This window comes from Hylobates moloch, unplaced genomic scaffold (assembly GCF_009828535.3).
Source record: "Hylobates moloch isolate HMO894 unplaced genomic scaffold, HMol_V3 SCAFFOLD_8, whole genome shotgun sequence".
In the NCBI taxonomy this organism is placed as follows: Eukaryota; Metazoa; Chordata; class Mammalia; order Primates; family Hylobatidae; genus Hylobates; species Hylobates moloch.
Window position 1 is genome coordinate 72,539,922 of NW_026652283.1, and position 118,087 is coordinate 72,658,008.

Consider the following 118,087-nt stretch of genomic DNA (forward strand, 5'->3'; position numbering starts at 1 on the left):
CTTTTTTTTTTTTTGAGACGGAGTCTTGCTCTTGTCACCCAGGCTAGAGAGCAGTGGCGTGATCTTGGCTCACTGCAACCTCTGCCTCCCGGGTTTAAGCTATTCTCCTGCCTCAGCCTCCTGAGTAGCTGGGATTACAGGTGCCCGCCACCACGCCCAGCTAATTTTTGTACTTTTAGTAGAGACAGGGTTTCGCCATGTTGGCCAGGCTGGTCTCGAACTCCTGAACTCAGGTGATCTGCCCGCCCCGGCCTCCCAAAGTGTTGGGAATTACAGGCGTGAGCCATGGCGCCCGGCCCTAATTTTTTTTTTTTTTTAATTTTTGTAGAAATGGGGGTTTCCCTATGCTGCCCAGGCTGGTCGTGAACTCCGGCCTCATGCAATCCTCCCATCTCAGCCTCCCAGTGCTGGGATTACAGGCATCAGCTACAGCACCTGGCCCTTGCTGACTTTTTCTATCAGTTCTGAAAGAAGTATACTCTATTGAGAGAGGTGTGCTAAATCCCCTACGATGATTGTGAACTTGTCTATTTTTCCTTGTAGCTCGGTGCTGTATATTATTTGAGGTTTTGTTAAGTGCATACGAATTTAGAAATGTTTTCCGGCGTTGGCTGAAAATCACCCCCCGTTTTGGCCGTGGCTGCGGGTGAGATTCGGCGCCCAGAGCCTCCGGGGGCCTCAGCTCACCGCGGGCTGCCCCATGTGCGGCGGTGAAACCCAGGCCCTGACAGGCGCCGTGGCCACCCCCCAACCCGGGTGCGGCCGCTCGCGTGGTCTGACCCCTGACTCCTGACCCCGGCTGCAGACCCCAACCCTGTTTTTTTTTTTTTTTTTTTTTGAGACGGAGTCTTGCTCTGTCGCCCAGGCTGGAGTGCAGTGGCACGATCTCGGCTCACTGCAAGCTCCACCTCCCGGGTTCACGCCATTCTCCTGCCTCAGCCTCCCGCGTAGCTGGGACTACAGGCGCCCGCCATCACGCCCGGCTAATTTTTTGTATTTTTAGTAGAGACGGGGTTTCAACATGTTAGCCAGGATGGTCTCGATCTCCTGACCTTGTGATCCGCCCGCCTCGGCCTCCCAAAGTGCTGGGATTACAGGCTTGAGCCACCGCGCCCGGCCCCAACCCTGTTTTTCTCTCCGCAGGACACTGGTCCTCCCACGCCTGAGACCGACGTTGCCAGGACCGCGGGGTCGGGGGGACTCGGCTGTCCCTCGTCTTTCAAATAAAGCTGTTTGTCTAAAATAAATAAATAAATAAATGAATAAATAAATTTTTTAACTTCCTGGTAAATTAAACTTATTGATATAAAATGTCCTTATTTCTAGTAATGCTTTTTACCTTCAAGTCAACTGTGTCTGATTTTAATATAAGCTTCTTTTGGTTTATGTTGCATAGCTTATCTTTTCCTATACTTTTACTTTCAACCTTTTGATAACCTTATTATTGTTTATTTATTTATTTTATTTTTTATTTTTTTGAGATGGAGTCTTTCTCTGTCCCCCAGGCTGGAGTGCAGTGGCGCGATCTCGGCTCACCGCAACCTCCACCTCCTGGGTTCACGCCATTCTCCTGCCTCAGCCTCCTGAGTAGCTGGGACTACAGGCGCCCGCCAACACGCCCCGCTAATTTTTGTGTTTCTAGTAGAGATGGGGTTTCACCTTGTTAGCCAGGATGGTCTCAATCTCCTGACCTCGTGATCTGCCCGCCTCGGCCTCCCAAAGTGCTGGGGTTACAGGTGTGAGCCACCACGCCTGGCCACATTATTATTTTTTTAAAGGAGTGATTTATGAACAGTGAGATGAAAAAGCAGTGATCCCCAGAAGCCTGCAATGTTTCATCAGGATATGATTCAGTCCCAGTTGTCAGCTCTTCTTCCAGGTCTTTTGCAGGTATCCATTCTCAGCCTAGGACATTCCTCCCCATTCTCCACAAAACGGATGCCTCCTTCATGTCTTCGTCGTCTTCTTCTTTCCTCCTCCTCCTCCTCCTCCTTCATGTCTTCGTCGTCTTCTTCTTTCCTCCTCCTCCTCCTCCTCCTCCTCTTCTTCTTCTTTTTTTAAAGACAGACAGGGTCTTGCTCTGTTACTCAGACTGGAGGGCAGTGCAGTAGTGTAATCACGGCTCTTTACAGCCTTGAACTCCTGGGCTCAAACAATCCTCCTACCTCAGCCTGCTGAGTAGCTGGGGCTACAGGCACATGACATCACACTCAGCTAATTTTTAATTTTTTTTTTTTTTTGAGATGGAGTCTCCCTCTGTTGCCCAGGCTGGAGTGCAGTGGCATGATCTCTGCTCACTGCAACCTCTGCCTCCCAGGTTCAAGCGATTCTCCTGCCTCAGCCTCCGGAGTAGCTAGGATTACAGGCGTGCACCACCATGCCTGGCTAATTTTTGTATTTTTAGTAGAGACAGAGTTTCACCATGTTGGTCAGGCTGGTCTTGAACACGTGACCTCGTGATCCACACGCCTCGGTCTCCCAAAGTGCTGGGATTACAGGCATGAGCCACCACGTGAGCCCAGCCAATTTTTAATTATTTTTGTAGAGACAGGGGTCTCACCATCTTGCCTAGGCTGGTATCAAATTTGCCTCAGCCTCCCAATGTGCTGGTATTACAGGTGTGAGCCATTGCACCAGGCCCTTCCTTCATGTCTTTTGGCTTCTATTGTATGTTATCTCCTCAAAGGGAGGCTTTCCCTGGTTTTTGTCATAGCATTCAGTTATTTTCCTTCATAGCACCTATTTCAATTTAGAATTATGTATTTGTTATTTTATTCCTTAATATCTGTCTACCCATGTAAATGGTAACCTCCATGAAGACATAGACCCTCTGCTTTGTTCTCCACTGTGTATCTTATCCTGCATGTCTATCACAATACCTAACATTAGTAAATGCTTAACACATATCTATTAAATAAATGACTGATGGCCGGGCACAGTGGCTCAAGCTTGTAATCCCAGCACTTTGGGAGGCCGAGGTGGGACGATCACGAGGTCAGGAGATTGAAACCATCCTGGCTAACACGGTGAAACCCTGTCTCTACTAAAAATACAAAAAAATTAGCCAGGTGTGGTGGCAGGTGCCTGTAGTCCCAGCTACTCGGGAGGCTGAGGCAGGAGAATGGCGTGAACCCAGAAGGTGGAGCTTGCAGTGAGCCGAGATTGCGCCACTGCACTCCAGCCTGGGCGACACAGTGAGACTCTGTCTCGAAAAAATATAAAAATAAAAATAAAATAAAATAAAAATAAATGACTGAGTTTCCTTTCTTGTCAGTGTTACTAGATTAACAGATTAGGAGAAGATCATAGATGCAGTGTATCTTTTTTTTTTTTCCTGAGACAGCATCTCACTCTGTCGCCCAGGCTGGAGTGCAAGCGGCATGATCTCGGCTCACTGCAACCTCTGCCTCCCGGGTTCAAGTGATTCTCCCACCTCAGCCTCTGGAGTAGCTGGGATTACAGGCGCCTGCGACCACGCCCAGCTAATTTTTATGTTTTTAGTAGAGACGGGGTTTCACCATGTTGGCCAGGCTGGTCTCGAACTCCTGACCTCAAGAGATCCACCTGCCTTGGCCTCCCAAAGTGCTGCAATTATAGGCATGAACCACCACGCCCGGCCTGTTATGTTATTTGAAAGAGAATGGTCTGGAATATAAGAGCATTTTTACTTAATTGAACAACCACCCAAAGAAAAATTGGTTAATTCTCTAATTAACTGGTAGGATTGGTGAGACAGGGTTGTTTTATGTTACGGTCTTTGGAATAACCAATGACTTGGAAAAAGTCATCCCCATGGGGGCAGCAGAGAGTCATTGATAAAGAGCCTGCTGAATTTCTGAAACCTGGTGAAACTTGTTATGTATATACAATAATAAATATTAGGTAACATTTATCGAGCACTAGGCCCCGTGCAATACTTTCTATACATCATTTAATATAATCATTAAAACAATGATCTGTGAGGTGGATGTTATATTTCTTTCATAGATAAAACAAGTTTAGAGAAGTTAAGGAACTTGCCTGTCGTATTAGTGAGGGTCAGAGTGGGGGAATGAAGAAAAGGGAACAGGTTGAGGTGACTTGAACAGCAGATCATTAGGATTCAGCAACTGATTGTGGTCTCTACTTCTTTTTTCTTTTTTTTTTTTTTTTTGAGGCAGCAGGGCCTGGCTCTGTCATCCAGGCTGGACTGCAGTGGTGCGATCTAGGCTCACTGCAACCTCGGCTTTCCAGGCTCAAGTGATCCTTCCACCTCAGCCTCCTGAGTAGCTGGAACTACAAGCACATGCCACCATGCCTAATTTTTGTATTTTTTTTCTGTAGAGACAGGGTTTGGCCATGTTACCCAGGCTGGTCTTGAACTCCTGGACTCAAGCAATCCACCCACCTCAGCCTCTCAAAGTGCTGGGACTGCAGGCATGAGCCACCATGCGTGGCCAAGGTCCCTACTCTTTTATTCGGGAGCCATAGAAGCCAGAATTCTAGTTAAGGACTTAGAGCTAGGTTCGAAGCTGAACTGAAATTAGGAGGAGCCAGTAGTATAATGCCTGGATGAAAACGAGTAACTGGGGCAGCTTAGAGTTAATAGGAAACCAAGAATAGAGCAGATCATCAGGTCAGCAAGTCCCTGCAGGGTAAAGCAGAAGAGTAAAGCCCTGGTAGGGACACAGGGATCCGAGTGGCCCTGGAAGAGTCAAGAGGATACTTGCGACAAGGGGCTAGTGCTAGATATTCCTTAAGGGAATATCTGTTTGAAAAGATTAATCTGGCAGGGCTGGGAAGGAACATGGACTAGGACAAGCAGCCTTAATAGAGTATTCAGATCAAGAAAGAGAACAGATCTGCTTTACTCTAAACTGGTACTACCACTGACTTGTAAAAAAATATTTAGTAGGGACATGTGGCTATGATGTGTTGACCCAGAGAGAAAAAACAGAACCAATAAATGGAAGTTACAAAGAGATTTATCTAAGGATAGTAAAAAGGCCTTTCTAATTACTGAGAATTACAGGGAGTTGAAAACTACAGTTAAGGACACAGTGGAAATGTGAGCCTGTGGAGAGATAGCTGAAGGGTTCCAGGTTACAGATTCCAGTGAAGGAAGAGGTAACTGTGGGAGGAAGAGATAGGAACTAATGTAAAGGAAGAAACATAACAAGCAGAGGACTTCCACAAGAGAATGCTACACAGGGTTCTCAATCTTCTCAGAGGAAGTTCCCCCAAGTTTTTAGTTGAATCAAGGAGAGGGTGGTTCATAAGGCAAGAAATGAAGTTTTTGTTTTAACTGTACAGATTATGTATAGTTTTCTTTTTTTTTTTTTTTTTTGAGACGGAGTCTCGCTCTTTCACCCAGGCTGGAGTGCAGTGGCGCGATCTCGGCTCACTGCAGGCTCCGCCCCCCGGGGTTCACGCCATTCTCCTGCCTCAGCCTCCCGCGTAGCTGGGACTACAGGCGCCCGCCACCTCGCCCGGCTAATTTTTTGTATTTTTAGTAGAGACGGGGTTTCACCGTGTTAGCCAGGATGGTCTCGATCTCCTGACCTCGTGATCCGCCCGCCTCGGCCTCCCAAAGTGCTGGGATTGCAGGCGTGAGCCACCGCGCCCGGCCGATTATGTATAGTTTAAGCTAAGGAGGAACAGCAGTCTAGCTATAGCTAACAAAAAACTCTAAACTGTTTGAAATATTTTTTTCTGGCCGGGCGCGGTGGCTCACGCTTGTAATCCCAGCACTTTGGGAGGCCGAGGCGGGCTGATCACGAGGTCAGGAGATCGACACCACAGTGAAACCCCGTCTCTACTAAAAATACAAAAAAATTAGCCGGGCGTGGTGGCGGGCGCCTGTAGTCCCAGCTACTCGGAGAGGCTGAGGCAGGAGAATGGCGTGAACCCGGGAGGCGGAGCTTGCAGTGAGCCGAGATTGCGCCACTGCACTCCAGCCAGGGCGACAGAGTGAGACTCCGTCTCAAAAAAAAAAAAAAAAAAAAAAAAAGAAATATTTTTTTCTCAGTGATGGACATGAGAGTGCCTATCTCTACACAGGAGGTCCCTTTGGCTTAACTCAGGAAATTTGCACAGCTCTCTTTGTTGGCATTATGATCTTAGGACTTCATGTTGAAAGAGTGAACTTCCAGGGCTCCCCAAGCAGAAAATATCCCTCCAAATAAACTGACTAGTTTAGGAACAGCTGGCCAGGCAACTGTCCCAATGTTTGGAATTTGGAAAATTTGGTCATTGAAGTATGGCCCCAGGGAAACGAACTGAGTTCTGTGAGTCCTGCAGGGGAAGAGAGATTACTTTGGAAGGCCTAATGAAGGCAAATCTCAGCCCTTCCTTCAGTTTTCCATTCTTTTTTTTTTGAGACAGTTCAATTCTGTTGCCCAGGCTGGAGTACAGTGGCGTGATCTCGGCTTACTGCAACCTCCACCTCTCAGGTTCAAGCAATTCTCCTGCCTCAGCCTCCCGAGTAGCTGGGATTACAAGCGCATGCCACCACACCCAGCTAATTTGTGTATTTTTTAGTAGAGGCGGGGTTTCACCATTTTGACCAGGCTGGTCTCGAACTCCTGACCTCAAGTGATCCTCCTGCCTCGGCCTCCCAAAGTGCTGGAATTACAGGCATGAGCCACCGTGCCTGGCTAAGCTTTCCATTCTCAGTGAAGAAAGTGATCTGTTCTTTTCCCCATTGGCTGCAATAAGCAGACTGAACATCATACGATGACTAGAAAAGGCAATCTTCAGCTTTCTCTAATCCTCTGAATGGAATTGGGTTAGGTTTGGAGAGGAGAGATGGGTTCACGGAAAGGAATTACCATCATGGTGCCAAGACTACTAGGTGTCAAACCACTTCAGAATATGGATACGGAGGGAGAATATTATTCTCCTTTAAGAAGTAGTGCCGGCTGGGCGCGGTGGCTCACGCTTGTAATCCCAGCACTTTGGGAGGCCGAGGCGGGTGGATCACGAGGTCAGCAGATCAAGACCAGGTGAAACCCCCTCTCTACTAAAAATACAAAAAATTAGCCGGGCGTGGTGGCGGGCCTGTAGTCCCAGCTACTCGGAGAGGCTGAGGCAGGAGAATGGCGTGAACCCGGGAGGCGGAGCTTGCAGTGAGCCGAGATTGCGCCACTGCACTCCAGCCTGGGTGACAGAGCGAGACTCCGTCTCAAAAAAAAAAAAAAAAAAAAAGTAGTGCCTGTGTCTGCCTTCTTTGCGGGCTTATGTGGATTACATCTGCATTCCACACATCACAGCTACCTCTGTCCTGATGGCTATTCCTCTAGAAAAAGCTTAGGAAAAGCTAAGGAGCAATCTGCGAAGACAATGAATAAATAAGGGAGATTATTTACAAAAGAAAAGCGTTCCAGTGGGTATAGAGGAAAAAATGGTCAGAGGTGAGGTAGAAATTTTTTACTTTTCCCAATTAATGAACACCTTTTCCCTTCAACCTTCTACAGGCTGTTTATTCTTGCTCCTGTAGGAAGGGGTGGCAAAGTATCAGCTTTCTCTTTGCTACCCACTGCTACTTTTAGACCACTGTGCTTCCATCCTCTTGCAAAAATTCTTCTCCCTTTGAAGCTTATGCCATCTGGCTTTACTGCCCTTTAGCATCTTTTTTTTTTCTTTTTGGAGTGCAGTGGCATAATTACAGCTCACTGCAGCCTCAAACTCCTGGGCTCAAGTGATCCTCCAAACCCAGCCTTCAGCACCTATTAACCTCTTTTTGTGCCAACTCTTACTGTCATCCTGGGAGGTTTTAGAAAAACCTATGAAAAATACAGTTAGTTCCTGACCTCCAACTCCAACGAATACTCCCACTTTCAATTCCTTAATTTCACCATTTCTAGAAAAACAGGTTTTTGTTGATGGCAGCTTCAGGGCCATAGTAAGGACTGGGAGAGGGTAGCATTCTTCTTTTTTTTTTTTTTTTGAAACAGGGTCTCACTATGTCACTCAGGTTGGAGTGCAATGGTGCCATCAGGGCTCACTGCAACCTCAAACTCCTCAGTCTCAGGTGATCCTCACACCTCAGCCTCCCAAATAGCTGGGACTACAGGTAAGTGCACACCCAGCTAATTAAAAAAAAAAAAAAATTGTAGAGATGGGGTCTCTCATTATGTTGCCCAGGCTGATCTTGAACTCCTGGCCAAAGTATTGGGATTACAGGTATGAGCCACCACACCCAGCCAGGGTAGCATTATTGAGTGCAGTAAGATTGAAGGTGCCAGCACTGGCTGGTGTTGACTTGAAGACTCACTGAAAAACTGGGACTGGCAGCCATGATGCATAAAGGCAGAATAGCCTGGGGGTTGTACTGCCCAGTGATACTGGGGGAAAAGTTCAAGATCTGGATTTGACTCTTGTGCCAGGCTTCCAAGAAACCTAGGTTCAGAGGTAAGAGCACCTTTCCTATTAGCTGCCTCTCTGGGGACATCTGACACTTTCAACATCCACCCCCTTGAAATACTCTTCCCTTTGATTCTGACAATTATCTCCCAGGTTGTCTTCTTCTTCACTCGCTATTCCTTTTCAAAGATTCTCGAAGAGCTCTTTTTCTACTTGTGCCTTAAATGTTGGAATTTCCGAGAGCACTCTTCTTAGCCCTCTGCTCTTTTCTGGGGAGCTTATCCAAATCTATGGCTTCAACTACCACTGAAATGTTGATGTTTCAGAATTTCTGGCCTATGTATCACAGGACTTTCTAAAAAGTAGTTTTCTGGCCAGGCACCATGGCTCACGCCTGTAATCCCAGCACTTTAGGAGGCCGAGGCGAGTGGATCACGGGGTCAGGAGTTTGAGACCAGCCTGGCCAACATAATAAAACCCTGTCTCTACTAAAAATACAAAAAATTAGCCAGGCATGGTGGCGTGCGCCTGTAGTCCCAGCTACTCGAGAGGCTGAGGCAAGAGAATTGCTTGAACCTGGGAATCAGAGGTTGCAGTGAGCTGAGACGTGCCACTGCACTTCAGCCTGGGTGACAGAGCAAGACTCTATCTCAAAAAAGAAAAAAAAAAAAGTAGCTTTCTATAAAATAATATGTGCATAATAAAATAATTTCAAGCAATAAAGATAGATGTAAAATGAAAAGTGTAAGTCTTATCCCTCCTAGGCCCACTCTTCATAATTTTTTAACGCATGTGTAAATGTGTCATGTTTATTCTGTGCTTGCTTTTTTTCTCCACTTTATTTTTCTCTTAAGTTTTAGATCTGTATGTTAAACATGCCACTAGGACATACCTATCTAGCTATCTCACAGGTACCTAAAACTTCTTCCCTTTCTTTGGAATTCTCCCTTCTGCAACACCCTACCACTAGTCACCTTTTTACATCAACACCATGAAAAAACTGTCTTTATACGTTGTGCCTTCTCAATTCAATCTGGTTTCTATCCACCATAACTACAAAACAGCTTTCTCCAAATTTCCTAAATGACCTCCTTGTTGCAATATCTTTTTTGGAGGGACAGTCTCGCTGGAGTGCAATTGTGCAGTTTTGGCTCACTGTATCTCCGCCTCCTGGGTTCACGCGATTCTCCCACCTCAGCCTCCCAAGTAGCTGGGATTACAGGTGCCCGACACTATGCCTGGCTAATTGGTGTATTTTTAGTAGAGATGGGAGTTCCACCATGTTGTCCAGGCTGGTCTCAAACTCCTGACCTCAGGTGATCAGCCCACCTCGGCCCCCAAAGTGCTGGGATTACAGGTGTGAGCTACCACACCTGGCCTTTTTATTTATTTATTTGTTTGTTTTATTTACAAAAAAACCAAAGTCTTGTTCTGTTGCCGGGAGTGCAGTGGTGCAATCTTGACTCACTGCAACCTCCACCTCCTGGGTTCAAGTGATTCTCGTGTTTCAGCCTTCAGAGTACCTGGGATCACAGGTGCACACCACCATGCCCAGCTAATTTTTGTATTTTTTGTAAAGATGGGGTCTTGCCACGTTGGCCACACTGGTCTCTAAGTCCTGGTCTCAAGTGATTCACCTGCCTAGGCTTCCCAAAGTGCTGAGATTACAGGTGTGAGCCACTGTGCCTGGCCCTTGTTGCAATATCTGATAGATACATTTTATTTATTTTATTTTATTTTTTTGGAGACAGAGTCTCACTCTGTCACCCAGGCTGGAGTGCAGTGGCACGATCTCAGCTCACTGCAACCTCTGCCTCCTGGCTTCAAGCGATTCTTGTGCCTCAGCCTCCCCAGTAGCTGGGACTACAGGCGCGCACTGCCATGCCTGGCTGATTTTTGTATTTTTAGTACAGAGGGGGTTTCACCATGTTGGCCAGGCTGGTCTCCAGCTCCTGACCTCAAGTGATCTGCCCGCCATGGCCTCCCAAAGTGCTGGGATTACAGGCGTGAGCCACAGCACCCGGCCTATTTATTTTATTTTTTTTGAGACAGGGTCTTGCTCTGGTGCCCAGGCTGGAATGCAGTGGCGCGATGTCGGCTCACTGCAACCTCTGCCTCCTGGGTTCAAGCAATTCTCATGCTTCAGCCTCCCAAGTAGCTGGGATTACAGGCATGTGCAACCACACCCATCTAATTTTTTTGTATTTTTAGTAGAGACAGGGTTTCACCATGTTGGTGAGGCTGGTCTCGAACTCCTGGCCTCAAGTCATCCACCCGCCTCGGCCTCCCAAAGCTAGGATTACAGGTGTGAGCCACCATGCCCGGCCCTGATGGATATATTTTTAGTTATCATTTTACTTTATCTCTGTTACACTAAACGCTTTAACCAGTTTCCTTGATAGTTCTCTATGGTTTTCTTCTTTCCTTTCGGTTTGCCCCTTCTCAGTGTTCTCTTTTCGGCTTCCCTCATCCTATCCCGCAAATGCAGGTATCCTCTCTAGCCCACTTCATGGCTTCAACAGCTATCTATATGCACACGCACACACACCTCAAACCTTTCTTTTGGGTTCCCAACCCACATTAGCTAATATCCCAGGGGCACCTAAAACTCATTATCTCCCCCCTAAACGAGAAAGAAAATGGTATAATTATTCCCCAGTTGTCCAAGTCACAACATTCGTACCTCTTAAACCAATCTGTATCTCCCCATCCGCACTCTCCCTTCCACAAGCAGACCATCATCCTTGCCTGGAAAAGAGCCTCACAACTGCTCTCCTTGATTCTCACTTTGTCCCCTCAATTCATCCTTCACACTGCACGCAGCGATCTAAAATGCAAATAAAATTGTTCACACCTCTGCTGAGATTCTTCAAAGACTTTTCATTGCCTTAAGGATAAAAATCAATTAATTTACAAGGCTTCTCATAATCTGGTCTTCCCCTATCTATTACCTCTTTCTGAAGCCACACCAGGCTGTTGGCAGGTCCAGAACGTACCCGCACCATCTTCCCCACCCCCAATTCCCAACAGCCCTACACGGATCAGCTAGGCGACACTTCCTACAGGAAACCGGCGTTCAAAAGGTAAATGCTGAACGAATGAATTCCAAGACGGGATCTGGGCAGCGCTTTCGGCTCCGGATCCGGGTTTACGGAACGTCCGGGTTATCAGGAAGCTCAGAGGAAAGGTGAAATCCAGATCTTGACCCTTCACTCAAGTTCGCCAGACAAACCGATCCCCGTGCTATTCCGCCCTTATGAGTCATGGCTGCCAATCCCAGCCTTTCAGTGGATCTTGAAGTCGCCAGCCAGCTGTGGCGCCACCAACGTTTCCCATTCAAGAATGCTATCCTCTCCCCTTCCTTATTACCGCCCTAAGCAGCCATCAAGAAAAACCGGCGTTGCCAGCTTGCCCCAAAGCAAGATGGCTGCCAATCCCTATCTCTCCTCCCGAAGTGAAGCTATCCACTCCCCGCTTAATGCCGCTGCCAGGCTGCCCTCACTTACTATGGCTACTCCGGCTCATGTCTCACTATGGCCTCGAAGCCGCCACTAACCGGCCGGGTTCCGGGAGGCGCCGTTCAGGATGCAGCCACCCCCGCCCGCCTGTCCCCTCCCCCACGCCCGCGGCGGCGGCGGCGGCGGCGGCGGCGGCTGGAGCCCGGATGCGGCGCCGTGAGACAAGCCCGGGAGAGCGGCGCGGATGGATCCAACATGGCGGCGCCGAGGCTGAGCCGAGAGTGAGGCGGAGGGGCGGCCGGAGTGGGGAGAGGGAGTCGAGCGGGACGGGGCGGGGCCGGGCGGGGCCGCAAAGGGCTTGGGGAAGGAAAGTGGAGGGGGAGGCGGTGGCGACGTCCAGCCTGAGAACCTCAAGAGAGGGAGGTGACGGGACGCTGAGAGGTGGGGGAGGGGAGCTGCCGAGGGGGGCGTGCAGGGGAGATGGCAACTGCGGGAGAGGGCAGGGGTCGAGACGGAGGAGTGAGGGCATGGGGAGGGGCGTAAACAAGGGCTGAGACTGGGCCCAGCTAGGGGTATTAGAGAGGCCGAGGTGGGGAGTGGGGCTGCGATCCGCTCGTATTGAAGGGGGTAGGAGCAGGAGGGAGAGGCTGAGGGTGTGAAGGGGAAGGGGGCTGTGGCATGTGGTTGGAGGGAGGACTGGACTCTGATGAGGGGTGTTGCGAGGAGGTGGGGAAAGGTCAGAATTGGAGTTAAGACGTTTCTGAGGGGCTTCGAAAGTGTTAAATTGGAGGTGGGAGGGGGAAGGGCCTAGGGGAGAATTTGGGTGGAAAAGGAGAGAACGGAGGCTTGGGGAATGGAGAGAGTGTCGGTGGGAGGAGGTAATGGAGAAAGTGAGAGACTGGGAGGAAGAAAGTTTGGGAGGAAGGGGAGTGGAATGGGAGATAGGACAGTGGAGCTGCAGGGGTGATAGAGGTTCGGGGGTTTCCCTTTCCCCGGTGGAGAGGAGGAGAGAACAGAGTTAAGCAGCATCAGTTGCAGCCAATTCTAATTGCCAGGCCCTTAGCTTTGAAGAGGGTGGGAAGGGCAGAAGGGAATGGTCATGTGGGTTTGCAGAATTGGGGTTGGATGAGAATTCAACTGGGTTTGTTTTCCAAAAGGCTCCCTAGCTTACTGTTCCCTTGTTTTTCCTGCTCGGAAAATGGGGAAGCCTGTGTCGCCCAAGTGTGGAGCAGCAAAGGACTTTTCTAGTTTTTAGCATTAGCAATACAAGAGTAGGGGAGCAGACATGGCTCTATTGGAACCCTGTATGCTAAGGTGGAGGCCCTGGAAGTCTGAGGAGGGAAAGAGAAAAGATAGAGTGGCATCTAGACAGGTTAATTAAATGAGTGCTGTAGTTTCTAGACTCTTTTGCTATTTGAGTCTAGAAGGGAGGGGGTAACATGGATACTGTATGTAGAAAAACTTTCCCTGGTGAAACAATGGATGTATAAGTGGATGCTGCGCCATTAGATATTTTGTTCTCATTGTGTGCCAGTTAAGGGAAAGGGCCAAAGGTAGAATTTGGAGGATAGTGCTGGTCTGCTGTAACCACTTTCCTCCCAGTTTTTTCTAAAGATGAAAGTTAACATTAATATTGTAACAAAATAGGAATAAGGAATTGTGGAGGAAGATGAGAAGCTGTCAGAGGGTAATTGGTTTTCCCAGAAGTTCTTAAATTTGGGAGCTGTCTTGCCGCAAGCCATTGAGACTGGAAATTTTTGGAGTTGGTATTGTTTTTGTAAATTGACTAATAGAGAGTTAGGGAAGCCTGGAGACTTGTTGAGGGTGAGTTCTCTAAATGGCTTTAGGCTTGTCTGTGTACTTTTGCAACGAGATTGTCTAATTCTATGGGCCTTTGAGGTTTCAAAGTAAAACTTGAAAATTAATTATTTTCCCCTCCTCATTTGTTTTTGTTTTGCTGCTGGCTGTGAAACTTGTGCTAGGAAGAGACCTGGGAAATTAAGTTTCTTGCGGAGGTAAGTCTGGAACTTTTTTATTGTTTTCAAACAATGGAAGGGAATGGAAATAGCATGGGAGTTATTTTGAGGTTGGGTCCATTAATGAGGAGGAGAATGCCAGGGAAAATGAGTTTTCATTCATCCATCTGAGTGCATGAGATCTGTTGTAATCACTGTCTTTAGTTAATTGGAGATAGGAGGTGAAAGAGAAGGAGATTTAGATGTCTTGGGACAATCCCCCAGCTTTGGTTTGTTATTGTCTAGTCTTCTTGGTCAGCTCTGAAACTTTTTTTTTTTTTAACATATGGAAGGCTGTATTCTAGTACATTATCTACTAAATGTTGCCCTTGGAGGGTTGCTGGGACATCTTCCTTCCATGGGAAACTTTTCCTCTAACTTTGTCTTCCAGCTGTTGGGGGGTTCCTGGCATCTTTCTTTTGAAAACATACTATGTAATTCTGACTTCCAGATATTTGATTACATTTCCTAGTCCCACCAGCAAGAATGTACTCTTAACCATCTTTAAGATTTTCTATGTAGTTTTCAGGTTTCAAGATACCACTTTTTTTTGTAGTTCTTCTGCATGACTTTTCCTCTGAGGACTTCTGAGAGAGTCAGATATCTCTAATTCTATGAAATTACAAATATCCCTGTTCAGAAAAGATGACTGTCATTTTCATTTCAAGACAGCACTCTTTTTTATTTCTTTCACGTGGCTTTCCCCTAAGGGCTTCTGAGAGAGCCAAGTACATCAAAAACTACAGATATTCCTGGTTGGGATGAGACCAGACTTTGCTTGGAAGTAGAAACATAGTAGAGAAGGACCAATCAGGAGGAAATCCTGAAGATACCTATAGACTGTTGGCCCTTGGCTGACTTGGACTTCTCTAAAGAAAAAAACAAAACTCCAGGAAATACAACAATTCCTCAGAATCAATTATTCTTGGGAAACTGTAGGGGAGAATTCATGTGTTACTATCTCAAATAGAGCCAGTCAGTGGGATCAGGACTTCTGTGTGCTGGAGTTTTGTCTCTTGGTATTTGGCAGTGTTTCAGACTTGAGTTAGTTCTAATCTTCTGTTCAGAGGGTTACATTCTCCTCACCATTGTGATACCTGTCATTTAGAATCTCTGTATGTTTTTTTTTTTTGAAACAGAATCTTTCTCTGTCCCCCAGGCTGGAGTGCAGTGGCGCGATCTCGGCTCACCGCAACCTCCACCTCCTGGGTTCACGCCATTCTCCTGCCTCAGCCTCCCGAGTAGCTGGGACTACAGGCGCCCGCCAACACGCCCGGCTAATTTTTTGTATTTTTAGTAGAGACAGGGTTTCACCGTGTTAGCCAGGATGGTCTCGATCTCCTGACCTCGTGATCTGCCCGCCTCGGCCTCCCAAAGTGCTGGGATTACAGGCTTGAGCCACCGCGCCCGGCCTAGAATTTCTGTATGTTTTAAGTTGAGCTCCCTTGCTTCACTGCCACAGAAATATGAGTATATTTTGGTTTTAGAGGAAATTGGTCATGTTTTCTTTTGTAATTTTACTAACCAGCTGAACTTCCATCGCTTTTTTTTTTTTTTTTTTTTTTCTGAGGCAAGGTCTCACTCTGTATCCCAGGCTGGAGTGCAGTGGTGCGATCAGAGTAGCTGGGACCACAGGTATGTCCCACTGTGCCCAGCTAATTTTTGCTTATTGTTTGTAGAGATGGAGTTGTGTCATGTTGCTCAGGCTGGTCTCGAACTCCTGGGCTCAAGCAGTCCTCCTGCCTTGGTCTCCCAAAGTGTTGAGATTACAAGTGTGAGCCACCATGCCAGGCCTCATTACATTCTTTTAATGTTCAAAAGTTAGATAGATTCTTGGAACCCTTATCTGGGTTGCATTAAGTGGAGAGGGTTGCCTCTTAACCTGCATGACACTATCCTCATATTTCTCCCAAGGACATGGCCTTGAGGAACTTACATATTTCTATGTTTTGCTTCATTGAACAAGCAATATAAGTCTGATTAGTGACCTAACAAGGACAGTCTGCTGCTCATCCAGTTCCAAGACTTTAAAGATGGCCCTGAGGCTTACGAGCAGGATCCTTTGTGTCTGTCTTACAGAGGATTACATTTCTAATATCCCCACAGAACTCCAGATTGAACTAGGTCAAAGTAGACCTCCTGGGATGGGGCAGAAGTGGATGTAGAACTACCACCTGTTCCTCAGCTGAATGGCAACAGCAGGTGACAGAGGACCCAAGGTTGGAGTGGCATGAAACAGTGCAGTTGGACTTGGGAGTTAAATGAACGTGTATGTCCGACAGGCTTTTCTTTTCTTCCGGAATGTTGTTTGATGGGTTTGGATTGGAGGGACCAAATGGCTTTTTCTAGATCTAGTGTGGAAAGTGACATGCATTCTTTTGACCCTTCATCATGCTCCACCTAGAATAGGGTTTCTCATCCTCGGCATTATTGACATTTCGTGCTGGATGATTCTTTGTTGTGGCAGACTGTTCTGTGCATTATAGGATGTTTCTTTTTTCTTTTGAGACAGGGTTTCATTCTGTCGCCTGGGCTGGAGTGCAGTGGCGCTATCACATCCCACTGCAGCTTCGACCTTCCAGGCTCAAGTGATTCTCCTACCTTAGCCTCCCAAGTAGCTGGGATCACAGGTGCATGCCACCACGCCAGGCTAATTTTTATATTTTGTGTAGAGATGGGGTTTTCACCGTGTTGTCCAAGCTGATCTCAAACTCCTGGGCTCAAGTGTTCCTCCCACCTTGGCCTCTCAAAGTGCAGGGATTACACATGTGAGCCACTGCACCTGTCCTATAGGATGTTTCTAAATATCCCTGGCTTCTACTCATTACATGCTGCTTGCAGTCCCCTTCCCCACCAGGCATAATAATCAGAAATGTCTCCAGACATTGCCACATATTCCCCAGGGGTCAAATTTGCCCCTGGTTGAGAACCACTGACCTAAAAGCTATTATAATTCCTAGTACATTGATGATCTAGCCTGGGATCTAGGACTTAAAGGTGGCTAGTGTGTTTGTTTCCTCTCAAATGTAGGGAGTTAACTTCAAGGGATTGAAGCTTATAGAATTACATCCATTGATACATAATTAGGACCACAGTGCTTTCCTGTATTTTGCCTTATTTTCCATTGTGACGGTATGTGGGGACAGTGTTTCTTCATTTCCTGGGGTTTAAGCACACTTTAAATTAGGGAACTGTGGAGCAACCGGCTCTTCTGGTTGGTTTAATGTGAAACCTACCCATCTGCTTTATCTGAGATCCTCATAATCAACAGCTGGCCCAAGGGAACAGGTGGGATAGGGAACAAAGAGAAGTTGCAGGGGCTCTGAGGAGGCTCAGTTTTCTCATGTTGCCTGCTATGAGCAAGAACTTATTTTCCTTTAGCACCTTCATTTGTACCCAGTGACAGCAACAGGTGAATTGAGAGGAAGAGACAAGGAATACCAGTCTATAGTTGAATAGCTATTTCCCATGCTTTGGGTGGGACATCTGGGCTCTCGAAACTATATATGGATTACATTTCCTGTCTACATATCAGAACCCATGGTATAGGGTTAAGTGATCCCAGAGTGTACCTCCCCTTTTCTGAAGGGAATGAGTTTCTCTGTGCTTTCATTTTAGTTTTTCATCTGAGGAAGAAAGGACCAGTTTCTACTTACTCTTCAGCTTTCTCTATCAGCTTTGTTTTTCCAAAGAAGCTTATTATTTTATTCTGTTTCCTAGTCTAGCCTCAGTTCCTTTTTGTATAAAATGGACAGAGCAACCTGTCTTATTGTTGAGTAGGGTAGAGTGGTGTGGTATGGTGTGGGTAGTTCTGGACATTGCAGAGGAGGCTATGGCTAGTTAGAATATACGCATGGTAACTGAATTACCTGTATCTGTTTTTAATGGGGTCCTCTCTTGGACTTTTGTGAGTTTGTTTCTTAATTGGAATTGCTTGAGGTGATCTCTTGGAGATTAGTTCAGTTCAACAGTGGGTTGCTCCTACTATATTTGAGGCTCTGTCCATTACTAGGCACTAGGGATATAAAGATGAATATGACATAGTTCCTCTCCATGCGTTAAGTAGGATCTAATGGGATAATAAATACACAAATAATTTTAGTACATGCTGATAAATGGTGTAAAGGAGATATGCATAGTGTTCCATAAGAGCACAGAAGAGGACTACTTATCTCAGCATGGGGGTGTAGAAGATGCATTTTGAAGATGGCATCTGAGCTGACTCTTAAAGAATGAGTAGGAGTTAGCCATCTGAAAAAGAGTGATGATGGGGGTGTGGAATAGAGAAGGGAGAGGGGCATTCAGGCAAAGAGAAGAGCCTGAAGAAGGTATAGAGAAACAAATTGCGTGATGTATGTGAACTATAAACAAACTGATAATGTTAGAGAATAAAAAGCGGATGTGATGGGAGATGAGGTTGGGAAGGTAGGCCTGATCTTAGAAGGCTTCATGTGTGTAAAGAATTTGGAGTGTTCGGCCAGGCATGGTGGCTCACGCCTGTAATCTCAGCACTTTGGGAGGCCGAGGCAGGCGGATCACAAGGTCAGGAGTTCGAGACCAGCCTGGCCAATATGGTGAAACTCCGTCTCTACTAAAAATACAAAAAGTAGCTGGGCGTGGTGGCGGGTGCCTGTAGTCCCAGCTACTCGGGAAGCTAAGGCAGGAGAATTGCTTGAACCCGGGAGGCGGAGGTTGCAGTGAGCCAAGATCGCGCCACTGCACTCCAGTCTGGGCGACAGGGTGACTCTGTCTCAAAAAAAAAAAAAAAAAGAGTTTGGAGTGTTCTTATAGATAACGACGGGGCTATCAATGGGTCTGAAGCAGGAAAGTGACTTGGTCAGTTGCGGACTTTAGACAGCTACCTGAACTAGATGTGGCAGTGGATGGATTTAGGTAGGTTAAGATTGGTGTTGCAGAGAACTTTTAAAGTTACAGTAGTCCAGTTGAGAGATTATTGTAATCTGAACCATGGCAGTAGAGGTGGAAACGTAGGATAGATTTAAGAAATATCTAAAAGTAGCATTAACAGGAATTTAGGATTGATTGTGTGATTGGAGATTGTGACCAGAGAGTGCACAGTATAGGATGGTACTGTCTGGTGGAGCAGTAAGTATGAGTGACTTGAGTGGAGGGAAAGTTGTTGAATTTGAGAATTGATTAATGGCTGCGTCATTGGTATTACTCATAACACATAATGATGGAGGAACTTTGTGAATCAAGAGCCAAACTATATAATGAATGTGGGGCTGTGATTGGTCATTGATAGGGGATTGGTAAATGACATCCATGAGGAAAGCTTAGAAGTTGGTATTGCCAAGGCCAAGTACGGTGGCTCATGCCTGTAATCCCAGCACTTTGGGAGGCTGAGGCAGGTGGATGACATGAGGTCAGGAGTTCAAGACCAGCCTGACCATCATGGTAAAACCCCGTCTCTACTAAAAATACAAAAATTAGCAAGACGTGGTGGTGTGTGCCTGTAATGCCACCTACTTGGGAGGCTGAGGCACGAGAATTGCTTGAGCCCGGGAGGCGGAGGTTGCAGTGAGCCGAGATTGTGCCACTGCACTCCAGCCTGGGTGACAAAGTGAGACTCCATCTCAAAAAAAAAAAAAAAAAAAAAAGGTTGGTATTGCCAAATAGTGTGAAGATCAAGGGAGTACAAATGGCATAGAATTACAAGAATGCTTATTTAGAAACTTAATGTTTGTTTTAAATCCATGAGTTTTGGTAAATATTGATAAACTTTCTGAGCAGTTATCGTTTCTCGATGTGGTTGGATTGTAGGAAAAATGTGGAGGGGTGATTCTGGGCTGCAAAGGCCAAGGATGCTTGTATCTTTGAAATGTTTCACAACCATTTACATAAGGGTTACCCCGTGATTTTCTCAATGGATTCTTAACAACTCTGAGGTGTAGATTCATTCATCCCTGTTTATAGATGACAGCACTGAGAATTTGGAGTTAAGTGACTTGCTTGTGGTCACACAGCTACACAGCTTTTCAGTGATACAGTCAGAATTTAAACTAGTTCTTTTCTTTTTTTTCGAGATGGGGGACTCACTCTGTCACCCAGGCTACAGTGCAGGATTATAGCTCACTGCAGCCTTGAACTCCTGGGCTCAAGTGATCCTCCTGCCTCAGCCTCCTGAGTAGCTGGGACTACAGGCACATGCCACCATGCCTTGCCAATTTTTTTCTTTTTTGTAGAGATGGGGTCTCGCTATGTTGACCAGGCTGATCTTGAACTCCTGGCCTCAAGCCTTCCTCCCACCTCAGCCTCCTGCGCAGCTGGGACTACAGGCGTGTACCACCAAGCCCAGCTAATTTTTTCTTTTTTTGTAGAAATGGGTCTCCCTATGTTGCCCAGGCTGGTCTTGAACGCCTGGGATCAAGTGATCCTCCTGCCTTGGCTTCCCAAAATGCTGGGATTACAGGTGTGAGCCCCTGTGTTTATTTTTAAACAAACACTTTAAAAATTTAATAAACATGTATAAAGCACTGTACCGTGCCAGGCATTGTTAGCGACTGGGAATATGGGAATGCATAAGACTAGTTCCTGCCCTTGAGTGTCTCATCGGTTCTTTCCCTGCCCTTTCAGTACAGTGGGGATTGCAGCTGCTGAGCAGGGATTCTGGAAAGCATTGCGTACCTGAGCCCCCAGCATGGCGGGCCTAAAGCGGCGGGCAAGCCAGGTGTGGCCAGAAGAGCATGGTGAGCAGGAACATGGGCTGTACAGCCTGCACCGCATGTTTGACATCGTGGGCACTCATCTGACACACAGAGATGTGCGCGTGCTTTCTTTCCTCTTTGTTGATGTCATTGATGACCACGAGCGTGGACTCATCCGAAATGGACGTGACTTCTTATTGGCACTGGAGCGCCAGGGCCGCTGTGATGAAAGTAACTTTCGCCAGGTGCTGCAGCTGCTGCGTATCATTACTCGCCACGACCTGCTGCCCTACGTCACCCTCAAGAGGAGACGGGCTGGTGAGGAAGTATTAGGGGCTGGAATCAGGGAAGAGTTGTGGGAGGCCAGGAAGGAGCAGCATAGGCATCCAAAGGGGAGGACACATTGGTCCTGGTGAGGACTTAGAGTAAGTTGTGAGGCCCACTGGGGGTTTGGACTGATAGAAGGGAAGGGTGTATACTTTCCTGAATGATTACTTCTCCTCCTACAGTGTGCCCTGATCTTGTAGACAAGTATCTGGAGGAGACATCAATTCGCTATGTGACCCCCAGAGCCCTCAGTGATCCAGAACCAAGGCCTCCCCAGCCCTCTAAAACAGGTGAGAAGACATTAACTCCCCCTACTTTCCATCATCAAGTAAAAAGACACTGATCCCATCACATTCTGGGCCTTGCCAGCTTAAATGAAAGGATGCTGTGTCCCCACATCTTAACCCATAAAAAAAAAATCAGGTGAGGTGACATTTCTCCTAGGTCCTGTATTTGCTCTCACAAGTCTTTTCAAGTCACATTATTTCCACTGCTTTTAGTGCTAAGTCTAAATGATTCCTTCCTCATTCCAAGAGAAGTGCTTGAATTTCTACCTTTACCCTACTGTGTTTTCTTCCCTTTTACTTTCTGGTCAGTGCCTCCCCACTATCCTGTGGTGTGCTGCCCCACTTCGGGTCCTCAGATGTGTAGCAAGCGGCCAGCCCGAGGGAGAGCCACACTTGGGAGCCAGCGAAAACGCCGGAAGTCAGTGACACCAGATCCCAAGGAAAAGCAGACATGTGGTGAGGAAGTTCAAGGGTTCCAGAGGTGGAGCAGACTTGAAGAATATAAAGAATTGCTGGGACACTGGGCAGTTTATGCTATTCAGTGTGATTCACTTTGATTGCCGTTGCAAAGTGAGGCTGAATGGTTTGGTGTCTGGTGGAAGAATTGCTCTTTATGATTGTGGCAGGGTACATTTCAACTTTTCTTAGTTAATACTACATCACAGGGATGTTGTTATGACATCCTTATTGTAGGATGAGCCAAGTCAAGATAGAGTATTAAAATGAACTTCTATGCCTGGTAATTAGGAAAATATCTCCTATAAGCAAGTTGCTACCTGTGAGTAATGGGAACAGTGCTGACCTGGGCATGTCCCGTTTAAGGGAACCTCCTGCATTCAGGCAAGGATTTCAGAGATACATACAAATAGTCCTGGGGAAGAGGTAGAGAAGCTGTCAGGTGATATTCCCTACTTTTTTATTCTGTTGTGCTTTTCAGTTTTCAAGCTTGGGTTGTAAACTCATCCCTTACTATAACCTCTTCTGCTCTGTATCTTCTGTTTCCAACAGACATCAGACTGCGGGTTCGGGCTGAATACTGCCAGCATGAGACTGCTCTGCAGGGCAATGTCTTCTCTAACAAGCAGGACCCACTTGAGCGCCAGTTTGAGCGCTTTAACCAGGCCAACACCATCCTCAAGTCCCGGGACCTGGGCTCCATCATCTGTGACATCAAGTTCTCTGAGCTCACCTACCTCGACGCATTCTGGCGCGACTACATCAATGGCTCTTTATTAGAGGCACTTAAAGGTGTCTTCATCACAGACTCCCTCAAGCAAGCTGTGGGCCATGAAGCCATCAAGCTGCTGGTAAATGTAGACGAGGAGGACTATGAGCTGGGCCGACAGAAACTCCTGAGGAACTTGATGCTGCAAGCATTGCCCTGACCTATTCCCTCTTCTCACTTTGGGGACTGTTCCCATCACCCACCTCTGGAGCTTACACTGTTCTGGGGTTTGTTCTCTACCCTTCCAACCAATCACACCCCTGCCTTTTTTTTTTTTAAAGACAAAAGAAAGTGGAAGTGGTATTCCCCACCCCTCCCTGCACCCATGTGCCTGGGCTTCCCCTTTGTTTCCCTTTTCCATTTACCCCCTAATGTGTGTCTCTACAGCTACCTTACCACTGAGCCGTAAGACAAATGTATAGGGAGAAGCAAAGTCTACAGCACATAGTCTTTGTAAGGGATTGATGTGAACACTTTTTTTGGATGCACTAAGGAGTTATCAATACTTCTGGCTTTATGAGAGCTCTTAAATTTTGTCTAAAAAACCAAAGGGCTGTGAGTAAGGGAGCTATGTGGAAAGTGGGACTCTGAAGTGTATTTTGAAAATTAATTGCCACCCTCTTCCAAATTATAGAATTTTTTAAAAACAAGCTGTGGCCCTTTCCACTCTCTCCTGGCCTCTGGTGCTGCTCCTCTCTGCCGCCTTTCCTCCATTCCATGGCTTGAAACCTCTGCCTGATGTGGCTCCTTCCTTTTTCCCATTTGTCAAACCCTCTTCAAAGGAGGAACAGATAAGAAGACTGGGTCAGCCTAGTCGTGCCTCCCAACTGTGGTGGTATATGTGTACACACATACACAGGGTGGATGGAGAAGAGGTTGCTGATTAAAATACACTCCCCCTATAAAGGGGAAGGGGGAGTGTGACACTTTCTTTCCATGTTTAAGTGAAAATAAATAATGTACCCTGCAGCCCTTTTCCCCTTTGCTTTCTTCTGGCTTGGGCAAAGGGCATCATAGGTGAAAGTGAAGTAATTCCTTTTTCCTTCCCCCTCCTCCACTCCTACGCCCACTCCCATGCTTGGGAGAATGGGGCTGGGACATGCACTGAGTGTTGCACTTTTGTTTAGGTAGGGAGGCATGTTGAATGAGCCAGGAGGTCTAGAACTGGAGCTTAGTCCAGCTGGTACAATACCAACTCCCCTTCTAGTTCCCAAAGGCGATGTCCAGACACAGACTTTATGATTATTATATTTTTCAATGCCAGTGCTGCTCAGCCCTCAGCAGAACTTCAGTTTCCATGAAATAAACAATGACTATATAAAATTCCACCTTTCTGAAACTGCAGTCTGACCTCAGGTGAAGCTCAGGTGAAAGTTTCCCAAGAAGCCCATCTGTGTTCCATCAAGAGAGTCAAGGTTCTCCAAGTGAGGGGAGCTGTGCCTGGGTCCTGCCTCCAAGTCACATGAGCACCAGCTCACAGTGGCAGGGTGGGGGTGGGAGGGGTGGGTCTAAACTCACAGAAGTCAAGTCTTAAGACAGTGGGTGACCCAGATTGCCATAGAGGTCAGGCCTGCGGTGCTGGAACACAGGCAGGTGTTGGCGCAACTGTCGCAGATAGTTGAGGTCTATTCGGGCAAGGCAGAGGCCTGGCCCCTCAGAGCAGCGGGCCACCACTGTTCCCCAGGGGTCTACCACCATGCTGTGGCCATAACTTGCTCTCTTCTCATGGTGGCGTCCACACTGTGCCGCTGCCACTACATAGCACTGGGTTTCGATAGCACGGGCCCGCAGCAACACCTGGGCATGAGATGTGTGTTCACTTAAGTACATGTAGCAAATAGTGGGGAAGTGACAGGTGAGGGACATTACAGACCATTGTGACTATTTTGATAATTGCCTAGGAATGATTTACTATTTTAACCATTCTGTAATATGAGATAAATATTTGGGGAATGAGTTTTCCCATTAGGTGGAAAGGGGAAAGAATTTAACTTGTAGTGCCAAAGGGGGAAGATGAGGTTAAGAAAAGGCCCTTATGTTTTAAAAAGGCATCGTCTTACCTCCCAGTGGGCTGGGCCTGTAACGGATCCAAAAGCTGAAGGATAGGTAAGTATCTCTGCTCCAGCTTGAGCCAATGCCAGAGAGAGTTCAGGGAACCGCATGTCATAGCAGACAGCTAGACCAATCTGGAATGAAAAACAGCCTACTTAGTAGTCTTCCTGCTCTTTATCACAGCATCTAGTCATATTTCCATTACCCACTTTCTTAGGGCTTTCTATCCTCTACTGCCAGTTCAAAGTATTCCTGTTCCCCTCCCTCATCATTTCACAACTCCCACCTTGCCTGCTGGTGTGCTGACAGGTGACTCAAGACTGGGCCCAGGCATGGTAGAGTTGCTTTCACACATAGGCCCCTGCCCTGGAATCTCTACGTCACACAGATGTGTCTTCCTGTAAGTAGCCACTACTGCCCCTACAGTAAGAAAGAAGGAATATCAGTGCTGGTGTTCTAGAAGCCTTGCCTACTCCTCCCAAAGAGGAGATAGTTTATAGGCTAGGAACTGAAGTAGGAACACCCCTAAATCCTTGGGTCAAGGAAATAGAGTTGAGAAACAATTCTGGAGAATCTAAGTTTAGGTAGAAGAGCATGGGAAGAGGCAGGCTAAAGGGTTATAAAGTCTCACCTTTGCTGTTCAGCAGCACGTGACAATTGTAGATTTTCTGAGTCTGCTCCCAGTCTTGGCCACGCTCATGGAAACCACCCAAGGACAGCCAGAGTCCACATTCCCTGGGGGGAAGGGACACTGACAACTCTTCACTGACTTCTCAAGGCTCTACCCTCATATCTGGCAACCCAGGGACACTGTCCAACAAAGATTCTACCTCTCCCTCGCTCTTTCCCTGATACCTGGCAAGCTGGGTGTATTCTTCCAAAAGTTTCCCACCCAGTGGTTCAGACAGGCGTAGCGTCTCTGCAGGGTCCCGTGCAATGAAGTCAAATGCCTCAGGCAGGAAAGCCAGGCAGGCACCCAGTCTGGCAGCCTCTCGAACCAGCTCAGCACATGTTTTAAAGTTCTGTTGCTTGTCTGGCGTCGATGTTACCTGGCACACAGCCACCAGGGGCAGTTCGCAGGAGGAAGAGGAGATAGCCATGGCTCTGGGCCTGTGAATAGCATAGGCAGGATACTCAAGTTTCATAGCACGGGGAAACAAATTTAATGCTAAGGGGTGCAAGTGGAGAGGCAGGAAAAATGGACTTCCTTTTGATCATGCTCTTACAGGGCACGTTGACCCAGGGCTAGTAGGGCTCACCAATCAAATGTGTGGATAGTTGACACTCCTGTGTCTCCCACTATCCATTTAACAAACTGAGCATCTAAGTGCCAGGCACTGAGGACACAACAAAACGTGTTACCTGGGCTGAGCACAAAGTACTGAGAGTCGAGGTATCCGGAGTCCGGGACACACAAGGGACAGGAATCTGTGAGGCGGCCTGGTGATGAAGCCCAGCCTGAGGAAGGTGAGACATGAGGACACCAACCCCTTCTTCAAGCAATAGATTTCTAGGATTCTCTGACTTCTCTCTTTATACTGTGAGCCTGAATCAGGGCCCTGCCGGTAAAAACCTAGTCTTCAAAACGCGCTTTACTATATAAGAAATTATAGGCTAAGGGACAAGATCATACAGTGGGAAGATGAAGGAAGGGGCTCTGCTTGCCGCCTGAATAGTTCAACTTCCAATGATCTCACATTAAACTGAAGCCTCTTTCCTCTGACAAACGTTTCTGCAGTCCAAAAGACATCTCCGGGAACTATCCTTGGTTTTCCCAAGACTTTCTCCTTGACTGTGCACTTGCGCAGCTTTACTGACTCGAAGCATATTTCCCCTTTCACCAGAATCTCTCAGGGGAAAGTTCACCCTCCCTCGTCTCCCACCCCTCCCTGGTGGGCAAGGGGCAAAAGAACCCAGGCCCCAAGCCGCGCCCGCCCTCCACCCTCCCGCCGTCCGCTCCAGTTGGCCCGTCCCTCCCCGCCTCTCCCAGGGGCAGCATCTCTGTTGCACAAGTTAAAGCACCGCAGGTGGGATTCACCGCGGCCGACGGGATAGGGAGTAGGTCCTACATGAAGATATGGCCAAAACCATTCGCAGGATCGGATCCGGAGGGCGGCCTGCAGCCAGAAGCGCCGCAGCGAGTGGGCGGTAGCTCGCAGGCCGGACGTGACGCAAGGCGGGGGGCTGAGCTGCGCCGGCCGGAAACCCAGCAGGCGGCTAAGATGGCGGAGAACAGCGGTCGCGCCGGCAAGAGCAGCGGGAGCGGCGCGGGGAAGGGGGCGGTGTCCGCAGAGCAGGTGAGGAGTGGCTAACGCGAAGGAGGGTACCCACCTGGGTCTGGAATACTAGCGAGAAGGGGGAGCCTGTGGCTTGTGCAGGCCTTTACTCCGGTACCACATGTGCGTGGCACCTAGAGAGGGAAGGGTCCCCGGAAAAGCTAGCCGAGCCCCTTCGGAGAGGTAGACGGGTGGGTAGGTGAGAGCCACGCCTCTGTGGGGTGGTGGGTGAGCCTGAGCAAGGGGAAAGCCCTGACATGCAGGGTCTGGGAAGATACACAGGTCTGAGGGGAGATGGTTTGCTGCTTTCTCTATCTCTCCTCAGCCCCTCCAGACAGGTTATGGCTGGGCAAGACAGCTCGAAACCATCCCCAAAGGATTAGTTAACGGGCTGGCTGTGTAGTCTGTTACGTGATCCTGAACCCACGTTGACAATCGCTGTCACGCTGCAGAGCCACGTGACTCTCATACTCGAACAGCCTAGTGTTCGATATACTATTTTGATTCGGGAGTTCATTACTAGATCGAATTTCTTTAGAGACCAGAAACCCCTTTCTAATCCGAGTTTGCATTTTCCCCAGTGCCTAGCATCGGGAAGCGTTTGATAAGTTAATTAGAAAACCCTTTGTGGCTTGGGAACCGTGTTTTGCTAAGTGGAAAAATAGGAGTGGGAGGAAAGCTACACAATAGAAATGAAAACAGTTAACAGCTATTTTATTATTATTATTATTATTATTATTTGAGACTGAGACTCGCTCTGTCGCCTAGGCTGGAGTGCATGCAGTGGCATGATCTCGCCTTACTGCAATCCACCTGCTGGTTCATTCAAGCTATTCTTCTGCTTCAGCCTCCCGAGTAGCTGGGACTACAGGCGCGCACCACCACACCCGGCTAATTTTTGTATTTTTAGTAGAGACGGGGTTTCACCATATTGGCCAGGCTGGTCCCGAACTCCTGACCTAGTGATCCGCACGCCTCGGCCTCCCAAAGTCCTGGGATTACAGGCGTGAGCCACTGCGCCCGGCCTACAGCTGTCTTAATTATAGGTTCAGTTTTTGTTGAACAATTAATACAAGCAGATGTATCAGCATAAAGATTTTTATTTTTATTGTTTTTTGAGACAGAGTCTCACTCTGTCATCCAGGCTGGAGTACAGTTGCGGGATGTCGGCTCACCACAGCCTCCACCTCCCGGGTTCAAGCATTTCTGCCTTAGCCTCCCGAGTAGCTGGGATTACATACCCGCACCACCATGCCCAGTTAATTTTTGTAGAGGCAGGATTTCACCATGTTGCCCATGCTGGTCTCGAAGAGCATAGTCTAGTGGGGTAAATAAGAGAAGCAAAATGCTCATATGAGGCAGAAGTGTCCTAAGAGAAGTATAAAGTGCCATGGAATATGGTTTCTGACTTGGGGTAGGGGAAGGGAAAAGGAACCTAACACTTTTTAATACTTTTTTGTTGTTGTTGAGACGGAGTCTCTGTTGCCGAGGCTGGAGTGCAGTGGCGTGATCTCGGCTCACTACAACCTCTGCCTCCCAGGTTCGAGCGATTCTGGTGCCTCAGCCTCCTGAGTAGCTGGGATTACAGGTGCACCACCACACCCTGCTAATTGTTGTCTTTTTGGTAGAGATGGGGTTTCACCATGTTGGCCAGGCTGGTCTCGAACTCCTGAACTCAAGTGATCCGCCTGCCTTGGCCTCCCAGAGTGGTGGGATTACAGGCATGAGCCACAATGCTTTTTTTTTAGACACAGAATTTCACTTCGTTGCTCAGGCTGAGTGCAGTGGTGTGATGATAGCCTGCTGCAGCCTCGAAATCCCTGGGTGATCAAGCCGTCCTCCTGACTCAGCCTCCTGAGTAGCTGGGACTATAGGCATAAGCCATTTTGAATGGCTAATTAAAAAATTTTTTTTTGGTAGAGATGGGAGTCTCACTTTGTTGCTCTGGCTGGTCTTGAACTCCTGGCCTCAGGTGATCCACCTGCCTTGGTCTCCCAAAGTGTTGGGATTGCAGGTGTGAGCCACCTTGCTTGGCTGCCCCTAATAATTTTTAAGACTACCGTGGGCCAAGCACTCTGCTGGATACAGTGATACAGATACAGTAGCTCCCCCTTATCTGAGGGGGACATATTCCAAGACCCCAGTAGATGCCTGAAACCTGGGATAGTATTGAACTCTATGTTTTTTCTCATACCTATGATAAAGTCTAATTTATATAATAGGTGCAGTAACTGATAGAACAGTTATGACAATATAATAAAGGTTATATGAATGTGGACTCTCTTTTTCAAAATATTTTATTGTACTGTACTCACCCTTCTTGTGATGATGTGAGATGATAAACTGCCTTCCTGATGAGGTAAGGTGAATGACAGCATTATGATATAGCCTTAGGCCACTATTGGTGATAAGTCAGAAGGAGAATCGTCTCCTTTACATGATCTCAGATCATTGAGCCATGACAATGTTGAGCAGGAGATGTTGATGACTAAAGGGCAGGTAGCATATACAGCATGGATAGGCTGGGCAAAAGGATGATTCACATCCTGAGCGGGATGGCTCGAGATTTCATCACGCTATTCACAACAGTGTGCAACTTAAAACTTATGAATTGTTGGCCAGGTGCCGTGGCTCACACCTGTAATCCCAGCACTTTGGGATACCGAGGTGGGTGGATCATCTGAGGTCAGGAGTTCGAGACCAGCTTGGTCAACATGGCGAAACCCCATCGCTACTAAAAATAAAAAAATTAGCCAGGTGTGGTGGCGGGCACCTGTAATCCTAGCTACCCAAGAGGCTGAGGCAGGGAGAATCGCTTGAATCCGGGAGGCAGAGGTTGCAGTGAGCCAAGATTGCACGGTTGCACTCCAGCCTGGGCAACAGGGCGAGACTCTTGTCTCAAAAAACAAATACACAAAAAGTATGAATTGTTTATTTCTGGAATTTTCCATTTATTTTCAGACATTGGATAACTCTGGATAATGAGAGACTATTGTAAATGAAACAGACTTTGTCTTCAAATTGCTTTACTCACAGACTCATTTGAGAAAAGACAAACCAAACAATAAAGATTTATAGTGTGCTGCATAATCCCTTCATTATGGCAGCAGAGGAGAGACCCCTAACTAATCACAAGGTTGTAGGATTGTGGGGGTGGGGGCTGGAAAAGGGAAGCTGTGGTATAGTAGGGTGGCTAAGAGCATTCTTATGCGCTAGGGTCAGACCTAAGTTTGAATTTCATTTCTACTATTTACTATTTATATATGACCTCCCATGAGTTACATCTTGGCCTCCCCCATCTGTAGACACATAACAGTACCTACCTCATCACTGAATTTAGGGTATTAGGCAAGACAATGCATGCAAAGTGTTTTGCACAGTGAGTAGAATATAGTGTGTGTTTAGTAAATGCTAGTTAGCTTTTGTTTTCTAAAGGAGAAAAATCCTTCAGCTCAATTCTAAAGGATGAGAGAAGTTAGTCAAGCAAAGAAGGAAGTGGAAGATTTTCTAGGTAGAGGGAATAATGTGTTCCAAAACACTAAGGCATGAAACTGCCTGGCATGTTTGGGATGCAGGTGGGACTTAATGTTTGAGGTGGATTACAGAACTTGAATATGGAGAAAAGGGGGTAAAAGAGGAATATAAGATGTCTCTCAGGTTTCTGTCTTTGGTGGATAATGGTGCCATAGGGAATGTAGGAAGACAGACAATTTTGGGGGAAATATAAGTTTATTTTAGGATTTTGAGTTTAGGTTTCTTGTGGGACACCCAGGTTAAACATTCAGTAGACACTTTGATTTTTAAATCTTGAGATACAGTAAGAAATCTGAGTTGGAGATACAGATTTGAGAATTGAGTTTATGGATGATAAAGCCGTGGTTATGGATAAAAATGATCACTTTCCACAGTTTGTACAAAAAGTGAAAAAAGAAGTAGAACAAGAGTGGAACCACTGTTTTAGGGGAGCTAAAGAGAACCCCTCAAACTTCCCTCGGGAAACTGAGGAAGTGTGATAATTGAGTTTTGAGGCTGTTCCTTGATTAACATTCTCTTGCCTTTGTTTATTCTGGAGAGGACACTGGGTAAAACATTACAAGATTTATCACTGCTGCAAATTTGAGCCACATATGTCCCTTACAAACAAGATGGAAGCAAATTAACACATTGTGTTAGACACTTGTTTTACCTTCTGTTACTGATTGAGACAGGTCTCATTCTGTTGCCCAGGCTGGAGTGCAGTGGTGCGATCATGGCTCACTGCAGCCTCAACCTCCCAAGGCTCAGGTGATCCTTCTACCTCAGTCTCCCAAGTTACTGGGACTACAGGCATGTGCCACCCTGCCCAGCTAATTTTTGTATTTCTTGTAGAGATGAAGTTTTGCCATGTTGCCCAGGCTGGTCTTGAACGCCTGGGCTCAAGCAGTCCACCTGCCTTGGCCTCCCAAAGTGCTAGGATTACAGGCATGAGCTGAGCCACCGCTCAGGCCTACCTTCTGTTATTTAATTACTGCCATTTGAAGTAGGTTGTATTGTCCTCCTTTTTTTTTTTTTTTTTCTTTGAGACGGAGTCTCGCTCTGTCACCCAGGCTGGAGTGCAGTGGCGCGATCTCGGCTCACTGCAAGCTCCGCCTCCCGGGTTCACGCCATTCTCCTTCCTCAGCCTCCCCTAGTAGCTGGGACTACAGGCGCCCGCCATCACGTCCGGCTAATTTTTGGTATTTTTAGTAAAGACGGGGTTTCACCGTGGTCTCGATCTCCTGACCTCGTGATCTGCCCGCCTCGGCCTCCCAAAGTGCTGGGATTACAAGCGTGAGCCACCGCGCCCGGCCTATTGTCCTCCATTTACAGGTGAGGACATTTTAATTTCAGAGGCTTTAGTTAACTTGCCCAAGGTCAGTAACTGGAAGAGCAGAATTTTTAAATGAGGAACTTAAGAATCAGGCAGACCTATTTTTTTCCACTTATGCCATGATTATATTAGAGATATTTGAGCAGAACCCTGAAGGAGTGGATGGATTTGAACAGGTAGCAGTGGGAATAGAAAGTAGGGAATATGGTAAGAGGAGAGTAGTTGAATAAGGCCATAGAGGTCTTTGAGTGCATGGCAAAGAATTTATGACTTTTTAACATAAGCAGTGAGGAAGTCACAGAAGGATATATGTTATATTATTAATTGTTTAACTCTTATATAAAATAATACATTTATTGTCGGAACTGTAGAAAACAAAGGAAAAAGTTCAAACCAGGAAATAAATTGCCCATAATCCAACTATCCAGAGATAACTTTTCTTGCCATTTTGGAGTATATCCTTTGATTTTTTCCCCCCTCCTTTGTCTTTTTGTGTATATATGTGTGAATGGAAGGGGGGGGGTTTTTTTTTTTTTTTTTTTACATATTTTATAAAATTAGGATTATACTACAGTATGTACTGGTTTGTAATCTGTTTTTTAAGCCTAACAGTATATGTTGAACATTTTTCTATGTCATCTAAGTGTTAGGAAGATTAAATTAGCAGTGTGTAGGGTAGGTTTGGGGAGTCTAAAAATAGGATCATTTAGAAGACTATTGCAGTAATTCAGACAAGAAGGTAATGAACATCTGAACTAGGGTTGTGTCAGTGAGCCTAAGAGAAATTGCTAAAGTAAGTGCAATACATTTGGCAGTTCATGGGATTATGGTACGTTGAAAGATGAACCTGGGTATGGTGGCAAGTGCCTGTAGTCCCAGCTACTCAGGAAGCTGAGACAGGAGGATCACTTGAGTCTGGGAGTTTGAAGCTATAGTGTGCTATAATTGTGCCTGTGAATAACCACTTTTCACCAGTCTGAGCAGCATAGGGAGACCCCATCTTTAAAAACAAAACAGAAGATGAAACTAAGGTTTCCTACCAGGAGGGCTAGAGTGATGTCAGTAGCAGAAATAGAAGAGATAAGAAGATCACTTCAGCTTTGAACAACATGAGTTTAAGATATCCATGGGACATTTAGGTGGAGATGATCTGTAATAATAGCAGCTACTATTTATTGAAAACTTGTTCCAAGTCTTTGCTATTGTGAATAGTGCCACAATAAACATACGTGTGCATGTGTCTTTATAGCAGCATGATTTACAGTCCTTTGGGTATATACCCAGTGATGGGATGGCTGGGTCAAATGGTATTTTTAGTTCTAGATCCCTGAGGAATCGCCACACTGACTTCCACAATGGTTGAACTAGTTTACAGTCCCACCAACAGTGTAAAAGTAAGGACTTGGAACCAACCCAAATGTCCAACAATGATAGACTGGATTAAGAAAATATGGCACATATACACCATGGAATACTATGCAGCCATAAAAAATGATGAGTTCATGTCCTTTGTAGAGACATGGATGAAACTGGAAACCATCATTCTCAGTAAAGTATCGCAAGGACAAAAAACCAAACACTGCATGTTTTCATTCATAGGTAGGAATTGAACAATGAGAACACATGGACACAGGAAGGGGAACATCACACTCCGGGGACTGTTGTGGGGTGGGGGGAGGACAGCATTAGGAGATATACCTAATGCTAAATGACGAGTTAATGGGTGCAGCACACCAACATGGCACATGGATACATATGTAACAAACCTGCACATTGTGCACATGTACCCTAAAACTTAAAGTATAATAATAAAAAAAAGAAAAACTTGTTATATGATAGATATTGTCGTAAGTTATTGATGTAATTACTTAATCCTTACAACATTCTGTGAGGCAGGTATTATCTGTATTTTATTGGTGAAGAAACATCAGGAAAGAAGTAATTAATTCTTATGCATTCTGTGAGGCAGGTATTAATCTGTATTTTATTGGTGAAGAAACATCAGAAAAGTAATTAATACTTATGCATTCTGTGAGGCAGGTATTAATCTGTATTTTATTGGTGAAGAAACATTAAGAAAATAAGTAACTTGTCATGGTCTGACGTTAAGCCATTTCTGTCAGGCACAGAAAAGCTCCTTCCTCTAACTTGTAAATGTGGGACTAGAATTTCTGAAAAGGACTGGTTTTGCAGGCAATTAGAATAAAGGCAATTGCTGGAACTATAGAAGTAGCTAAGAATGCCACTTGAAATAGTATAGGTTACCCTTATTTGATTATATGAATGTATCAAATTATCACATATACCATGAAAATATGAATATGAATCAATAAAAAAATTTCAAAAATAATATAGGTAATGAAGAAGTGCTATGAATAGAATCTTAGATCCTGTGGCCATTGTAGGAGTGAAAGAGGAAGAACTTTCAGAAAGGAGAAAGAAGGAGGCTTGAGATAGGAAGGAGAACTGAAGGGACCTGGAAACCAAAGGGGAGTCGAAGATCTACATTGTATCGGGCACTTGACCTATTATCTCAGTTAGTTCTCATTGTTACCCTATAGCAGTGATTCTCAACTGGCATTATCTTTTCCTAAGAGACATCTGGCAGTGTCTGGAGACATTTTTGGTTGTCACAAGTAAAAGGGGTTGCTACTGGCTTTTAGTGGGTATAGTCCAGGGATTTGTTAAATATCCTATAATGCCTGAGACAGCCCTCCTAGCAAAGAATGATTTGGCCTAACATGTCAGTAGTGACAATGTTGAGAAACCCTTCCCTGTGGTATATTATATTAAGTCCATTTTATAAATGAGGGAACAAGGAAAGTTAAGTGACTCAGTCATATAGCAAGTAAATGGCAAAACTGGGATTTCAACCCAGGTCAGAATAGGAAGTTGGGTTCTTTCCACTTTACTATGTTGCTACTTGGATCCCAGTACTTGGGGAGGCTGAGGCAGGAGGATCTCTTGAAGTCACGAGTTTGAAACCAGCCTGGGCAACATAGTAAGACCCCCATCTCGGGCCGGGCCTGGTGGCTAACACCTGTAATCCCAGCACTTTGGGAGGCTGAGGCGGGCGGATCACAAGGTCAGGAGATGGAGACCATCCCGGCTAACATGGTGAAACCCCATCTCTACTGAAAAAAAAAAAAAAAATACAAAAAATTAGCCGGGTGTGTTTGCAGGCGCCTGTAGTCCCAGCTACTTCGGAGGCTGAGGCAGGAGAATTGCTTGAACCTGGGAGGTGGAGGTTGCAGTGAGCTGATATCATGCCACTGCACTCCAGCCTGGGCGACAGAGCGAGACTCCGTCTCAAAAAAAAAAAAAACAAAAAACCGTCTCTACAAAAAAAAAAAAAAAAAAATTTCATGAAGAGAAGGGATGAGTACTATTATTTGATGGAGTAATAAGGTCAAAGAAGTTTTCTTTGACAGAGAGTTGAGTATGTTCTTCAAAAAAGGGGGCACTGAACTGAAAAGAAGGTAATAGTGGAGCAGTATCCCAGATCATGCTTTTCCAGGTTCATCCGATCATAATTCTCTACCTCTTCTATTCTTCCATTGAAACCAGTAAGAGTAAATGTCATGTAAGAAGACCCTAGGACATTTTGGAGAGAAAGTTAATGATTATAGATTTTTTCCTAAAATTATTAAAACTATATGGTAAACAAAAAAGAAAACAGGAATATAAATTTGCTTTTATAAGAAATTAATATTTGACAAGCCAGGAATAATATATTAACAGAGATAGATTTTTAGAGTTAGACAAACCTGGGTACAGGTATGATTTCTGCAGTTCGCTAGGTTATTTTATTTTTTATTTTTTGAGACGGAGCCTTGCTGTGTCACCCAGGCTGGAGTGCAGTGGTGTGGTGTGCACCACCACGCCCGGCTAATTTTTGTATTTTTAGTAGAGATGGGGTTTCACCATGTTGGCCAGGCTGGTCGTGAACTCCTGACCTCAAGTGATCTGCCCGCCTTGGCCTAGCAAACTGCTGGGATTACAGGCCTGAGCCACTGTGCCAGGCCTGTCCAAAGAGATTTTATATTGGTACTATTTATTACAGAAAAATTGGAAACAACCTAAATGTTCTAACAGCAGAGGATTAGTTAAGCTTTTTTTTTTTTTTTTTTTTTTTGAGACAGAGTCTCGCTCTGTCACCCAGGATGGAGTGCAGTGGCATGATCTGGGCTCACTGCAACCTCTGCCTCCTGGCTTCAAGCAATTCTCCTGCCTCAGCCTCCCAACTAGCTGGGACTACAGGCATGTGCCACCACACCCGGCTAATTTTTTGTATTATTAGTAAAGACCGGCTTTCACCATATTAGCCAGGATGGTCTGGATCTCCTGACCTCGTGATCCACCTACCTCAGCCTCCCAAAGTGCTGAGATTACAGGCGTGAGCCATCATGCCCGGCCCTAGTTAAGCAGTTTTAAAAAGTAATAGGGTATGGGCCTGGTGGCTCATGCCTGTAATCCCAGCACTTTGGGAGGCTAGGATGGGAGGGTCACTTGAGCCCAGGAGTTCGAGACCAGCCTGGGCAATATGGCAAAACCCTGTCTCTACAAAAAAATACAAAAATTAGCCAGGCATAGTGGCACATGCCAATGGTCCCATCATTCAGGAGGCTGAGGTGAGAGGATCGCTTCATTCAGCTCAGGAATTCAAGGCTGCATTGAGCCATGATTGTGTCACTGCACTCCAGCCTAGGGAACAGAGTGAGACCCCATCACTACAAAAAGTAAAAAAAATGTCTGGGCGCGGTGGCTCACGCCTGTAATCCCAGCACTTTGGGAGGCCGAGGCGGGCAGATCACGAGGTCAGGAGATGGAGACCATCCTGGCTAACACAGTGAAACCCCGTCTCTACTAAAAATACAAAAAATTAGCCGGGCGAAGTGGCGGGCGCCTGTAGTCCCAGCTACTTGGGAGGCTGAGGCAGGAGAATGGCGTGAACCCCGGGGGGCGGAGCCTGCAGTGAGCCGAGATTGTGCCACTGCACTCCAGCCTTGGCGACAGCGAGACTCTCTGTCTCAAAAAAAAAAAAAAAAAAAGTTAAAAAAACTAGCCAGGAGTGGTGATGGGTGCCTATAGTCCCAACTACTCTAGAAGTGGAGGCAGGAGGATCACTTGAGCCCAGGAGTTCAAGGTTGCAATGAGTCATGATTGCACCGCTGTACTCCATCTGGGCAACAGATGAATCAGGAGTTCAAGTAAGACCCTGTCTCAAGAAGAAAAGAAAAAAATTGTTTGTACATAGATGATGATTTAATGAGAGACGCAACACTGACATGTCAATCTGTGCTTACAGCAGACAAAGAGAATAAGGAATAAGGAAAGGGAAGGATAATTAGGTCCTAGCCATAGGGGAGAAGACTATTAGAAAATTTTTGTTTTGAAAATAAAAGTGTGGGAATAGAGGATAGCTTCTCTGTTTTCATTACCTGGCAGACCCCAGAAATAGCTTAATATTGGCTTATTTTCATATAGTCTATAGTTAAGTTGCAGTTGCTGCTGTATTAGGCCGTTCTTGTGTTGCTATAATTACCTGAGACTGGGTAATTTATAAGAAAAGTGGTTTAATTGGCTCATGGTTGTGTAGGCTGTACAGGAAGCATGGCATCTGCTTCTGGGGTGGCCTCAGGAAGCTTCCCATCATGATGAAAGGCAAAGCGGGGACAGGTGTCTTATGCATGGTGGGAGCAGGAGGAACAAAAAGGGGTAGGTGTCATACTTTTAAAGAACCAGATCTTGTGTGAACTCAGACCAATAACTCACTTACCATCAAGGGAATGGCAACCAAGTCATTCATGAGAGATCTACCCCCATGATCCAAACACCTCCCACCAGGCCCCACCTCCAAAGTTGGGGATTATATTTCAATATGAAATTTAGAGGGGACACATAAACTATATCAGCTGCTAAGAGATTTGATTTCCTTTAAGTGCACTTATGGCTGAAATTTTCCATAATAACTATGGATAACTCACATATTTAAGTAGATTTTAGTTTGGTATTTGATTAAAAGTTCATAAAATGGAACAAGAGGAAATTAGTTATTAGCAAGAATGTTGAAGAAAAGTTGGAATTAAAAAAAAATCTCAGCCGGGTGCAGTGGCTCACGCCTGTAATCCCAGCACTTTGGGAGGCTGAGGTAGGTGGATCACCTGAGGTCAGGAGTCCAAGACCAGCCTGACCAATATGGTGGAACCCCCATCTCTACTAAAATTACAAAAATTAGCTTGGTGTGGTGGTGTGCACATGTAGTCCCAGCTACTTGGGAGGCTGAGGCAGGAGAATCGCTTGAACCTGGGAGGCGGAGGTTGCAATGAGCTGAGATCATGCCACTGCACTCCAGCCTAGGCGACAGAGCAAGACTCCTCTCAAAAAAAAAAAAAAAAAGAAAGAAAGGAAAAGTAGATTCCTATTAATTACTAAGGAAAATAAATTCTTTCTGCTGGGCATGGTAGCTCCTGCCTGTAATCCCAGCTCTTTGGGAGGCCAAGGTGGGAGGATTATTTGAGGCCAGGAGTTCAAGATCAGCCTGAGCAACATGGCGAGACCCTGTCTCTACAAAAAATAAAAATAAATAAAAATAATTGCTGTGGTGGCACATGTCTGTAGTCCCAGCTACTTGGGAGGCTGAGGCAGAAGGATCACTTGAGCCCAGGAGTTAAAAATTGGGGCATCAGAAATTTTAGACACTTAAGCTGATTTCTTTGATGTATTTAACAACATACATCCAGAAAAGTGGATCATTTGGGTGCTAAGGGAACATCTAGAATCTGCTTTAGTCATAATTTTTTTAGATGGAATTATTTTGATCTAGAATATTAACAGTGGAGAAAAAGCTAATATAAATGGGATGGTTTTGAGATAGGCAATGAAGGTTAAGGAAAAACAGCCTGTAGATAAGTTAGATTTCCAAGGCATTTGTTGAAATGAATGGATAAAGTAGATTGAGATGAAGGGGTGATAGATGGGAGAAAGGAGGAGGTTGCTGGAATGACAAGTTTTTGGTGAAGTATTATTCCTTGGTTTATTGGCAGTAGAAGGGATATAAGGGTGGTGCAGGTCAGCCATTTGGATAATATTTGCTGTATGTGATCCTTGCAGAGGGCGAACTAGAGCTAAGGGGCCAGGCCAGGCATGTTGGCTCATGCCTGTAATCCCAGCACTTTGGGAGGCTGAGGCAGGCAGAGCACTTGAGCCCAGGAGTTTGAGACCAGCCTGAGCAACATAGTAGGATCCTGTCTCTACAAAAATATTAGGTGGTGTGCACCTGTAGTCCCAGCTGCTTGGGAGGCTGAGGCAAGAAGATCACCAGAGCCCAGGGAGATTGAGGCTGCAGTGAGCTGTGATTGTGCCACTGCACTCCAGCCTGGGTGACATAGTGCAACCTTTCTTAAAAAAAAAAAAAAAGAAAAGAAAAAAGAGAGGGGCCCTAGTAAAGAAGAAATGGTTAATCATCTTTATTAGGGCAAAGTTTCTGGCTGTGTGACTGGAGATGATATTTGCAAATACACTTGTATTTGGTAATGGTTTGAATGGATTGAGTCCACTGTTGTCAGATGACCAGGAGAGAGTCTAAGGGGCAATTCTGGACTTGGAGAGAAGTCCATGGTAGTATTAATGTACTTCACTGTTCACAAAGATGTTTCACACTCATTGGTTCACATGATACAACAACCTTATGTAGTAGGAATCATTATCTGCATTTTGCAGGTAAGAAAACTAAGGCTTAAAGGGGTTAATCCAGTGGTTCTCAGTTCACACTACACATTAGAACTATGTGGGAGATCTTTTTAAAAATACTGAGGCCTGGGCCTTACCCCCAGTAGTTGTGTAGTTGTTCTGAGGCTCCACTATTCATGTTTTTAAAATGATTCAGGTGATTCTAACATATAGCCATGGTTAAGAACCACAGGGTTAAATGTCTGTCCCAGGCCATAGAGCCAATAAAGTAGCAGAAGCAGAACCTGAAACCTGGTCTTTTGTCTCTGAGCCTCATATTTTTCATTTCCCCCCCCCACACTCTGATTTTTCAGGTTTCATTTAAGACCATTACATTATCCCTCAGGAAGCCTGTATCAGTTAAGGTTTATAGGCTACAGAAACCAACTCTGACCAACTTTCTTTTTTGAGACGAAGTCTTGCTCTGTTGCCAGGCTGGAGTGCGGTAGCGCGATCTCGGCTCACTGCAACCTCCGCCTCCTGGGTTCAAGCAATTCCCCTGCCTCTCCTGAGTAGCTGGGACTACAGGCACATGCCACCATGCCCAGCTAATTTTTTTGTATTTTAGTAGAGATGGGGTTTCACCATGTTGGCCAGGATGATCTTGATCTCCTGACCTCGTGATCTGCCCACCTCGGCCTCCCAAAGTGCTGGGATTACAGGCGTGAGCCACCACGCCTGGCCCTTTTTTTTTTAAAGGGCTGTTTTTGAATAATAGTGGGTATTTCACAGAATTGAACAGAATGAAAAAAAAGGCTAAATAACTAGACTGAACAAAGTTCAAGAACTAGGGCAGCTTTAGAGAATCTAGGAATAGGAATGGAAGGTCATCTCTACAGAACCAACAGGAATCTTAACTCCAGCTGTCTTCTATACCCATTTGTCTGCAAAATTCCAATTCCTGTAGAGAGACTCTGTAGGTCACTGCCCCTGGGTCAGGGGTCATATGGTTAGTAGCCGCAAAAGAACCACACCAAGTCAAGGAGGGGCAGTTCTCCAATGGATGGGATACTGAGCAGACCCAAACAAAAGTTTCTCATTACAAAGCCCTTCCTGACAGCCCTCACTGCAAGTCTAGGCTCCCCTGTAGGTACTCCAGTAACTCTCCAACCCCATTCTTTTTTTTTTTTTTTTGAGACGGAGTCTTGCTCTGTCGCCAGGCTGGAGTGCAGTGGTGCGATCTCGGCTCACTGCAACCTCCGCCTCCCAGGTTCAAACGATTCTCCTGCCTCAGCCTCCCAAGTAGCTGAGACTACAGGTGCACACCACCACACCCAACTAATTTTTCTATTTTTAGTAGAGATAGGGTTTCACCATGTTGGCCAGGATGGTCTCAATCTCGTGACCTTGTGATCCGCCCGCCTCGGCCTCCCAAAGTGCTGGGATTACAGGCGCGAGCCACTGCGCCTGGCCCCCATTCTTATATTAAATGCCTATTTCCCACCAAAGTATGAGCTACGAGAAGCTAGAGGCCAAATCTATTCTGTGATATCCCTCAGTAGGCCCTCAAATATGTCAAAAATAGTAGGCCCTCCGTGTTTGGCGAATGGAATTCCAGAAAAATTTTAGGTAGAAATCGCAAACTTGTGGTTCTACTCCTTTTCCAAGGTAGGTGCCCACTACTGCACCTTTGTAAAGCCTGCCACCCTATGTGCTATCTGGACCCTCTGCCATTTCCACTATCCCCTTTCTTCTCTTCTCTCACCTTGTTAGGTAATTGCTGGCTTCAACCGCCTTCGGCAGGAACAGCGAGGCCTGGCATCCAAAGCAGCTGAATTGGAGATGGAGTTGAATGAGCACAGGTGAGAAAGTCAGGGAGAGGCAAACAGTAGGACAGTTGTATGGGCTACTCCGTGAGGGGGATTTGTAGTAGAGTGGGGCTGAATCCTCAGGTCCTGCCTTGTTCTCCTATCCCAGCCTAGTGATCGATACACTGAAGGAGGTAGATGAAACTCGTAAGTGCTACCGCATGGTTGGAGGAGTGCTGGTGGAGCGAACTGTCAAAGAGGTGCTGCCTGCTTTGGAGAACAACAAGGAGCAGGTGAGCAAGAATCATTGAATAGGATCGGGTACAGTGGCTGTAAACCCAGCACTTTGGGAGGCCAAGGCAGGTGGACTCCTTGAGTCCAGGGGTTCGAGACCACCCTGGGCAACATGGTGAAACCACATCACTACAAAAAAATACAAAAAATTAGCTGGGTATGGTGGTATGTGCCTGTAGTCCCAGCTACTCACCTGAGTCTAAAATGTCGAGGCTTCAGTGAGCTGTGATCACCTCACTGCACTCCAGCCTGGGTGACAGAGTGAGACCCTGTCTCAAAAAAAAAGAGGGCAGCATAAAATAGCCTATGCTCATTATGCTATGCTAAGTCCAACTCTTAGACAAGAGGAATTGCTGACTGCTGTGGGCTCTCTGATCTGGCTGAATTGAGGTGGGAGGATTGCGGTTACAGTAGTGTTTCTCATAGTGTGTGTTTCACGGATACGTGAATCAAAATCACCTGAAGGACTAATTTATAAATGCAGCTTCCCAGACCCACTGGATTAGAACCTTTGGGAGTGCCATGAAGTGACATTTTAAAAATAAGCTAGGCAGGTTGCAGTGGCTCACACCTGTAATCACAGCACTTTGGGAGGCCGAGGCGGGTGGATCACGACGTCAGGAGGTCAAGACCATCCTGGCTAGCATGGTGAAACCCCATCTCTACTAAGAATACGAAGAATTGGCTGGGCGTGGTGGTGGGCACCTGTGGTCCTAGCTACTCGGGAGGCTGAGGCAGGAGAATGGCGTGAACCTGCGAGGCAGAGCTTGCAGTGAGCCGAGATCGCACCACTGTACTCCAGCCTGGGTGACAGCGAGACTGCATCTCAAAAAAAATAATAATAATAAAAATAAAAAATGAAAAAATAAAAATAAGCTCATGCCTGTATTCCCAGCGCTTTGGGAGACCGAGGCAGGAGGATTGCTTGAGGCAGGAGTTTGACACCAGCCTGGGTAACATAGTAGGAACTTGTCTCTGTAAAAAATAAGCAGCCCAGGTGATTATAAGTACATTAAAGTGTATAAACCACTGTGTTCAAGAAAGGAATAATTTTAATGTCTAGGCTCCTCTACTTGGTTAAAGGTAAAGTTAAACGTGTTAACACTTCTACCAACAATAGTCCATTCCAGGTGGGGGAAGGGAGTCCTGAATTCCTTATATAATCCCTGTCACTTGTCCTCTAGATACAGAAGATCATTGAGACACTGACACAGCAGCTTCAGGCAAAGGGAAAAGAACTAAATGAATTCCGGGAAAAGCACAACATTCGTCTCATGGGAGAAGATGAGAAGCCAACAGCCAAGGAAAACTCAGAAGGGGCTGGGGCTAAGGCCAGCTCAGCTGGAGTGTTGGTCTCCTAGGGACCAAGGCCTTTGCATTTTTTTCTACCCTGACTCCCACTTCTAATTTCTCTTTATTGTTATTATTATTATTTTCTCTGCTATTGTAATATTTTTTGTTAATTAAATGTTTTGGTCAGAATCTTAGCTGTAGCCTGAAGTTTTCTCCCACTTGGGGGTGGAAATTGTTTTGAGACATGGAACAGCATATGATGTGTGGTTTTTGTTTCCATCAGGTTAATGACTCATAATATGAGAGTAGGACCCATATTTATTTTATCCTTTCCTTGCAAATAAAGGTATGTCCACTTATTTACTGCCCTTCCCCCTCCCCCCAAAAATTTCAGAAACAAATCTTAAGTCTCACATTGGAATTTAATAAGCATTTGAAGTGAAGCAGATAGCTCTGGTGATAACGCTTTATAGGTTTGCAACAAAGCAAAACAAAACGAGGCTTAATGATGTGTCTTGGCACTATTTAGATAAAGTCCAGGATGCAAACCTGTGGACTGGCTGTCCTGCCATCCTCACCAAAACCCCCAACCAGGTAAAGCTGATCATTCCAAAGGCAGGTGCGATGGCCCACGCGTTTCATCCCGCGATCTGCACAGGGGAAGTGGAACCACAGAGGAGGAGATGTGCCTGTTGGATAGGGGCAGAGGGTGGTTATTGAGGCAGTAGCACTTGGCATTCACAGAACTCAACACGACCAAGGGCTTGCCCATTGTTTTTCTGCTCACTTGATTTCTAGGCCTCTTCAAATGCTTAATATTCTGTGTACTCCTTTAACTCCTGTCAACTAATTTTTCCTCCTCCCTACCCCATCACTCCATCCTCTTTCTGTAGTCTTCAGGTTCCCCCATCTTCCCACCTTCCCCCCCTTCAGCCATTAGTCTGGCTCTCACGGGTATCATAGATGTAGAGATCATTGCAGATGGTGTCCCTAGCTCTGGTCAGAGTTTCTCCACCAAACAGCACAGCAAAGGGCCCAACCACAGAACATGAATGATGCCGTAGTCCATGGGGCCCCTTCTGGGACCCCTGCCCACTGCTCACAAGCCTTGCAAGCTGTTCCATCAAATGAGGAGCAACAGGTGGTTCCTCCTTGGGGAGAAAGAAAGGACTGTCTGAAGAGACCTGGGCATCACAATTTTAGCCTCTTCCCATCCTAAACAAGATGTGTGAGGAGCTAATACCTTAATTTTCCCATGACTCCAATGCCCAGCTACTTCTGGTTCAGCTAAGTTGCAACCTCCAAAGAGCAATAGCTGATGACCTGGATGGGGTCCAGGAGTTTGGAGCAGGGCCGCACAGTGACCTGAGCGTGAGGCTATGTGGCAGCCTTCTTGCTTGTAGCTGTGGATATGTAGAAATTCAGGGCTGAGTGGGTTTTCTGGAAAATATAAGTGCCACCGCCCTTGCCAAGGATGGATGGAGAAGAGGCACAGGGCAGTGCAGTAGGTGGGATGAGAGGGAGGGTAATACTGTAGAGAGCTCAGCTAGCTTAAACATGGTAGGTTCCCCTGGAAGGAGGGTGCTAGAGTGAGGACGTGGATAAATTGCCTGAGAAATCTGTTTAGGCTTTTGTTTTTCCAGAGTGTAGATGAGAGTGAAAGGTTTTGGGCAGGGGGTGCCATACCAATAGGTGCGGGCGCTGGGGTCCAGCCTTAATGTGTAGATGCTTCCATAGCGTCGCTGAGTGTGGATACCGCCCTCCCGGCCAGCCACCTGCAGCTCTCGGTCAGAGATGCCGGTGCAGGTGTGACTACTGAGGCCAGCGGGGGGGCAGTCACCAGGGGTCGCTGTCCACGCCTCCCACACACCGCACTCTGTGTCCAGTGCGGTCACTGTGGCCAAGCGGCGAGACCCGTCCCAGCCGCCCACCACGCAGAGCCAACGCCCGCCCACGGGTACTGCGTCATGGTGACTGCGCGGGGGGCTGCCCCGGGCTCCCAATCGTACGGCCTGGCCGCTAGCCGGGTCGAAGACCACCGTATCGCTGCTGGGCTCTCTCGCTCCTCCTGCTAGGAGACCACCTACGAGATAGAACCGTCCCCGCAGTTCGGTGCATGAATGGAAGGCCCTAGCTAAAAGCGCGTCCCGCGCCACTGGCCTCCAGGCCCAGCCTGAGCCTGCGGCCCGACCCGGGGGCACGGCCACCGCCATGGGCCCCGGGGAGAGGGAGGGCGGTGGGGTCTGAGGCTTGGAACGAGCCCCTACATGGCGGGCCAGGCACCTCGCCTTCCGCGGGCTTCCCCGGGAACCTCCCCCTACCGGACGCCAGCCGGGGTTCCCACCTCAAGTCCCGGCTTTCTCTCCGTGGTCGCCCAGCAACCACTGCAGCGCCTGCAGCGCGACCGCTGCAAACCGAAGGTCGCAAAGCAGCAGTTACCGTGGAGACAGGACACCTGGGTGGCTATCGGGAACCGTATGGTGGTGCCACCAAGGCTACGGGAGCTGTATCAGGTCAATAAAAATCCTGCAAGATTGTTAACCTCAGAAAGTCAGAGGACAGTCGGGTCCTCAGAATAAACCCCTGTGATCTCAGCTGTGAACTGATTTGCGATTTTGACATTTGAGGTGCAGATGCTGCTCCACTAGGGCCGGGAGGGATCATTTGGCTTCAGGGTTTCTTACTTGGGCTAACCACCCCAGGGATGAGCAAGGAAGGAGAAGCAAAAGTCAGAGGGTGGGGAAGTGAAAGTGGACTGAGCACTGGCCCGAGAGACAGGAGACCTGGGTTCTAGTCCCAACTATGCCCGTGACCCTCAAAGGCATTGTTTCTCTCTAGGCCTTCTCAGCTTTGTCATTCATCAAATAGGCTGTTGGTTTATTCCCAAAGGCTTGAAGGTCCCAATTGATTGGGTGGGAGAGTCCTTTCAGCTCTGGCCACTAGAGGGTAGCAGAACCCAGTCTCTCAGGGGACACACACACACACACACACACACACACACAGAGAGAGAGAGAGAGAGAGAGAGAGAGAGAGAAAGAGAGAGAACCCACGCAGCCTTAGAAGGGTGAAGTGGGGGAAGAGTGAGAAAATGAGAAAAACAGACTCCTACCCTTCCCTGATATCTTTTATTTAAGCCAGGTTCCAGATATTAACTCTGTCCCCCAGGACCAAGTGATAACTGAAGAGGCCCAGATGCAAGCTTTCTGGTTTCAGCTGAGGGAGGAAATACAGACAGAATTCTCCTCCCAACACAGCTGGGGTGGGGCAAAAACAGGATCTGTGTCCTCTGGGGCTGGGCTGTAAGTGGGAATGATGACTGCTACTTGTGGCCTTTGGTTTCTACACATCACCTTGCTCCCCATCGTACCTGACATACTGAGACCATAGAAAGTGGCCAGGCAGGAGAATCACTTGAGGCCGGGAGTTCAGGAGTTCAAGACCAGCCTGGGTAACATAGTGAGACCCTGTTGAAAGAAAGAAAGAAAAAAAGAAAAGAAATAAAGAAAGGAGACAGTGGCCAGAGCTGCAGTGAGGATGGGCATGTAATGCAGGGTCTCATAGCACGGCAGGGCTTTCTCCTCCTCTTCCCAACTCTTGGTACTCAGCATGGGGATGGCATGGGCAGGAAAGGCACAGTTATAGAGATTGGAAGATTACCAGGACCTGTTCCCCACCTGTACCTTAAAGCCAAGATTCAACAATAGCTTTAAAAGTCTCTGCCCTCCCAACTATAGCTTTCCCTGAGTATGACAGGCAGTATTCTCAGTTTTCCAAAATCATGGTAAGAATCTCTTAAAAATCACTAACCTTTACTGTCCTTGGCTGAAATTTAAAAGTCAGTCTTTTCCCTCAGGCTTCTCACTGGCTCACCTCCCAACAGCTGGATTCAGATCTGTCATACTCCTAGGATTAGGCAAGGGCTTGCCTTGGGGGTGGGGCAATTTTGCCTAAACCTTATTGGCCTATATATCCATTTTAGGCTCTTGCTTTTGCCTAAGTCTTGGCTGTTCTGTTAGACTTACTTTCTGCCTCTCCTGGATAGAAATGGGAACTCCCCACCCCACGGGCCTTTCCAGCTCCTCTCTCCCAGCTTCCTCTCTGACTCTGGGTCCTTAGCAGTAGGCACCTTAGTTAGACATAGAGCTTGAACCTCACATACTCCTTGGCTGTACCCTCTCCAGTTCTGTACCTAGATGCTTCCAGTTCCTCCTAATAGCTGGAAGCATCTGTCCATTGCTTTGCCATCCCAAGACCCTGGGAGAGGAACTGCCTAGGACTCCTACCTTCTTAGGTTAGTTTGAACCAAATCTATATTTTGGAGCAGGGAGAAAAGAAGCCAGAAAGAGAGAAACAGAGAGAGGAAGAAAGCAAACCAGCCAACCTGGACTTGTATGACACATGCTTCACACCGCAGGACAGCATCTGCAGTGGTCTATAACGACCTTGTCAATGATACACAAACTGAAAGGGCAGTAAGATAAGTGAAAGGGGGAACTGAGAGAAAATTGTGAGAGACAGGGAAAAGGGTAGACAGGGCTGTGAACCTGCTTTCACCTGCTAATAATATCCAGGGACAACCTCTGTCCAGAAATGAGAGCAGGGACTGGATATCCTGAAAGTCTTGTAATCTTGATGTGATCCTCTGACGTTGGCTTTGTCTCAGTTGGCCAAGAGTCTATGTGATCTCTAGCAAGCAAGCACCCAGCTTCCTACCTAGCCTTAGACGTCTGTCCTAGCCCCAAATCTATGCCCCCCTGCCTCAAACCTTCACAAAGCTCTTACTCTATCTTCTCCCTTCCTTAACCCCATTTTCTGACCCTGGAACCATCTCTGGTTCTTAGCATTATTCAGTACATACAGAAAACCAACAATTGGGCTGGATGTGGTGGCTCATGCCTGTAATCCAGGTGGGCGGATCACTTGAGGCCAGGAGTTCGAGACCAGCCTGGCCAACATGGTGAAACCCCATCTCTACCAAAATAAAAATAAAAAATTCACCAGCTGTGGTGGTGCATGCCTGTAGTCCCAGCTACTCTGGAGGCTGAGGCAAGAGAATCGCTTGAACCTGGGAGGCTGAGGTTGCAGTGAGCCGCGATTGTGCCATTGCACTCCAGCCTGGGTGGCTGACAGAAAGAGAGAGAGAGAAAGAAAGAAGAGAGAGAGAGAGAGAGAGAGAGAAAAGGGAGAGCGAGAAAGAAAAGAGAGAGAAAGAAAAAGAAAGACAGAAGGAAGGAAGGAAGGAAAAGAAGGAAGGAAGGAAGGAAGGAAGGAAGGAAGGAAGGAAGGAAGGAAGGAAGGAAAGAAAGAAAGAAAGAAAGACCAACAATTGCACCAAAGGGTCCTAGTCGCACTCAAGACTCCCATAGTTCCCTCTGCCCATGTCTCCCAGGCTGTCCCCATCCTTCAGGCCCTTTCTTTGACTCTTCTTCTGCTGTACCCTGACCCTTCTCTATTTCTCACACAGCTCATTCTGGCTGCTTGACTTCCTGGCCCTATGCCATCCTGGCCCCAATTCTGACTCTTTGCTCTCAGCTCAGCCAGAATAAAGACAGGGACAAAAGGACAGAGAAATGACCAGGCAAAGAGACTGCACGAGGTCAGATCTTGAGAGCTCCCTTGACTGGATATGAGCTAGAAGGAGATTGAGAGAAAGGTGAAATTGTAAGCAGGCTTTAGGGTGGAGGGGAGTGGTAATCGGCCAAGTTAGAGAATGATGGAGAGGTGGGATAAGGATGGGGAGGAGCTTATGTTGTTGAGGGAGTAGGCAATGTTGAGTAGGAAAGTATCATTGGGTCATTGCTGAGTGGTGGGAATTGAGGGCAGAAGAGGAAAGGACTTGAGTAATCATGGCATCCAGAAATTTCTCTTCGGGTCCTTCTGTCTCTGTTTCAGATTTTGTCTTGGCCACTTCAGCCACTTTGTCTCTTTGAATTCTTCCCCTTCAATAACTCGTGTGTGTGTGTGTGTGTGTGTGTCTCCAGTACAATCCCTGACTCACGATGGTTCTACCTACAATTTTTCTTTTTCTTTTTTTTTTTTTTTTTTTTTTTTTGAGACGGAGTCCTGCTCTGTCACCAGGCTGGAGTGCAGTGGCACAATCTTGGCTCACCGTAACCTCCGCCTCCTGGGTTCAAGCGATTCTCCTGCCTCAGCCTCCTGAGTAGCTGGGACTATAGGCACGCACCACCAAGCCCAGCTAATTTTTTGTGTTTTTAGTAGAGATGAGGTTTCACCATGTTGGCCAGGATGGTCTCGATCTCTTGACCTCATGATCCGCCCGCCTCAGCCTCCCAAAGTGCTGGGATTACAGGTGTGAGCCACCATGCCCGACCCAACTTATAATTTTTTAACTACCGTGATGCAAAAATGATAGCGTGTTCGGTAGGACCCATACTTGAATTTTGATAGTTTCTAGGGCTAGCGACTGGTATATTAAATGCATTTTCAACTTATATGTTCAGTTTGCAATGGGCTTATCAGGACATAACCCTGCCATAAAAGTCAAGGAGCATTTGTATATTTTTCTGTCTCTAAGTTTCCATTTTTCTCACTGTGCCTTGAGATCTGTCTCTCACTGTTTCGACTTTTGTGTTTTTCTCTCTGGGTTACTGCCCCCTTTTTCCTGCTGACCAGAGCCAGCCATCTGACTTTCCTGCAAGGAGCTTTAGAACTTTCCAGAAATGGCCAGACTTCTTCCCTTTGGCTGCTTTCTAGAACTACAGCACCAGTTTGGGGTCCCCGGGCATAGTCATAAGGTCTCAATTTTTGATGAGGACCTGAGTGAGCTTCAATACATAGGGCCTTTTCAGGGAGTAGAATTTCCCCACAGTGGGGTCTTAGTGTCAAAATAAAGACATTTGTCCCTTAACCCAAACTCTGGTCCTGGATTTCGTGGTAGAGTGTTCATGGAAACTTGGGAAGTTCATGGGGTGAGAGCAAGGAGGATGGGACTCTGTACACAACTGGATCTACTGAGAAACAGGACCTGAACATGCCTTGCATTTAGCTGCCTCCTCCCCTGGATGGCACACTCCAGCTTTAGGGCCCTCGAGGAACAAGCAAATTCAGCCCCCTGAGCTCCAAGGGTTGTTAGGCAAACAAAAAATGTGATTATCATTAAAGGATGGGGCTGGGGGCTGGGTATTGGGGAATCGGTGGGCCTGCAGGATAGGTAAAGAACAACATAGCACATGGCAATGTTTCGATGTAATTTCCTAGAAAACAACAGGCCACCATCCTAATATTGAGCATAGTGAAGTTCCATCTGGAGGAGAGTAAAGGTGTTTTCTAGGGGAAGAAAAGCTGCTGGAGCTCCTGTGTTCTGTATGGGGGTATGCCCATACCTCCATGGATGGAGCGGGGGTGATCCTAGGGAGGAGCAGGAGGAGTGACTTTGAAGCCTTGGTCCTGGGGGGTGAGATCAAGGCCCATATTGGTAATCTTTCACCACGTCATCAGCTCCCCAACACCTTTCTGTACAAACTGCAGAAAGTTTGCAATGAGCAGATCAGGAATAGCTTATCACAGAGACAAAGCTGTACAGAAATGGATCACAAATATTTTATCCACACTCATGCTTCCAACTAGTTCCGCTCTGATTTATTTTTCACCCTCCTCTCTCCCTAAGCACAAGGGACTCTCCCCCAGCCTCTGACTCTTCTCTGACCTGGGACCTCACTGCAGACAGACAGGATATTACTCACCAAGGAGCTCTCTCATCTACTCCTACCCCCAACTCATCCTCCTGCACCCCACTCTCACTCCCACCCCTTCCCACCTGGGCCCACTCCTTCCCTCCCCCACTCAATCTGACCCTCACTCTCACTCTTCTTCTCCCCCACACCACCCCACCCATCCTTGTCCCTCTCTGACTCACCTCAAGTCCCATTGACACAAACAAAAATTTCAGCACAACCCACTCCAACCGGTTTGGCTGAGGCGTGCAGCCTGTCATGGGGACAGAGACAGGTATAAGCGGATGCTTGGATGCATGCAGATCATGAAGAACATCCGCTGCTGTGCACACAGAGACAGTCCCACATATGTGCATAGCATGTATGTGTACAGAGATGCGTAGGGAACACCTGATGGTGGGATATAGCATGTTACAGTTGTTTCTGTGTCTGCCTCTCCTGATTGAGGGCTCCTTGAGGGCAGGGACTATGTGTTACGTCTCTGTCTCCTCCCTTGAGCCTGACACATAGTGGCACTCACTTAATGTCTGTTGAAGGAATGCATGGGTGCAGGCGCACACGCAGCAACGTCACTCAGACAAACACACATGATAAAGACACTATCATGGCTTGAATTGTTCTCATTCTTAGGGCCCACAATGTGGGTAGGAGGAGGGTAGGAGTGAGGCATGTGGGGAATGGGAATGCAATATGGAAGGGAGAACCGAACCAGAATACCAGGCATTGGTCTTGAAAATCTTCCTCCGGCCAGGCGCGGTGGCTCACGCCTGTAATCCCAGCACTTTGGGAGGCCGAGGTGGGCGGATCACGAGGTCAGGAGATCGAGACCATCCTGGCTAACACGGTGAAACCCTGTCTCTACTAAAAATACAAAAAATTAGCCAGGCGCGGTGGCGGGCGCCTGTAGTCCCAGCTACTCGGAGAGGCTGAGGCAGGAGAAGGGCGTGAACCCAGGAGGCGGAGCTTGCAGTGAGCCGAGATCGCGCCACTGCACTCTGGCCTGGGCGAAAGAGCAAGACTCCGTCTCAAAAAAAAAAAAAAAAGAAAGAAAATCTTCCTCATCCAATATTTCCTTCCAGCCTCAATCCTAGAATATGCCTTCCCCAGCCTTCATCCTAGGAGAGGGTAGGAAAGGCCTAAGTTTGAGGGCATATTCTCCAAGAGCATGGCCCTTGTGAGACATACAGGGCTGAGGAGAAGGAGGGGACAGAGGGACTTGAGATAGGTATTTGTGAAATGAGGAGAGAGAGAGATCCCTACCTCCATCTAAGGCCTGGAGTGGGCTGCTGGACTCCAGTGCTCCCTCTCAGGCCCTGTGGTGCCCTTAGCCTATTGCAAGGCTGCATCATACCCATGAAAAAATGAGTATAACCATACCCTAACTCCACCTCTGGACAGTTCTGCCTCCCTTCCATGCTCTGTATGGCCAGAGTTCAGGGTGAGTGATTAAGGGGCCCAACCAGGGGTTCAGAGACATTCTGACTGGTAGCACTTTCACAGGGGTATACTGTGAATGGATAGGCTGAAGGAGATTGGATATCCATCTTGTGAACTAACTGCTTTTCCACTCCTGTGCCTCAGTTTCTCCTGTGGCTTCCTGTACCTGGAGGGGTGAATCCGTGGGAAGGAAAGCAGCTCCTCCGAAAGCACGTGATAGGATCCAAGGTGTGATAATTATAACACGGGATGCTCCCCCTCCCATTCCCGCTGGCCCTACTCCACCCCTGCCACAGTGGATCTCAAAGCATCATCTGGGTGGGGCTGTTCCCCTGGCACAGGTGGGGACCTGAAGAAGGGAAGGGGTTGGAGGTGGAGAGAAACTGGGGAATTCTGGCATCCGGCCTGGCCTTTAAGGGCCTCTGACCTGCAGGAAATAGCCCCTGAAGAAGAGGTCACTGCCGTGGTCATTGCTGACAGTTGGCATCTAGAGCCAGAGTTGGGGTCATAGTCCAGCGACAGGAGTAAAGTCCAGGTCACAACCCCAGTTCAGGATAGTAACTCACGGCCAGTCAGGATCTCTGCTTTACTGATCCTACTTCACCACCCTTTCCATCCAGACAACTCATTTATTCAGAAATGCATGCCTTCACCAAAATGTAGTCAGTTCCCATGAAATTCTGTGGCCTGTCCTAGCATGGAAAACTGAGATAAGATTATAAAACAAGCCCACCTTTCAAGGAGTTCACAGGCTACAACTCTTGCCCTGTCCCGCAATTTAATACATTTACTGACTCCCTGGCACACAGCAGGCCTCAATCAATGTTTTTTTGACTTGAAGCTTGCAATTTAGTTAAGGAGATAAGATGTGCACAAATTATGAGCACGTAAGCTATAATAAAAGGACTAGCAAAGGCTGAGGAAGAATAGAAGAAAGATTAATTTGGGGTGGGAGGAGCAGAGAAGGCTTCAAGAAGATGTGGCATTTGAGGTCAGCTTTGAAAGATGAATAAGAGTTTGACAGGTAGGGTTGGTGGGGATGGTGGTGGTAGAAAATCTACATAGAACAACTCTTCCTTACTGCTTCTTTATTCCTCCTTTCTGCCTTCTCCAGATGGAAGGGTCCTATTGCAAAACTTTAACCTATATTTTTTTCTTCTCCCACGTCTATCTCTATATTTACCTGGTTTTGGTTTTAGCCCTAGTCTGCAAGTGATGTTGCCCCTCCCCTTCGCTAAATTTTCAGTGGGCTCAGAATATGCCCTCTCCCTCTGGCTATCCCAGGGAGAGCAGTAAGGTTTTGTGTAACTTGGCGGTCACTTTTTCTGCATTCAGAATGGAAACACATGGTCTGACAAGGATGTATTTATAGGAATACAGGGCCAGAGTACTTGAAATTAAGATTGTCCTTGCAAAGTCCAGACATGTGGTCTTGTCCAATGACCTTGGAGTAAACTGGGTAAAATGACCATGGAGAGGGTAGAGAGGAACCTCTCTCCATTTGAGTTGTGCTGCTGAGCTTTTGGGACTCCTGGCCAGGTAACAAGGTATTGAAGCTGAGAGAGGGCCCTGATAGGGAAGCCAGGAACCCCTAGGGCTAATTCCTTGGCCACTTCCTTGGCTTCTTCTATATGGAGTTGGAGTTAGAGGAGTTACGTAAGTTCTTTCTCAGGGGTCTTTGAACTACTTCCCTACCTCAGGGATAGAGGTGTCTGAGCAAACCATGAGACTAAGTTGTGTGTCCTCTGGCAAGTCCCTCCCCTTCTCTGGGCCTTGGTTTTCTCATCTGAAGAATGAAATATACAGCGCAGCACTGACAGACTCCTTCCTCAGTTCTGGCCTTCTCCGATTCTGTGGCTCCAAAGCTGAGACCCTCCAGGAGATCCGGGAACTTGTCAAGGCCCCCAAGAGGTAGCAAGGCTAGCTGGGGTGTGGGATGCTTGGGTTCCTTTCTACCCACAAGGGCCTTGCCCCTGTTCATCCTGGCCTGGCCTGGTGCCCTGGGCCTCCTTTAGCTCTGACCCTTACCTCTCCCTTCATAGCCCCTTCCACATACTCGCAGGTAAAGCCTGGAGCTGAGGATGGGACCCCACCGACCCCACCCAGGTCCTTCCCTCCTTCCCTCCCTCCCTGGCGCCCATTAGCTAGCCCAGGCCATGGGGGCGGTGGCTGCTGAGTCTCCGTGCCAGGCCCAGCCCCCAGAGACGCACCTGTTCTGACCTGCTGAGCAGGTTCCCAGGTTTCTGCCGTCGTTGTTGGCCACAGCGTGGGAAGTAGCTCTGGGGGAGCTCGGAGCTCCCGATCACGGCTTCTTGGGGGTAGCTACGGCTGGGTGGGTAGAACAGGGCCGGGGCTGGGTCCCCTAGTGGAGACCCAAGTGCGAGAGGCAAGAACTCTGCAGCTTCCTGCCTTCTGGGTTAGTTCCTTATTCAAGTCTGCAGCCGGCTCCCAGGGAGATCTCGGTGGAACTTCAGAAACGCTGGGCAGTCTGCCTTTCAACCATGCGCCTGTCCCTGGGAGCCGAGACGTGGGGGCCTGAGGCCTGGCTGCTGCTGCTGCTACTGATGGCATCATTTACAGGTAGGACTTGCCTGAACCATCAGGACACTTGCTTCTGAGCCCAACCTGGCACTGACACACATGCACAAACACATAGACACACAGGCACGCACACACACACACATTCTCCTTTCTTTGACTCTGAACTGAGGAGCCAGTCTCTCTCTCTCCTACCCCCAGCTTCCAGCAGTGCCCCCAGAAAAGCCAGTATAGCCCTTCCCCTTCATGTTCCCTCCCAGCCCCCAGGCCAGGTCACTATGTCTGGGGGTCACTAAGCCTTGCCTAGGCCTGAGCTGTCTTGGGAAATAGACATGGTGACCCAGTGCAGGTGGGCAGGCAGGTGGGACTTGTGAGGATCCTGTTCACCACAGGGTTTCCTGGAGGTGCCTTGGCCTACCCCCTGGGCTCTGGAACGGCTGCCTGGAACTGGGGCTGACTCAGGGCTCAGCTGGTTTCTGCAGTCATCAGAGTGCAGGAAGCCTGATGCCTAGAGAATGGATGGGGGATTTCTATTTCCTTCTCTTCTCTCCATGGTGTTCTAGAGCACCAGGACTGGGGCACCTGTTGGGGACTATAGGAGAGCTGAGAACGCCTGTCACTCCGACCCTTCCCTTTCCCTGGGCACAGTATTAGGTGCCAGGGTGGTAATAAGGGGGTTTAGATGGGTGGGGGTCTAAGGTAGGGAACCTTCTAGATAGGGTGTGGTCCTCATTTGTTCATCTCCTGTTCCCCCATTTTCTTAACTAGATGCCTTGTATTACTCCTCACCTCCTGTCTGTCTAATGCATATAGAGCAAATATGAATTATAGGAATGTATAATCTTCAGAGTGGAGGAGAGTGTGTGTCCGTGTGTGTGCACAGTGAGACCTCAGTGGGATTCCATAGGCTGTTCCTACGGTAATGAGTAACAGAAATATTTCTCCTTCAAAAGATAGGGCCAGATCTGGACAGGATAGTTTGATTCTCAGGCCCAGGAGCAGTAGCAAGGGAGCCTCTGTTGCCCAGCAAGATCTAGCAGTGATTCCCCTACCTCCATCTCCAGCCAAAGCTTTGAGGAGGGGAAAAAGGCCTAGATGTGTGGATTGGTGGAGGTATGGGCTGCTCCAACTCTGATTTTATTATAGGTCATGGGCCCAGCCTCCAGTCATAGGATACTGAGCTCCTACCCCTGCCATCCCCTCACAGTCCCCTACCACCTGTGTTTTAATTCCCGTCTTCCAGATAATCCTTCTCACTTGTTTAGGTCAAAAAGGTGGAGCCTAGTTGCTGGAGTTGGGGAACCAGCAGTCACTTTCCTGTGGGATCTACCCACACCTAAAGAGTGGAGTCATGCCATCTCAGGACTTGGAAGAGATCAAAGAGATCACCACTCCAACTCTCTCATTTTACAGATGAAAAAACTGAGAGAGGCAAGTGAGATCTGCAAGATTACTCAATGTTAGGAGTAGACACACATGCACACACACAAACATCTCTTTCCTTTGACTGTGAACTGAGGAGCCAATCTCTCTCTCCCACCCCCAGCTTCCAGCAGTACCCCCAGAAAAGCCAGTGTAGCCCTTCCCTTTCATGGTCCCTCACAGCCCCCAGGCCAGGTCACTATGTCTGGAATCCCTGATTACCTCTGCTCAGTGTTAGGAACATAACCAGGGTTAGTGTCTTGGTGTTCTCACTCTAAGTTCATTGAAGAATAGTACATTTGAGTGCACACTGGGTACAGCCTGGGTACTAGATGCTGGAGATGCAATGGTGACTGCATCACATGGTTCTTGCCTTCCTTTTCCATGATGGCAAAACTGTTCTTACTAAGAGAAGCCCAGGGAAGGGGAAAGGAGACCCCCTTCTAGTTAGACATCATGCAATGCCTGACAGTAAGGGAGGAAGCCTGGCTCCAGATTGCCCCAGGAAGCTGGTACCTGGTAGGAGGCCACTTTGCTGCTGCTGCAGCTACAACTTGCACAGAGCTGAGGTTGCTCTGGGGGCTGGAGACTCCTAGCCTGAGGATCAGATGGTCCTACCTCCACTACCACCCCCATTCTGGCTTTTCTGTGTGTAGACTCTCCTTAATGGCTCCCGGGAACCTGGAATGTTTCATGTCTCTGAAAAAATCCTTGGACTGGGAAGTCAGGAGGCTCGGGTCCAGATCCCGTTTCCGCTATTAATCTATTTGGTAATCTTGGGCAGCGATGAAACCAGACTTCAGTAGACCGAGAGCTAGGACCAGATGATCTCTATTGACCTTCCAGCTCTGAAATACGATGACTCTGTGATGGTCCAGACCTGGCTGAAGTGGGGTGCTGGGGTGTTGGAAGGGTCACTGGGTCTGGCTGTGGAGGTAGGAGGAGGAAAGGGTTCTGGTCCCATCTCTCAGAGGGTACCAGAGTACCTTTCCCCAGGATACTGCCTTCCTGGCCCTACTGCAAATTCACCCCCCACCCAAATCCTGGGACATTAGAGCTCTGAGCCCCAGGGCCCTGCCCCACCCCTGACAGGGAAAGGAGCCCAGGCTTGGGAGGCGCCTCAGCACCACAGCTCTTTGTCTCTCCTTAATGGGTTGAGTTTCCGGGTGAGGTCTCCTCCCTTCTCCCTCCCCATCTCTTGCCCTGGGGCTGAGGGACCCAAATCCACGAGACACCCCTCCGCCCTTTAGGATCCTAGTCCCTAGCTCTTTGTCGGGTTCAGGAGCTCTGCAGGACCAGAGGGCGAGTGGTGCTCTGCGTTCTGAGGTCTGCCTTCTGGGGGTTAGGATCAGCTTTCTGTCTGAGGTTAGTTTCCTCGAAAGGGAGGGGCCCATCCTTACTTTTCTACTCCTGCTTACAGGGGGGTCAGGCCCTTTCCTATAGGACCTACCCAAACCCGGGGAAGCCAGCAAGGGAGGTGATGAGAACTGGGAGAATCCCAGGGAAGCCCTGTGACCCCAGTGACCTTGTTCCCACCCTAGTGTTTAAGGAGGCCGGGCCAAGGAGACCCTAGCTACAGAGATGAGGAGGTTAGAGTTCATGATTCCATCAGCCGGACCACAGCCTCAGGATCTGGGGGTCCTCTAGGCAAAGTGAATGGGGATTAGCTACTTTGGGGCAAAAGCCCAGTGAGGAGAGAATGATTGGATGTTCTAGTCTGCAAAAACTTGCACTTGTTCCGACCGAAGTCTAGGCAGAGAGAAGGGATGGAGGTGATGCGGGAAACGAAGTCAGAAGGGAAGGGAGTAGAGAAGCCTAGGGTCTTAATTTGGGAAGAGAATCTAAATGAGGAGGGGGCCAGGCTTGGTGGCTCATGCCTATAATCCCAGCACTTTGGGAGGCCAAGGCAGGTGAATCCCTTGAGGCCAGGAGTTTGAGACCAGCCTGGGCAACACGGCAAAACCCCGTCTCTACAAGAAATAAAAAAGTTAGCCAGGCATGGTGGCATACCTGTGGTCCCAGCTACTTGGGAGGATTGCCTGAATCCAAGGAGATTGAGGTTGCAGTGAGCCATGATCGCGCCACTACACTCTAGCCTGGGTGACAGAGTGAGACTCTGTGTCAAAAAAAAAAAAAAAGAGGAGGTGAAGTTCAGAACTGGGGAGGCATCTGCCATGCCTCCTGAAGGAAGGCTGTGGAGAAGGCGGCTGAGGTCACTCTTTCACTGGAACAGGAAGCCTTTGGCCTCAGGAGGTTTTCTCATAGTTTTCTGGCCACCCCCACCCCCTTCCCTCTAAATCTGGTGTGTCCTGAGAGCTGGAGTTGAGGCTGTGATTTGGGATGGGGCAGAGCTGGCCATGGTGGGTGGAGGGGCAGTGCGGAGCAGGGGTTAGGATCTCAGGAGTTTGGGAGAAGCTGAATCCTGGTTCTCCCACCCACAGTGTGGCTGTTGTGGTGACTCAGCCAGGCTCAGACTCTGGCTCCGGGGGGTTTAGGGGACTTATCTGTGCTGGGAGCTGTGTCTGGGCCAGAGTGGGGCTGCCTCAAGGCCTGTCCTCCCCATTGTTCTCATCTCCCTTTGTGATTGTGTGGCCCTCCTCCCCAGACACTAATCTGTGGGTGGGCGTTATGCCCAGGCTGGGAAGCTCTCACTAAGCTGGGGGGCTTAGGACAATGGGGGGTAAGTGAGGGAGGTGGATGAAGGCGGAGAGGGAATCTTCTGGTTTTTAAAGTTCCTTAGCACTCCAAGGCCAAGGTTATGGAGGAAAGAGTGGATGGAAGGGGGATTGCTGGGTTGTCTGTGTCACCTGTCCTGGATGGGGAGCTTTGGTGCGTCCCTCCCAGGTCCTTTCTCACTCCAAACTCACCCACATACTCCAGCTCTCAGGTGGAGGTTGTTGCTATCAGGTAAGGGGAGGCAGGAGTTAACAAAGGAGCATGAGACCCTAGACAGCCTGGACCCCTCCCCCTAGCCCCAGGCAGAATTCCCCTCACCTCCCCCAAACCCACACCAGACAACCCTTACCCAGGCCTGGAGCCAGAGCTGGTTTTTCTGGTGGTGGCAGCAGCAGAGCCCTGACAGAGATTCCCAGGGAGAGGCCTCCTTGGGGGGCCAGAGCTGCTGAGGAGCCCAGGGGAGTGGCTGGGGGTAGTGGTGAGAAGGGTGGGAGTCCTTTTAGTAGGAACCTGAGGAGCAAGGGGAGAGGGAACATTTGTTTTGTTCTGCTGGGGAGTCCTTAATGGCAAGTTCCCATCACCTGGAGGGACAGTGACCTCATCTCTGGGTACTTCCACCTTGAGCCTGAAATGAATATGTCTTCAGGTCTTGGGGTAAGGTGGGGAAGGATGCTGGGGTAACATTCCAGGCAGGATGCAGAGGCAAAGGCTACAGCCACATACCACTGACCAATGGCAGCTGAGACAGAGAGACATGTGGAAGCCAAGATAAACCGACAGCAAAATATTTACTATGTGTGCAGAGTTCCGCGAGAGAAGAACGCACTCCATGCATACAGAGGGTGTGACACGCACACGGAATCATGTGTGCACACACATTCACACATACTGATACACAGCTCTTCCCTCTGGACACAGACAAGTAAGTACGTATACGCCCCTAAGATAAGATATGAAAACATATATGTGCCAAACACCCACCAGTTTATGCAAGGCGATAGCCTCACATGCGTTTGAACCAGCACTAAGACTGGCCAGGCCCTTAGCCACAGCTCCCCATACACAAAAAACTCATACTTAGTCCCTTCCTCCTTCTCACAGACCCACCTCTAGGATCCCCTACATTCACACCTGTAAGTCCCAGCAGGGAATACTGATGGAGAAAGGCCCCTCATAAAGAAAAGATACTTCCTTAAAGATGCTCTTGATGGCTGGGTGTCAGCAAGTGCCAGCCTCAGTTTCCCCTCCTGAGATCAGAGGCCAGGCTCACATAGAAAGGAAAGTTGAGACCCAGGCATAGGGTGGGGAACAGCCAGCCCAAACCTGGAATGGAGGGCCTGTCTGGGAGCGGGCGGGGTACACAAAGGGCTGGGCTCCAAAGAGGCCCGTGGGGGCCTGGCCAGGGTGGGGGAGGCCAAGGGCAGGGATCCCGTCTGGCCAGTTGGGCCTGTTCTCTCCCTTGCGCAAGGTGGTGGTGGCTGTGGCTAGGCTTGCTGCTGTGAGGCAGCTTCTGAGTCACCAAGGCTCCTGACCAGCGTCCTGGTGCTCCAGGGAGGAGGGGTGAGAGGGTCAGAGGGAGGAGTGTCCAACCAGCCGGAGTCCACCAGCCTCAGTAAACAATTTGCAACAGAAGGGTCTGTGGGCTTGGCCTGGCCTGGCCACCACATGCCCGCAAGGTGAACTCACCAGGCAAGCGATGTGTCTCCTTTGGTCTGATGACATCATCATGCTGACGCCAGGCTGACACTGGGTGGAGGAGAGAAGGAGGAGGCAGTCCTGGCCTGCCCTGGCCTGGAAACCTGGACTTCTGGGTCTGTTTAGCCAAGGACAGGGATTCTAGGGCCCAAATTCTATTTTCTCTTCTCTTGTACCCTAGGGTGGTAGGGGGGTACGCAGCTGGAGGAGGGTGTTGCCTCAGGCTGAGATGTTCCTACTAAATAGTGGATTTAGAACAATGAGGATCTGTGGGAGATATCCAGAAGGGAATTTCCTGTTTTACTGGGTTCCTCGGTCTGTGAAGCTTCAGTTTGTCCCCTAGGGGTGGGGATCGTGGACTCACAGGTGAGAACATGGAGGATTGAGATTCAGGCATGCGCTGGGTATCTAATGCCTGCTGTACCCTAAGAAGGTATTTTCCAAGGGAAATATAGGTGATTAGTGGTGGGGAGGCAGCAGGTGGTTGGCTAGTATAGGAATAGGGATGGAAAATATGCCATCTGATATTGTCTCAGAAATAGTCTTTAGAAAGGTTTGAGTGTCCTAATGGGGCAGGTCTTGGGATCCCTGTGACCTTCACAGACACCAGCGTTTGAAGCAGAGGATATGTTGTGCTGGAGATCCCCTTCCCAAGCTCACTCACAGCCCTTCCTTGGCAGCCCTGTTCTTTCCAGTGCCAGCAGGAGAAGAAGCCTGGGAGGGGTGCGGGTGGTTAGCTGGACTCCCAGGCTGGGCTGGGTGGGACCAGCATTAGCTTACGCAGGTCAGGGCCCTGGTATCTGGCCCTGCAGGTCTATCCTGTCCCATCTGGGCCCTCTCAGCACCTAACAGCATCCTTCTTCCCTCTCCTTCTGGTAGCAGGGCCACAGGAACCCCTTCCTGTGCTCTATGTGCTGCCTCACTAAAACTCTCTGATCCATTCTGGTGGGGCTTCATTTCCTCCCTCCATGCCTGCCTCCTTCCAACCCTATTTTTTTCCTCTGTCCAGTCTGGAGGTGCTCCCTTTGGCAGTGAACCCAATTAGCTAGCCCAGCCTATCCTGCCTCCACCCCAAGGTTACCATGTAATGTTCCTCCCTGGCCTGTCCAATGCTTGTTCCTCCTCATTTTTTGGGGGGGGGGGGATGGCATCTCGCTTTGTTGCCCAAGCTGGAGGTCAGTGGCATGATCTTAGCTCACTGCAACCTCCACCTCTTGGGTTCACCAATTCTCCTGCCTCAGCCTCCCGAGTAGTCAGGACTACAGGCGCCCGCCACCACGCCCATCTAATTTTTTTATTTTTAGTAGAGACAGGGTTTCACCATGTTGGCCAGGCTGGTCTCAAACTCCTGACCTCAGGTGATCTGCCTGCCTCAGCTTCCCAAAGTGCTGGGATTAGGGTGTGAGCCACTGTGCCCAGCCTGTTCCTCCTCATTCTATACTTTCCTTCTGTCTCTCTCATTTATTAATTCACCTGTTCATTCATTCACTTGGTCAATAAATGTTGACGGAACCCACATACCACTGAGCACTAAATCAGAAACAATGGTTCCATATGTGATGTGAGGCCCAGAAAATAGGGATAAAGTGCTGTGACAGGAGTGAAAGCAGGGTGCTGGGGAGCACAGAAGAAGGGCACCTAATGCTGCCTGGGGTGGGGGTGGGAGGAGGGAGGACTCCTGCTGGAAATGATGTCTAAGCAGAGTCTTAAATGATGAGTAGGCGCTACCAGACATAGGGAGGAGGCATTCCAGGCAGGGGGTACAGTGTGAGCAGAGGTGAGGAACAACAAGGTGTGTGGCTTGCTGGGCAGAGGCAGGGACAACACACTGTTGGGGGTTGCTGGGGCACGCATTCCAAGGCAAGGAGCTCCTGCCATCCCAGCATGTTCCTTTGCTCCGCCCCCAGGCCCCAATCCCCATATTTCACTTTTGATTCCATGACTCCAAATTTATTTTCTTCCCAACAATGAACATCCTCAGGCCCTGTCTCCCTCATAAGTTACTCATCCTAGAAATTTAGGAGCTGCCTTTGAGTCCTTCCTCTCCTTCATCTCTCTTTCTGGTCAGTGACCAAATCCCTGTCAAATCTCCCCCTGGAACTGTCCCCTCCTCTCCACCCTAGCGCTACTGCACCCAGGCTGCAGCTGCAGCCTTCAGTGACTGCCCCTCACCACTTGCTCATGGCACTCCCTGGCTAAGGAACCTTCAGTGACTCCCCATTTCCTCTTGATCAAGTCTGAATTCCTTTGCTGGTATGGAAGTTCCCCAGTGATTTGGCCCCACCCAGCCCAAACCATATTTTCCACTCCTGCTCAACACACACACCCTGTCTTAGGCTGGGTCCTCTCCTCTTTGCTTCCTAAACAAGCCACCTTCTCCATCTCCTTGGTGTTTGCTCACCGTGGTCCCTGACTTAGAATGCCTTTCCAGGCCTCTCTCCCTCCTAATCCTACCCAACTCATGTATGGGGCCCTCCCAAATGATTCAGTCCCATAGTGATTGCCCCATCCCACGGTTGGCCTGTAACACACCCCGAGCACTAAATCAGAAACCATCATCACATGTTTCCATATGTGTCTCCATATGTATCTCTTGCTCCTGAGCAGAACTCAAGTCCCATGAGAGCAGGGAGTGGATCCTTATTTGCAGATAAGGTAACATGATGGATAGCTCTGATTCCAGAATCCCTGAGGGCTTCATTAATATGCAAAATACTAGTCCTTTGTACTAGCCCTTTGTCCCTTGTCCTCCGATTATGGCTTACAATTCTGACCCGGTTGCTGTGTGTCTGCCCTGATCTCATCTCTCTGGGCCTCTGACCTGGGCCCTTTCTGTCTTTAGTGGCTTGCTCATTCCTGCCTCTGAGCCTTGGTTCATGCCTTTCCTCCCACATGGAACACTTCCTGCGCTGTGGGAATCCAGGTATCTCATCTTCAAGCCATGAAAAGAATGTTCCAAAGGGCCTACTGAATAGACCCTTCCTACCCTATGTGCCCCATTCCAGACACCAACAGTTTTGGATTCTTGCCGTGGCTCCCGGCCACATTTTCTGAAACTATCCACTTTTTCCTGGTTGGTGGGTTGAACCTCCTCTGAAAGTCTGTTCATGGCTTTCCCTGTTTCTTTGCGCATAAATTCCATTTCCCTGATGACTGTGAGCTCCCTGAGGGCAGAGGCTGGGTCTTCCTGTTCTGTTACAGCCTCCCACCTTGCAACTGCTCAGGGTACAATCCTAGGTTGCAAGAGGGTGTGAGTCTTCCATAAATTGTCTGTGTGGCCTTAGGCAAGCCACTTCCTCTCTCTGGGTCTCAGTTTCCTCATCTGTTAAATGGTGATAATAACGCCTATCTCTTGGGAATGTTTTGTAGATTTAATAAGGTAATGAACTGAATGTGCTTTGCAAGCACAAAATGCTCCAGGAGTTCTGGCCACCTTTGCTGTCATTATCATTGTGACTGTGCTCCCCCAGCTCTGGCAGCACCCCGAATGGTGGCTGTCCCTCTCTGCCCCCTGCAGGCCGGTGCCCCGCGGGTGAGCTGGAGACCTCAGACGTGGTAACTGTGGTGCTGGGCCAGGACGCAAAACTACCCTGCTTCTACCGAGGGGACTCCGGCGAGCAAGTGGGGCAAGTGGCGTGGGCTCGGGTGGACGCGGGCGAAGGCGCCCAGGAACTAGCGCTACTGCACTCCAAATACGGGCTTCATGTGAGCCCGGCTTACGAGGGCCGCGTGGAGCAGCCGCCGCCCCCACGCGACCCCCTGGACGGCTCAGTGCTCCTGCGCAACGCAGTGCAGGCAGACGAGGGCGAGTATGAGTGCCGGGTCAGCACCTTCCCCGCCGGCAGCTTCCAGGCGCGGCTGCGGCTCCGAGTGCTGGGTAAGTGGGGATCTCTGGGTATGGTCTGAGCTGCTGTGGATGCAGGGGGAAGCAGAGATGGGGACTGCAGAGATAGATGGGGCAGAGGTAGAACAGGAATAAAAAGTGGGGTCGTGTTCAGGTGAGGGAGCTTCATGCAGCTAGCTATCCTCGCACCCAATCCAGAAATTCTCTCCAAGTAAGCCCAAAAGCTGGGGAAGAATCCATTTATTAGGAAGTTCTTCCTTCCGACGACATGAAACTCCCTCTGTTACTTTTGCCCTGTGGCAATATGGCACTGGCTTATTCTCTTTTCTGCACAACCACCTTTCCAAAAGCAGAGGCCCTTTGTCATGCCCCACCCAAATCTACTCTTCTCCAAGCTAAACTTACTGGTCCCTGACACAGTTCCACCAAAGACAGTTTCAAAGCCTCTTTAACCATCCTGTGCTCCATGGTATTTTTTACAATGTGGGTCCTGAATGTGGACACAGGCCCAGCTATGGTGTGGTGTGGCCATACACGACCAGTGGGGCTAATACCTTCCTTGATAGGGACCTTCAGTGAATGTGGTCTGAGATCACAACCACTTTTTTTATTTTTTGAAACAGAGTCTCACTCTGTCGCCCAGGCTGGAGTGCAGTGGTGCGATCTCGGCTCACTGCAAGCTCCGCCTTCTGGGTTCACGCCATTCTCCTGCCTCAGCCTCCTGAGTAGCTGGGTCTACAGGCGGCCACCACCATGCCCAGCTAATTTTTTTGTATTTTTAGTAGAGACAAGGTTTCACCGTGTTAGCCAGGATGGTCTCCATCTCCTGACCTCGTGATCCGCTCGTCTTGGCCTCCCAAAGTGCTGGGATTACAGGCATGAGCCATCGCGCCTGGCCACATTCACTTTTTAAACCATCACTTTATATTGTGGGCACTTGTGGTGAACTCTGGACTTATGGTCAAGTTAAGTCTTTTCCATTCTGTGTTAATATTTTGAAGGTAAAAATAAAGGTTTTTGGCTGGGTGAGGTGGCTCACACCCTGTAATCCCAGCACTTTGGGAGGCTGAGGTGGGCAGATCACCTGAGGTCAGGAGTTTGAGACCAGCTTGGCCAACATGGTGAAACCCCATCTCTACTAAAAATACACAAATCAGCTGGGTGTGGTGGTGCGCACCTGTAATCCCAGCTACTTAGGAGGCTGAGGCAGGAGAATTGCTTGAACCCGGGAAGTGGAGGTTGCAGTGAGCCGAGATCGTGCTACCGCACTCCAGCCTGAGCGTTAGTGGGATACTCAGTCTCAAAAGTAAATAAATAAATAAATAAATAAAATAAAGGTTTTTATAGTTTCCCTTTATTCACATATGAGTTAATAACATCAGCCTTGGAGTAAAAATAAAAACCCAAGTGTAAATCTAGGCTTTGTCACCTAATAGCTGATGACTTGGGACAGTCAGTTAACTTCCTTGTGCTTTGGTTTCCTCATTTGGAAAATAGAGATAATAATACCTAACTCACTGTTTGTTGACAGAATTTGAGATAACATTTATAAGGTATTTAGCATAATAGTTGACACATAGTAAATGCTTACTAGATGGTGGTTATTATTAGGTAGATGATATCTGGTTAGGTTTTTAATTACTTCATTATTTTTATTTTTTAAAATGACATATGCTCATTGTAAAAAATTCACGCAGTAGAGAAGGATACAAAGTCACCTGAATTTCTACCATTCATCTGCGTCTCCATGAAATAAGAGAAGGAAAGGGGGCCTGAAAGTTTGTACTTGCGCAAGACTGAAATGCGATGAGTGGAGGCCTCCTGACAGGGATTGTGCAGACCCGTGACCCCTGCCTTTCCCCATTTGCAGTGCCTCCCCTGCCCTCACTGAATCCTGGTCCAGCACTAGAAGAGGGCCAGGGCCTGACCCTGGCAGCCTCCTGCACAGCTGAGGGCAGCCCAGCCCCCAGCGTGACCTGGGACACAGAGGTCAAAGGCACAACGTCCAGCCGTTCCTTCAAGCACTCCCGCTCTGCTGCCGTCACCTCAGAGTTCCACCTGGTGCCTAGCCGCAGCATGAATGGGCAGCCACTGACTTGTGTGGTGTCCCATCCTGGCCTGCTCCAGGACCAAAGGATCACCCACATCCTCCACGTGTCCTGTAAGTACTTGGATGCTTGGGTAGGGAGGCCCAAGGAGTTCTTAGCAGATAGGTGAGATGCCATAGGTCCCTGAGCCATGCCAGGCTGGCCAGCCTGGGTCCTGGAGGCTATAGTATGTGACAGAGCACTAGTCCAAATGTGGAAGACCTGGAGTCCGATCCCAGAGGATAGACCTCTCTGAGCTTCTGTGTCCTTATCTTTACAAAGGAGATTGCCTTGTTTCACAGGGTTATTGGGAGAATCAATTATAAACATGGAATTGAAAGCACTTTCTAAAATATTAGTTTAGGATTTGGAAATAGATAAACTTAGACAAGCCCTAGTTCTACTTAGCAGCTGTTATTCAATCTTGTTAGGCTTCATTTTCTTCATCAGCAAAATGGGTATAATTATTTATAACTCATACCAACTTTAGAGGGTTTTGATGGGAAATAGAAACTATGAACGCAGAGCAACTCACACAGTGCTTAGCACATTGAAGGTGCTTGGTAAATGGTAGATATTGTTTTCCCAGTATTAGATTTCAAGCCTCTGGAGGGGATAAGACTGTTTTCAGCATTTGGCTTAAAGTAGGTCCTCAACAAATGTTTTTTGAAGAAATGAATGAACTAGTAGGATTGTTACACCTTTGAAGAATCAGGCAACATTTATTTAGCACCTGTTCTATGACTAGCACTATGCTAGGCAACACAAGACATCCAGAAAATGTTTGATGGATCACTACCTTGAGGGACTTCTGGTCTCATTGTACAGGTAAACCAATATAAACTCTCTGAGCTTAGAGAGGTGAGGGAACAGTGTGGCCAGGAGCTGTCAGCAGGGTGGGGCTAGGCTAGGTTTGGCAGCAGATGAGCAGGATGGAGAAGGGCAAGGGGAGGGTATTTCAGGAAGGGTGGGGTGGGGACAGGGCACTTTGAGGCACCACATGATCAAAGGCATCATTCCCATTCTTTCTCCTCCCACTTCCCATTCCAGTCCTTGCTGAGGCCTCTGTGAGGGGCCTTGAAGACCAAAATCTGTGGCACGTTGGCAGAGAAGGAGCTATGCTCAAGTGCCTGAGTGAAGGGCAGCCCCCTCCCTCATACAACTGGACACGGTAAGGGCCCAAGCCTGGGGAAGGCTTAACTTGAGACTAGGTTCCTCCCCTCTCAGGACCAGGATATACCACTATGGAATGAGACAATATATTCTGAGCCCCCAAATACGTTGGGGTATGTGTTCAGATCTCTTGTATTATTATACTCATTATACAAGAACACAAATATTATTGGTTTGCCCAGGGAATCTAAGATACATGGTCATTAGTAGGGAATAAATGGATAAGCCCTTAAATATTTTGTCTTTTATTTTATTTATTTTAGTTTTGAGACAGAGTCTTGCTCTGTCTCCAGGCTGGAGTGCATGGCATGATCTCGGCTCACTGAAACCCCCGCCTCCTGGGTTCAAGCAGTTCTCCTGCCTCAGCCTCCCGAGTAGCTGGGATTACAGGCGCGCACCACCCCGCCCAGCTAATTTTTGTATTTTTAGTAGAGACAGGGTTTCACCATGTTGGCCAGGCTGGTCTCGATCTCTAGACCTCATGATCTGCCCACCCTGGCCTCCCAAAGTTCTGGGATTACAGGCATGAGCCACCATGCCCGGCCCTTGTCTTTTATTTTTATTTTTTTGAGATGGAGTTTCGCTCTGTTGCCCAGGCTGGAGTGCAGTGGTGCGATCTTGGCTCACTGCAACCTCTGCCTGCCGGTTCAAGAGATTCTCCTGCCTCAGCCTCCCAAGTAGCTGGGATTACAGGTGTGTGCCAGCATGCCCAGCTAGTTTTTTGTATTTTTAGTAGAGATGGGCTTTCACCATGTTGACCACGCCAGTCTCGAACTCCTGACCTCAGGTGATCTTCCCGCCTCGGCCTCCCAAAGTGCTGGGATTATAGTCGTGAGCCACCGTGCCCGGCCTTGTCTAACTTTTAAATTGTGAAATATAACACAATATTTCGATATTAATATTTTATCTATTTATGTGAGTGCATAAAATGCACAAGACAGCTGTGTCTTTTTCTAATTGTTGTTAAGCCAACACTCCTATAACCACCACAATATTGCTAGCACCTCAAAAACACCCACTACCTCCAGTTCCCTCAAGGCATCCTTGGCCTTTTTCCAAGGTCTGAAATATCTAGAGAGTCAGGGAGAGGTTGGGTACACATGTGTGTGAGCCCATGATGGGCATGTTCTCACATGTGAGCATATGAGCGATGCATGTGGCCTTGTGCCTGGGGCTATGTTTGTGCATCCTGCCATGCAACGTCACGGGTGTTGGAGCAGGCAGTCACATTTTCCAATTACCTCTACACCCAGCTAGGAGTGGAGTGTCCTGTTGTGTGGACTTTATAACATGTGTACCTGGTATCTAGTGTTGGATGACGTGATGCCTGTGGAAGCATGTGAGATGGCACACGTGTGGATCATCCCCGGGTGTGTGTGTGGGGTGCCCAGGTCAGGCTGGGCAGCAGGGAGAAAGGACCTCTGCCTAGACCTGCCTGGTGGAGGGAGGGGCACCGTGGGAACAGCCGGCGGCTCTGGGTGACGTCATGGGGGTGGAGGGTGGAGAGCTGTCTGGACACGTTGGGTGGTGGTGGCTTCAGCCCTTCCCGGCTAGCACCCTTCAGCTTCCCTGTCTTCCAGGCTGGATGGGCCTCTGCCCAGTGGGGTACGAGTGGATGGGGACACTTTGGGCTTTCCCCCACTGACCACTGAGCACAGCGGCATCTACGTCTGCCATGTCAGCAATGAGTTCTCCGCGAGGGATTCTCAGGTCACTGTGGATGTTCTTGGTAAGCACTGGGGCAGAAGGGACAAGGGACCTGGGCCAAGGGCTTGGTGGGGGCAGCAGGAAGCAAGACAGAGACAGTGAATTGGGAAAGTGTTTATTCAGAGGGGGCTGGGCTGTGTGTCTTGCAGACAATCAAACTGAGGTGTGGTTTTAGATGTTTTGCGGGGGAGCTGTGAGGTCTGGGGTGGGTTGTGGCTGCAGGCTTCCACCTCAGACAGTGGCCTGTCTCCAGCAGACCCCCAGGAAGACTCTGGGAAGCAGGTGGACCTAGTATCAGCCTCGGTGGTGGTGGTGGGTGTGATCGCTGCACTCTTGTTCTGCCTTCTGGTGGTGGTGGTGGTACTCATGTCCCGATACCATCAGCGCAAGGCCCAGCAGATGACCCAGAAATAGTGAGTACTGGGCACTCCTGGGTGGGTAGAACTAAGCTGGGAACAAAGAAGAGGATAGCAGGAGGTGGGCCAGGACCGAGGAGACTGGGTGGGCTGAAAACTGAGGAGTTTCAGACTAGAGGTGGGGTCTTTCCAGGGCTGAGAAGGAGCTAAGGGTCTGGAGCACAGATGGAGCACTCAATCCTTCCACCTTAGTGAGGGTCAGATCCATGTGCCTGGATGTTGCCAAGTATGCACACGCACACAGCACACACATGCTCTTCAGCCACACCGCCACCTGCAGCCACACACTCACACTTGCAGGGCCAGCACGGCACCCACACCCTCCAGGCCTGTCTCACTAGGCTCAGCCAGGATAGGCTCACCTTGGGAGGCTGCCACTACCCTCAGCTCCTGACAAGGGTGTGTCTTTCCCAGTGAGGAGGAGCTGACCCTGACCAGGGAGAACTCCATCCGGAGGCTGCATTCTCATCACACGGACCCCAGGAGCCAGGTGTGTGCCAAGGTTGGGTGTATGCATGCAGGGGTGTGGTCGCATTGGGGTCTGCTTGTGCCTGGGCCCCTCTGCAGACCAGGAGCACAGCTCTCTGCTGGGTCAGCCACTGACTCACAGCTGGGGCTGGCCGGGGTAGAGTTGAGAGGGTGTAGCTGCTTTGGGTCTGCTAGGGCTGCTCCAGAAGGCCCCCTTAAGCATTGGCCTAGGGCCTTCTCTGGGAAGCCACCATCAGTTCTGCTTCCAGGCTGGGTTTGTGGTCGCAGTGGGGAAATGAGAATGTTTGTTTCCAGGAGAGAATGGGCCTGTTGGGTTGGGGGACAGGCAAGTAGGGAGGAGGCTGGTGGAGGACAAGAGGGGAAGAGGCTGAGGGGAGGAGGCTGAGCCCTGTTCTAACTGCCCCGTGTCTGGGCCCTGCAGCCGGAGGAGAGTGTAGGGCTGAGAGCCGAGGGCCACCCTGATAGTCTCAAGGACAACAGTAGCTGCTCTGTGATGGTGAGGCCCCCGGCCCCACCGGTGTCCCCACCACTCTCCTCGGGCCCCTGTCCTGGTCCCAGATATGGTGCGTCAGCAGCCCCCTTACCGGTCCCTCTTGCCTTAGCCCTGGCTCATGCAGCCCAGCACCGCATCTCTGCTACATCTTTGTTCTCCCGTCTCCCTCTCCCCATGCCTAACACTTGTTCCTGGTCCCCGATCTCTGGGCCCCTGTGCTTCTGAGGCAACCGTTTCCCCTGCTTGTGCCTGGCCTCTGATCCCACCATGACCCAGCCGTGCCCCACCGTGTCCAGCTGCCCTGCCTTTGTTCCTGACTTGCCCTTTGCCCTTGGTCTCCAGAGCGAAGAGCCCGAGGGCCGCAGTTACTCCACGCTGACCACGGTGAGGGAGATAGAAACACAGACTGAACTGCTGTCTCCAGGTTCTGGGCGGGCCGAGGAAGAGGAAGATCAGGATGAAGGCATCAAACAGGCCATGAACCATTTTGTTCAGGAGAATGGGACCCTACGGGCCAAGCCCACGGGCAATGGCATCTACATCAATGGGCGGGGACATCTGGTCTGACCCAGGCCTGCCTCCCTTCCCTAGGCCTGGCTCCTTCTGTTGACATGGGAGATTTTAGCTCATCTTGGGGGCCTCCTTAAACACCCCCATTTCTTGCGGAAGATGTTTCCCATCCCACTGACTGCTTGACCTTTACCTCCAACCCTTCTGTTCATCGGGAGGGCTCTACCAATTGAGTCTCTCCCACCATGCATGCAGGTCACTGTGTGTGTGCATGTGTGCCTGTGTGAGTGTTGACTGACTGTGTGTGTGTGGAGGGGTGACTGTGTCCGTGGTGTGTATTACGCTGTCATACCAGAGTCAAGTGAACTGTGGTGTATGTGCCACAGGATTTGAGTGGTTGCATGGGCAACACTGTCAGGGTTTGGTGTGTGTGTCACGTGGCTGTGTGTGACCTCTGCCTGAAAAAGCAGGTATTTTCTCAGACCCCAGAGCAGTATTAATGATGCAGAGGTTGGAGGTGAGAGGTGGAGACTGTGGGTCAGACCCAGGTGTGCGGGCATAGCTGGAGCTGGAATCTGCCTCCGGTGTGAGGGAACCTGTCTCCTACCACTTCGGAGCCATGGGGGCAAGTGTGAAGCAGCCAGTCCCGGGGTCAGCCAGAGGCTTGAACTGTTACAGAAGCCCTCTGCCCTCTGGTGGCCTCTGGGCCTGCTGCATGTATATATTTTCTGTAAATATACATGCGCCGGGAGCTTCTTGCAGGAATACTGCTCCGAATCACTTTTAATTTTTTTCTTTTTTTTTCTTGCCCTTTCCATTAGTTGTATTTTTAATTTATTTTTATTTTTATTTTTTTTTTAGCGATGGGGTCTCACTATGTTGCTCAGGCTGACCTTGAACTCCTGGGCTCAAGCAATCCTCCTGCCTCAGCCTCCCTAGTAGCTGGGACTTTAGGTGTACACCACTGTGCCTGCTTTGAATCCTTTACTAAGAGAAAAAAAAAAATTAAAGAAAGCCTTTAGATTTATCCAATGTTTACTACTGGGATTGCTTAAAGTGAGGCCCCTCCAACACCAGGGGGTTAATTCCTGTGATTGTGAAAGGGGCTCCTTCCAAGGCATCTTCATGCAGGCAGCCCCTTGGGAGGGCACCTGAGAGCTGGTGGAGTCTGGAATTAGGGATGTGAGCCTCGTGGTTACCGGGTAAGGTAAAGTTGCATCCACCATTGTTTGTGATACCTTGGGGAGTTGCTTGGACCTGGTGACAAGGCCTCCTGTTCAATGGTGGTATTGGGGAGAGAGAGAGAGCAGTGATTATAGACCAAGAGAGCAGGAGTTCAGGTGAGGTGAAGGAGGTGCTAGGGGTGAGAATGTTGCCTTTCCCCCTGGGTTTTGGATCACTAATTCAAGGCTCTTCTGGATGTTTCTCTGGGTTGGGGCCGGAGTTCAGTGAGGTTTATTTTTAGCTGGCCCACCCAAATACACTCAGCCAGAATACCTAGATTTAGTACCCGAACTCTTCTTAGTCTGAAATCTGCTGGATTTCTGGCCTAAGGGAGAGGCTCCCATCCTTCGTTCCCCAGCCAGCCTAGGACTTTGAATGTGGAGCCTGAAGATCTAAGATCCTAATATGTACATTTTATGTAAATATGTGCATATTTGTACATAAAATGATATTCTGTTTTTAAATAAACAGACAAAACTTGTTGTCTGGTTCCTGTCTTGCCCCTTGAACTGTGTAAGCTCTGAGTCACATACTCTCTGTCTCAGTACCATCCTTCCTGTAGTCCCAAGTAGGGGAAGACTTAGGATGCCTATAGCTGGGAGGGAAAGGGAAAGAATTGGCCTCCACAAGGCCTTTGGCCATCTCTGAGAGTCCCCTGGTAGGAAAGTGGAGCTAAGAACCCTTTCGAGGATGGCCAGTACCTTAGTTTGCAAAGTGTTTTTTTTTTTTTTTTTTTTTTTTTTGAGACGGAGTCTCGCTCTGTCGTCGATCTCCTGACCTCGTGATCCACCCGCCTCGGCCTCCCAAAGTGCTGGGATTACAAGCGTGAGCCACCGCGCCCGGCCAAGTGTTTTAAATTCCTTTTTTGAAGTCTCGCTTTGTCGCCCAGGCTGGAGTGCAGTGGCACTACCTCGGCTCATTGCAAACTCCGACTCCCAGGTTCAAGCGATTCTCTCACCTCAGCCTCCTGAGTAGCTGGGATTACAGGCGCCCGCCACCATGCTCAGTTAGTTTTTGTATTTTTAGTAGAGACAGGGTTTCACCATGTTGGCCAAGCTGGTCTTGAACTCTTGACCTCGGGTGATTCACCCGCCTCAGCCTCCCAAACTGCTGGGATTACAGGCGTGAGCCACTGCGCCCAGCCTGAATTCCTTATTGTACTGGAGACTTAACAACAGCTATGTGAAATAGGCAGCAGTGTACCCTTTTTTACAGGTAAAGAAACTGAAACTCAAGTTAAATGAGTTTTACAGACTCTTAGAGGTCCTCTAGTCTGCTCCCTTCATTTTCCTAGGTGTGGAAACTGAGGCTCAGTGAAGTAATGTGATTTGACTGAGGTGCTAGATCCATTAGAGGCAGAACCCAGGCATCCTCCCTTGTGAGTGTGCTTTTCACAGCCCCGTGTCAACTTGCTCCCAGGCAAGCCCCAGGTCTCTACCTTGGACCCAAGAATTCTGGTCTCTAAGGGAGTCGGTCACCTGCTCACACCCCAGACACGATCACCCCACCCCAGGGCTCTGACATCACCTCCCCGACCAATGAACGAAGTCCAAGCAATGGGTGAGGATGTGAATGTCAGCTACCTCCCCCACCCTAGGCCCTGTGGTTGCAAAGATGCTCTAACAGGAAGTGGGTTAAGGAGCTGCACTGCTTCCTGCCCCCTAAAGCTGAGCGGGGCAAGGAGGGCGAGTGCCAGGCTGGGCCACGAGACACAGGACACAATTTCTTGCCAGGGTCCTGGTAGCTTCCTCTTCAACAGCCACTTCCGTGTGGCCGGGGCCCCAGGGGCAGGAGCTGCTGCCCGTTGCCCAGGCCACCCTCCACCCCCAATTGGGAGCCCTGCCCCCCTGGGGCAGGGCCAAGCCCAGCAGCTGGCTGGGATCCCATGGGGGACTGGTAGGGCAGAGGTCTTGGGGGATAGAGGTGACCAGGCCAGTGCCCTGGGGCTCTGGCCATGAAGTCTCGGCAGAAAGGAAAGAAGAAGGGCGGCGCGAAGGAGCGGGTTTTTGGGTGCGACTTGCAGGAGCACCTGCAGCACTCAGGCCAGGAGGGTAAGGAGGCTGGCTCAGCTTCTGCAGGGTGGGTGGGGAGGCACTGGGCATCCGCAGCCCGATCCAGCCTGAAGGGCAGAAGCAGTTTCCGGTGCTCCTGGGGAAGGGGCAGTGGCCTGGGGTCACCATTCAAGAGAACTGTAAGTGGGCAAGGCAGGAAATGTGGCTCAGTGAAGAAGGCAGGGCGGCTCCCTTGTGTAACTTTCTGGGGATGGGGTGGCTGAGGGGATGAGAATGTGAGCACCCAGGTAGCAGTGAGGGGGAGGATGGAGAGACTGGAAACCGAGGAGGAGTGGATGAAACAGCGGGCAGGTGACTGGGAACAAGGGAGGGAGGGTGAGGCGACAGGGTCAGGAGAGGAGTGGCTGAAGGGGAAATGATTATCCTTAGGTCTGAATGAAAGGAGACAGGGAAATGGCCCCAGAAGGGTCTCAAGATGGCCCTTGAGGCGGGTGGTTTCCTGGCTGGAGAACACCCAAGGACAAGGTCATGGGCTCTGTTCCCACTGCAGCCTTGCTGGGCCGCAGGGGAGGATGTGGGGCTGGAAACACCCTCTGCCCCCAGTCTTTGTGATTCTCTTGTTCTCCCTGTGCAAAAGAGAAACAGGTTCAAAGTGGGGGGCAAGGGGAGAAGCTGCTGAAATGGGGAGGAATGAAAGAGAGGGCGTGAGGCCTGGCTTGAAGCTGGAGGTGGAGGGTGCAAAGGCGGGTGGGTGTGGAGCTGTCTGTGGAGCTGACCCAGCTCCCTCCCTGGGTTACCTTAGAGTGGGCTTTGAAGCCAGAAGGACCAGGGACAATATCAGTTTCACAACGGGGCCTGGCATGGAGCAGCCACTCAAAATCATTTCTTGATTCCATTTGAAATTGAACCCAGGTATCCTGGCCGCCCAGCCCAGCTTGTTTTTGGCACTTCAAGCTCCTCCTAGAGAAGGGCATAATTCTTTCCCCACTCCACCCCATTCCACCCCACCCCAATCTGTCATTTCCTCTTTGTCCCCTCCTCTGCTCTGGGCTGTGGTGCTTGCAGTGGAGGGAGGGTGATGGTGGTTCCCAGATCATTTCCTGCTCTTAGCCCCGCCCCTGCGTCCCCAGACACCTCCTTCCCCTTTTCTCCTCCCGTGAGACGACCCCTATCCCCATTGCCCTTGGTTAAGGGAAAGCCTAGACCCCAAGGAAGAGTGTTAAATAGCTGAAGCGAGCTTATTTGAGCCTTCCTCTTCTCACTAGGCAGAGTGGAGGTGGCACAGCTATCAGTGCAGGGCTTACTCCTTTCTAAGGGACTCCTCTCAAGAGCTATGATTCTTAGCCAAGGACCATGAGATTTAATTGGGGATGATGTTCTCCTCCCAGCTCAATGCAAACCCTCAGTTCAGCCTTTCCTGGTACTGCCCTTTCCTGTGGTCCACCAACCAACCCTATCTTGAAACACTGAACCCACAGCCGGCCCAGACCCTGCTCCTATAACCCTCCCGGCCTCTTCCTGCATTCCTAGAAGGGAAGGGGAATGCTCTCTAGAGGGGACAGACATCTGATTGCTGAATCCTGATCCTAGGTGAATCCCAGAGCAGGAGACCAGAACCTCACCTGAACCCAAAGGTGGGTTGATCTTGGGCACCAGAGTAGCAGTGGTGGCTCCTTCCCTATCCCTCAGGTCTTCCTGGTACAGAGAGGTGGAAAGTGGAAGGAGGGACAGAGAGAGGCTGGTGATGATTCCTCTCTTTAATCCAATATCCACAAAAAAATGAAAGCAGAGAGATCTGTGTTTTTGGTTAATTTATTCTCCCTGATCATGCTGGTTTCCCCCATCCTCACAACCTTGCTCCATCTCAGCCCTCTCTCCAGCTCTTTGCCCCCACATGGGTCTCTTCCTTCCCTAAGCCCTGTATGTACTAAAGTGTTTCTTTTCCTAATCTTTGATAGATTGTTCAGATTTCTTTCTTTCTTTCTTTTTTGAGACGGAGTCTTGCTCTGTCCCAGGCTGGAGTGTAGTGGTGTGATCTTAGCTCACTGCAACCTCCGCCTCCCAGGTTCAATCAATTCTCCTGCCTCAGCCTCCAGAGTAGCCGAGATTACAGGCAGGCACCACCACACCCAGCTAATTTTTGTATTTTTAGTAGAGACAGGGTTTCACCATGTTGGCCAGGCTGGTCTCGAACACTGACCTCATGATCCGCCTGCCTTGGCCTCCCAAAGTGCTGGGATTACAGGCGTGAGCCACCACGCCTGGCCGATTGTTCAGGTTTCTTTTTTTTTCTTTTTTTTTGAGATGGAGTCTCGCTCTGTTGCCCAGGCTGGAGTGCAGTGGCACAATCTCGGCTCACTGCTAGCTCCGCCTCCCGGGTTCACAGCCATTCTCCTGCCTCAGCCTCTCCGAGTAGCTGGGACTACAGGCGCCCACCACCACGCCCAGCTAATTTTTTGTATTTTTAGTAGAGACGGGGTTTCACCGTGGTCTTGATCTCCTGACCTCGTGATCCGCCCGCCTCGGCCTCCCAAAGTGATTGTTCAGGTTTCTAATTCTCAGGTCCCTAAGCTTTGGGCCTTCCTCCCTGACCCTACCCTCATTTCCTCGATGTCTCCATCCCTTTGACTTCATCCCTCCAATCCTGTCTGTAGCTTTTATCTCTGACCTCATCTCTCTGATCTCTATCTCCCTAACTCCCCCATCTCTGTGGCCCTATTGTCTCTTCCCCCATCTCCTTGACCCAGTTCTTCTATGGCTGTGACTCCTTAGGCTTTTGAGTGTCCTCTTTAAAGGACTCTGGAGGTTCAAAATCAGCAGAGAAGGATAGGATAGAGGAGACCTGGTTTGGATGCTGCTCATGTGACAAAAACCTGGTGGTTTAGGTGACAGCAGACTATTTATGAGTCAAAAGAGTTGGCTTAGCATTAGGCACCCGAGAGTACAGCAGCAGCTCAAACAAGGTGGGGCCTGCACTATCTCTGCATTCAATGCTGGGAACCTGAGGTCAGTGGGATCCTAGAAAATGGGAGTAGGTACTGAAAGGATGGATGGTGAACTGTAGGGCTGAGACTAAGACGAAGCAAGAGACATGACTAGGGTGCAAAATTTAAGGAAGCACTCACTTTCAGTGTCGCAAAATTGCCCTAGGTGCCTTTTTTTTTTTTTTTTTTTTTTTTTTGAGATGCAGTCTTGCTCTGTCACCCAGGCTGGAGTGCAGCACAACCATCTTGGCTCACTGCAACCTCGACCTCCAGGGTTCAAGCAATTCTCCCTGCCTCAGCCTCCCGAGTAGCTGGGACTACAAGCACACACCACCACGCCTGGCTAATTTTTGTACTTTTTAGTGGAGACGGGGTTTTGCCATGTTGGCCAGGCTAGTCTTGAACTCCTGAGCTCAGGTGATCCACTCGCCTGGGCCTCCCAAAGTGCTGGGATTACAGGCGTGAGCCACCACGCCAGGCCCCTAGGTGCCTCATTCTCAAGGAGGTACTCAAGACCGTGCATGGGCATGGCTGGCATCTGCATGGCCCTGAAAATAAGTGCTTCCTTAAATTTTGCACACTAGATGCTTCCCTAATCCTACCCAACTCCTGGCTGTGGTGTGCAGGAGAATGAAGGGTCTGGAAGCCAGGTTGTATGAGGAGAGTTGAAAGATTGTGGTTGGCTGGGCATGGTGGCTCACGCCTGTAATCCCAGCACTTTGGGAGGCCAAGGTGGGTGGATCACTTGAGGTCAGGAGTTCGAGGCCAGCCTGGCCAACATGGTGAGATTCCATCTCTACTAAAAATACAAAAATTAGCTGGGCATGGTGGTGTGCGCCTGTAGTCCCGGTTACTCGTGAGGCTGAGGCTGCAGTGAGCCAAGACTGCACCACTGCACTCCAGCCTGGGCAACAAAGTGAGACTCTGTCTCAGATAAATAAATAAATAAATAAATAAATAAATAAATAAATAAATAAATAAATAAGGGGCTGGGTGCAGTGGCTCACGCCTGTAATCCCAACACTTTGGGAAGCCGAGGTGGGCGGATCACCTGAAGTCGGGAGTTTGAGACCAGCCTGACCAACATGGAGAAACTCTGTCTCTACTAGAAATATAAATATTAGCCGGGCAGAATGGTCGGTGCCTGTAATCCCAGCTACTTGGGAGGCTGAGGCAGGAGAATCTCTTGAATCCGGGAGGCGGAGGTTGCAGTGAACCAAGATCGTGCCATTGCACTCTCCAGCCTGGGCAACAAGAGTGAAACTCTGTCTGAAGAAAAAAAAAAAAAGAAAAAAGAAAAAGGAAAGATTGGGGTTGATGAATTTATTGATTATTTTCTTCATTCCATATTTCTGTCATACTTTATTCAACAAAGAGCTTGGAATGACTTTCAAAACCTAAAACTTTACAAAAAATTAGAATAAATGATTGAAGGAATTGGGTTGAAGGAAAACCAAGAGGAAGAGAAAGATAGCACCCAAAAATGCATATTACATGGTTCTATATGGTTCTTAGAGGTGGGCTCTGAGCTTCCTAGTGGTTAAAGAGGTAAACAGAGGCCAGGCCCGGTGGCTTACGCCTGTAATCCCAGCACTTTGGGAGGCTGAAGCGGGCAGATCACTTGTGGTCAGGAGTTCGAGACCAGCCTGGCCAACATGGTGAGACCCCATCCCTACTGAAAAACACAAAAATTAGCAGGGCATGGTGGCGTGCACCTGTAGTCCTGGCTACTCAGGAGGCTGAGGCACCAGAACTGCTTGAAGGCACCCCAACTCAAAATAAATAAATAAATAAACATAATCAAGTGCAAGACTCATGGGCCCATAAGGAAAAAAAGTTAGATGGTTTAGGAGAACGACAGCTTTTTCCCCCTCCCCCCCCTCCCCTCCCCTTCCCCTTCCCACCCCTTCCCTTCCCCTTCCCCTTCCCCTTCCCTCCCATTCCCTCCCCTCCCCTTCCCTTCCTTTCCTTTTCTCTTCCTTCCCTCCCTCCCTCCCTCTCTCTTTTCTTTTCTTTTCTCTCCTTCCTCTCCTTCCTCTTCTTCCTCTCCTTCCTCTTCTTTCTTTCTTTCTTTCCTTTCTTACTCTGTTGCCAAGGCTGGTGTGCAATGGTGCCATAATCACTCACTGCAGCCTCAAACTCCTGGGCTCATGCAATCTCCTGCTTTAGCCTCCTGAGTAGCTGAGACTACAGGTGTGAGCCACCACGCCCTGCTGATTTTTTATTTTTTGTAGAGATGAGGTCTTGCTATGTTACCCAGGCTGGTCTTGAACTCCTGACCTCAAGTGATCCACCTGCCTTGACCTCCCAAACTGTTGGGATTACAGGCATGAGCTGCCACGCCAAACACAGCTTTTTCTGACGCTGATATATGAGACGAATTTCTCTGATGAGTCCTAGATAATAGGACCCAATATTCTGTCATTGGCAATATTCTCTGTTAAATCTCCAAGGGATGTTATTGATTCTCATAATTGATTAATTCACTGAGTCATTTCACAAACATTCATTGAGCACCTGCTCTGTTTCAACATTGTGCCAGATGCTGGGAGGATGTTATTATATGTCAGGAGGTATAAATACAAAATAAACTAATCATAACAAACTGCAAGAAGTGCTATAATACAAACATGAATGGCCAGGCGCAGTGGCTCATGCCTGTAATCCCAGCACTTTGGGAGGCTGAGGTGGGCAGATCACCTGTGGTTGGGAGTTCAAGACAGCCTGACCAACGTGGGGAAACCCCGTCTCTACTAAAAATACAAAATTGGGCCGGCCGCAGTGGCTCAAGCCTGTAATCCCAGTAATTTGGGAGGCCGAGGCAGGCGGATCACAAAGTCAGGAGATCGAGACCATCCTGGCTAACACAGTGAAACCCCGTCTCTACTAAAAATACAAAAAATTAGCCGGGCGTGGTGGCGGGCGCCTATAGTCCCAGCTGCTTGGGAGGCTGAGGCAGGAGAATGTCGTGAACCTGGGAGGCAGAGCCTGCAGTGAGCTGAGATCGCGCCACTGCACTCCAGGCTGGGAGACAGAGCAAGACTCCGTCTCAAAAAAAAAGAAAATACAAAATTAGCCGGGCATGGTGGCACATACCTGTAATCCCAGCTACTAGGGAGGCTGAGGCAGGAGAATCGCTTGAACCTGGGAGGCAGAGGTTGTGGTGAGCCGAGATCGTGCCACTGCACTCCAGCCTGGGTAACAAGAGCAAAACTCCGTCTCAAAAAAAAAAAAAAAAAAAAGAACAAAGACTGTAGTGAATTATAATATAAATATAAGAAAAAGGTTTGGAATTGGAGGTTGTGTTTAAGATGTGCGTTTTTTTTTTTTTTTTTTGAGACGGAGTCTCACTCTGTCCCCCAGGCTGGAGTGCAGTGGTGCAATCTCAGCTCACTGCAACAACTACCACTCAGGTTCAAGCAATTCTCCTTCCTCAGCCACCCAAGTAGCTGGGACTACAGACGCATGCCACCACACCAGGCTAATTTGTGTATTTTTAGTAGAGACGGAGTTTTGCCATGTTGGCCAGGCTGGTCTCAAACTCTAAACCTCAAGTGATCTGCCCACCTCAGCCTACCAAAGTGCTGGGATTACAGGTGTGAGCTACTGCACCTGGCCTAAGAAGTGTTTTAAGGAATGAATAGAAGTTCACCAGGCAGAGTCAGAGGGAGGGTAATTCCAGGCAAGGGAATAATATGAGTGATGGTACCAAGGCTTGTTAATGGACTAGCAAAGGGCTGCATCATAGGATTTGTCAAGGAATTGTTTGGAGCTATGGCTGAAATGGTGTCTGGACCTGGTTTGTGAAAGGTCTTATATACCAGGTTGGGGAGTTTATATTTTATTTTGTATTTGTAAGGTAAGCAATGGGGATTAACGTGGGGCAGAGTAGGGTGTATGCGAGGCAAAGGATCTAAAGTAGGGAAGTGCTTTGGAAAGATAACTACGTGACCTTGTGGAGATGGGTTTCAATACATGGTTTTTTGTTGTTGTTTTTAAAGACTGAGTCTTGCTCTGTCATTAAAGCTGGAGTACAGTGGCACAATCTTGGCTCACTGCAACCTCCACCTCCTGGGTTCAAGCAATTCTCCTGCCTCAGCCTCCCAAGTAGCTGGAATTATAGGCGTGCACTGCCACGCTGGGCTAATTTTTGTATTTTTAGTAGAGAGGGGGTTTCACCATGTTGGCCAGGCTGGTCTCGAACTCCTGACCTCAGATGATCCACCTGCTTTGGCCTCCCAAAGTGCTGGGATTACAGGCGTGAGCCACCGCGGCTGGCCGTTTTTGAGGATCTATCATGTATGAGACACTATGTCAGATAATATAAGGAATACCAAGATGGATCACACTTAGATTTTGTCCTTAAAAAGCTTACAGTCTAGTAACAGGAGGGGGCCCAGGGTTGGGAAAGATAGTACAGGTTTTTGCACCCTTGATTTGAGTCCTGGCTCTAGCTGGGTGCTGCTGGGCACTCGGTACTTCTTTGACCCTCAGTTTTCTTATCTGTAAAATGGGGACTAGAATATCTAATTTTTAAAGTTTTTTTTTTTTTCAGATATTCTTGTATTTGATTGCCAAAGGTCTGTCATTCAGAATATCTAATTTTTAAGATTAAATGATAGAACATATATAAAGCAGGTCAGGCGTGGTGGCTCAGGCCTGCAATCCCAGCACTTTGGGAGGCTCACCTGAGGTCAGGAGTACGAGACCAGCCTGGCCAACATGGTGAAACCCCATCTCTACTAAAAATACAAAAATTAGCTGGGTGTGGTGGCGCGTGTCTGTAATTCCGCTACTTGGGAGGCTGAGGCAGGAAAATTGCTTGAACCCGGGAGGTGGAGGTTGCAGTGAGCCAAGATTGTGCCACTGCACTCCAGTCTGGGAAACAGAGTGAGACTCCATCTCAAAAAAACAAAAAAACAAACAAACAGAACCTAACAACAACAAAGAACTAATAGCCATGAGCTTTCTTACCAGAGGGTGTGCTTCAAAATAATCCCCAACAGTCCTGTTCCATTTGGGTTGGGACAACTAATGTTCCTTCACCTTATGTAGAGTGTTAAGTAAATGCACTTTTAGGATAAGTCCTTGGCCAGGCTCGGTGGCTCACGCCTGTAATCCCAGCGCTTTGGGAGGCTCAGGCGGGCGAAATATGAGGTCAGGAGTTCAAGACCAGCCTGGCCAACATGGTGAAACCCCGTCTCTACTAAAAATACAAAAAAATTAGCTGGACGTAGTGGCGGGCGTCTGTAATTCCAACTCGAGAGGCTGAGGCAGGAGAATCGCTTGAACCCGGGAGGCGGAGGTTGCAGTAAGCAAAGATCGTGCCACTGCACTCCAGCCTGGGCAACAGAGTGAGACTCCGTCTCAAAAAAAAAAAAAAAAAAAAGCCCTTGACTCTGCCTCCCCTACCAACCAGATTGTTGCCCCTTTAAAAATAACCAGTAATTACAGACAAGTTTCTTTCTTTTCTTTTTTTTTCTTTTTTTTTTTTTTGAGATGGAGTTTCGCTCTTGTTACCCAGATTAGAGTGCAGTGGCGTGATCTCAGCTCACTGAAACCTCCACCTCTCGGTTCAAGTGATTCTCCTGCCTCAGCCTTCCAAGTAGCTAGGATTACAGGCATGTGCCACCATGCCTAGGTAGTTTTTGTAGTTTTTAGTAGAGATGGGGTTTCACCATGTTGGTCAGGCTGGTCTCAAACTCCTGACCTCAGGTGATTCACCCAAAAGCCTCCCAAAGTGTTGGGATTACAGGCATGAGACATCGCACCTGGCCCAAGAGAGACAAATTTCTTTTTCTCTCTCTCTCTCCTCTCTCTCTCTCTTTCTTTTTTTAAGACAGGGTCTCACTCTGTCACCCAGCAGGCCAGAGTGCGGCTTCCTGCAGCCCTTGCCTCCTGGGCTCAGGTGATCCTCCCATCTCAGCCTCCTGAGTAGCTGAAACTACAGGCATGCACCACCACACCCCATTTGTGTTTGTATTTTTTGTAGAGACAGAGTTTCAGCATGTTACTCAGTCTGGTCTTGAACTCCTGGGCTCAAGCAATTCACCCTCCTTGGCCTCCCAAGGTGCTGGCTTACAGGGGTGAGCCACTGCACCCGGCCTGACAAATTTCACTTTAACAAAGGCAGAACTTTCTAACAAAGAGCTGATTGGGTAGTTTGGAGAGGCAGTGAGCTCCCAGGACCTTTAGGACCCACTAAGCAGAGATACTGTAGAGGGGTTGATAGGTTGAAACTGATGATCTGTAAGAATCTTTCTGACAAGTTTTTATTCCATGAGCTTTGCTTGTGGTCTCCCCAAATTCCCTTCTCTGAGAAATTCCATTTCTCAAACCCAGTGCAGTCTCTGACCACCCAGATCCTCTGATTTCTGTGTCTCTGCCCCGTCTGTGTCCCCAGTGCCCCAGGTGCTAAAGAGCTGTGCAGAATTTGTGGAGGAGTATGGAGTGGTGGATGGGATCTACCGCCTCTCAGGGGTCTCCTCCAACATCCAGAAGCTTCGGTGAGTCAAACAGAGTGGGAGGGCTCTGTGACCAGGAGGCCAGGGAGCCAGAAGGTCACATTAAGAGTTGCTGAGGACAGCAGAGATGGGGAGAGGCAGTGGGGAGAAGGAAACACAGTAGATACTAGATGAGGTCCTAGGGAGGTGCTCTAACAACTCCTCAGGGAAGGTGGAGACCATGGTCCCTCTCCCAACTTAGCACACACACACACAAACTCCACTCTCACATACACCATTCCCACACACACACCTGGCTTAAAAAAAAAAAAAACAAAAAAACTTAGGCCAGGCGCAGTGGCTCACGCCTGTAATCTCAGCATTCTGGGAGGCTGAAGTGTGTGGATCACCTGAGGTCAGGAGTTCAAAACCAGCCTGGCCAATGTGGTGAAACCCTATCTCTACTAAAAATACAAAAATTAGCTGGGTGTGGTGGCGCACACCTGTAATCCCAGCTACTCGGGAGGCTGAGGCAGGAGAATTGCTCCAACCCAGGAGGAGAGGTTACAGTGAGTCAAGATTGCACCACTGCACTCTAGCCTGGGTGACAGAGTGAGACTCCGTTTCAAAACAAAAGACAAAAAACTTAGATAAAATTTACATATCAAAAAATTCACCATTTAAAAATGTATAATTCCGTTGTTTTTAGTGTATTCACATACTATTCACATTTACTTCAGATAGTGGCGAAGTACAATAATCATCACAATCTAATTCCAGGACATTTCTTTTCTTTTTTCTTTTTTTTTTTTTTTGAGATAGAGTCTCACTCTGTTGCCCAGGCTGGAGTGCAGTGGCGCAATCTTGGCTCATTGCAACCTCTGCCTCCTGGGTTCAAGTGATTCTCCTGCCTCAGCCTCCTGAGTAGCTGGGACTACAGATGCACACCATCATGCCTGGCTAATTTTTGTATTTTTAGTAGAAATGGGGTTTCACTATGTTGGCCAGGCTGGTCTTCATATTTTTTTTTCAATTTTTTTTTTTTTGAGACGGAGTCCCCCTCTGTTGCCCAGGCTGGAGTGCAGTGTCGCGATCTTGGCTGACTGCAGCCTCTGCCTCCTGGGTTCAAGTGATTCTCCTGCCTCAGTCTCCTGAGTAGCTGGGACAACAGGCATGCACCACCAGACCCAGCTAATTTTTTTGTATCTTTAGTAGAGACGGGGTTTCACTATGTTAGCCAGGCTTCTCTTGAACCCCTGACCTCAAGTGATCTGCCTGCCTTAGCCTCTCAAAGTGTTGGGATTACAGGCATGAGCCACCACTCCCTGGCCTATGTATTTACTTACTTATTTATTTATTTTTTGGGATGGAGTCTTGCTCTGCTGCCCAGGCTGTAGTGCAGTGGCGTGATCTCAGCTCACTGCAGCCTCTGCCTCCTAGGTTCAAGCAATTCTCCTGCCTCAGACTCCCGCGTAGCTGGGATTACAGGCACATGTCACCACGCCCGTTTTTTTTTTTTTTTGAGATGGAGTTTCACTCTTGTTGCCCAGGCTGGAGTGAAATGGCGCAATCTCGGCTCACCACAACCTCCACCTTTCGGGTTCAAGCGATCTCCTGCCTCAGCCTCCTGAGTAGCTGGGATTACATGCGAGCGCCACCATGCCTGGCTAATTTTGTATTTTTAGTAGAGACGGGGTTTCTCCATGTTGGTCAGACTGGTCTTGAACTCTTGACCTCAGGTGATCTGCCTGTCTTGGCCTCCTGAAGTGCTGAGATTACAGGTGTGAGCCACCACGCCCAGCCCACAGTTTTGTATTTTTAGTAGAGACAGGGTTTCACCATGTTGGTCAGGCTGGTCTCAAACTCCAGACCTCAGGTGATCCACCTGGCTCGGCCTTCCAATATGTTGGGATTACAGGCATGAGCCACTGCACCCGGCCTACCTTTTTTATTATAGCCATCCCTGTAAATGTAAACTGATATTTCAACGTGATTTATATTTGAGTTACTTTTGTTCTTTTTCTTTTCTTTTTTTGAGACTGGGTCTCACTCTGTCACCCAAGCTAGAGTGCAGTGGCATGGTCATGGCTCACTGCAGCCTCTCCCTTCTAGGCGCAAGTGATCCTCCTACCTCAGCCTTCTGAGTAGTGGGGATTACAGGCATGAGCCACCTCCCCTGGCCTATATTTGCATTTCTGTAATAGGTAATGATGTTGAACATCTTTTCCTGTGCTTATTGTCTACTTGCATATCTTCTTTGGAGCAATAACAATGTTTATTCAAACCTTTGCCCATTTTTCCCCCTTTCCTATGGTGCTGACTTTGCCTGTTTAAAAATTTGGCTTATTTGTTTAGCCGGGCATGGTGGTGGGCACCTGTAGTCCCAGCTGCTCAGGAGGCTGAGGCAGAAGAATCCCTTGAACCTGGGAGGCAGAGGCTGCAGTGAGCAGAGATAGTGCCACTGCACGCCAGTCTGGGCGACAGAGTGAGACTCTGTTTCAAAAAAAAAAAAAAAAAGCTTATTTGTCTTTCTAGTCATTGAATTATAAGAGTTCTTTATATGTTTGGAATACTAGACCCTCAATCAGATATATTGTTTGCAAATATAACTCCCATTTTGTGGGTTGTCTTCACTTTTTTAATGGTGACTTTTGGCTACAAATGTTTTTAATTTTGATGTTCAATGTATCCATTTTTTTGTTTGCTTGTGCTTTTAGTATCATATCTAAGAAACTGTTGCCTAATCCTAGGACATAAAGATTTACACTTGCGTTTCTTTCTAAGAGTTATACCCATCCATTTTTACATGTACCCAGTGGCACAGATTTAGGACCATATCCTATTGACTGTTACATACCCTTGTATTGCTACACATATCTACAGCTACATCTCTAACATAACCCTGTTCATGCATAGATCCACTTACCTGTACATGTACCCATCCTCACATTCACATCTACATGTCAACATATGCAATACCTTATACTTACTGGCTTATATGTGTATGTGTCCCAACATTCTCCTTCCAAGTCCCACACATGTTGACCCATGACCATGCCGGGACCCATCTCTATAGGGACCCACCTCTTCCCACATCACCCCAACCCCTACCACTCCTGACCACATTGCGCCTCCCCAGGCAGGAATTTGAGTCAGAGCGGAAGCCAGACCTGCGTCGGGATGTTTACCTCCAAGACATTCACTGCGTCTCCTCCCTGTGCAAGGCCTATTTCAGAGAACTGCCGGATCCCCTGCTCACTTACCGGCTCTATGACAAGTTTGCCGTGAGTTGAGAGGCGGAGGGGTGGAAGACAGGGCTCAGGGGTGGACAGTCTGGTTTTGACATCCCAGGTGTGCCACATACCAGCCAGAGTCCAAGCGATCCTGAATGACAGAGACCACAGAAAAACTTACTGGGGAAAAGACCCCTTCTCCCCAAATCTCCTAGCCCCTACTACCTTTGTCCTCCCCCATCCCTTTTCTCTTCACTCTCCCTCTGCTATGTCCTTCTTTCTCCTAAGGCCTGCAGATTGCACGCAGCACAGCGGTGAGACTTGGGGAGGTAGAGGTCAGATTGTTGTAGCTGGAAGGGCCTTGGAAAGCGCGTAGAGCAGAGCTTCCCTACAGTTAAGAGAATGAGAATACTTTTTAGAAGTGAAATTTTTTTCAAGGATGCCTCTCCATTCACTCTAATTATGCGTTGAACATCTTTGGATTATTTTATTTTATTTTATTTCTTTTCTTTTCTTTTCTTTATTTTGTTTTTATATTTTAAGATGGAATCTCACTCTGTTGCCCAGGCTGGACTATAGTGGTGCAATCTCGGCTCACTGCAACCTCCGCCTCCCAGGTTCAAGTGATTCTCCTGCCTCAGCCTCCTGAGTAGCTGGAGAGCCCACCACAATGCCTGGCTAATTTTTTGTATTTTTGGTAGAGACAGGGTTTCACCATGTCGGTCAGGCTGGTCTTGAATCCCTGACATCAAGTGATTCGCCCACCTCAGCCTCCCAAACTGTTGGGATTACAGGCATGAGCCCCTGCGCCCAGCCTGTTTTTTGTTTTTTGAGACAGGATCTCCTTTGGTCACCCAGGCTGGAGTGCAGTGGTGTGATCACAGCTCACTGCAACCTCAATCTCCCAGGCTCAAGTGATCCTCCTACCTCAGCCTCCTGAGTAGATGGGACTACAGGCGTGCACCAACATGCCTGGCTGATTTTTTAAATCTTTAGTAGAGACAAGGTCTTGCTGTGTTGCCCAGGCTGGTCTCAAGCTCCTAAGCTTAAGAAATCCTCCCAACTCAGCTTCCAAAGTGCTGGGGTTACAGGTGTAGCCACTGTGCCCAGCCTGAACATCTTTTAAATGCGAAAACACTGAAAAATATGCTATTTTGAATTGAGTAACACTTTAAAAATAAGTTGCACTTTATTGAGTACAACAGCACTGAGAGACCCTAAATCCTAGCAGCACACTGCTCAGTCCACACCGACTAGGGTGGGGTGGGGGACAGCTCTCCTGGACACACTGAAACAACTCTGTGGTCCCTGGGGCACCCACAGGGTGGCACCACGGAAGTATCCCAGTACCAGAGCTCTACGGATGGACGGTAAGGCAGCGAGTTGCCAAGTTCACAAAAGCTATTAAGTGGCATAACCAAAATTCAGCTGCCATCTTCGTGGACCCCAAATTCTGAGCTCTCTCTACCAAGTCAGTGCACCACAGATGATGTAGGATGGGGTAGCAACAGAGTCCAGTGCACATTGTTCCTGAGAACTTGGTTAGGAGCTCTGGGGAGTAAGCAGGGGCATTGCTGGGTCACTGATTTCTGATTCTTGCGCTCTTCTCAATCAGGAGGCTGTAGGAGTGCAATTGGAACCTGAGCGCTTGGTCAAGATCCTAGAGGTGCTTCGAGAACTCCCTGTCCCAAACTACAGGTATGTGGCACTCCATATCTGCCCAGCAACCTGAGACAACTCATTCACTCGCTGCCTGGAGCCTTAACTGGGTCCTACTGGCTCCCAGGTCCCAGCCCTAATGCCTGCCCTGGGCATTCCCTGTGTGATCCCTGTCCCCGCTTTCTGCAGGACCCTGGAGTTCCTCATGAGGCACTTGGTGCACATGGCCTCATTCAGTGCCCAGACCAACATGCATGCTCGCAACCTGGCCATCGTGTGGGCTCCCAACCTGCTGAGGTAGGTGCCTGTGTGAGCAGTGTATGGGGATCCTGTGAGACACTGGCCTCTGGGAGGCTGCTCCCAGGATGAGGTGTGACTGTGTGGGTACACTGGAGAAGGGTGAGGGGCTCACGAAGCCCAGTGAGAAAAGAAGTTTCAAGATCATGTTGGGTTGGATGGGCCCCATCCATTTTAGTCCCTTCTCTGCGATCAAATAAAGTCCCTAAAAGGCAGGACTTTTGTGTTTTCCTACAGTGTGTCACTGAGCTCAGGGACTGGAACATAATAGTTCCATGTCAATTTTTTTGTTTGTTTTTGAGACACAGTCTTGCTCTGTCACCCAGGCTGGAGAGCAGCAGCGTGATCTCAACTCACTGCAAACTCCGCTTCCTGGGTTCAAGTGATTCTCGTGCCTCAGCCTCCTGAGTAGCTGGGATTACAGGCATGAGCCACCATGCCTGGCTAATTTTTGTATTTTTAGTAGAGAGAAGGGGTTTCACCATGCTGGTCAGGCTGATCTTGAACTCCTGACCTCAGGTGATCCACCCACCTCCTCCCTGTGCAAGTGCTAGGATTACAGGTGTGAGCCACTGTGCCCGGCCTCATGCCAAATGTTTGTTGAGCAAAACGTCTTGCAGTCTGTTGGCTGCACTCACTGTGCATATCACTCACTGTGGTCCAAGATAGACTATGAGAAGTCCTGTAATTCATTATAAAATCATTATAAACTAGACACCCTGGTGTGCAAAGGAAATAGAGATTAATCCTGAGGAGGGTGTCCAAGAAGGCTTCCTTCCTGGAAGTCTTCAAGTGGCATCTGAGAATTGGAAGAATTATGCATATAATTTAAGAGGTAGAGATGGGGTTAAGGTCATTCGAGAGAGAGAATAAGGTATTTTCAGGGAGAATCTGGATTAGGAAGTTTGGTGGGGCTGAGGGGGAGAATAACTCCACATCTCCACAGGTCTAAGGACATAGAGGCCTCAGGCTTCAATGGGACAGCAGCCTTCATGGAGGTGCGAGTACAATCCATCGTCGTGGAGTTCATCCTCACACACGTGGACCAGCTCTTTGGGGGTGCTGCCCTCTCTGGTCAGTGTCCTTCCTGCCCTCCACATATCCCACTGTTTGGGGAGTCAAGTCAGTTACAGAGAGCCTTGAAGATCACCTAGTTCAGCTGAGTCTCATACAGGGATGTTGGTAGTGGCTACATGGAGAAAACGCTGGGGAGATAATTGTGCAGTCAGGACTTGAGAAGACCTCTTCTGCTGTCAGCCCAGGGCATGGCTTGATCTCTGAGTCACCATCCTGGCTCCCAAGGCTAGTGATGGCTCATACCCACCCCCAGCCCACCAGGCCAACGTCCTGGGATCTCCCAGCCCTCTTTGTCCATGAGGGCACTCTTTTGAGGTGATGGACATGGAGGCACTGTCTTTAGAGGCTTCTGAATGTATCCCTAACCTGGTAGTTGGCGAGGGGTGATGAAGGATTGGGTGCCTGAGGTCCCTCTCTTGGCTCTGTTCCTGGCTGGCCAATTCCTTTCCTTTTCCCAGGTGGTGAGGTGGAGAGTGGATGGCGATCGCTTCCAGGGACCCGGGCATCAGGCAGCCCCGAGGACCTTATGCCCAGGCCCCTGCCTTATCACCTGCCTAGCATCCTGCAGGCTGGCGATGGACCCCCACAGATGCGGCCCTACCATACTATCATTGAGATTGCAGAGCACAAGTAAGGCCTCCTTCCTGGGCCTTCCTCCCCTGCACTGACCATCATGTTCCAACCTCCAATTATGCCCCTCCATTCTTTGTAGGAGGAAGGGGTCTTTGAAGGTCAGGAAGTGGAGGTCTATCTTCAATTTAGGTCGCTCTGGCCATGAGACTAAGCGTAAACTTCCACGGGGGGCTGAGGACAGGGGTAAGTCTGGGGAGATGGGGGGAGCTCTGCTGAGAGTGCAAAAGGCCCTGGCTCTACTCACATCCCTGTCTTACAGAGGATAAATCCAACAAGGGGACACTGAGGCCAGCCAAAAGCATGGACTCACTGAGTGCTGCAGCTGGGGCCAGTGATGGTGAGTATAGGGGTGCATTTCTGCATGTGTATGTGTGTGTGCTATGTGACCAGCATGGGCTTGTGTGTGCATGTGTACGTGCAGCTAACTGTGTTCAATAATTTCAAAAAATATTTAATGAGTGCCTATTATATACCAGCCACATTGTAAACATAGCTGAATGCTACGGTGAGCTCATTGTCTAATCTATGAGTTTGTTGATGAGTGTTCATATGGGAAGGGACAGCATGGGCGTGGTGGTGGTGGTGGTGGTGGTGGTGGTGACGACGACCAGTGACTGCCAGTGACTGTATCTGCAGGGAAGGAAGGGAGTTCCCTAGGTATGTGAAGGTGAGGTGATCTTTGACCTACTGGCTGGGTGAAAAGTTTGCAGTAGTGATCAAAAGAAGCTGGGCCTAGTGCCTTCCAGGCTGTCGTTGCTTTCAGGCCTGAGAAAGCAGAGAGCATTCTCCAGAGCCTTCTTGAGATGTCTAGGCCCCTTGGAGCTTAGGCCATTGCCTACCTGGCCCTCTTTTTCCTCCACAGAGCCAGAGGGGCTGGTGGGGCCCAGTAGCCCCCGGCCAAGCCCATTGCTGCCTGAGAGCTTGGAGAACGATTCTATAGAGGCAGCAGAGGGTGAACAGGAGCCTGAGGCAGAAGCATTGGGTGGCACAAACTCTGAACCAGGCACACCACGAGCTGGGCGGTCAGCCATCCGGGCTGGGGGCAGCAGCCGTGCAGAGCGCTGTGCTGGTGTCCACATCTCAGACCCCTACAATGTCAACCTCCCGCTACACATCACCTCTATCCTCAATGTGCCCCCGAACATCATCTCTAACGTTTCCTTGGCCAGACTCACCCGTGGCCTTGAATGCCCTGCTCTACAGCACCGGCCAAGCCCTGCCTCTGGCCCTGGCCCTGGCCCTGGCCTTGGCCCTGGCCCCCCAGGTGAGGACCCATTGATTGACCAAGACTGGGAAAGGGGACTAGAACTCTAGGCTGAAGCTCTGATGCTGGAAGATCCACCCTAGGAAGGGCAGAGGCCTCAGCCCTTGGGCTTTGGGATGGTTACCTTCAGCTGCCTCCCTAGATTCACGATTAAGGAAATCCAGTAATATTATGAGGCTATGTTGGGCCGGGTGTGGTGGCTCACGCTTGTAATCCCAGCACTTTGGGAGGCCGAGGCGGGCGGATCACGAGGTCAGGAGATCGAGACCACAGTGAAACCCCGTCTCTACTAAAAAAAAAAAAATACAAAAAATTAGCCGGGCGTGGTGGCAGGCGCCTGTAGTCCCAGCTACTTGGAGAGGCTAAGGCAGGAGAATGGCGTGAACCTGGGAGGCGGTGCTTGCAGTGAGCCAAGATTGTGCCACTGCACTCCAGCCTGGGTGACAGAGCAAGACTCCGTCTCAAAAAAAAAAAAAAAAAAAAAAATATTATGAGGCTATGTGAAATCTATGGAGAGGAGATCTCTAGCAGCCTTCAGAACATTGATGTACCCAAGAATAGGGGCCTGTGTCAGAAACATACAGCAGGGATTACTAAGGACAAATGTGGGAATATATAATAGATGGATGGGTAATAATAATAGTAACATCAATACTATCAGCTAACATTTATCAAGAGTTTATTAAGTACCGGCCGGGCGCTGTGGCTCATGCCTATAATCCCAGCACTTTGGGAGGCCTAGGCGGGCGGATCACCTGAGGTCAGGAGTTCAAGACCAGCCTGCCCAACATGGGGAAACCCCATCTCTACTAAAAATACAAAAAATTGGCCAGGTGTGGTGACAGGTGCCTGTGGTCCCAGCTCCTTGGGAGGCTGAGGCAGGAGAATCGCTTGAACCCAGGAGGCAGAGGCTGCAGTGAGCCGAGATCACGCCACTGCACTCCAGCCTGGGCGACAAGAGCAAAACTCTGTCTCAAATTAAAAAAAAAAAAAAAAAAAAGAGTTTATTAAGTACCGAGTGCTAGGCTGCGCATGGTGGCCCACACCTGCAATTCCAACACTTTGGGAGGCTGGGGAGGGTGGATCACTGGAGGTCAGGAGTTCGAGACCAGCCTGGTCAACATGGTGAAACCCGGTCCCTACTAAACAAATACAAAAAAAATTAGCCAGGCGTGCGTGGTGAAGCATGCCTGTAATCCCAGAGACTCAGGAGGCTGAGGCAGGAGAATTGGTTGAACCCAGGAGGTGGAGGTTGCAGTGAGCTGAGATTGCGCCACTGCACTCCAGCCTGGGAGACATAGTAAGACTCTGTCTCAAAAAAAAAAAAAAAAAAAAGGTCCAAGTGCTGTGATTGCAGGAATTAGCTTGTTTCATTTTCTTATAATCTTATGACATAGGTATTGTTAGCTTTATGTTACAGCAGTGGAAACTGAGACTTAGGTTAATCAATTTGCAATTGATTTAGGTAGAAGTAGCAGAGCTAGGATCTGATCCTTGCTCTGACTGCAGTTCCTGAAGTGTCACTCATGAGAAGTCCTGAGGCAGGATAGGATAGTGGGTAAGAACATGGGCTATAAAGCAAACTTGGGTTCAAGTTTTGGCTGTACTGCTTATTGATTACATGACCTTAGACAAATTGCTTAATCTCTCTGAGCCTCAGTTTCCTCATATGTAAAATGAGGACAATACCTCACATAATAGTTTGGAGGAAAAAGTGACAATGCATTGTAAAACGTATAGCACAGTGCTTGGCACCTGGTAGGGTCTCAATTAAGGTAGCAAGCCAATAACTAGGGACACTGGTCTGAAAGGATCAGTCATGCAGAGTAGCAATGCTGGGAGTGCTGGGCCCCTGCTATAACAATGCTAGGAGGACTCACACTGAAAAGAGTCAGGGCTTGACCTTTGTATTCCTGGGACTACTTCTCCTCCAACAGATGAAAAGTTGGAAGCAAGTCCAGCCTCAAGTCCCCTGGCAGACTCAGGCCCAGACGACTTGGCTCCTGCCCTGGAGGACTCCCTGTCCCAGGAGGTGCAGGACTCCTTCTCCTTCCTAGAGGACTCAAGCAGCTCAGAACCTGAGTGGGTGGGGGCAGAGGATGGGGAGGTGGCCCAGGCAGAAGCAGCAGGAGCAGCCTTCTCCCCTGGGGAGGACGACCCTGGGATGGGCTACCCGGAGGAGCTCCTGGGAGTTGGGCCTCAGGTAAGGAGAGCCGTGTTGGGTTTGGGGGTGGTGTGGAGTCAAGGGTGGACACGGCCTCCTGGTCCTGAGTCACAATGCTGTGCCTACAGGTGGAGGAGTTCTCTGTGGAGCCACCCCTGGATGACCTGTCTCTGGATGAGGCACAGTTTGTCTTGGCCCCCAGCTGCTGTTCCCTGGACTCTGCTGGCCCCAGGCCTGAAGTTGAGGAGGAAAATGGGGAGGAACTTTTCCTGAGTGCCTATGATGACCTAAGTCCCCTTCTGGGACCTAAACCCCCAATCTGGGAGAGTTCAGGGAGTCTGGAGGGAGAGGCAGCAGGATGTGGAAGGCAGGCTCTGGGACAGGCTGGGGAAGAGCAGGCATGCTGGGAAGTTGGCAAGGACAAGCAGGCTGAGCCTGGAGGCAGGCTAGACATCAGGGAAGTGGCAGAGGGAAGTCCAGAGACTAAGGTGGAGGCTGGAAAGGCCAGTGAGGATAGAGGGGAGGCTGGGGGAAGCCAAGAGACAAAAGTCAGATTGAGAGAAGGGAGTAGGGAAGAGACAGAGGCCAAGGAAGAGAAGTCCAAAGGTCAGAAGAAGGCTGACAGTATGGAGGCTAAAGGTGTGGAGGAACCAGGAGGAGAGGAGTATACAGACGAGAAGGAAAAAGAAATTGAGAGAGAAGAGGCCGAACAAAGAGAGGAAGCCCAGGTAGAAGCTGGAAGGGACCTAGAGCAAGGGGCCCAGGAAGATCAAGTTGCTGAGGAGAAATGGGAAGTTGTACACAAACAAGAGGCCGAGGGAGTCAGAGAGGATGAGGACAAAGGACAGAAGGAGAAGGGGTACCATGAAGCAAGAAAAGACCAAGGAGATGGTGAAGACAGCAGAAGCCCAGAAGCAGCAACTGAAGGAGGAGCAGGGGAGGTCAGCAAGGAACGGGAGAGTGGGGATGGAGAGGCTGAGGGAGACCAGAGGGCTGGAGGGGACTATTTAGAAGAGGACCTCTCTGAAGGTTCAGGTGTAGAGTCCCTGGAGGTTGACTGTGCCAAAGAGGGCAATCCTCACTCTTCTGAGATGGAAGAGGTAGCCCCACAGCCACCCCAGCCAGAGGAGATGGAGCCTGAGGGGCAGCCCAGTCCAGACGGCTGTCTATGCCCCTGTTCCCTTGGCTTGGGTGGCGTGGGCATGCGTCTAGCTTCCACTCTGGTTCAGGTCCAACAGGTCCGCTCTGTGCCTGTGGTGCCCCCCAAGCCACAGTTTGCCAAGATGCCCAGTGCAATGTGTAGCAAGATTCATGTGGCACCTGCAAATCCAAGCCCGAGGCCTGGCCGGCTTGATGGGACTCCTGGAGAAAGGGCTTGGGGGTCCCGAGCTTCTCGATCCTCTTGGAGGAATGGGGGTAGTCTTTCCTTTGATGCTGCTGTGGCCCTAGCCCGGGACCGCCAAAGGACTGAGGCTCAAGGAGTTCGGCGAACCCAGACCTGTACTGAGGGTGGGGATTACTGCCTCATCCCCAGAACCTCCCCTTGTAGCATGATCTCTGCCCATTCTCCTCGGCCCCTTAGCTGCCTGGAGCTCCCATCTGAAGGTGCAGAAGGGTCTGGATCCCGGAGTCGTCTTAGTCTGCCCCCTAGAGAACCCCAGGTTCCTGACCCCCTGTTGTCCTCTCAGCGCAGATCGTATGCATTTGAAACGCAGGCTAACCCTGGGAAAGGTGAGGGACTGTGATTAGGACCACAGCCCTGGGCAAAGGGGACCAGTAAGTTATCTTGAATCTTCAGGGTTCCTGACTAGCTGTCTCTTCTGCAGCATGAGCAGCTGTAGTGCCCAACTCTATAGGCTTTGGCCCTCCAGCTTCTCTCTTTGACTGCGGGAGGCACTGCCTTGGTTGGTTTACCTGAACTTGTCTCAGACACAACGCACTTATCTCTTAGGAGATTCCCAAGAAAGTCAACAAGATCTTGTTCCCAGGGAGTGGGTCATTGGCCAAAGGGAGCACAAAGTAGGCAGAAAACTTAAAACAGTTTGTTAAAGTGAAGACTGGAGAAATTCCTTCCTTCCTCTGAGCTGTGAATCTCTCTTCATGAAAGCCAAAGGTAGAGACAGGGAGGACAGGACCAGGTTAGGGCCTTCCACACACAAACACTTCTAGAGTTGCCCATTCCTGTTCTGTTCTTGGACCCTTAGATATCTCCTGTCCCTTTTAAATCCAGATTAAGAGAAACGTCCAGGAAGAGCTCTTTGAAGCCCTCAGTATTTGTTGGAGGGACTAGACTCCTCTCCAGCTCCCCACCCTCTGCCTCCAGTCACCATGTGCAAGAGAGGTCCTGTACAGATCTCTCTGGGCTCTCCTTTTTCCTTTAGAATAACGTCTTCCTATTTCAGGAGAGGGAAATGGTGTCACTCAGGCCCTGGGACTGTTTTTCCAGCCAGGCTGGGGCCATAGGTCCCACTCTAGTGAAGGTCAATGTCTCAGAATAAAAGCTGTATTTTAACACATAGTGTGGATTTTCATTATTCTTATTAAAGTCTTTGGTGATAGGTATTATATCTTCACATATTTGGCAAAACATTCTTTTTCTTCTTGTCGTTTGGGTGCTGTTCCTCAGTTGTTGTCATGGAGACTAGTGGCTAGAAACTAGAGCTAGGTTCATGGTGGTCAGGAAATAAGGAAGAGAAACTTATATTTACATAATGCTCATTATGTGCCAGGAACTGGACTAAGTATCCTGTGCTCATAAAATCTATGTCCATGATTTTATTTAATCCACATAATTCTGGAAGGTTGGTGCTAGTATCTCCAGTTTATAGATGAGGAAACTAAGGCTCAATTAAGTCAAAATGTTTGCCGAAGGTCTCAGAGGTAAGAAGTGGCAGAGATGGGTTTGAAACCTGGATCTGCCTGGCCCCCAAGCTTGAATTCTTCCCATTATACCACACTACTCCAAATCCATTCAGGGTAGGTCTTGATTGAGAAGAATGGGAATCAAGATTCCTGTCACAGAAGGTTTGAGCCTTTAGAACACTAGAAGCTTTGGGGTCTTTGGGTGAGTGACTGCTGACGCGAATAACAAGGAACATACCCAATTCTATGCATGCCCTGATAGGTCGTAATCTCTAGCAGGTAACCTTTCAAAAAGACGCCCTGAGCCAAGATGGCCTCCCAAATAGCCCTTGTTAAAGATGGCGCCTCCGTCGGACGTCCCTTCCCTTGATCTCAGCTGGATTCTCTTTTTTCCTGGAATGAAAAAATGCCCTGCCAAGCACTAAGATATTAGTACAAGTTAGTCGTCTCTTTCCCGTTCTTGTCGGAAGTGGCCAGGCCTTCAGCTACATTCTCCAGGACACGGCTTCTTTCCGGCTTCACAGATAACCCACAAACATCAGCTCTCATCAAGATGGAGTGGGCGGAAGTGGGGCCGCTCTCAGTTTGAGTTTATGGGCGGGGCGAGGGCGATACTTCCGCCCCTCACCAACATGGCCGCGGACTGGAAGTGCGCATGAGCAGCTGTCTATGGAGATTACCTAGGTCGGGAGAGGGAGAACACAGTTGGAGAAAATCGGCAGCTGAGACGGCCTTGGCCGGTGAGTGTAGGACCGGGCAGAAGTCTGGAAACTGGGTGGACTGGCAAGGCAGGGCAGCTTTGATTTTGTTTCCGTTTTTCAGGTTAGAGAACGCTGCTGGGGAGGAAGTCTTTGTTTTGGGGGAGGGGGCTGTGCTGGTTCTTTATCTCCTACCCTGCTTTGTGGGCCAAACTCTCTCCCTTCACCAGAGCGCGAGCGTCCCAGCCCTCCTGCGCTGTCCCACTGCGCGCCGCAGCCGCCGGCACCGGGCGCTTGAGCTCCCTAGTCCCCGAGGCCCTTTCCTGCCTCCTCCGCGGAGCAGCTGGGGCGCGGGGCTAGACTGCGGGGCTGTGGGGTCACGGCGCAGGCTCCCGGGCTCGCGCCTGGCGGGCTCTCAGCTCCGTAAGCGCCTAATGGTTGGTGAGCCTGCAGGGAGACGCCTCATTCTAAGGCAAGGTCTAGGCGCCTGACTTCTTTCGGGAGTTGATTTTTCTTCCCTTTGTGTCCAGACTTAGCAAGGGCTCTCTTACTGGGCCCTTCTGGCCTGAGCGTGCACACCACAACGTCCCATCCCCGTTTCCGTGTCACCGATCCCTAATGCCTAGGAAATGCTTCCGGATGTCCAACTAAGATTTGAATAAGTACCCTGACCCCGTTGCTGGGTGGCCTCAGAGACTGCCCCGGCTGACAGCTGTGGCCAATAGAGATGCCTCCTGTGCCGGGCCCTCTATTTCATTGCCTTCCTCTGCAGTCAGCGCGGCAAGCTTCGCAGGGCATTTCCTCTTCAGGTTTGAAGATGGAAATGTAGGTGGTCCCAAAACACTAGTGCTACTTCCCCTAATCGACCGGGATCTCCTTGCAGCGTTACTTCCTCCGGACGGTTTCACTTTCAGTTCCTTTTTCAACATTTTCCTCGGACGCGGTCTTTCCGAGGCTTATCCACTGAAAATTTTACTCGGATAGGAAAGGTTTGGAGGACCTTATGGGTAGAGAATTTCTAAAAATCTTGCTCCTTTTGTGTTGGGATTATCTTATTGCTTTGTACTGTGTAACTGTTTCTTTCTGGAGGCATGTCTGCCCAGCTCTTTGTTTTTCCTGCCCTCTGGCTGGGTGTCAGGGTCCTAAGGCAGAGCTTGTAGGTGGATTCTTCCCCCTTTGTCTCTTCTTCAGAACCCTGTTTTTTTTTTTTTTTTTTAACCCCTTCTTGCTCAGGCTTAGTTGATTTGGAGTTGTCATAGCAACATTTTAGCAACAGTGTAACAGTGTTGTTCTACAGGAAGGCTTGATGAATAAAATAGAGGGTGCTTGAAGAGGATCCACTTGGGCTTTAGGGTTTCTAACAGATTATATAAATCTGGATACCCCAAAACAAGAGTCCTGTCAGTAGAATGGCGCCCAAATGCCAAGTCTAGTCTTTGTGGTCAGGGACGTTCTTCCAGTGGTAGTGGGCTTCAGATTTCCTCTTCCTAGGTTTGAAAACAGAAATGTCTTGGTGGACAATATGTGGCTGAGAAACTGGAAGAAGCATCAGTGTCCATGACACTGTATTTTTTGATGGTGGGGCCAATACATGGCCCTTCCTGATTCCCATGAAGCTGCCGTCATGGCAGGTCATAATAGCTTTAATGATCCATTTAGAAATGTGTTGTTGGCTGGGTGCGGTGGCTCATGCCTGTAATCCCAGCACTTTGGGAGGCCGAGGCAGGTGGATCACCTGAGGTCAGGAGTTCCACACCAGCCTGGCCAACATGGTAAAACCCCGTCTCTACTGAAAATACAAAAATTAGCCGGGCATGGTGGTGGGTGCCTATAAGCTATTCGGGAGGCTGAGGCAGGAGAATCACTTGAACCCAGGAGATGGAGGTTGTAAGCCGAGATCGTGCCACTGCACTCCAGCCTGGGTGACAGAGCAAGACTCTGTCTCAAAAAAAAAAAAAAAAAAAGAAATGCGTTGTTTCGGCCAGGTGTGGTGGCTCACACCTGTAATCCCAGCACTTTGGGAGGCTGAGGTGGACAGATCACGAGGTCAGGAGTTCGAGACCAGCTGGGCCAACATGGTGAAACCCCGTCTCTACTAAAAATACAAAAATTAGCCAGGTGTGGTGGCGGGCACCTGTAATCCCAGCTACTCGGGAGGCTGAGGCAGGAGAATCACTTGAACCTGGGAGGCAGAGGTTGCAGTGAGCTGAGATCGCGCCACTGCACTCCAGCCTGGGTGACAGAGCAAGACTCTGTCTCAAAAAAAAAAAAAAAAAGTGTTGTTTCTGTCTTCCAGTATAATTATCCCCTCTCCACCAGGAGTTGGAGTGATAATGGAGGGATGAGGAACACTATTTTTAGCATTGCTTTTTCAATCACTGTAGGCCAGTCCTCAGCATCAGTATGGAGGAGGCTGATTGTCCCCTGCAGATGACTGGGTTATTTTCCTGGCTATGTGTTCATGGAACTTAAGTTCTAGAACCAGAGATACTGTTCTGTTTCCTAGACTCACTGCAAACTTCATGATTTCTACCAGGACTTAGCACTCAGGCCTGTGAATCAGGAGATACAAAGACCTCCAAAAAAGGACCAGTTCTTCGGATGTGCCCCCTCACAGAGAGATGAAGGGGTGAGTGAAGAAGAGGTAGGGTCTGGGATGAAAGATGGGTGGCCTGGAAGAATGCAAAATGGCCAAGAGCACTGCCTCTGGAGTCAGGCAGACCTGGATTCAGGTTCTACTCTATCACTTACTGTGTGATTTGGTTTCTCCATGTATAAAATGGAAGTAGTGCTATCTATCTCATGGTACTGTTTTTAGTATTAAATAAAAGTACATGTGATGTACTTAGCTTAGTGCTTATGTACATAGTAAACAGTAAACACTAGTTGTTATTCTAACCTAACCCAGCTTCTGTTGGGAATGCCAGTGAGTTTGCAGCCATATGTTACTGGGTCAGTGAGCTTCTCATTGACTTCTCATGCTCTTCCTTTTGTCCTTTTGCCACAAACAGGCAGCAGAAAACAGCTGAAACGGAAGAGGGGACAGTGCAGATTCAGGAAGGTGAGTGCTAGAAACAGAATCAAGACTAAGAACCCATCATGGCCTCCCTTCCTTCCCCACCAGACCATCTCCTGTGCATCCTCCTCCTTCCGTGACTTGCAAATGGAACGGGGGGAGAAAGGCAGTTAACTCACAGACTTTTCCTTTGTTCTTTTAATTCAGGTGCAGTGGCTACTGGGGAAGACCCAACCAGTGTGGCTATTGCCAGCATCCAGTCAGCTGCCACCTTCCCTGACCCCAACGTCAAGTACGTCTTCCGAACTGAGAATGGGGGCCAGGTAAGGGAGGGGGCCAGGTGGCTGCAGGTGTTATTTGGGGTTGGGATTGAGGGAGGTAATTGAACATGTCTTGGGGAGACCTGGCTTCGAGGATGAGTTGAAAGAGTGAACTGTTGCAGGGGAGGGGGGTGCTAATACTGGAGTAGAGACTGGCGTGAGGTTAGATGTATGCTGAAACCTCTGTGTGGGGAAAGAAGGGAGAATGGCTGAATCCATGTCTCTGAAGGACTTTGTTTTTGGGCCCTATCCAAGGGAAGCTTTATGAGGGGCCCTAGGATTCCCAACACTTAATCTTTTCTTCTCTCTTCCCCTCCCTCTGCCTTCCTCTACACTTCTAGGTGATGTACAGGGTGATCCAGGTGTCTGAAGGGCAGCTGGATGGCCAAACTGAGGGAAGTGGCGCCATCAGTGGCTACCCTGCCACTCAATCCATGACCCAGGTACAGGGTATGGGTTGGGGAGGTGGCTAGAGTTCTGAGAAGTAAGATGAAGACGTGAATCAGTAGGATGGGGGTGAAGCTAGGAACAGTGAGGCATCTAAGGCTGCCTTGTCCCAAAGCACTAGGCTCTCCTTTTCTGGATGTTTCTCTCTCTCTCTCTCTCTCTCTCCACCCTACCTCCCACCCCAAGGGATAGAAGCTGCAGAGTGGTATAGTGGGAAGAAGTTTTTGACTGTTACCAGAATCAGTTCTCTTGCTCCCCTTCCCAGGCGGTGATCCAGGGTGCTTTCACCAGTGATGATGCAGTTGACACAGAGGGGACAGCTGCTGAGACGCACTATACTTACTTCCCCAGCACGGCAGTGGGAGATGGGGCAGGGGGTACCACATCGGGGAGTACAGCTGCTGTTGTTACTACCCAGGGCTCAGAGGCACTGCTGGGGCAGGCGACCCCTCCTGGCACTGGTGAGATATTGCATGAAGATGCTGGCTGAAAGGGCTAGAATAGGCTGTGGGACATGACTAGTAGGCAGTGAGCCTTCACTCATGACTCTTAGTGATCATTAAGACTTGGACAGGCAGTGAGTCTGGGGCTGCTCTTCTATTAGCATGTTCTTTTTAGAGGAGGGGCCCAGGGTCTTCACCTCAGGGCTTGGTGAGGTTCCTACCCATGTCCTGACAGAACCTACCCTGCATCTTCACAGGTCAATTCTTTGTGATGATGTCACCACAAGAAGTACTGCAGGGAGGAAGCCAGCGCTCAATTGCCCCTAGGACTCACCCTTATTCCCCGTGAGTGACCCTTGTTTCTTCTCAGATTCCGTAAGTGGCTTTTTTGTTTTTTTTTGAGACAGAGTCTTGCTCTGTCACCCAGGCTGGAGTGCAGTGGCATGATCTCAGCTCACTGCAACCTCTGCCTCCAGGGTTCAAGTGTTTCTCATGCCTCAGCCTCCCGAGTAGCTGGAACTACAGAGATGTACGACCACCCCTGTTGGCTAATTTTTGTATCTTTAGTAGAGACAGGGTTTCACCATGTTGGCCAGGCTGGTCTTGAACTCCTGACCTCAACTGATCCGCCTCCCTTGGCCTCCCAAAGTGTTGGGATTACGGGTGTGAGATACCACACCCAGCTACCATAAGTGGTCCTAATACCTGCTAAATCTTGTATAATTCCTTAACCCCAAACTTCAATCATGTATTTTATCTTCTTACTCTGGCCACCTTGGGCTCTGTTGTCAGGAAGTCAGAAGCTCCCCGGACGACTCGGGATGAGAAACGCAGGGCTCAGCATAATGAAGGTAGGTATGATCCGGGTGGAGCTAGAAGCTGTCTGGTGTGATCTCAGCATTGATGTCTGAGGGGAGGAGGGATTAGGTAATTTTACCCCGGGACTTGTGGCGAGTTTTCCCTGAGTCACCTTGTCCTCCACTTTGCCCCACAGTGGAGCGCCGCCGCCGAGACAAGATCAACAACTGGATCGTGCAGCTCTCCAAGATAATCCCAGACTGCTCTATGGAGAGCACCAAGTCTGGCCAGGTCATGGAAAGACCCTGGTAGTGGGCAGGATGCCTGAATTCTGTCTCCTGGTATTGTTTCCAGAAATGGTAGAGAGAGGGGCACACATGACAGTAGTCTTATCTCTCCCTGAGGTTCCCGTATCCCTGGGAGATATTATACCACCTTCCTTAGAGGAAAATGAGGCCCAAAGTGTGAACCTACTTTTGGAAAGCAAGCTGGGTATCTGAAATCCTAGTCCTCATTTTTTGACCTTATCTTGCAGAGTAAAGGTGGGATTCTATCCAAAGCTTGTGATTATATCCAGGAGCTTCGGCAGAGTAACCACCGCTTGTCTGAAGAACTGCAGGGACTTGACCAACTGCAGCTGGACAATGACGTGCTTCGACAACAGGTCAGACTTTTAGCCCCAGTGCAGCCCTTCTCAGTTCTGCTAGCCACTGACCCAGTTTGACACCCTCTACTTTGTTCTCCATGGAGAGGGCTTCATCTTTTCCCCCTCACCAGTGGATTTCTGAATACATTCGGGCTTAGAAGTGCCAACTTTACTACCCATTCCCTTTACTGCCTCCTTCCCATGTCAGGTGGAAGATCTTAAAAACAAGAATCTGCTGCTTCGAGCTCAGTTGCGGCACCACGGATTAGAGGTCGTCATCAAGAATGACAGCAACTAACTATGGGGATTCAGGGGCTTTGGGCCCAAGAACTGCAGATAGCCCAGGAGCAACAGCCTAATCCTGTGCCCCTTTCCTTCACTGCCCACTTCTGGCATGGGACAGGGGGAAGTTCAGAAGGTGTGTCCTTGAACTGAGGCCCTGTGATATGGCATCCTGCAGTGGTGTGAAACACACAATGTGGACGTGCACTGACAGCCTTGCCCACCCCCACCATGCAGCCCCTGGGCCCTTGTGCTCCTCTCGCACAATGCATGTGCTGTCTCCATGCTGGATACTGGACACACTAAACTGGGGGGCTTGTCCTGTGCTTGCTTAGAGTGCCCAGCAGAGGTCTGCTGACAGGTGATGCTCTGGCTTGCCCCAGGACTCTGGCACTTCCATTGGTTCTTCCTTTCCCTGGAGCTGAGGTTTAGATGTGCACCCTGCGGCTCAGGGGAGCAAGCTTACACAAGAAGTGGGGGAAGGATGTTTAGCAGTGGCTGGTGCCCATGAAGAGGAGATTGGCCAGCGAGAAGCTGAGGCCTATGCAGACATCTCTGGAGCCAGAGAGAACAACAGGCAGGGGCCCACTTGGGGCCTTCCCCCTTGTGGGGGTCGTTTTTTTTTTTTCTTTTCTTTTTTTTTTTTTTTTTAAGATAAAATTGTTCAAAGCCACAGTTGTCTGTTTTTCTTCCTTTTGTGGGCCACAGGCTAGAAGGGAGGGGCACATTGCTCTTTGACCAGTAAGGGCTGTGCCAAGTTGTGGGTGAGGTGCTGCTCCTGCATTTATTACCCGGAGTCCTGGTTCCTGGACCAGACCGCCGTGTCGTTTTTGGCCCACGCTAGAGAATGTTAAGGGCTTCTGCGGTGGCTTGGTGCTAGAGGCGCAGCGAACAGGTGCTGCGGGGGCGGCGCCGGAGGCGGTGCCCTCGCTTCCGGATCCGGTCTCAGCTCTGGGAGGGAAGAGGGAGATGCTGCAGGCGCCGAGAGGGCGGGCCAGGGCCGCACTCCGGAGATTCGCGGTTGCTGCGCTCACCATGGCTGGAGGTACCTGCGGGGGATGCCTGGGGCCGCGGTCCTCTTGGTCCCCTGGGTTGAGGCGTGGCAGGGAGTGGGGTGGGGGAGCGAAGGGGCGTGGCTGAGGGGTCTTCGTGCACACCCTACCGGGGAGGGGCGCTGCCAGGTGAGGGGATGCCTTGGCGGCCGTGACTCCTAGGTCCCCTCTCCTAAAGGCTGTTGCGCCCCTTCCTCAGCGCCCACGGTCTCTCTCCCTGAACTCCGTTCACTCCTAGCCTCCGGCCGGGCCCGGCTCTTCGACGTGCGCACTCGCGAGGAGGCGGCAGCTGGGACCATCCCAGGGGCGCTCAACATCCCGGGTATAGGGTGGAGAGGGGACGCCCAGGTGGTGGAATAGAGACCGTTCAGGAGGTTCTTTGCCAATGGGACCTCATTTAGGATGGAATGGGGAAGGCACTGATTATGGAGGTCCTGCATTCCCGGGAGCCAGCCCTCAGCTTCCGTAGGAAGGACTGATGGGGGGCGGATCTTGGCATCGGAACTGGCCCATCCGGTTTGAGAAGACAGCAGGCGGAGAGGAGAGGGGCAGACCAGGTTCTCTTGACCTCCCCAAGTCTGGACGCCTGAGGGGGCATCCCTCCCCGCCTTCTCACAGCTTGGGGAGTGGCTTGCATTCAAAAGTTGTCGGTTTCTGGTCCTTGAAATTGGGGTGGGGGTAGGGGATGGTTATCATATGTTGTTTGGGGGCCCCCAGGACCCAGCCTTTCCAGGTCCAGCTTCCGAACCTGAGTGCCAAACTGCTGGCTTTCCCTTCTACCCTCTCCACTCCTCCAGTGTCCGAGTTGGAGAGTGCTCTGCAGATGGAGCCAGCTGCCTTCCAGGCTTTATACTCTGCTGAGAAGCCAAAGCTGGAAGATGAGCATCTCGTTTTCTTCTGTCAGATGGGCAAGCGGGGCCTCCAGGCCACGCAGCTGGCCCGGAGTCTCGGATACACTGGGTACGGGGAGGTGTGGCTGCTAGCTGGGAGGTGATGGGGACTGCCTGTCATTCCTGTCCGTCTCTCATGCTTCTTTGTCTCCACAGGGCTCGCAACTACGCTGGGGCCTATAGAGAATGGTTGGAGAAAGAGGGTTAGGCAGGAGGCAGCTTACTGATTGCCACCCCCTGGCCCCTTAATGGCCAGCTTAACTAAGGGTGTGAACGGGCTGACTTGGTGAGTTGGGCAAGTCCTTATAGTGTTGTGCACACAAAAGCATCAAATAAAGAACATTTAATCAAAGGATTCGAAGCACTTAATGTGTCAGGTGGACTGAAAACAGTTCTAATCTTTATCTAGACCTCAATTCAGCCCTGGATCATCATTTCGCAGCATTCATCTGCTTTCCCCTAGCACTCCCCACATGCAACATTCTAGCAGTTTCCTGAGAGGCTACAATGTACAGTTCTTCTAGAATAGCTGTTTTCAGCCCAGAATGCACATCAGAATCACCTAGTAGGTTTTTTTGTTTATTTTTTAATTCAGAATATGGAGAGTGGAACCTGAGCATTAGTGGCTTTATGGGCCCCTGGAGTGGTTCTCATATACAGCCAGAAGCAGGTACCACTGCTGTAGACCAGAGGTCAGCAAACTGTGGTCCCAACTGGCTGTGCTGCTGTGAACTTTGGTTATTGTCTATGGCTGCTTTGTCCATGGATTGAGGAGGTGAAAGGGCAATCCCAGGCCTTTGGGTGAGGGAATGGATGGCACCCTTCATCCCTACTGATGTGTCATGCACAGATTACAGGTGTGAGGAGCCTTTCCTGTGCCACCAAAACCAGGTTTCGTTTTTTTTTTTTTTTTTTTTTGAGACAGAGTCTTGCTCTGTGGCCCAGGCTGGAGTGCAGTGGCACGATCTCAGGTCAGGGTCCTGAGTAGCTGGGACTACAGGCACCCACCACCACGCCCGGCTAATTTTTTGTATTTTTTTTTAGTAGAGAAGGGGTTTCACCGTGTTAGCCAGGATGGTCTCAATCTTCTGACCTCCTGATCCGCCCGCCTTGGCCTCCCAAAGTGCTGAGATTACAGGCGTGAGCCACCGCGTCTGGCCTCAGGTTTCAGTTTTTATCAACACTGATCCCTTATACTGGATTTAACAAATTTAATTGGTTGGCCAGGCACGGTGGCTCATGCCTGTAATCCCAGCACTTTAGGAGGCCGAGGCGGCGGGTCACCTGAGGTCAGGAGTTTGAGACCAGCCTGCCCAGCATGGTGAAACCCCATCTCTACCAAAAATAAAAAAATTAGCCAGGTGTGGTGGTGCACACCTGTAGTCCCAGCTACTTGGGAGGCTGAGGCAGGAAAATTGCCTGAACCCAGGAGGCAGATGTTGCAGTGAGCTGAGATCGTGCCACTGCACTGGGTGACAGAGAGAGACTCAGTCTCAAAAAAACTAAAATTTAATTGGTTAAAAAGATGAAATTACACACGCTTACTGAAACAAAATTCAGCACTACACAGTAGGTATATGACTTCCCTCTAGTATAGTGTATAGTTTGATGCATAATACATTTTAAATATTTTCGTGGCAGAGTTTTTACTTCTTAAGTTTGATTTTTGGAAAATGTATTCTTTAATCTCTGGAAGAGAAGATTGAGTCAGAAATGAATCCAGTTTTCTGATTTTTCTTTTTCTTTTTTTTTTTTTTTTTTTTGAGACGGAGTCTTTCTCTGTCCCCCAGGCTGGAGTGCAGTGGCGCCATCTCGGCTCACCGCAACCTCCACCTCCTGGGTTCACGCCATTCTCCTGCCTCAGCCTCCCGAGTAGCTGGGAATACAGGCGCCCGCCAACACGCCCGGCTAATTTTTTGTGTTTTTTAGTAGAGACGGGGTTTCACCGTGTTAGCCAGGATGGTCTCGATCTCCTGACCTCGTGATCCGCCCGCCTCAGCCTCCCAAAGTGCTGGGATTACAGGCTTGAGCCACCGCGCCCGGCTTCAGTTTTCTGATTTTTCATGCCTCTGAAGAACTTTCAGGCATTTCCTGCATTCCTTGCCTGTCTCTCACCTCCTTTTCTTCCCTTCTGCCTTCTCCACTATACCCAGCCCTCCTACATTCATTCATTCATTCATTCATTCATTCGTTTTTGAGACGGAGTTTTGCTCTTGTTGCCCAGGCTGGAGTGCAATGGCGTGATCTCGGCTCACCGCAGCCTCTGCCTCCCGGGTTCAAGCAATTCTCCTGCCTCAGCCTCCCGAGTAGCTGGGATTTCAGACATGTGCCACCATACCCAGCTAATTTTGTATTTTTAGTAGAGATGAGGTTTCACCATGTTGGTCAGGCTGGTCTTGAACTCCCGACCTCAGGTGATCTGCCTGCCTCTGCCTCCCAAAGTACTGAGATTACAGGAGTGAGCCACCGCACTTGGCCCCTCCTACATCTTTTATCTCACAGTATGCACTCCATACACAATGAAATCTGCTATTCCTTTGGGCTCTCCAGCTTCCCTGTCACAGAGCTATCCCACTTTTTCCCTGGGCTCATCTTACCACATTACTGTCTGAGTTTAGCCAGACATTGTTGAATTTGGAGATAAAGTTGAAATACATGAAAGAGTCTAACTGAGAGTCCGGCAAATAGTGTCAGTTACTCTTTCCCCAAATACCCAAAACGTTTTGGTTTTCAGAAAGGTTGGGAAGTTTCTTCTGGGCCTTATTTCCTTCTTTGTTTTGTCTTAACTCTTCTAGTCTTCTGTTTTCCCCTCCACAGGTCTTTATTATAATTTGGTTATAGCATTTTATTATTATTATTGAGGCATAATTTACTTAACAATAAAATGCACAATTCTTGGCCCAGTATGGTGGTTCACGCCTGTAATCCTAGCACTTTGGGAAGCCGAGGCGGGCGGATCTCTTGAGGCCAGGAGTTCAAGACCAGCCTGGCCAACATGGCGAAACCCTGTCTCTACTAAAAATGCAAAAATTAGCTGGGCCTGGTGGTGCTCGCCTGCAGTCCCAGCTACTCGGGAGGCTAAGGCATAGGCATGAGAATTGCTTGAACCCAGGAGGCAAAGGTTGCAGTGAGCCGAGGTCACGAGACTGTACTCCAGCCTGGGCGACAGAGCAAGACTCTGTCTCAAAAAAAAAAAAAAGAAAAAAAAGCACGATTCTTTTTTTTTTTTACCCTGTGGTTGGCAGTTTATTTTAAAAAAACAACGCCCCAGTTATCACAGTTTCTTTTTAGTCCATTTTCCATAACAAGCTACACAAAATTTGGAGGAAGATACTGTCTTTGCAGACTGACACAGTCTGCAAGAGGGGTCATGAATAATAATGATTTCAAAGCTCCTACTTTAACTCCTGAATCGAGCAAAGAATAAATGACAATATAACAATGAATTTTGTTTGCAACAATATCATAATATAGCATTAATTATTACAGTGCAGTGGTTGTAATTAAGTTCACAATAAAATACTCTTAACCCAAACACCAGACAAACTAAAATCACTAGACTGCTCGTGAACTGAAATGATCAGTGCAAGCAGTTGTCTCAGTAATGAAAACCAAAATCGGTAAGGCTTTTCTGGTAGGGAGTCTCTGACATGAACGGCCCTCTCTCTGTTCAATGAGGCCCAGGCGCCCTCACTTGGAGTCTTGGTCTTTCTTTTCATCTAAAAGGGCAGAACGGATCCCTAGCTTTTTCAGTTCTTCCACCAGGTACCCATTCTAGTACATATGCATAAGAATGTCACAGCCCCCCACAAACTCGCCATTGAGGTATCCATTGAGGATAGTGGGCCAGTTGGAATAGTCTATTTTTTTGTGAGACAGAGTTTCGCTCTTGTTGCCCAGGCTGCAGTGCAATGGGGCGATCTCAGCTCACTGCAAACTCTGCCTTCCGGGTTCAAGTGATTCTCCTGCCTCAGCCTCCCAAGTAGCTGGGATTACAGACATGTGCCACCATGCCTGGCTAATTTTGTATTTTTAGTAGAGATGGGATTTCTCCATGTTGGTCAGGCTCGTCTCAAACTCCCAACCTCAGGTAATCTGCCCACCTCAGCCTCTCAAAGTGCTGGGATTACAGGCGTGAGCCACTGCACTCGACTGGAATATTCTTTCTTTTCTTTTCTTTTCTTTTCTTTTCTTTTCACAGAGTTTTGCTCTTGTTGCCCAGGCTGGAGTGCAAGGGTGTGATCTTGGCTCACCACAACCTCTGCCTCCCGGGTTCAAGTGGCCTTCAAGGAGGCCTCAGCCTCCTGAGTAGCTGGGATTATAGGCATGCGTCACCATGCCCGGCTAATTTTGTATTTTTAATAGAGACAGGTTTTCTCCATGTTGGTCAGGCTGGTCTCGAACTCCTGACCTCAGGTGATCCGCCCGCCTTGGCCTCCCAAAGTGCTGGGATTACAGGCATGAGCCACTGTGCCTGGCCAAAATGCACAATTCTTAAGCATTCAATTCACTGAATTTTGAATATACTCACTTGTAACCACCATCCTAAACACAATCTTGAACACCGAAATCCCCAGAATATCTCTAGGTGGTCTTTTCTAGTCAATCCCACCCTACCCCCTTTCTAGGTAACCACTTTATCTTTTATCACCATAAAGTAGGTTTTAGCCAGGTGTGGTGGCTCACGCCTATAATACCAGCACTTTGGGAGGCTGATGCAAGAGGATTGCCTGAGGCAAATAGTTCAAGACCAGCCTGGGCAAGATAGTGTGACCTGTCTCTACAAAAAATTAGCTGGGTGTGGTGGTACACTCCTGTAGTCCCAGCTACTTAGGACGCTGAGGCAGGAGGATTGCTTAAGACCAGGAGGTTGAGACTGCAGTGAGCCATGATTATGCACTGCACTGCAGCTTGCGTGACAGAGTGAGACCCTGTCTCAAAAAAAAAAAAAAAAAAAGTAGCTCTCAAGCCCCCTTCTTGGCCTGTCAACTTAGACCATTTGCTTTCTTCAGGTTTTTTATTTTTGTTTTTTTTTTTTGAGACGGAGTCTGGCTCTGTCACCCAGGCTGGAGTGGTGCAGTGGTGCAATCTTGGCTCACTGCAAGCTCCGCCTCCCGGGTTCAACTTATTCTCCTGCCTCAGGCTCCCAAGTAGCTGGGACTACAGGCGCCTGCCACCACGCCCAGCTAATTTTTGTATTTTTAGTAGAGATGGGGTTTCACCATATTGGCCAGGCTGCTCTCAAACTCCCGACCTTGTGATCCGCCTGCCTCCCAAGGTGCTGGGATTACAGGCGTGAGCCACCGCGCCCAGCTGCTTTCTTCAGTTTTATAACTGATGAGGTTTAGAGAGAATCCTGGAAGTAAACGGACCTGGCTCATTACATAACCATGCCCTCTGGCTTGATCAACATTAAGAGAACATTCTTCTTTCTCCTTCATTAGCTGTTTGGTTCATAACCCGGATAGGCTGTTCCAAGCCATTATCTTGCCTTTTAAAATTCTCTTTCCCTTTCCTCACAACTATTTCAGCAGGTGAGGTTGAAGTCCTGGAGTTTACCAGCTGTATGCACTTCTCTTGCCTTACACCTTCCTTTTCATACTAAATTAAACTCTGCCCTTTCATCCTGTATCTCTCTCAGGTTTATATTTACCACAAACTTGTGTCATCATTTCTATTACACCACATTTTTGTTGTTCATTTGTTTGTCTCTCCTAATTGTGAGTTTCTCAAAGGCAGGGACTGGCTTTCACTTTCTTACCTCCAGTGCCTCAAACATGACTTCTCAGTAGGTGTCTGCTGAGCCTCACTAGCCTTCCGACCTTCAGAATCTTCTAATTTCAGCTTTTCTGAAGAATCACTGCCTGCCTGATCTTAAAATAACATTTTTATCTTAGTCAGAATTGATAATTTATAATAGGTCCTTGTTATCTAGTGGCTCAAGCACTTGTCTCAGTCTGGCCTTCTGAGCAATCTGTAGTCTAGATCTGGTGTCACCTTGCCTTTCCAAATTTATCTTCCAGTGGCTGCTCCCCACAAGCTGGTTTTCTTCGTGTCCTAAGTAGGCCCTACTCCTTCCTGACCCTGGCCTTTACTTGCCATTTTCCCTGTTTGGGAAGTTTCCAGTCTCCTTTGTACCACTCTGAATTTCACAAGAATTAGCAGAATTTTTTTGGCATAAGACTTGTTGTTCTCATCAAGATGGCTTTTAAACTGAAGAAGAGGGGAGAAAAATAACCAGATAAAATTATATAACTGAATTCCATGAAGGACATAAGACATGGGAAAAATGGATAAAGTGTGTACCTCTATTGTAGCACTTATCACATTGCATGGCTCTTCCCACTTTAGACTGAGCTTTCCAGACCAGCTTATTGAAGTGGGTGGGGGTGAGGGGGAGCAAAATAGCCTGAGCTCTCTAAGAGGAGGGACTATTTATTTTATTATTGTATGGCCAACAGTAAAACTATAACCTGGCATATGAAAGGTACTCAGTAGGAAAATATATACTGTATGATCTGAATCATTTAAAATGTGTTGAGATTTGCTTTATGGCCAGTTTTTCTAAATGGTCACTGAACACTTGAAAAGAAGGTGTATTCTGCAGCTTTTGGGTGCAGTGTTCTATATATGTCAGTTAGGTCCAGTTTACTAAATTATGTTCAAATCTATCTCCCCTTTTTTTTTGGCCTTCATTCTCCCTTCCCTCCCCTCCCCTCCCCTCGCCTTCCTTTTCCTTCCCTTTTTCTTTCTTTCTTTCTTTCTCTCTCTCTCTCTTTTTTTTTTTTTTTTTTGAGACAAGGTCCTGCTCTGTTCCCCAGGCTGGTCTTGAACTCTTGGGCTCAAGCAGTCCTCCCACCTCGGCCTCCCAAAGTGTTGGGATTACAGGCATGAGCCACTGCACTATGATTTGGATTTGTCCATTTTTCTTTTTAGTTCTGTCAGTTTTACTTTATATATTTTGGAGGCTATGTTATTTGATGTATACAAATTTAGAATTGTTATGCTTCCCTCCTGGATTAATCCCTTTCTCACTGTGTCCCTCTTTATCCCTGGGGATGCTTCCTACCTTCAAATCCATTTTATCTGCTATTAGTACAACTATACCACTTTGATTTTGGTTAGTATTTACATGAGAAATAATAGATCATGCCTCCTGAAATTCATATTAACCAAAGGAAAAAAAAAAAACACTAAGCACAGTTAGACACAAGAAGTAGACTACAGGAAAACAGATTTTTAAAATTCAAAGAAAATACATGTTGAGCTCATGGCCAGGGACTTTAAAGTGAGATAAGCCAAGAAAATGGAAAGTCCTAAGAAACTAGGCCTGATGGTATTTCCCAATAAGAAATCCTTCCAGCTCATTCTAATAGCATTTCCATTCCTAATCATATGCTTGAACCTATCAAATCCTTCAATTAATTGACCTTACCAAATTTTTACAACTTTCCTCATGCCCGTATTTTCCTCCTAATTGAGTTTAGATTCTATACATGATTCTTAATTGTCATCATTCCTTTGCATAACTAGGAATATACTTATTAAGAAAGTTTAAGGCCTGTATGAAGAAAATGGTAAAAATACAAAAAAAGACCTAAAATTAGACTTGTAAAAATGAAAAGACTTGGCTGGGTGCGGTGGCTCACGCCTGTAATCCTAGCACTCTGGGAGGCTGAGGTGGGTGGATCACTTGAGGTCAGGAGTTCAAGACCAGCCTGGCCAACATGGTGAAACCCTGTCTCTACTGAAAATACAAAAATTGGCCAGGCGTGGTGGTGCGTGCCTGTAATCCCAGCTACTAGGGAGGCTGAGGCAAGAGAATCGCTTGAACCCAGGAGGTGCAGGTTGCAGTGAGCTGAGATCGTGCCATTACAGCCTGGGCGACAGAGTGAGACTCTGTCACAAAAAAAAAAAAAAAAAAAAAGAAAAGAAAAGACTTAAAAGGTTCTTGGATAGGAAGACTCAACTTTGTAAATATATCATGATGTTTAGTTGAAAACAAGAATAACCAGAAAAGCTTGAAAAAGAACATCAATGAGGGGCAGCAAGCCCCACCAGCTATTCATATATATCAAGCTTGTCCAACCCATGGCCTGTGGGCCACACATGGCCCAGGACAGCTTTGAATACAGCCCAACACAAATTCATAAACTTTCTTAAAACATTATAATATTTGTGTGTGTGTGTGTGTGTGTGTGTGTGTGTGTGTGTGTGTGTGGCCGGAGTGCAGTGGCACAATCTTGGCTCACTGCAACCTCTGCTTCCTGGGTTCAAGTGATTCTCCTGCTTCAGCCTCCCGAGTAGCTGGGACTCCAGGCACTTGCCACAATGCCCACCTAATTTTTGTATTTTTAGTAGGGACAAGGTTTCCCCATTTTGGCCAGACTGGTCTTGAACTCCTGACCTCAAATAATCCACCCACCTTGGCCTCCCAGAATGCTGGGATTACAGGTGTGAGCCACTGCACCCAGCCAGTATTAGTGTATTTTATGTGTAGCCCAAGACAATTCTTCCAGTGTGGCCCAGGGAAGCCAAAAGATTTGACTCCCCTGAATATATGATTTTTTTTTTTTTTTTAATTTTTTTTTTTTTTTGAGACGGAGTCTTGCTCTGTTGCCCAGGCTGGAGTGCAGTGGCACGATCTCGGCTCACTACAAGCTCCACCTCCCGGGTTCACGCCATTCTCCTGCCTCAGCCTCCCGCGTAGCTGGGACTACAGGCGCCCGCCATCATGCCCGGCTAATTTTTTGTATTTTTAGTAGAGACGGGGTTTCAACATGTTAGCCAGGATGGTCTCGATCTCCTGACCTTGTGATCCGCCCGCTTCGGCCTCCCAAAGTGCTGGGATTACAGGCTTGAGCCACCGCGCCCGGCCTGAATATATGATTTATTAGCTGGGCTTGGTGGTACACAACTCTAGTCCCAGCTACTCAGAAGGCTGAGGTGGGAGGATTGCTTGGGACCGAGAGTTTGAGGCTAGCCTGGACAGCATAGTGAGACCCCTGCCTCTAAAATAAATGAATGAAATGAATGAAATAAATTCTTAGTAATTAAAACAACGTGAATGGATATACAGATGGGTTTTGTACCCCATACTCCATACTAAGATAAATTTCAAATGGATGAAAGATTGAAAGTAAAAAATGTCGGCTGGGCATGGTGGCTCACGCCTGTAATCCCAGCACTTTGGGAGGCTGAGGCAGGTGGATCACGAGGTCAGGAGATTAAGAGTATCCTGGACAACATGGTGAAACCCCATCTATACTAAAAATACAAAAATTAGCCGAGCATGGTGGTGCACGCCTGTAATCCTAGCTACTTGGGAGCCTGAGGCAGAATTGCTGGAACCCAGGAGGTGGAGGTTGCAGTGAGCCGAGATCCCACCACTGCACTCCAGCCTGGGTGACAGAGTGAGACTCTGTCTCAAAAAAAAAAAAAAAAATTAGCCAGGCATGGTGGCAGGTGCCTGTAGTCCCAGCTACTTGGGAGGCTGAGGCAGGAGAATGGCATGAACCTGGGAGGCGGAGCTTGCAGTGAGCCGAGATCGTGCCACTGCACTCCAGCCTGGGTGACAGAGCAAGACTCCATCTAAAAAAAAAAAAAAGCAAAAAATGTAAACTATTAAGAAGAAGACCTCTGGTGTGGTTTGGCTGTGTCGCCACCAAAATCTCATGTTGAACTGTAGCTCCCATAATTACCACATGTTGTAGGACGGACCCCATGGGAGATAATTGAATCATGGGGACAGGTCTTTCCTATGCTATACTCATGATAGTGAATACATGTTACAAGATCTGATGGTTTTATAAAGGGGAGTTCCCCTACACAAGCTGTCTTCCCTGCTGCCATGTAAGACGTGACTTTGCTCCTCATTTGCCTTCCCCCATGATTGTGAGACATCCCCAGCTATGTGGAACTGTGAGTCAATTAAACCTCTTTCCTTTGTAAATTACCCAGTCTCAGGTATGTCTTTATTAGCAGCATGAGAACAAACTAGTACAAACTCTTTCATTACCTTAAAGTGGTGAAAATATTTCTAACTATGACTCAAAATTTAGAAGCCATAAAAGGCTGATAAAGAACAAAACAAACAAGCCAAAGCCTTCTGCATGGGAAACACACACGTCCACAGAAGTCAAGCCAAAAGAGAAACTGCAAACTGGGGAAATCAATTCAGAGCATACGCAAATAGCTAATTCCTTGGATATATAAAGAACATGTACAAATGGATCAGGAAAAAACAACTATCCTAATTTAAAAATGGGCAAAGCGTATGAAGGGACAATTCACAGAATACCACTGGCTCTTTTTTTTTTTTTTTTTTGGAGAGACAGTCTTGCTCTGTCACCCAGGCTGGAGTGCAGTGGCATGATCTCGGCTCACTGCAACCTCCGCCTCCTGGGTTCAAGCGATTCTTCTGCCTCAGCTTCTCAAGTAGCTGGGACTACAGGCATGCACCACCATGCCCAGCTAATTTTTGTATTTTTTAGTAGAGACAGGGTTTTACTATATGTTGGCCAGGCTGGTCTTGAACTCCTGACCTCAGGTGATCCACCTGCCTCAGCCTCCCAAAGTGCTGGGATTATAGGCGTGAGCCACTGCACCTGGACACAACTGGCTCTTAATCCAGGGAGATGCTCAGGTCACTTGTAATAAGAGATATGCAATTTTTCGTTGTTTTTTTTTTTTTTTTTTGAGACAGAGTCTCCATCTGTCGCCAAGGCTGGAGTGCAGTGGCGCGATCTTGGCTCACTGCAACCTCCGCCTCCTGGGTTCAAGTGATTCTCCTGCCTCAGCCTCCCAAGTAGCTGGGACTACAGGCGCCCGCCACCACGACTGGCTAATTTTTGTATTTTTAGTAGAGACAGGGGTTTCACCATATTGGCCAGTGAACTCCTCTTGAACCATTGGCCTCGAACTCCTGGTGTGATTTGCCTGCCTTGGCCTCCCAAAGTGCTGGATTACAGATGTGAGCCACCACGTCCAGCTTCTAACACACTTCTCTAGTGTGTATCCTTTTTTTTTGAGACAGAGTGTCACTCTGTAACCCAGGCTGGAGCGTAGTGGTGCTATCTCTGCTTACTGTAAACTCTGTCTCCTGGGTTCAAGTGATTCTTGTGCCTCAGCCTCCCGAGTAGCTGAGATCACAGGCGTGAGCTACCACACCCAGCTAAGTTTTATATTTTTAGTAGAGACGGGGTTTCGCCTTGTTGGTCAGGCTGGTCTTGAATTCAAGTGATCCGCCTGGCCTGGCCTCCCAAAGTGCTGGGATTATAGGTGTGAGCCACTGAGCCCAGTCACTAGTGTGTACCTTTTCAGTCTCCACTTCTCCCTACTCTCTAGATTTCCTAAACTTCCTTTTTCCTCTGCACTCTCAGCTAATGAGTTTACCTCTGAAGAAATCAAAGAAATTGCCATTATCTTCTCACCAACAAATCTACAAGCTGTACCACATGCTTCTCTCATTGTGGTGGCTAGTTTTCTCTGCTTTATTTTTTTTTTATTTATTTTTTTTTGAGACGGAGTCTTTCTCTGTCCCCCAGGCTGGAGTGCAGTGGCGCGATCTCGGCTCACCGCAACCTCCACCTCCTGGGTTCATGCCATTCTCCTGCCTCAGCCTCCAGAGTAGCTGGGAATACAGGCGCCCGCCAACACGCCCGGCTAATTTTTTTGTGTGTTTTTAGTAGAGACGGGGTTTCACCGTGTTAGCCAGGATGGTCTCGATCTCCTGACCTCGTGATCCGCCCGCCTCAGCCTCCCAAAGTGCTGGGATTACAGGCTTGAGCCACCGCGCCCGGCTTTTCTCTGCTTTATTTTAACCCTCAACTTGAGCTCAGGATGCCATCTCTTCTCTCCTCTATTACTTGATACCACAACTGTTCTTCCCCCACCCCCTTTTTGAGAGAAGGTCTTGCTTTGTCACCCAGACTGGAATACAGTGGCATGAGCATGGCTCACTGCAGCCTCCACCTCCCAGGCTCAAAGGATCCTCCCACCTCAACCTCTGGAGTAGCTGGGACCACAGGCACTGCCATGCCCGGCTCATCTTTTAATTTTTATTTTTTTGTAGAGACAGGGGTCTCTGTTGCCCAGGCTGGTCTGGAACTCCTGGGCTCAAGCGATACTCCCGCCTTGGCCTCCCAAAGTGCTGGGATTGTAGGCATGAGCCACTGTGCCTGGCCTCTCTTTTCCACACATGATTAATTTCCTTGCTCTTTACTGGATCATTGCTATTAGCATACAAATATTGCCATCTAAACAAAATACCTACTCTGCGTTTTTTTGTTTTTTTTTTTTGAGACGGAGTCTTTCTCTGTCCCCCAGGCTGGAGTGCACTGGCGCGATCTCGGCTCACTGCAAGCTCCACCTCTCGGGTTCACGCCATTCTCCTGCCGCAGCCTCCCGAGTAGCTGGGATTACAGGCGCCCGCCACCACGCCCAGCTAATTTTTTGTATTTTTAGTAGAGACGGGGTTTCACCGTGTTAGCCAGGATGGTCTCGATCTCCTGACCTCGTGATCCGCCCGCCTCGGCCTCCCAAAGTGCTGGGATTACAGGCTTGAGCCACCGCGCCCGGCAACTCTGCGTTTATTCAACATCCCTTAACAGCTGTTGCTCCTTTTCTCTGCTGGCCTTCTCTGCAGAATTTCTATTGAACTATCTATAGTCACAGTCTATTTTTTTTGTGTGTGTGGGGCTGTTGAATAATTCCTTCCATAATTTTCTACTTTACAGACAAACTCATCAGTCTGTAGTTTACAAATCTGCTTTTTTGAAGGACTATAGAAAACAAATGTCAATGACAATGAAATTTTAACATTTATTATACATTTAAGCAACTTTATGGGAAAAAGAATCTGATGAACATCAAATTACTTGCATGCTCTAAAATAC

At 48.7% G+C, this 118,087-nt stretch overlaps 8 protein-coding genes, 3 long non-coding RNA genes and 1 other non-coding gene across 33 annotated transcripts; 7 read left to right on the top strand and 5 right to left on the bottom strand.

The window, feature by feature from the left end:
- Positions 1 to 606: 606 nt before the first annotated feature.
- LOC116474058 (small nucleolar RNA ACA64) lies at positions 607 to 733 on the top strand. The gene has a single exon (XR_004249590.1). It is a non-coding gene; the product is annotated as a small nucleolar RNA ACA64 (small nucleolar RNA).
- Positions 734 to 11,382: 10,649 nt separating this feature from the next.
- Positions 11,383 to 23,292, top strand: DEDD (death effector domain containing). Of its 7 annotated transcripts, none has more exons than XM_058443554.1 (6): positions 11,383 to 11,426; positions 13,784 to 13,816; positions 20,414 to 20,802; positions 20,994 to 21,101; positions 21,408 to 21,554; positions 22,107 to 23,292. In XM_058443554.1, exons 3-6 carry the CDS (start codon positions 20,478 to 20,480, stop codon positions 22,481 to 22,483), a joined length of 957 nt encoding a protein of 318 aa, XP_058299537.1. In that variant the 5' UTR covers positions 11,383 to 11,426; positions 13,784 to 13,816; positions 20,414 to 20,477; the 3' UTR covers positions 22,484 to 23,292. The 7 variants fall into 7 exon arrangements, with proteins under 7 accessions (XP_058299537.1, XP_058299538.1, XP_032017110.1 ...); XM_058443555.1 differs by lacking the exon at positions 11,383 to 11,426 and adding an exon at positions 11,512 to 11,530; XM_032161216.2 differs by lacking the exon at positions 11,383 to 11,426 and adding an exon at positions 11,915 to 12,082.
- Positions 23,293 to 23,557: 265 nt separating this feature from the next.
- NIT1 (nitrilase 1) lies at positions 23,558 to 27,043 on the bottom strand. Of its 4 annotated transcripts, none has more exons than XM_058443553.1 (7): positions 26,707 to 27,043; positions 25,738 to 25,833; positions 25,231 to 25,485; positions 25,007 to 25,110; positions 24,662 to 24,795; positions 24,384 to 24,509; positions 23,558 to 24,120 (listed from the first exon to the last, which is right to left on the bottom strand). In XM_058443553.1, exons 3-7 carry the CDS (start codon positions 25,473 to 25,475, stop codon positions 23,854 to 23,856), a joined length of 876 nt encoding a protein of 291 aa, XP_058299536.1. In that variant the 5' UTR covers positions 25,476 to 25,485; positions 25,738 to 25,833; positions 26,707 to 27,043; the 3' UTR covers positions 23,558 to 23,853. The 4 variants fall into 4 exon arrangements, with proteins under 4 accessions (XP_058299536.1, XP_032017104.1, XP_032017105.1 ...); XM_032161213.2 differs by lacking the exon at positions 26,707 to 27,043 and adding an exon at positions 26,445 to 26,520; XM_032161214.2 differs by lacking the exon at positions 26,707 to 27,043 and adding an exon at positions 26,445 to 26,491 and having other exon boundaries at positions 25,738 to 25,934.
- On the top strand, positions 26,542 to 42,760 carry PFDN2 (prefoldin subunit 2). Its single transcript, XM_032161223.2, has 4 exons — positions 26,542 to 26,672; positions 40,945 to 41,033; positions 41,149 to 41,272; positions 42,458 to 42,760. The coding sequence occupies exons 1-4, from the start codon at positions 26,598 to 26,600 to the stop codon at positions 42,632 to 42,634; spliced, it is 465 nt and encodes a 154-aa protein (XP_032017114.1). The 5' UTR covers positions 26,542 to 26,597; the 3' UTR covers positions 42,635 to 42,760.
- Positions 42,761 to 42,969: 209 nt separating this feature from the next.
- On the bottom strand, positions 42,970 to 44,954 carry KLHDC9 (kelch domain containing 9). Of its 2 annotated transcripts, XM_032161212.2 has the most exons (4): positions 44,253 to 44,954; positions 43,810 to 43,969; positions 43,519 to 43,717; positions 42,970 to 43,255 (listed from the first exon to the last, which is right to left on the bottom strand). In XM_032161212.2, the coding sequence occupies exons 1-4, from the start codon at positions 44,777 to 44,779 to the stop codon at positions 43,092 to 43,094; spliced, it is 1,050 nt and encodes a 349-aa protein (XP_032017103.1). In that variant the 5' UTR covers positions 44,780 to 44,954; the 3' UTR covers positions 42,970 to 43,091. The 2 variants fall into 2 exon arrangements, with proteins under 2 accessions (XP_032017103.1, XP_058299534.1); XM_058443551.1 differs by lacking the exon at positions 42,970 to 43,255 and having other exon boundaries at positions 43,557 to 43,736; positions 44,253 to 44,821.
- A 995-nt stretch (positions 44,955 to 45,949) lies between these two features.
- On the bottom strand, positions 45,950 to 94,842 carry LOC131384146 (uncharacterized). 2 transcript variants are annotated; one of them, XR_009214713.1, is made up of 3 exons: positions 94,757 to 94,842; positions 86,674 to 86,794; positions 45,950 to 46,030 (listed from the first exon to the last, which is right to left on the bottom strand). It is a non-coding gene; the product is annotated as an uncharacterized LOC131384146 (long non-coding RNA). The 2 variants fall into 2 exon arrangements; XR_009214712.1 differs by lacking the exon at positions 45,950 to 46,030 and adding an exon at positions 69,151 to 69,288.
- Positions 52,771 to 59,663, bottom strand: LOC131384148 (uncharacterized). The gene is made up of 3 exons (XR_009214715.1): positions 58,683 to 59,663; positions 58,465 to 58,557; positions 52,771 to 56,584 (listed from the first exon to the last, which is right to left on the bottom strand). It is a non-coding gene; the product is annotated as an uncharacterized LOC131384148 (long non-coding RNA).
- On the top strand, positions 53,943 to 72,452 carry NECTIN4 (nectin cell adhesion molecule 4). Its single transcript, XM_032161225.2, has 9 exons — positions 53,943 to 54,277; positions 63,546 to 63,905; positions 65,743 to 66,033; positions 67,010 to 67,130; positions 68,713 to 68,861; positions 69,096 to 69,252; positions 69,670 to 69,745; positions 70,166 to 70,240; positions 70,580 to 72,452. Exons 1-9 carry the CDS (start codon positions 54,199 to 54,201, stop codon positions 70,802 to 70,804), a joined length of 1,533 nt encoding a protein of 510 aa, XP_032017116.1. The 5' UTR covers positions 53,943 to 54,198; the 3' UTR covers positions 70,805 to 72,452.
- On the top strand, positions 73,600 to 96,251 carry ARHGAP30 (Rho GTPase activating protein 30). Of its 5 annotated transcripts, none has more exons than XM_032161226.2 (12): positions 73,600 to 74,022; positions 83,371 to 83,473; positions 86,550 to 86,694; positions 88,259 to 88,341; positions 88,492 to 88,599; positions 89,546 to 89,673; positions 90,135 to 90,306; positions 90,389 to 90,492; positions 90,569 to 90,646; positions 91,172 to 91,573; positions 93,511 to 93,776; positions 93,866 to 96,251. In XM_032161226.2, the coding sequence occupies exons 1-12, from the start codon at positions 73,926 to 73,928 to the stop codon at positions 95,480 to 95,482; spliced, it is 3,303 nt and encodes a 1,100-aa protein (XP_032017117.1). In that variant the 5' UTR covers positions 73,600 to 73,925; the 3' UTR covers positions 95,483 to 96,251. The 5 variants fall into 5 exon arrangements, with proteins under 5 accessions (XP_032017117.1, XP_032017118.1, XP_032017121.1 ...); XM_032161227.2 differs by having other exon boundaries at positions 93,511 to 93,605; positions 93,866 to 96,222; XM_032161230.2 differs by lacking the exon at positions 86,550 to 86,694.
- LOC131384147 (uncharacterized) lies at positions 96,227 to 97,224 on the bottom strand. Its single transcript, XR_009214714.1, has 2 exons — positions 96,838 to 97,224; positions 96,227 to 96,398 (listed from the first exon to the last, which is right to left on the bottom strand). It is a non-coding gene; the product is annotated as an uncharacterized LOC131384147 (long non-coding RNA).
- On the top strand, positions 97,204 to 103,922 carry USF1 (upstream transcription factor 1). 5 transcript variants are annotated; one of them, XM_032161231.2, is made up of 11 exons: positions 97,204 to 97,339; positions 99,834 to 99,926; positions 100,309 to 100,358; positions 100,521 to 100,636; positions 100,975 to 101,076; positions 101,346 to 101,541; positions 101,781 to 101,868; positions 102,316 to 102,374; positions 102,518 to 102,612; positions 102,857 to 102,985; positions 103,176 to 103,922. In XM_032161231.2, exons 2-11 carry the CDS (start codon positions 99,919 to 99,921, stop codon positions 103,263 to 103,265), a joined length of 933 nt encoding a protein of 310 aa, XP_032017122.1. In that variant the 5' UTR covers positions 97,204 to 97,339; positions 99,834 to 99,918; the 3' UTR covers positions 103,266 to 103,922. The 5 variants fall into 5 exon arrangements, with proteins under 5 accessions (XP_032017122.1, XP_032017123.1, XP_058299541.1 ...); XM_032161232.2 differs by having other exon boundaries at positions 97,237 to 97,339; positions 99,804 to 99,926; positions 103,176 to 103,914; XM_058443558.1 differs by lacking the exon at positions 97,204 to 97,339 and adding an exon at positions 98,053 to 98,286.
- Positions 103,923 to 104,087: 165 nt separating this feature from the next.
- Positions 104,088 to 105,543, top strand: TSTD1 (thiosulfate sulfurtransferase like domain containing 1). Of its 3 annotated transcripts, none has more exons than XM_032161234.2 (4): positions 104,088 to 104,294; positions 104,501 to 104,623; positions 105,099 to 105,261; positions 105,348 to 105,543. In XM_032161234.2, the coding sequence occupies exons 1-4, from the start codon at positions 104,219 to 104,221 to the stop codon at positions 105,397 to 105,399; spliced, it is 414 nt and encodes a 137-aa protein (XP_032017125.1). In that variant the 5' UTR covers positions 104,088 to 104,218; the 3' UTR covers positions 105,400 to 105,543. The 3 variants fall into 3 exon arrangements, with proteins under 3 accessions (XP_032017125.1, XP_032017126.1, XP_032017127.1); XM_032161235.2 differs by having other exon boundaries at positions 104,092 to 104,294; positions 104,540 to 104,623; XM_032161236.2 differs by lacking the exon at positions 104,501 to 104,623 and having other exon boundaries at positions 104,103 to 104,294.
- Positions 105,544 to 118,087: the final 12,544 nt, after the last annotated feature.

What these genes read in the sequence shown, in the direction of transcription:
- TSTD1 (XM_032161234.2), top strand. Translation starts at nt 104,219, where the DNA reads ATGCTGCAGGCGCCGAGAGGGCGGGCCAGGGCCGCACTCCGGAGATTC. An exon ending in TGCGCTCACCATGGCTGGAG is followed by an intron (nt 104,295 to 104,500) that starts GTACCTGCGGGG and finishes CCCCTTCCTCAG; the next exon opens with CGCCCACGGTCTCTCTCCCT. An exon ending in AGGGGCGCTCAACATCCCGG is followed by an intron (nt 104,624 to 105,098) that starts GTATAGGGTGGA and finishes CCACTCCTCCAG; the next exon opens with TGTCCGAGTTGGAGAGTGCT.
- ARHGAP30 (XM_032161226.2), top strand. Translation starts at nt 73,926, where the DNA reads ATGAAGTCTCGGCAGAAAGGAAAGAAGAAGGGCGGCGCGAAGGAGCGG. An exon ending in GCAGCACTCAGGCCAGGAGG is followed by an intron (nt 74,023 to 83,370) that starts GTAAGGAGGCTG and finishes CTGTGTCCCCAG; the next exon opens with TGCCCCAGGTGCTAAAGAGC. An exon ending in TGGGCTCCCAACCTGCTGAG is followed by an intron (nt 88,600 to 89,545) that starts GTAGGTGCCTGT and finishes ACATCTCCACAG; the next exon opens with GTCTAAGGACATAGAGGCCT.
- NIT1 (XM_032161213.2), bottom strand. An exon ending in GTACTTTGTGCTCAGCCCAG is followed by an intron (nt 25,486 to 25,737) that starts GTAACACGTTTT and finishes TGCTATTCACAG; the next exon opens with GCCCAGAGCCATGGCTATCT. An exon ending in GAATACACCCAGCTTGCCAG is followed by an intron (nt 25,111 to 25,230) that starts GTATCAGGGAAA and finishes CCTTCCCCCCAG; the next exon opens with GGAATGTGGACTCTGGCTGT.
- NECTIN4 (XM_032161225.2), top strand. Translation starts at nt 54,199, where the DNA reads ATGCGCCTGTCCCTGGGAGCCGAGACGTGGGGGCCTGAGGCCTGGCTG. An exon ending in GGTCACTGTGGATGTTCTTG is followed by an intron (nt 68,862 to 69,095) that starts GTAAGCACTGGG and finishes TGTCTCCAGCAG; the next exon opens with ACCCCCAGGAAGACTCTGGG. An exon ending in ACAGTAGCTGCTCTGTGATG is followed by an intron (nt 70,241 to 70,579) that starts GTGAGGCCCCCG and finishes CTTGGTCTCCAG; the next exon opens with AGCGAAGAGCCCGAGGGCCG.
- DEDD (XM_058443554.1), top strand. Translation starts at nt 20,478, where the DNA reads ATGGCGGGCCTAAAGCGGCGGGCAAGCCAGGTGTGGCCAGAAGAGCAT. An exon ending in TCCCCAGCCCTCTAAAACAG is followed by an intron (nt 21,102 to 21,407) that starts GTGAGAAGACAT and finishes CTTTCTGGTCAG; the next exon opens with TGCCTCCCCACTATCCTGTG. An exon ending in CAAGGAAAAGCAGACATGTG is followed by an intron (nt 21,555 to 22,106) that starts GTGAGGAAGTTC and finishes TGTTTCCAACAG; the next exon opens with ACATCAGACTGCGGGTTCGG.
- KLHDC9 (XM_032161212.2), bottom strand. Translation starts at nt 44,779, where the DNA reads ATGGCGGTGGCCGTGCCCCCGGGTCGGGCCGCAGGCTCAGGCTGGGCC. An exon ending in CCCAGCGCCCGCACCTATTG is followed by an intron (nt 43,970 to 44,252) that starts GTATGGCACCCC and finishes ACATATCCACAG; the next exon opens with CTACAAGCAAGAAGGCTGCC. An exon ending in TCTCTACATCTATGATACCC is followed by an intron (nt 43,256 to 43,518) that starts GTGAGAGCCAGA and finishes CCTATCCAACAG; the next exon opens with GCACATCTCCTCCTCTGTGG.
- PFDN2 (XM_032161223.2), top strand. Translation starts at nt 26,598, where the DNA reads ATGGCGGAGAACAGCGGTCGCGCCGGCAAGAGCAGCGGGAGCGGCGCG. An exon ending in GGGCGGTGTCCGCAGAGCAG is followed by an intron (nt 26,673 to 40,944) that starts GTGAGGAGTGGC and finishes TCACCTTGTTAG; the next exon opens with GTAATTGCTGGCTTCAACCG. An exon ending in ATGGAGTTGAATGAGCACAG is followed by an intron (nt 41,034 to 41,148) that starts GTGAGAAAGTCA and finishes CTCCTATCCCAG; the next exon opens with CCTAGTGATCGATACACTGA.
- USF1 (XM_032161231.2), top strand. An exon ending in AGGACTCACCCTTATTCCCC is followed by an intron (nt 101,869 to 102,315) that starts GTGAGTGACCCT and finishes CTCTGTTGTCAG; the next exon opens with GAAGTCAGAAGCTCCCCGGA. An exon ending in CAGGGCTCAGCATAATGAAG is followed by an intron (nt 102,375 to 102,517) that starts GTAGGTATGATC and finishes TTTGCCCCACAG; the next exon opens with TGGAGCGCCGCCGCCGAGAC.